This window comes from Coptis chinensis, chromosome 5 (genome assembly GCF_015680905.1).
Source record: "Coptis chinensis isolate HL-2020 chromosome 5, ASM1568090v1, whole genome shotgun sequence".
NCBI classification, from domain to species: Eukaryota; Viridiplantae; Streptophyta; class Magnoliopsida; order Ranunculales; family Ranunculaceae; genus Coptis; species Coptis chinensis.
This window is the reverse complement of record NC_141460.1, coordinates 91,275,629-91,419,807: the sequence shown is the minus strand read 5'-3', so window position 1 is coordinate 91,419,807 and position 144,179 is coordinate 91,275,629. Positions and strand designations below refer to the sequence as shown.

Sequence of the window (144,179 nt, the reverse complement as noted above, 5' to 3'; positions counted from 1 at the left end):
AAAGAGAAGTATGGCTCAAGGAGAAATGGAGAATCTGGAGGCAAAGCTTTGCTTTAGGTAAAAATACTGCCTACTCATCTTTTCGTTTCCAGCCCCTCGACTTTGCATCAGTCGATCTTCAGTCTTTTCATCATTCTCTCATGGTTATGTTTACGATCGCTACAGTTACACAAGATGCCACAGTATCACTGCCACCTTGACTATGCACCATTCGAAGAAAGTGCGTCAAAATTGAGTTATTAGCTACAACGGGAGAAATTGTCGTGGAAAGAGCGAGAGAAGAAGCAGAAGTGTTGAAAGAAGGTGGAGAAGTTGAAGAGAGCTGAAACTTAGAGTGAAAGGCTTGAACAAACCAAAGCTAAGTGCAGGCAGGCTATACTTGTTGCTAATTCATTCTGATGTGCTTAAATGTTGTAATACAAAACAATAATATTTGGGATTGCATAAAGCATTTTGATGTGCTTATTATAAATGTTACTGTTGTTACACAAGCGCACCCACTTGCAATTTTGTTCCGTAAGTTGATATGATGTATTGATGCGGATCTTGTACCACCAATATAATGCCAACGCTTTGTCAACAACAAATTTACCTCAACTCATATGATCATCAATCAACATCAACACAAACAAACCAAACCGATAAATTGCCAAAACCGCGAAACTTCTGTTTTTTGCCTCTTTGACCGGTGTGGCCAAGGGGCAAAAAATAGAAATAGACACGCCATTTTTATGCAAGTTCAAATCCAAACGATATGGCGCACGTTTGGACTTAGTCCCAAACGGTGTGGCCGTTTGGACTTAGTCCCAAACGGTGTGCGCCGTTTGGGACTAAGTCCAAACAAACGGTTATATCGTTTGGATTTGAACTTGATAAAAAATGCGCGGTCTGTTGGACTTAGTCCCAAACGGTGTGGCCAAAACCGTGGCCATGCCGTTGGGGACTAAGTCCAAACAGATTACACCATTTTTTTTATCCAAGTTCAAATCCAAAGGATATGGCCACACCGTTTGGAACTCCGTTTGGACTTAGTTCCAAACGGCATGGCCACACCGTTTGGGACTAAGTCCAAACGGTGTGGCCATATCGTTTGGACTTTGAACTTGCAAAAAATGGCGTGTCTGTTTGACTTTGTCCCCAACGGCATGGCCACACCGTTTGGCCTGCCAAACGGTGTGGCCATGCCGCTTGGGACTAAGTCCAAACGGTGTGGCCATGCCATTTGGGACAAAGTCCAAACAGACACACCATTTTTTTTATCCAAGTTCAAATCCAAAGGATATGGACACACCGTTTGGACTTAGTTCCAAACGGCATGGCCATACCGTTTGGACTTTGAACTTGCAAAAAAAATGGCGTGTCTGTTTGGACTTTGTCCCAAAAGGCATGGCCACACCGTTTGGACTTAGTCCCAACGGCATGGCCACACCGTTTGGCCTTAGTACCAAACGGTGTGGCCATGCCGTTTGGGACTAAGTCCAAAACAGATTACACCATTTTTTTCCCAAGTTCAAATCCAAAGGATATGGCCACACCGTTTGGACTTAGTTCCAAACGGCATGGCCACACCGCTTTTGGGACTAAGTCCAACGATATGGCCACACCGTTTGGACTAAGTCCCAAACGGTGACCACACCCATTCAAGAGGTAAAAAAACAGATATTTTGTGTTTTGGCAAAACATTGCGCGTCTTGCATTAGATTTTTGTGTTTTGGCAAATAACATTGGGATTTTTGTTGATAACATTGGGATTTTTGTGTTCGCATTAGATTATTAATAGAGATACTTCATTTGTGACAAATTAAAATCGCCAAAGTTGTCGGAGAGCACAAGAAGAGTCATTGAATAGATATAAATTGAGATCTAAAGCTTAAGCACATACGCGCGCAGCCCCGGTAAGTAGTATAACTGTTTACTCTAATCGACAGCCAGACGTCCCCATTTAAAATCAATGCCGCTAATAGAAGAAACATAACCAAAGGCCATTCTTTGGCATGCCGCTTTACTAGATCTTGCACCAAAACCCTAGGATCTTAGGTGAACATGAAAAGAATGACAAGTCCAAAGCAAGATCACTATCATTTCATATTTCAACAATGTGACACCATGTGAAATACATTGTCTGAATTACTGAACATAAAGCTAAGTTGCTACATATCAACAACTTGCACTTACAAAAGAGTCCTAACATAACATTTTTTTACTACAAAGAGATTTCCAATCTAACTTTCTGACTTTAGTTGTATATCTAACTCTTTGTTCTTTATCTCCTTCCTGTAAAACAAAAAAATTGAATAAACAGATTAGTCAAGCAAAGTTAAATCAAACTGCTTTATTAAGGTCTGACAGAAAAACTAACCTCTCCACTTGCTTCCTCATGTTCACCATCTTCCGCCACCACCATTTGCCTAATTACCCCCCAATAAAAACACATGAATCAATATAAATACTACCACATATGTCAAATCCAACACCAAATCTAGAAACCTCATTGATTGGAAAACTCTTGAACTTAAGTCATGATCAACTCTCAAAAGAACAAAGAAAGACAAATGTCAATAAACACTCCCCACATCATCTCAACTAACACAAACTGAAAAGTAAAGCAAAACCCGCATCATCTCAAATGCCAATAAACAGTCCCCACATCATCTCAACTAACACAAACAAACCATTTCCATTTCCAACACTCGTCCCAACACAAGATAAAAGGAGGTAAACTAACCAAACTAACCACTAAACCATAAACTAACCAAACTCAACATACCTAAATCCTATGCTCTTTCACGATATCGTCCGCCAATGAACTTGCACCGGGTCAAATTGTATGCCTCCATGAACTCGTTCTGTGCATCGTCTGGAATCGCAGTCCCACCCAATTGCAGGCCTTAATTGAGCAAGCGAGAAATTTCATCGATGACGGAGTGCTGTCAAAATTAAAACGAAAAACTACATTAGTATATACATTTACATTTATAAAATACCAAAACAAAACAAAACAAAAATTAACGTTGTAAGATATTAACTCACCAGATTATGATATGGAAGACTCTGTAGGGAGTAGTGACTAAGATGATCAGGGTTTATCATTCGAATATGACTATTGTTTTCGTACCAACTCATGTATCTACTAACACACTCCCATGGATAAGATGGAATGGGTCCTCGTTGTTCAAGTTGAATCAAGTGATTCTGCCATTTACTCCAGTAGGAAGACGCAATATTAAATTTCACATCATACCCGCGTCTGGAAGTAGTTCGCGTCGAGGTCTTTGGTCTTGGGGGATCTAAGGGTACAAACTGCATATGACCCAACTGACGCACAACCCTTGCAACATTGTACTGCTCGACATTATCAAGAAAGCATATAAATCCCTCGAAAAATGATATTTTATCCACCGGCCGTGTAGCTCGGACTTCAACATAGGGATACCATTCAACCTGTCAAATAGCATATGATCGAGGAAATTAATCATTAACCACATACTAATAATATCAATTAATAAGTAAAACTATTTACATACAAAAATGCTTACATCGGTACAAGTCATATTATCAATGGTGGCTCGGGTATGCTTCAATGCAAATTGTTAGCTAGCATAAAAGATCGAAAGTAATCGAGTACCTATGAGCACGGGACATGCTCAACTGATAGTCCTCATTTGGGTATGGCCTGAACACTGGGAAGTACTCATAAATCCATGCCTACATTAATATAGACACCCAATTAATATTGTAATAGATAGATAAAATTGACATTGAAAAGAAAAACAAAAAAACTAATACCTGTAGGAGAGTGAAATAGCCTGAAACACCCTTCACCTTGGCACTTGTGGCAGTCCCAAGACCCCTCAGATAAAGTAAGCCGGTAAGGTCGCACCCCACGCCAGTAGTCTCTCGATCTCGGCAAATTTCGAAAGCAGTCTCAGATAACAAATGGGAACTGCAGTTCCAAAACGTGTCGGTGAAGGCAGTACATCCAAAGAAAAATAACAGATAAGCTCTCATAGCAAACTGCACCTCTTTTTGGGTTGACGCCTTCTTCACAACAACCCCATTTTCATCATGTAAATCTTCATCTGTTACCTTCCCAGCAAACTGCTTCATCAAGAAATCCATCCTAACTTTGGAAGTGAACTTATTGGATTTCATCTCCGCATCTATCTTATCCATGGGTATGCCAAGATGTTTGTGGAGGAGTCTTTTTGTCTATTCCAAGGTCAAATCAGTGTCCCCAGTCACTGCTTTGCCTCTGATCGAAACTCCTAAGAGTTGGGAAACATCGTCCAACGTGATTGTCATCTCGCCCCACGGCATATGAAACGTGTTGGTCTCTGGATGCCACCTCTCCACAAACGCAGAGACCAACACAGGATCCTGATGCTTGTATACACCTAAGACCAGAGCACATAAGCCGGTCCTTTGAAGCTCCACGTGAAAAGTAGAACAATCTGAACACTCTCCGATGATATCCCATTGTACCAACTTGTTTAGGTGCCCATGGCACTTCAACACCCCTCGCTCCACCTAAAACAACAAAAACTTAGTATTAATGTATGCACAAGTTTCGTAATACAAAATTTAAATACTAATAGACACTATATGATAATATTACCTGCCCCTCCCAAACATTGCGAGCCACGTGCACTGCATAGTCATACAACATATGTGACACACAAGTACCACCTTCATAAACACCTCTCTTGAACTCCAAGTCATTGTTAAACTTTCTCACAATATTCACTGGAGGTACAGGTACATGGACTTCCTCGTCATCCTCGTCATCCTCCTCCTCCTCCTCCGCGTCCTCTTCCTCCTCGTCAGTCTCCTCTTCTGCATCATCAACACCCTCTTCTTCACTATTAGCATGACTTAGAACTACACTCTTCCCATGATCCATATTTACGTCATCGTCATCTACATCTACATCTATCTGCATCTACATCTAAATCTAAATCTACATCTACATCTACATCTACATCTACATCTACATCTACATCACTCAGAACTGTCCCCTTTCTTCTCTTTTGATTTCCTAACTCTAGACCACTTACAACATTACTGGGATCATCCGCTTTCGATCCCCTACTTAACCGATGCGAAGTGGTTGTTCTCCTTCCTCTCTTTTTCTCAGGCTCCTCATCATAACCCGAACTACTACTCCCCACCTAACAACTTCTTAGCACCCGTGGAAAACACTTTTCTGCATTTTTTTCACAATCACATTCTTTGTTCGAGGCATTGCTACAAAATAAATAGGAGTTAAAAATAAGACATTCAACTAATTCAAATTGTTGCAATACCAACGTGAAAAACAAAGAACGAAATAAGGCGGTTATGCATGCTATCTAGGCAAACTATACTCTATTAAATCCCCTCCACACACTAACAAAAAACCCAATCTAATTCAAGCATCTTAAATCGACTAGGAAAACTTTGCGAGAACGACTCATGTAAAACTTTAAAGCCGCCATGGAGATAATGAACATCGAAAAAAAAGAAGCACATTTGTAAAACTAAAAATAGTCGACGTGGCATAAGAGAAAGACAATATAAGAGTCAAGCTCGATGGGGAAAATGAAAGGGCCATAATCTCACGAGTGGAGGAACGAAGAAAGATCAACATCAAAGGGGAACAACTGCCGATACTTTCGATCTTAAGTCTCTAACTCAAAAACTAATGAATATGAACTGAGTGTAGAAGCTATTAAAGTCACAGTTGTATACATAGCACATCAAGATCAAGAAGTCAGAGAAAACTATAGAGTCGAATGCATCTACTTTGCACATATATATATAGCAGGAGGCATTATAAAAAATTGCTATCAGTTATTAAGTTGGATTCGAGCATATGGCATAGATGCAAGTTAAATGCAGCCACGTGGTCTTGAGTTTGAGGCAAGTACAGTGTCGGCAATACACATTAATGAATTTTGGCGTCTCTCTTGCTAGTTTGGGACGTCCAACATAAACTAAAATGTCAAAAACTTTTAATCTTTTGTACTTGCATGATCTTCATGGAAAATTCTTAGCTGGAAAGAAGCCTTACGACAATGCACGAGAGTACCAGGGTAGGACGGTAAGTAGTCGGGACCTTAATTAGTTTAGTTAAGCGTCACACTCCTACTATGATTTGCATGATCTTATATATATATAGAAAGATATAACAGTTACCTGAAACAGAGCTATATATTTATTTTGAATCAAGCAAGCAGTACTCCAGTCGATATGGCCTCAAATAAAAATCTAGTGATATCAACAAGAGAGACAATAAGTTCATAACTTCATTGCTTGATTTAATGATTTATTTATTTTGAACTTGGATAAACATAACATTGATGTCTCTGTCTCCATTTCTATAAATCGAAAAAATTAAAAATATAAATAACTTAAAAAAAAAAAATCCCAATGTACATAAACAAACATAACTTAAATAATCAAAACTCGAAACATTCAAAACTCTGATAGAGTTCAAAACTCTGACAGAGTTCACCCAATATGCTACTTCACCAAACTCTGAAAGAGTTCAAAACTCTGATAGAGTTCACCGAATATGTGTTTGTCACCGAACTCTGATAGAGTTCACCGAACTCTAACAGAGTTCAAAACTCTGAAAGAGTTCAAAACTCTGATAGAGTTCACCGAACTCTGACAGAGTTCACCGAATATGCTAATTCACCGAACTCTGACAGAGTTCACCGAATATGCTACTTCACCGAGTTTTCAATGTTACAAAAGCAATTTTGTCAATAGTGTTAAACTCTTAATGGATCATCAGTAGTAAAAACCTCTAGCAGATCATGCAGTAGTAGTAAGTCACTACCTTCTATATTTCTAGCCTAGCAGGTGTCGTTGAAAATTGGCATGGGATTGATGATTTTATTCACAACCAATAGAAATGGCATTTAGAGATTGGCTATAAACACCCCACGGTATAGAAGAACATATTGGTGTTTTAAACAAGCAAATTGAGGGAGATGACATTACTTGTTCTGCTATAAACACCTCTAAGTTGTCGAATGGCTTCAACTTCAACTAGAAGTTGAGAATTTGCATAGGAAATCATAAGCAACTTCCACAGTTAGATGCCACAGCTTATTCATACCGCTTCTATTGCCTTCAGTTCTTGGAAAATGATCAGATCATTCCTCCGTAACCTGTAAAGCTAGGCATTACATGCCCATAATAATTCCTTAGTACCCCCCTCCATAGCCCACACTATGTGAGTTTACAAAACCATCGGTGTTTTTATCGCGACACCACATAAAATGAGCGGATGCAATAGCATCTTTTAAAGGAGGAAACCATGTGTTGCTCACCGATCTATTATATAAACCACGATCATCACTAAAATCATTCTTCGTCACCGGCCGATAAAGAAAACATGTGCAGCTCAACATTTGAGATCCTAACTGATGTGATCAAGTCTAGGAGTAAGACCCAAAACGGTGCTATTGCCATACCAAACTTGTACATATCAGAGTAAAAGGAATATGAATAAACCATAAGCTTAGGCAGGTAGGGACAGAGAGAAAGAGAGAGAGAGAGAGTGAGTGAGTTAAGGTTTGGTTAAAATGATAACTTATAATGAAAGTGCGAATGAGTACATATTTCTAAGCAGTATTGATATCATAGATTAGTAGCGAGACTAGCAGTATTGATATCATAGATTATCACCGAACTCTGACAGAGTTCAAAACTCTGATAGAGTTCACCGAATATGCTACTTCACCGAACTCTAACAGAGTTCAAAACTCTGACAGAATACGACATAAAGAATACGACAGAGTTCAAAACTCTGACAGAATACGGCATGAAGAATACGACATAGTTCAAAACTCTGACAGAATACGGCATGAAGAATACGACAGAGTTCACCGAACTCTGACAGAGTTCAAAACTCTAACAGAATACGGCATGAAGAATACGGCAACGAAAATACCATTAAAGCAAAGTTTACTTCTAATACAGAAACTTGTTTACTTCCAAGTTTCGCGTTTTAAACAACAATATAAACAATTTCATACCCAATTCATACTTGTTTACTTGTCTAAGTTCATAAACAGTTGAACCAAGCGTTTTAAACTTGTTTACTTGTCTAAGTTCATACCCAATTTTGCGTTTTAAACAACAATATAAACAACATCCAAGAATAAAGTTTATTAGGTTAGTTCATACCCAATTTCGCGTTTTAAACAACAATATAAACAACATCCAAGAATAAAGTTTACTAGGTTTATTTCAAACAAATCCAAGCTAATTAAATATCAAATCAAACGAATTAAAAGTGGAAAAATACCTTAATCCAGAAGATTGGTTCAAACTGGAGAAGAAGAAGCCGAGAGAGAGAGAGAGAACCAATTTTGTGATTTTTGTGATTTTCGTTTTTTTTTTTTTTTGAAATACTGCGAAATTTTGAAATATCGGTTTTATCAGTGGTTTAGATCTTCAGATCTTGAGGGCGAGATCCGACGGTTCAAGAGAAGAGTGAGATAAGAGTGGCACTCTAGACAACCGTATTAGTAATAATAATTTATATAGATATATATAAATATATATACATATATATTTTAGATGTCACACTTAACAGCAAACTTTACCGTAAACTAACGTTTTATTAAAAGGTCAGAAAATGGTCATGAAAACGCACAAAAAACGGTCAAAAAACGGTCATGAAAACGCACAAAAAACGGTCAGAAAACGGCAAACTTCTTTCTATAAATAAGTTCAACACTTCCTCCACATTCACTCATTTTATATTCTTCCCTCTACACTTCTTATTCTAAAAAATCGTTTTTAGTCCACTCCAAATTTCAAGCTTCATGGATGCACTAGAAAAGTTTGAGCAGCGGCAAATTGAATATGCCAATCAAGTCTTCATGCTTATTTGTTGCATTATAGTAATGTTGTTAATGTGGCATATAGTTCTATCTAATATTTAGGTTTGTATTTCATTCCCTGTATTATTATGTTGTGTTTCCATACCGTTGTACGTTCTTACATCTTATTGTGATAGTATATCTACATTTTTCTTGTCCTTCTTCTTACGCTATTTAAGTAAAAAAAAAAAAAAAGGGGGGGGGGGCACTCCTTGTCACATGCCCCATTCTTCTCATCCACACTACATCCACTTTTGCACATATCTTAGAAGATACACGTGGTCTAACTACCCTGTGACACCTCGATCCGTATCTTTTACATTTTCGGATTGGTGCCTATTTATAACAATGGTAGACACCTCAAAAATATAACTTCCCTTTTTCCAAAAAAAAATTTTCTTCATCACTCCATCTTTAATGGCCCTAACTCGAAGTTTCGTGTCCGAGCAAAATTTTATGGAAAATTTCCAAAATGGTCTTTTTCATCCCTTTTTTTACACAGAAATATTACGTCGAGGATGGTACCCTCTTTTACATCATAAGCAGGTTTTTTATTCCAAAGAATTGGTCTTGTTGTTCTATAAAAGTTGTTATTTCCAAAACGGGCAATTCTTTGTCCGCGCTAACGGATGCGAGAGTGAATTGACTATGGAAATCATCTCTGAGGTATTTCAAATTCCTATTACAAACCAAGGAGTACACCTTCAGGATTCACCTTTCGACAATATCAGGCATTTGATGTTTGCAACTATCCTTTACGACGAATACAACAGGAAAAACCGTATTGTTTATCAGTGATCTTTGCAAAAGAACCAATTATCTGTGATCCAATGGGTAGCTCATAATGTGCTTGGCACGTCTAAGACTTCCGAAATAACCAAACCTCTCCTCCATCTATTTTGGGTCTTACAGAGTAACTGCAATGATTTTTGCATTATTAAATTTCTCTGGAACGCGATCGCACGTGCCAGGAAAAAGGCAGCTCCTTTACCAACCATTGTGACACTTATCATGATACGTTGGGGTTTTTCTAGTACTTCTCCTCATACACCTCTTCGAACAGCTAACATTCTTACCATTCACTCAGTATGTAGGAATGGATTCTGGAACCCCGACGTTACAAAGAACCATGTCGGTGCAGAAACCGACGAAGATTGTTCTGTCGACAACATCTTCACTGAAAACGCATTATGCAACGTATTTAATCCCATGGAAGGTCTTCGTTTAATTCAACAAGGACTGATGACATTATTCAAACGTCAGAACATTATCATCACCAGTCTTCTTGAATTCCAGGACCTACGGACAATAAATGAAGAGGAACAAGCACAATTCTTGCACAGCCACAACCAGTTCTTGGCAAATCACACTCTCATAATGGAGAACCACGCCGAGATTTACAAGACAGAAAGCAAAATGTTGCAACGGGCTGTTGCACGGATTGACGACATAGAAAATCTTATAAATGAATCCCTCCCACAAAAGGATCCCCGCCGTTACTTGGGCCCATGACACCATTTAAATTTTGCAATTTTATATTATTTATCATTTTCTTTTTAGTTTTTAATTAGAGTGAAATTTTCCTATGGTAATTTGTTTTTACTTAATTATTCTCATTTTACACTAATATTTGTTTATCCTTGTCTAAACAGGTCACATTTTTTCACACATCTTCTACAATGGAAGCTCCAAAGATGATTCCAGAACAATTTTTCCATTCGTTGCTGAATTCTCCTGCATATGGACATTTTTTCAGAGACTACATCACTCAAGTTGGTTGGAACTCTTATTCTACACCCGGAGCAGACATACTCCCCAGGTTTGGTAACTTATTTTTATGATCACATGGAAGATCTACCAACTGTCCAGGGTTTCCCTTCTCCGTATTGGTAACACCCGACACTCTTTTTACGAGCCAACTGTTGCTATGGCCCTAGACCTTCCTCCTCTTTAGCCAGACCTCCCCATTCAATACATGATAGAGAATGACTTTAATGACTATTCTAGGGAAGATTTTGCTGCCCGGTATGGCGATGGCATTGCCCACATCGAGAACGTCGGTAGGGGCGATGGCCGACTTCACTATTCCACTAGCCAAGATGACCATGAATGTTGAACCGCCATGTTATTTATTCTTCCTCAACATCATGGGGATTGACATTTTTCCACCGCATCAAAGTCAGCGTGTAAGACATTCCATGCATTGGCCCAAAGAACATACTTGTTTTGACATTCTGGACCTAGTAATTGAGAATCTTAAGAAGGCTTCGGTCTTTTTCGGCAAAGACTATATCACCCCCGCCGCCATAAAGATGCGTGATAGTGAGGACGCATTCTTCCTTTCGCGGCCACCTTCAAAACCGGGTAAAGGTTCGACTCTATGTGTCCAACAAACAAGATAATTCGTTCTTTGCGATTTCGACATGGCGACGCCCTGCAAGATATCTAAAGAAAGTTTGTTCTTTCCCTAATGATGATAAAATGATAGCTCATCTAGACAATGCAAAAAGAGGAAGTGGAGCCAAGTCCGAAAGCTATGATAGATTGGCGGGATGCAAAGGAATGGCATTTCTACAGGGGACGAGGCAAGGATGGACTATCCCCGCCAAGGTTGGGGGCAATGTGAGTTGATGCATGTACATATTTGTTTTACGCTTTGATGTGAAATAAATAAATAACCTAACAAAGTGCTACTCTAACAAGCATTGTTCTTCTACTTTTATGATGTATAATATATAGTGTGTTACAATAAATTTCTCGTGGAAGATGTCACCTATATTTTTGCTCAAAGCCTCCGGTATACTCTTTCTTCCTCTTAACACTTTGAGGACACAGTGTCCGACTGTTTGGGGGTGGTGAGAACCTTTTGCAAAAATTAGGCATGCATAGTTGTATATAGTTTACTTAATATCTAAATAAAAGTATTTAGTGACAAATTCTTGTTTCCCTTTCTATGATGAAAAATATTTAGAAATCTCACCCTAGCATCAAAATTATGACTTGTTCTTAGAAACTTAATTTAATAATTATGCAATAGTTTTACATCTTTTCATGAGCATTCATGCACCGACTATCATTAAATGTACACAGCCAGGTAAGTTTTTCGGGACCTACGGTTAGACAACTTAGTTTTCATATCCTGTAAGAATCTAACCAAAAGCCTCAAAATGTGTGATATATGAGTAATGACACAGAGGAGTAGTTCTTCCGAATAGAGAAGTTCACACATCTACTTACTTGATCACTACCCAAATCCTAGGCGAGAATTTAGGCCTTCTTTGGATCGATATAGCCAAAAAATCACACCTGTAAAAAAAAAATTTACCGTTAATCGCTCCACTGAACCTTTCATTAATCCTTTCTACTTCACCAAAAAAATCATTACCCATCTATTAACCACAAATAAATAAGCCTACCTAGATGATGAGTATGAGAAATAGGATGAAGTGTAGAAAAATGAAGAGAAAAACCTTGTCACAAATCAAAATCAGTTACCTGTTTCAGAAGAAAAGAAAAAGGAAAAAAATAGAAATATGTTTCCAAAAATCAAAAGAAATATCAAGGTTAGAATTCCCAAAAAAAAAAATCAAATCAAATCAAATCAAATCAAAAGGGAATACAAAAGCTTGAAAATCCAAGTATGGAAACCCATGTTAGAAGCAAGAAAGAAAATAAGGATTCTCTAGTATAAATATCTTGAAGACCTTATTCTCTCATACTTATCATTTTTTAATTTTCCATTCCATTTTCTTCTACACTACCACCTAAGCCTCATAACACCTAATAAAGACATCTAGCACAATTAAGAGTAGGATAGTGTGATAATAAGTAGTAGTTGTGACTTCTCGACCTCGGCTCCTTTGACTGTCATTGAGTATGTGAGGAAATGTGTGCCCACTGCACACTGGAGATAGCAAAGCTTGAGTGGAAAAATAAGAGAGAAATTGTGTTTCGACACATACCCGTGAGAACATACTTAAGGATCGATATCCAAAGGATCCGTAAAACGGCCCCGCTTTCAGTACATTTCATTATTAGATCACCGCATGCATGCTCATAATGAGTCGCTTTTGATTATTGTATGTATATTAACTTGAATTTCGAAAGAATAAAATCCTTGTTTCCCCTGCTAGTGAGATGTCTAGATACCTAAGATTAATTAAGGAAACAAGCCTTTGTTACTGAGTCGTTGTAGTATAAACGAAGTTTGTGAGTATCTTCTCTGGAAAACTCTCATGAGGCTATAACTCGTCCACTAGGGAATTCCTAGTGGTTCAAGGCCTTATTGCATACGATTCAATGCAACCGCACTCATGAAAATGAGATTTAGCTTAGACAACACATTTTTTACCACTTATCATTTTAATGTCTCCTCTTTGCTTGAGGACAAGCAAAATGCTGTTTGGGGGTGGTGTGATAAGCACCCAAAACTGTAATATTAAACCCCGAGAGACATAGCATTTTGGTCGATTATGTGTTTAATAATCATGTAATAATTATATTTTCGTATTTTTGCGGGTTTCGCATTTAAAATGAATATAATGATAAAATATGCATCAAAGCACGAATACTAGAATATTTGAAGTTTCCCACTCAACCCCAAAGTGAAAGCCTAACAGAGCCCCTACTAGAGCCAAAGTTTCCAAAAGAACAAAACCGGTCGTGAACCGGGTCACATATAAAGAAGAGCAAAGAAACTTCCAAAGCTCAAATCTGATAAATCGGGTGCCGATGTTGGCTAGTGAACTGCCATAGTGACTGTGGTGACAAACTCTACGAAAGACGAGAGAGTTGTAAAATGCCAAAATCGGCACCGCCATCGACATACTAAGTGGACCCACTCTGCGGGCCCAAAAAGGCATGACGAAGTCAAAGATAGGCAGGTGGCAAGTGATGGTTTTAATTTGGTGCCACCTCGCAATATATAGAAGATTATCGCATCAATTCAAACCAGTGGTTTGAATTGAAATTAGCTAAAGGATCTAAACCTTAATAAAGTTAAAGACAAAATTTAAAACAGATAAAAACAAAACTTTGATTCTCAAAGTTTTGAACGTTTCAATTAGCATAAGGCCAAAACTCAATTAATCCGTCTCCAGTCTCCCGCCTATATATATGAGGGGGTAGCCTTCATTATTTTTCCTTCAGCACTTTCATGCTTTAGCAATACATTAGTTTTACTTTAACGTCTGTAGTTTCATTCCAGCACTTAAACTCTGTCATTTTCATTCCAACAGCTTAAATACTGTAAGTCATTTTACCCTTAATAACAGTCATTTCTTTTCTAGTTTAATTCATGTCCTGCATTTATTTACTTAATGTATACAACAAGTTTTATTATTTCTTCAATGACCATGAGTTAATCCCCCCCCCCTCAGGGGGAGGGTTATGCTGCTCGTGTGAGAATCTGGATTGACTCTTTAATATTCTAGAATCACTACTTAGGAATTAGGCATAAATTAGACATTCGGTCCCAAAATGATCGAGATCGCATAAATTTGGAGTGCCGATGTTCCGTAATCAGCCCCGAAGCGACCCAAAATGTCTCGCGGCGCGACTTTATGGTGTCGAACACTCTCCAATTTGTCCAAATTGATGTGGAATCGAGCCAAGAGCTGAAATGATATTCCGTAGATGAAATATTAGTTCAACTCCTTATGCTAGTGTGATGCTGCTCGAGATGTGGGCATGCGCTAGGGGGATCAATACTTCGACGCCGTCTCCAACACGGGCGAATTAGAGATGTAGTGATGTGGTAATATAAACTGTTAAAAAATGATTCTTGCATGAGTATGATTAACTCTCTCCCTGTTTCTCTATTTTTGTTTACCTACATATAATCACCGTAGTAATTTACATTATTTGCATTACCGTTAATTTAATTAAAACCAACTAAAAAACCTAAAATTCTACTCACCAAAAGTTGTAATTCCAGTTGTGAACCTTTTCCGAGCCCTAAGTTTGGACGATCCCTTACTCGACCTATCCTACCAAACCCACGTGAATAAGGTAACTTGACTAAAATGTACGACTATACGGACGTTGGACTTTGGACTTTGGACTTGGGTCTTTGGACTTCGGACTTTGGACTGTGGACCTCGGACTTAAGAAAATAAGTAACTGAAAACAATAAATGTGTATTAAAAGCGTTTTATCACTTCACAGCTTACCAAAGACAGCGGGGGGGATGAGCCCTTCGTGGACTATATGTCCAAATCAACTTAGGGGCAAATTGAGTTTCCCCAACATGCTTCACAACTGACCAAAGACAGCCAAGGGGGGATGAGACCTTCGCGGACTATATGTCCAAATCAACTTGGGAGGCAAAGTGAGTTGCCCCCACAAGGCTCCACAGTTGACCAAAGACAGCGGGGGGGATGAGCCCTTCGCGGACTATATGTCCAAATCAACTTGGGGGCAAAGTGAGCTGCCCCCCACAAGGCTCCACAATTGACCAAAGACAGCAGGGGGGATGAGCATTTCGCAGACTATATGTCCAAATCAACTTAGGGGCAAAGTGAGCTGCCCCCACCAGGCTTCACAGCTGACCAAAGACAGCGGGGGAGATGAGACCTTCACGAACTATATGTCCAAATCAACTTGGGGCAAAGTGAGTTGCCACCACAAGGCTCCACAGCTGACCAAAGACAGTAATGGGATGAAATAATCACGGACCAGTTGGGGTAAAATTTAGCTGCCCCATTCGGCGTCATAGCTGGGGTATGGGGCTAATACCTCATTAATTCTAAAACATAGCCTTTATATAGACTTGAACTTTGGTTTCTTGGGAGTGAAGTGGCTTTAAGACCACTCGGGCCACTAATAAAGTTATGATCTCACATTATGAAACTGGGGGAGGTGGAGTAAAAATTGAAAGGCAAAATGAGTTTTGGTTAATGACCTGATGGGCATACCCAGAAATCCAGCTTAAAATATAAATATACAGACACAAAAAGTGCAAATAGTCAGAGTATGTGAACTTTAAAGGAACAAAAGTACAAATTTCATTACTTCACTGTTGTCCTTCGGCCGCGTCCTTCTGAGAGGAAACCTCAGCCACTTCCATAGCTGTGGTAAGATCATCATCCACCTCAATCGGGGAGGTGACTACGCTGGGAGTAGCTAGGGGTAGCATTGGTGTAGCAGCCTCAGGGACAACCGGTGGTGGTGCTGAAGTTTGAGTATCAGGGACTGGAGGCGGAATGGGAAGTAGACGACCGGCCGCAGTAAGCTCTTCAAGCTGTTGCTAAAGTTCGCAGGCAATCTTCTTCTCATCTAGGCTTCAGAATCGATCCACGACATCCTTCACAGCCTTGTCCACAGCAGCCTGAGTAGCGAGTTTATCCATCTCCTTTAGCTCTCCATTTTGGAGGAGACCCCCACTACATAATCGCAGTGCTTGTCTTCAGCTTGCTGGAGCACTTTTTGGTCCTTCACGGCAACGATTCGAAGATCGTCCCTGTCCTTCTCCAGCTTGGCATACTTGGCTTTCCAACCATCAGGACCGTTAATCTCCTGCTTCACGACCTCCAGAGATTCCAGGGTGTTGGTCAGTCCACGCACCACATAGCCGATGTCCAGACTCAACTGAAGAAAAATACTTGTTAGCAAGGATTATAAGGGAAAAGAAGGGGAAAGAGGGAAGGAGAACACACCTTTTCCCAACCGGTGTAGATGGATGCTCTATGAGAGGCGAACGAGCCAGAGTCGTCGTATGCTTGGTTTCGGGGAAGATGAGAGCTGAAGAACAAGGACGCAGCGACGACTGGGTTGTCTAAGGCCGAATCGCGGGTAGTTACATCGCGATCTCTAGCCTTGAATTGAGGGTGCCAGATTTCAACTACACTAGAGGAAAGGGAGCCAAACGAGTGGGGGTCCTTCCCAGCACGGCGCGCTGGAGCCAAGGGCTGTGTTGAGTCAACATGTGGTTTAGAGGGGGCCGGAGATGCGGTCCTGGCCTTTTTTGCTGGGGGGCTCTTGGCCGCAACTTCAATGGGCTCATCACCATCTGAGTCGCTTTCCCACAGTTTGAGTTTGTTGGTGGCCATGGTAGCGGCAGGAACAGGAGAGGAAGGGTGGGCAAATTGTCTTCCTAGTCCGCTAAAGCAGAATACGAAGAGGGGGCGGTATCTGGAGTAGTAGTGTGGGATTGAGCGGCGGCTCGTTGGGTAATGGCTTGGGAGTGGTAGATCTTGGTGGTGTATCCGAACGACTTGTGGGCTTTACATTTTCTTTTGGGAAGTGGGGAGGATTTTGGTTTTCGTTCTTTTGGTGGCGGCAAACGATAAAGGGGACCTTGGTACTTACCTATGTTCTTTAAAGAAGTGTCAAGCAAAAGAGGGTTGCCTTTATCGGGGTCTATGCCGAGAACCTCACACTAGTCACTCCCTAGATCACGGAGCCCTTGGAAAATTTCAGAGGAAATGCCAGCGTAGAGTTGAGATCGCGAATCTGGTTTCCAACCTAGGTCACAGAAAGAAAGACAAATTAAAAACAAAGTTATACAGAAGCACTGCTGAATCAAATGGTTTTACTTACCACTTTTAAGGAAACTGAGGTGCCTTAGAGAAACTTCTGAAGGAAGGTCCGCGGAAATAAAACTTCCAGACACATACAATGGATAGTAGTGTCACACCTTGTCAGAAGTTGTAATGCAGAGGACAAAAGACTTCTTCCGCGGACGAGTACAGAAGGACAGATACCCTACACTTCTGAATTTGGTGCTCTTTTTTATATAATAATGAGCGATTATGTCGCGGAGTTGGATTTTAGGAGTGTGGGTTTTGTTGTAATGGTTAGCGATATACATAACACGCCAAAAGTTACATATGCCTTGACATGGCGGAATGTTAAAATGATTGCATACCTCAACATCGAGAAGAGTTAAGGGAAAACGCAAACCGGCCGCTATCTGGCCAACGGTCGTCACGACAAGACAGCATGACCGCGATTTTACTAAGTGTGGAAAATGGGTGATGCCAGACACGTGCTCTAATACCACGTCATCTGGGATGCCATAAGCGGCTTTAACTGCAACTAAATTAGGTCTGCGGTAATATGATGGTGGGGGAGGAAGGGTAGCCTTCCTCCCTTAAATAGATGGTACAGCAGCTGGACTGGCAGAGCCTGAAGCCGGGGATTCCAATCTATCAGCGGTGGGGTGGCTAGATCTGGATGTAGAGGACTCAGATCCATCGGATCTGGTAGCGGAGGTATCCACCATTCCGATCCCGACATGATAATATCAACACTAAGATTGGTAACTTGAAGCAATGGGGGAGAGTACAAGCTATGAAAGGAGGAAAGAGTGCGGAACAGTACCGAAAATTGAGTATAGCAATTAAACGATGAGAAGAGATAGGGTGGAGAACAAACCTGAGGTGCAAAGTAGCTAAGGCAACGGAGTAACTGAAAGGGAAACTCGAACGGTGCTGGAAGGATCCACGAGATTGAGGAACATTAGAGAAGAAGTTGAAGAAGATAAAAGGTGAAGAATGAAAAAAATGAACTAAGGGTTTTGGGTTTTGAGGGAAGTAAGAAGTTTGAGCGGGATTCAAAGTGACAGGGTAAAAGGGTAATTGCCAAGAAAAGACCAGGGGAAATGTGATGTGTGGGGTCGCCAGGTTCAGATGTGCATGCGCCATTTCCACATGGCGATAAAGATGGAACACGTGCCACACAACAGATGGAACAGCTTAAAATAATAAGGATATATAGCGAATGGAGAAAGTTGGTTCTCATCCCTATTGTCTGTCCGCTGACCATCAATAGGATCGAGAGAGAGCATTTGTAGTGGTCATATTCGTGACATAAGATGTTATTAGTGGTGAGTGGGCTGGATACAGAATAGTGAAGAGAGGACATGATGCAGCGGATCAAGTCCACGGAACCCTAACTGCGGAGAATATTGAAGGAACAGGTGGAGAGGAGGGGAACGTGGGATAGTGGAAGATCAACGAACCAAAAGTAAGAGGAGGTTAGAAAGAGAAGGGATATAAAGAAAAGAGAGAATAAAAAGAGGAAAAAGGAAAAAAAAAATGTCAGATCGAGAGAAAAGAAAGTAGATAGAGAAGCGACTTAATACAAGTAATTTTATAGGTTGTAATAACGGATTATACAGTGGACTAATTTGTATCATCAATAGAAACATTTAAACTTGATTGGTACAAAATTGAAAATATTTAATAGGAAATATAAAGATTTGGAAATATTTGCCCAAGAAATAATGGGTGAATAATTCATAGAAGGAAAACATTAACAAGAACAAAAAGGAAATTAGTATTTTCTTATATAAGAATGTAAAGTATTTATTTGATTGAAAGATAATTTGAGAGAGAATTTAGGTGAATTGGTTCATCCGAATTTATAAAAGGAAAAAATAATTCAATTATCTCTCATCGTCATCAACATGCAACCTTACTTTTTAGGTTTTAATTTCTTCAAACAACTCTAATTTTGTCTTCTTCACTTCTTTCTACCCATGGGAGCACATTGCTAGTATAATAAGTTAATAAAGGAGAAGTTGGGGAGGAAGTTGCTTAAGGTAGAAACGGGTGTGTTTTCAAATGAAAAAGAAATTGGGAGTTGTCAAATAGAAGAGAAATTGGATATATCACGATATTTTTAAAATGTCACAAATATTGTCGAAATATTGTGATATTTTAGGATATATAGATGATATTTGCATTTGAATGAGTTGAGTGTATCGAATCCATATCGTGGATAATATTATATCGTCTATTGAAATCTTGATTGATATCGCGATATATCACATATTTTGTACAATGCATCAGACTGCATGTGACATGAGTGCATGATAGCTTATGGGAGTCTGATAGGCCTTGGTAGACTATGGGTTGGGCTGGAGTTCTGGAACAGCCTAAATGGTGTAAATAGGCCAGACTAAAAAAGTCCAACCCAAATGATTAGTGTGTCCAGTCCATGCAGCCTTTGTTGACCACTATTTTATTGGTGTGACTTAAAGAAAAAGAGACGATTCTATGAGCCGGTTTAAATTTACTAAAACAACATACCACCAAAGAGCCCTAGATTCCGCCATGTCACAAATAGCATGAGAACTTGAAAAGTTGTTTGAGTCATAAGATGGAAACACTTACCTAATTTGTTATAGGGTTAACTAGTATTAACCCCCACTACATGAGTCAATTAGGATTTCTCCCTCACTATAGATGAGGAAATTAGGGTCTCCCTCATAAGTTGACCATGTTTTTTTAGTGTGTATTTGGAGGAGACCCTAATTTCCCATCTAGTGGGGGGGAAATCCTAATTGGCTCATCTAGCGGGGGGTAATACTCGTTAATCCTTTGTTATATAGATATAGTCAGATCATATAGCTTCTCATGTTTTCGACAACCGCCGAAACCAAATCCTTGCCTCTTCGGTGAATTCAAGTACAGTGCAAACTGCAAAGTTGAGGTTAGCTATGTATTCTCATTTGTCTGCAACCGTCATTAAAAAGCGAAACCAAGTCCTTTTCTCTGAGTGAGTTCAAGTACAGTACAAAGTTAAGGTTAGCTATGCCATACAATGTTTTAGACTTTCAGAGGCATCCGGCGTTGTATCCGCAATGTCAAACCTCCTCAAGCATTTGCAACTTAAAATTTGTCATACAAGCTTTTTCTTTTATCTACTATATATGATTGGTCAAAGGTTCAGTTTTAATTTAGGGCCGCGGTATTGACACCCCCATTAATAAGACTAACACCCCTTTGACTAATTCAAAGGTACTAGCACCCTTCCATTAAATACACAAAAAACACTAACAACAAGCAGCTGCCGCGAGATTGCACAATCCACGGCATCAGGTTGCCGCGATATCCCATATCCCACGGAAGGTGGTTGCCGTGGGTCTTTTTTTTTTTTTTTTAATAACCACCGTAAAAAAAAGTTAGTTGCCACGAGATGATTTTGTTTACTAAAATGGAGTCTTTGCTTGTGTTAATTATCAAAGTTCTTTTTCATTAATTTGATCACAAAATTTTCTTATAGCATATGAAAATATTTGCTGCGAGATAGCAAAATTATAGCTCGATTGTACATTTTTTTTGTCATGGTTTTGGTGTTATTCTTGGAGTGTATAAAGAAACTTTAAAGAAAAAAAATGAGGTATTCATATGTCGTGTTTGAAGTGAAAAAAAAAAAAAACACAAAAAAAATATGCCGCGGCAATTACCTGCCGTGGGATATGGGATCTCGGCATCTCGCGGCAACCCGATGCCGTGGATTATGCGATCTCGCGAAAAACTACCTGCCGTGGGATATGAAATCTCGCAGCAACTGCCTGCCGTAGAACTAAAAGCATGTAGGGTGTAAAAGGACATATAAAGAATAACCATTATTGTTTTACTTTTTGTCAAAAGGGTGCTAGTTCCATTTATAGAGGTGCCAATACCGCGCCCCTTAATTTAAACATGATACGTTATAGAATCAGACAATGAGTTTAATCTCCCTGGTACTTAAATGGTTGCACAAAAACCCCCTGTAAGCGAACAAATGCATAAAACCTCCCTATTATTTAAAACATAACATCAAAGCCAAAACATACCAAAATACTCCTGTGAAAACCGAGCTGACGTCATCCTATGTAAATTTGTATTTACATATGACAATATAAAATTACACAGTCTTCTTAACCTATTTAAATTTAAATTTTCTTATGAAATTATTTTTCATAGAAAAATTTAAATTTATATTCTGTCTGGTGTAATCGGAAAATTTTCAATCCCAAAAGTTACTATGTAAATTTAAGTTTTCATAGCTTCAATGACTATATAAATATAGTTTTACATATATATGACTATGTAAAAATACATTTACATATATTCTGTCAGGTGTCAGAAAATTTTCAATCCCAAAAATTACTATGCAAATTTAAGTTTTTTACTATTCGGTTCTAATGATTTCGGTTTTTTATCGGTTTGGTTCTTGAAGACCCACTTTAAATGGGTCTAGCATTTTATGACCCATAACCGCTATAAACGGTTTCGGTTCCGGTTCAAATAATTGGGTACCCATGCACACCCCTAACAGGGAGGTTATTTAACGAAACCTAAATAATAGGGAGATTATGTGATATTGGTCGATGGGAGAGAGTTTATACTCAATCGAGTTAGAACCAAGGGGCTGAGCCTCATTTCTTGGTTATAGAATGGTAGTCTTTGCTTGCTAGTGAGGGACGCTAAATCAAATTACTTTATATCTACACTCGGAACGCCTCATTTGAGCCAGTTAGTCAAATATGCTTATTGTTGCTAGGGGAGGCTCTAACCTATAGTCAACATAGGCGGTGGATAAGGGCCCCCACTTGTTGCCAAAAAATAAGGGCCCTAAACTGGACCATGCCCACTCATTGTCACCAAATTCGGCGTTTTTTTGAAAAAAAACGCGTTTAAAACCCGAGATATTGGCAAGGCGTCTGGTTCCAGTTTAAAACCCGAGTTTTTCAAAAAAACCTGTTTTAAACTTAAAAAACGTTTAAAACCCGAGATTTTGACAATCTCCCGTTTAAAACTTTTTTTTTTTTTTTTTTTTTTTTTTTAATCTAAAAGAAAACACGAAGAAGAAAAAGGAGTTTTGGAGTTTACCTTTTTGAAGAGTGGGCGTTAGATACTTAGATTGATTTATTTAGACAGTTTTATTTTATTTTGGACTATTAATAATTAATTATAAATTTTAAAGTTATTAACTTATTTGTAAAACTTGATTATGCCATTATAGTTGGTAATTAGTAGTATCTTATTTAGAGTCGTGTTTTGGTACTGAATCTAAAATTTCTAATATTTGGATGAGTAATGATAATTTGATACTTTCATGTATTTGAATTTTCTTTCATTTGTATTATTTTTATTTTTATTTTATGTGTCAATTCTTTTTTTCATTCTTATAAAAAAATCAAATTCTTTATTTATTATATTCTTTATCATCGGTTTTTACCGCTTTTAACTTTTACGTATTATGCGTTATTATAATGTTTTAAACCCGCTTTTTAGCCCCATATTTTTACGTTTTTTTTCCGTTTTTTTTTTAGACGCGTTAGTTTAAAATACAAACTAAGTTTTTTTCAAATACACCGTTTTAAACCCGTACCGTACTTGGTGACAATGTGCCCACTATCAATTATATCACTAGCCCAAGTTTTTTTTTTAATTTTCGGGTTAAAACACTAAAAATTTGGCCCAGTCAGTAAAGCCCAACTAACTAAGCCCGAAACAAAAACAAAAACCACTCGTCTTCTTCAATTCTTTTTCCGAATATTTTTGTTGTTTCTCAAAAAAAAAAAAAACAAAACGTACACTGTTGACGTTTGGGGAGCCAAGGCCTATTTTTAAAGCTCGCCTAGGGCCACCCAAAACTCAGAGCCGGCCCTGATTGTTGCTTGCTGAATGACACTTAACAAACATATTCTGGTTGCCAATTTATGGGAGAATAAACAAAGCAGGACTATCTGCTGTGCGGTGAAATGTTGGAGTGTGGGAGTAAGAAGAATCCAACGCTATTGTCTAGGACAAGAATCGAATTTGATTACTCTTTATAATCCTTTTGGTCTTCAGGAACCAAGCAAATCGGATCAACAAACACCTTTTATCTACATTTTGGTCAGCGGACAAGAAAACAGAACCAAGACTATATTCATGATTAAGTTCATGATTAAGTTCATCGACGACTAAGTTCTAATCTTAGGAAGCATTCTCGAAAGCGAATGGCTTAATTTTGAGAATCCTCTTCTTTTTTCAAAAATATAACTTTTTCGTCAACAAAAAAGAAAGAAAAAACCACTTCAAGGAAGAACTGAAGAAGCACGAGTTCTTACAACTTTAAACCTTTTCTTTGTAAAGAACTTGCCTGCCTCTGCTGTTTATACCTGATTGCCTCCCTCAACAATGTCCAAATGACTTTTAACACCCACCCCTCCCCCAGTGAGCAAATACAGAGCTCCATGATCTGTGATCTCAAGCTTGAATAATTCAATAAGTACATGGGGGCGTTTCACACCACTTACAAACTGGGATATAAACAGCAGAGGCCATGAAGTGATTTAACAAAGCAACCTGAGAAGCTTAGGTATTTGCAACTTGTGTCGGCATCCTGGGGTGGTTGTGTTCCCCTTCATATGTAACGATAAGCATCGCTGGTTCATCCAAGCACCTCTCAACATGCTTCCTTGCTGGGCAACCTCTCATGCTGCTGCATTTGTAGTATCCTCTGCACAAGTTTAATCAATCCTTTTCAGGCACTTCAACAACTCGAACTAATTTGACATCAACAGATAACCAGAAATAGATAAGAAAAAAAAAATCTCTAAAATACAAGATCACGGTCAACGAAATAAGATTTTTGGAGAATGGTAATAAGTTTCTCAAATGGTAATTAGAAGAAAGTCAAGAAACTGAACCCCATTTGCATGGACATCACTACCGCTCAGAGAGTTGGATTTCACATCTCTGAGCATTATATGGTAATAATTAGGCCCCAAAACATTCTCAATCAACTTAGAAATCCCTGCATTTTCATGAATACAAAAGAAATCCTATGATATAAGAAGTATAGAGAATTACACTCATAAACAGAGAATTTGAGAATAAATATATCAATGAAAACTTCCGTAAGTCAGTAAAATTCTTTGTAGTATAGGAAGATCAGAGATTCAACAAGTGTACCACCATTATGCCAAGAACTCACTCTCAGTTCAGCTCCCTGTCCCCTCCTAAACTAGCTTGAGATTTCTTTGCCAAAACCTTACAAAAATTTTCAGCTTAAGCTAAGTGTGGGCACAAAAAGAGTATTATACTAAAGCATAGAAGAGCTTCTGATGCAGCAAGTCAGCAACCCTTTTCTTCTGTTTCACATTTTTTGGAGAACAGGGAAGAAGATGTTCAGTATGTGAAGATGTTTTAACAAATGGGAAAGTCACAAAGCTTTTGATGCCTATGCGGTTCCATACTCTAGTTATTGCATTGAGCATGCTTTAACGAGAATGGAAAAGGACGCCAATTATAATTATTTGGTAATCTAGAAAAAAAAAACAAACTGAAATTCAATTTTTCTTCTCTTTTTTTTTCCAAAAAAAAAAAATGAAACTCGAATGGACTAATTGGTATTTGCACTTCTCTAAATAGTTTGTAATCTATAGTAAGGCATTTTGGTCCATCATATACCGTGGGGCCTCTACTTTCTGTAAGATAATGGGTGTTTAAAAAATGGCAATAAACTTTCAAAAATGTTGTGAAAGGTAGCTAGTTTGTACATCTTTGGCTTGATACCACAGCAACCAACAATTTTGTACTTGCTGAAGCAAGGGTGACATATTCTTCTAAATCTAGACCAAACATACTTTCTTAGCAATCCAACTTTGAATTTATTACTCAAAGAAGACATCAATTAAGCAATGGAAATTTTTGGCAAGTTCAAAAGAAAAGCAAGTAGCACTTGCATCACCAAATAGATCAATAACAAGATCATGTACGGCACAACACAAGTTTCCAAAAACTATACTATCTATCCAGCTGCATTAAAATCAATAACAACTTGAACATTAACATCGAAGCCTAGTTTTAGTGAAATTATAGTACTTAACACTAAATCATCAACAACTGCTCAAAATTTAATGCACCAGTAAAAGGAAAGATAGATGAAGTTATACCTCGGATGCGGGGAACCCTTAATGGGCTTCTGTCCATACTTCCTCCATGAATACTCATCAGGGGGTATATCTGCAATCTTGTTACTAATTGCTGGCACCTTAATAGATCTCTTCACCCTCAGTTTTCTACAAACAAGAAACGATTGTCAGTGGTATAAACCAAACAGAATATGACCAAATGAGAATGTTTAAAAGCTCACCTTCTCTTTGAGCAGTGACATCTACCACTGCTACCACATTTTCCACTTCCATCACCCCCTTTGCCAGAGCATCTCCTCTTGTGCGTGGGGTGTGAATTTGAAGACTGTGGTGCGCCGATCAAATGAAAAGAGTTCCCATCCAAGTTAGCTACACTACCATCTAAGCTCAAAGATGAAATGAATGATCTGGTTGATGACATGGTAGGTGTGCAGCTAGAGCTATCAAACTTAAGACTGAGACCACTATCACTCCGCCGATGTATCATATCAGCTTGAAATTTCATCTGCTGCTGCTGTTGTTGTTGAAGTTGAAGCTGAAACCTTTGTTGCTGTTGAAGTTGTTGTTGTTGGAATAATTGATATGGAGTTGGAGATGGTCTTTGATGGGCAAATGAGATTGTACTCTTAGAAACTGAACCCATATCCAATGCTGTATTTTCTAAGAACATCTTACCTACTGAACCACCCACCTCTATAATTTGATTCTTCTGATAATCACTTTGCAAAAATTGGACAGGCTTGGTTGAAGACGAATCTGGTGGTAAAGTGTTTGGGCTATCAAGAAAGATGTTTTGAGGAAAGGGGGGTTGAACTTGAAGATTCTTAAGCTTTCTAACTCTTCCATGGCCCAAACCATTACTAAGAAGCGACACAACTTTCTTAAACTTTGTTACAGTCTCCACTGTTTCTCCCACTAAGTTTCTATAACCATTTTGATCTAAAGGCTTAGACAACACATCAAGAACTCTATGACAACTCTTAACAGCTGCTTTATTAGCTTCTTCAACTTCCTCCATCATTCCCTTTCTATCAAAATTCCTAAAACATCAAAACATTGCCAAAAATCAACTCTATATCTCAAAAATCTACCCTGGAAGACTTAAATTGATACAAAAAACAAAAAAGGGCAGATTTTGAACTATGCCCACTTTACTAGACATGATAAAAACTCCAAAAACTAGCTGAAATAAGGCAAACCATTAAGAAAAACCAAGATGGGGTTTTTTTTTTGCTTTCTTAACTTAAAACTGAAAACAAACAAGACTACATAAGTTTTTGACACCTATTTAGAGATATAGCCCAACATGCATATTTAAGAAAAGAAAATGAAGATCAACAAATAAAAAGAAGAAGAAACAGACCTTGTTATTGTTGTACTTAAAAGCTGTAAAGCAGCAAGATTCTTCTTCCATTACTATGAGAGAGATTGAAAGGTGTGAAAGAGAAGACTTTGAAGTTTGATCTTCTCTCTCTTTTTCTCACAATTTTTCTTTTTTAACAAAAACAACAAAATCAAGTTTTTTGCTTTTGCTTTCCTTTTTTTTTTTTTTTTCTTTGTTGTAGTAATAATAATTTAATAATAATCAGAATAAATTAGTGACTATAATAAGAATAAGAATGAGGATTGGACTTTGATGAGAGAGAGAGAGGGGTGGGTGCATTTAAAAAACAAGCGTACCCTTGAGCAGTAGAATTTTGTAGAACAGAAGAAGCAATACGAGCTTGGGGCTTAGAAACGAAACTGCTGTCCCTGTCATAGATCCTTAAAGTGGGTCCCATGTTTATGACCCACCCTTTTGGTTATTCCGTTCTGTCTTTCCTATTTACCGTCGTCCCTTTATGTTACACCAAATCCAGATATTTCCTCATTTATGTGGTTTTGGAATACTAGCATGTAGAGTTTTGGACTTTGGCACTTTGTCCCGGATTTATTAGCTCACTTAATTGTAAAGTTGTAAGTTGTAATATTGGTCGAGCTTTAATTAGCTAAAGTTGAAATGAGTTAAGTCTTGTGTTTTTGACAGTCTCAATGTGTCCAGATTTTTTGTTAACGCTATTTAGTGCGAAAATGGTCGTCTCTGTTTTTTTACTTGACTCGTACTAACAATAGTTTAGAAGAACATTAGATTTTTGTTGATATTACCAATTTCAATCCGCTAATGCAGTCATTTCTGCTGGATTAAAATTCTAGGTCCTGATCAGTTAAGCAAATCTGACCATAAATACCATGCCAAAATTTGTCTGTGGGTGATTGTGCTCAATAAACAATTCAATAATCAATGCACAATCAAAATATTTATGGAGAGGAGAGGAGTGTATTATTAACACTCAAGTATAGTATATGGATGTGAATATAGAAATTCACTTGCATAATCATTAATCAGAATGCTGAAAATTTCAGACATTTTCACACTAAAAGAAGTTATAAACTTATAATAAAGGAGAATTATAAGTTTACATTTCTTTTATTCTTTTTGATAAAAATAAGGGAAAGTAACAACTTACAACTAATCCAATAGGCCAAACAGTAGATTGTAATGCAATCTGACATATGTTTCTAAGACCAACAAATTGAAAACAAAAATTGAGCTAGAAATTTGCGAATAATTCCAAATTTGATAATCCTTAAAAATTCAGACTGGAAAATGGTATAGAAGATTTATAAGTACAATTGACATTCACTACATGTATTTTGGTCCGAAGAATCAAACTACTAGAAGCCGACCAGTAGAGACCAAAACCGATTCCGGCTGAAAGTATGAGAAGTATCAACGATATCAAAAAGTAGCACATCCTATAAAATTCCGGGCTTAAACTTATCAGAATATTGGAAATTCAAAAATGTTGGTTGTGGTTGTCAGGCAGGGAATGGATCGGATATCCGAATCTGAATCCGATCGGATAACACTAAAAATTTGAAATTTTACCCAAAACATTTATCCGAATTACCATATTTGTATCCAAGATGAAATAGATTCGAACCCAACCATTTGAATTTGGGTCTACCCAACCCGATTCTCTATCCTACCATTGTGGAGAGATAGATAGGGATGATAAAAGGGCCGGGCTGGGCTAGCCCACCCCTCAAACTATAAAAGCCTTCGTGATTGAAGGTCGGGTCAACCCACCCCTATTTTGTATTGAGGGCCGGGTCGAGTAGGGCCAAGCATAAAACTCAAGCCCTTAACCCTCATTTTTTAAGGCCAAATGAGGGTCGGGTCGGCCCGATCTAATTATACTTTACTAGTTTATTTATTTATTTTTATCATATTTTGATTATGTATATCAATTTTAACTAAGTATACAAAACTAATTGTTATATCTTTAGAAGAAGAAAAAAATAATATATAGAAATGGTGGAAGAGATGATATTCTTAAAATATCTACATTTTTCATACTTAATTATGTTGTGATTTGCTTTTATATATGACTTATATACATATCATTAAATTAATTTCAAAAAATGGATATATTATGTTATATTCTAATTTATCCCCTATTGAAAACTAATTTAGTAATTTTTTTATACAACTTAGATAATTATAACATAATACATAAATATAGTGTAAAATAACAAGAAAATGTATGAGGGCCAATTATCTAAGTTGTATAAAAAAATTACTAAATTAGTTTTCAATAGGGGCTCCCCGGCCCTAAACATTTAAAGCCTTTCAGTTATTAGGGCCGGGTCATAAGTCTAAATTTCAAACCCTGACCCTACTCTAAGCCATCTTTAACAGTTTAGGGCCGGGCCTATATATTTTATTATTTTTACTGCATCAGTTTTAAAACTCATTTATATTACAAAAAAATTTAAAAGATTTGCAAACTCAAAGTCCCACCATTTTGAAATTTGAATAACAACCAATCTAGTAATAATTTTTAATAAGTCCAACAATTTAAAATGCATATCCACAATCTAATAAACCCAAGACATGTAGACTCATATTTATATTTTAAAATTACAGTTAAAATGCACAAGGCACATTTTGGAATGAGCTTTCACTAACATAAATCTGTTATTTCTTGACTCAAATCTTACTAAAATTATATTTAACATTGAAGAACACAAAGACAAATAAGAGTATGGAATGAGTTTTACCGACGTCAACCTATTTTTCATTAAATTTATTGCCTGCTTTCATTATTGTTCTTGGCGACTAGGTTAGGCGGAGAGTCGTGGAGGTGTGCGTGAGTTGTGAGATAAAACAATTAGGTTTACAAGTTTTATGATATAAGACAAGTTATTAGAAGTGCCATACGGTAAGTGGTAAATTACAAGGACAATATTATTTTAATTGAAAATATGTAACAAAAGAGTTGGATAGTTTTAGTTGTGATTTTATAGTGAAATTATAACTAGGGTTTAGTTAGGGTTCGGCCCATGTTTTAACCTTAGTCCATGACCCCTTCCTTTAGAAGGCATTAGGGTCGGGTCGGCCCTGCCCTCAACTCTGTGAGGGCTTTAGTTGTAAGGGCTTTATAGGGCTTAGGATCGAGTCGGTCAGGGCCGGGTTAGGGTCGTTAGGGCCAAATTCCTACCCCTAGGGCCAAGTGAGGGCTTAATGAGGGCCGGACTCATGCTTCAGAACCTAGGCCCTAGCCCGCCCCCTTATAAGCATGAGGGCTAAGCCAGCCTACCCCTCAAATCTGTGAGGGCAAATTTTATGGGCTTGAACATACAATTTTGAGGGATAGGTTGAGGGGCTGAGGGCCAAATTATCACCCACCCCTAATACTGTAGTTAATCAAATTAGGATTTGATTTGAAATCACAAATGCAAATGTTTTTGAGCCGTTGTTAAAAGTTGTTTAAAGAATTATTTTTCAACTCCATTTCCTTTTTTTTTCTACTTTTCTTACCCACTTTCGTTCTCTTTGTCAAAGAGTCCGCCTTTGTGGTCCACCAACTACTCAAAGGTAGGGTCGCAGACTAGCCGTTGTGTTAGATGGCTAACAAGATTTTGACACGTGGAAGGATAGGGTGGGAAAAAAATGTGAGTCTCGCGAGCAAAAGCTTTTGTTTGACCAAATACAGCTTTGAAGACGGGTAAATTTTTACCAAAAACAAGGTGTACGTAAGTGACGGGCATGTGGGACCAATTGAAAGTCAGAATATCGTTGACTTCCAAGAGTCCGCTTTGTTTTGTTTGCTATGGCTCATGGCATGGGTCTTTTGTACTTTGTAGAATTTCACATGACGATATTTGTCCTTAGGCTTTTTAAGCCAAATTGCCAAAAGCCTAAGTAGGTACAAGAAAGCAACAATTAACACATACAAAAACGTTCATTGACCAAAAAATGTTTGATAATACCCATCCACACTCCACACTCCACACACACAGCTTTGGGAAATAGTCATACACACAGTCACACACTCCTGTCTCCTTGTAGCCTTTGTAGGCATTGGTGTGCAATTCAAAACTTCAGTGTGCATCTCAAAGTAAAATGAGTGGTGTATATATATATATATAGTGTAGTGATGATAAAGACTCCTAAGATGAGAGAGCAAGGCGCCAAGGCGATGAGAAAGGAAAGCAGCTTGAAGAATAGAAGGTGAAATATGCCAAGAGCTGAAGAGCCCAAGACCAAGACAGAGACCAAGACAGAGAATAATTGCCTCGACCCACCGACTGTGATCTTGTCAGATACTGAATACTGATACATATTATGGACGCAATAGATATTGGGTTGGACCCTGCACACACGAAGTAAAAATGTTCACATGGCAAACACTTGTTGTATGCATTTTATTGCACGCAGGCTAGTCCAAGATTCAAAAATCCAGACATCTAACTTGCCATGTTCACCCTTAAAATAAATTTTAAAATAAAAGGGAACAATATAAATGAAAATTGGCCGTCAAGTTTTACATAAAACAATGCAATCTCTTTTGGTGAGGTTAGAAATTTTGAGGCATGCTGATTTGTTTAGGTATGATGATCTCCATGGCAGCAGGATCATTTTCAATGAAATTCACGATCTAATTCCTAACAGTTTGCTTGAGATAAGCTCTAGTTTCATGTTTTAATGAGCAACGGAGTTTGACACCATCTACTACCATATGCACTTTTTTCACTTCAAAAGTAAAAATCTGTTAATCAGTGATATATAATAACAATCGTTAATCTTCACTAGCAACTAACAATTTTTTTGCTTAAGCGTGTTTATGTATATTGACTTTGGGGTCCTTTTTTGTTATTACTCTAATGTTTGCCCACTGGCATGAGAATTAGATACGATTATTTTGCACTATAATATGGTCGAGTAGTATAATGAAATGCCCTAATCATACCAACTCAACTACATAAGATAAACGACTAGACTTGACTTATGTACACATCCTCTTATCTTAATGTTTACAGGCTAAAACGACTAACAAAAGTCCAATGTTTTTTTTATCATATATGAATTGGGGCATCACATAGTTAGGTCATTTCATCACACCTTTTCCTTAAATTAAGATTAAATGTGGTCTAGGTGTTGACATACACACCAGTTTTCATTATCGTGGAGGATATGATGGGTGCCTAATCCACATTAAAAGACCTTTTCTTATGAAGAACACGTGTGATGCACAAAATGATTAAGTGAAGACACTTTCTTAAGATCGAATATCTTAATTCGTTTTCAAGAACATACATTTGATGGCATTGGAAATACAATTGTATAGACTTGAAAACTTTAAAAAAGTTTAAATTAAGAATTCGTAACCCCTTCTTAAAGTAATTATTTAGGAAAAACATGTGCCCATGTTCATACTAATTTATATTATAGGTATTGATTATCTATAGATGGTTCCTAAGAGCAGCTCCATCGGTTTAGCCGTTTGAGTTATAAGTTGAAAAACATACTCCCAAACAGATCAAGCTGGACTCTGGACCTTTGCAAGTATGCCACCAGTTAATAACTTAATATTCACACATATCCGTATATCACTGCTGAAATAGTAAACTTGTCAAGATGACCATTTGATTTTTTTTGGGTAACTTGTAAAGATGACCATTTGATTTGTATCGTCTTTAAGTCCATACATACTACTATACCAGTAATATCAGTTGCGACAATACGTTTTCTTAGTTCTTACCACTCGTGGTAAATGTTAAAAATAAAATAAACTAATGTTATCACATAGCTTGAATCTTCAGTTGTCAATGAAATCCCAAATATCAGTTTCAGAGTTGAAAAGAAATTCTACCAGACTATACTATTCATTATTAAATTATAGTCAATTTGTTTTTGTTTTTTTTTTTTTTTTTTTTTTTTCCGATAATTATTCTAGTCAATTCGGTAGTACATAATAAAATTGGTATTAAGCTTGATACTAGAATAAACCATCTATGAAATCATTGATATCATCAAATTATCGAATCGTAATCATGATAATGAGGACTGAGGACTGAGGAGATTAGCATACTATAGCATTAAGTCAATAAGATGATTATGATTGCCCTCAAGTTGTTCACTTTGTTTATAGGTAGGTAGCAACTTGTTCACAAATATAAACCTACATAATGCGTGCCCGCACGACTACAATTAGCTGTCAAAACAATATGAGTGCTTTCGTCACCTTCTATTTCAGTTTAAATTATTTCAGATTATACAGTATATATTATTGACTTTGTTTGTTTAGGTTTAACTAATTTCGTCACGGCTGATATGCAGAAAGGGTGAGAAAAAGGGAATGCACGAAATCCTTCAACCTTGAAATGCTAAATTGCTAATGCACAAATTTCTTCTTCATTATCGAAAAAAAGTATTTTTAATTTTTTTGATACTTTTACTTTAGTTACTTTGCCCTAAGACCATCAAGCCTAATAGGACAATTTAGACATATATATCAAAAGTGGAGATTTACATGAAATTGTTAGAGAACTGAGAAAATGGTTATGGAATATGGAAATACCATTTTGTGTGGAGTTGCTGGGGCCTAAGAAGTAAGGAGTATGGGAAGACCAGGTGTAACTTAGGTAGGACTGTAGGGACTGGGAAAGGGCTTCCTAGCATACTTATTGATCATGGCATGTTGGAAGTTGGAACTCGAGAGGATCAGGTGGATTTGAAAATAGTTGTGATAGAAATAATGAAGGAGCGACATTTATTCACCCTACCGGCTACCCCCAACATTTGGATAAGGGGATGTTTTTAGTGCAATGATTGAAAAGTTGAGCCACTAGCATCAAAATATTCGGAAGAGATACACGAGAACTCTTCACTGTATGTGAACATTTGCCCTCCTTCAGTGTTTTTTTTTTCAGAACAAAATTGTTCTCTTATAGGGTAATAAAAGTTCAGACGTATGAAGAAGCAAGAACACAATTACATTGGTACAATAAAATCAACCATATTTGATTTGTTGGCTGGTCCATCTCTCGACTTATAGGGTTGCCTCATATCAAGAGTTTTTCAGTCAATAATCCCTGTTATAAGGTGAGTCGATATCACAAGCATCTATTTGGTCCTTTACATCAAGAAAATCTAATATACAGTGCACGAAACTAGCTGCTAAGTGCAAAAAGTAAACACATGCAAAAGAAACGAACTTGAGAATTGCCTAAAATGCACTTTCCAAGGGTGGAAGAATCATTCACAGACTAGGAAGGCGGGAACAAGTGTGTATGTATGTCACAAATGCCGCTTTGGGTAAATGACAATCTGTCCTTTACAAATTCCTACTTACTGTTCAGGAAATCAAAATCCCCCTTCAGGGGTCTCAAGGGAAAAAGAAACAAGATAATACTCCAAATATTTCTTCATGTAAAATTGCTCAAAATAACTCCAGTTCACTGAAATTTGATTCCTGGAATCAAGAGGTTACTGTTTCCTTCCCCTTCCTTTTCTGGATGGCTGTGCTTCCACCTGTTCTTTTCCTGATACCTCTGATATGTCCGCTGCACAAACAATTGAAAACTGTTATGGAGCACATCAAGAACCATATATCCAATCTAAATTTGCATATTAGTTGAAGTAAAATTATACTTGGATGCCCACATGTGCTGACATGCAGTATTTAGCTGCGCAATTCAGATGTGCAACCACCCCATTTTCACATGCTCTTTAACCAAAATAACTATGACAACTAAACTAAGTGAATCAATTTTCTAGAGAAACTGTTATGATGAATGTAAAAAATGGATAAAAGTTTTATGGAAATTACCATCAGGATCACGAGCCATCAAGGTGAAGAAAATGTTGTTCAGCTTCTCCATCTTCTTGGCATCTTGTGCTTGGTCAGTCTTAAACTTGAGACACTAACAAGAAACATAAAATTGTAAACCCTGTAAGTACAACACTACAACAAAACAACTGAATTGTATAGTAAGGTCCTCCGCCAGATGACTTTGAGAGCGCTTAAAAAATACATATAACAAAATAATACCAGCATTACTTGTCTTTAAGGTTAAAATACAACTAAAATTTACAAACACATACTAGGACTAAACAGTAAATACCAACCATCACCATAATTTAAAATGCAATTTTTAGTACAAAGAAAATCAACCAAAGAAAATACACTGTCCAGAAAACAGTTGACGAAGTCCGCAAATCATGATCATACAGAAACATAAGAGCATCACCAATGGGATTATGTAAAACACTTTTAGTGTAAATTTACACAATTCTCACTAAAAACCCTCTATCAATGGGATTGTGTAAACTGACTTTTAACTTAAAAGTGTTTAAATGTTTGTTTAAAAATGAAAATAGTTTCACATTTTTTAACTCAATTAGTTCCAACTACCCACTGTTTCAAAAAATGGGACTCCACAAGTTTTGCATTCTCTTTATTTAAACCAATAGGAAGCCAACACCACTTGTTTTTGCACATTTTGCAAAAAGATTCCATTGGTTTACTCTTGAATGTGTATTTTTACGGTTTTACCCATTAGACTTATTGTGTCAATCTCTAACAAATAAACAATAAAACATCAATACATTCAGCAACTGTAACACCAGATGCGAGAAGTTGAACATAAGAAGACGTCACTAAAGCGCCAACACTGCCAACTCAGCTGCCCAGGTACACTTAATATTCATTTATGTCATCTAATGTGTAGTACGAGGTAAGATAGAAAACAAAATATGGACTTTGAGGACATGCATGTATCATGTACAAATGACAGAAGAGAAAGATCTTCCTTTTATCATTTAAAACCTTGACTTACAAATTCTTACCAACAATTCTCCGGGGACAAGAGAGCAACCCAAGGTCAACCATTTTCTAAGTTGAGGTACAACGGCAACAGTACCACTTACAGATGCAATCACTAGAGACGTAGGCCAGAGTCCCAGACATGCTCTTAAACTGTGTTGCGCTGGTACTGCAAAATGGAAGCCGTACCCGAGTCAGACACTCCATATTTTAACTGAAAATGTCGTATCTCTGGAGTGTCCCTGGTGTGTCTCAGCCGTACCCGTGCAACACAGCTCTTAAACCATTTTTACCAAACACAGATCATGGAAATGTAAGAAGTACTGCACATACTAGGGTTGGGTCATAAGAGCGTATAACTCTTATGCTCCATCTTTTTAATTTGTGTCAGTATACAGTGCAAGAGTAAAGGATTTGACACAAGTCATTCAGTTTCTCTCTCCAAAAAACAAATTTTGGTATTCCTGTTCCCTAAGATCTTATAACTCAATTTTCTGATTTTTCTTAGTCCTGATTACTATGCAGTCAATGGCAACGTGTTGGGTGGGCTTAGAGGATAGCAGCAAGGCTAGGTGATAATACGCGCCTATAGGTCACTTAATCAGTTACTGCTCTAGCTACCTCTTATAATCACCGGTAGTGTGAGACCCACCCAATCCTCGATTCCCTTAATTTCCTCTTCTTGCTTTTGTAAAACATGAGGGTTGGATCAAGAGGCCTCGGCATTTCCTCCATCATTACAAGATTGATAAGCGGCAGTATCAAATATCATTTATTCTTATTATAAATTAAAGAGCCTTCATCCCCTCTTGTTATATGCAATAAAATGTAAAACGTTTTCTTGGTTTCCTGGGCCAAATCCTGAAGAAAGCTAAAAGTTGTAACATTATGCAGGACTATGTACAGCATTCTCCAAGCTACTTGTAAATAGGCACACAGCTTACAAACTGCTTCATGAAGAATCCGTACAAATACAGGATGTACAGATGCACGAGGAATCTGTATAATTACAAAATACATAGAGCATTTCCCATTTCATGGTGGAGCCATGCCCATGACCTAAGGAGTTTTTCATCCCACCACATGTTCCGATAACTTTGAATTATTCGACACCTCAGGATCCATAGATCTCACACACACTTATCAAATTTTATCATTCTTCCAGTGAGTATAACCATATGTATTCTTCTAAAACCAGTATTGGAAAATCGGTTGAGGAGTGCCCATTCCAAATTATACAAATATTAGTTCAAAGCTCATTCCAAATTTCCAATGGCTCAATGCTTCACAACCCAATTACACGATCTAAGTTGCTATCGCTTGAAACTGTTCAAAGCTAATGTCCCCACTCTTTTTCTCCTATATGAATCTAATTAACAACTCCATGTATTCTGAATAAATTGAAACTGTGATATTCTTTTCTAATAACCCGTTCTTTAGAAGACAAATTACAACGCAACGCCGCTACTACATAAACGTTTAGAACAAACTCTCCATCAGTGTCTGTATTTCACCACATAACGAGTCTTCCAGCCTTATATCATTTGAAACCCAAAATTCTTACTAATAATTATTCCTGGGTCGAGGTAGAATTGCAATAGAACCACCTATATATGCAATTACTATAGACGTAGCCCCAGACTATACTCTTGAACCATTTTTACCAAATAAAGATCATGGAAAGGTAAGAAGTACTGCACAAACTAGGGTCGGATCACAAGAACATATAATTCTTATGCTCTGTGCTTTCAAGTTTGTGTCAGGATGTGCAAGAGTGAAGTAAAAGGATTTGACACATATCAATCACTTTTCCTCTCATAATAGAGTATTTCTACTGATTAGTCACAAGAATTTTATACCATGTAATCATGTAAAGCACCAACACCTTTCAACCTATCCACGCATACATATCGTACGAAAAAAAACAACAGTTACTATACTCAATATCTTCCATTATTCTAATATCTATTCTAATTTTCACAACCATTTCATGCAACTTATTCAACAAATTCTACAATAGGATGAGTTAACAGATAGCCTATAAATTTAAGAAATTTGTAGTATAAGCATCAACAGATCATGCATATGATCCATATAGACTTAATTTAGCGTTTCTTAGATAACTATTGGGTCCTGCTCTAACGGCAAGGGGTGGACCAAAAGTTCGTCATGTAAAATCTTGTAAAAATGCACATAACATACAAACTCGGTCACACTCACACTTATAAATTTATATCATTCATCCTGTGAGTATAACAACAAGTATTCTTCTACAACTAGCATTAAACCTCGAACGAGGTAACCTCTTACACTACATATATATCACTTCAAAGCTCGTTTCTTTCGAAACTAACATGGATTTTCTCCTACTGTGTATAAATCTATTTTATTTTTCAAAAATAAAATAATATAATGCAGTGTAGAGAAAAAGAAAAATACCTCTTTATTATCAGTGACTTTAAGAACCAATTTTCCATCACAGTGTCTATATTTCATCACATAACGAGTCTGCACGTATTTTGTTTTTAAAGATAAATAAAACATGATTATAGTATAAGTTATAATTTTAACAACATAAATAATTTATTACCGATTCAGGATCGTTACGAAACAATTGAATGGATCTCTCTGCGAACTCGTCCCACGTGCTTATGTATACCATTTTCAAGTTTTTGCGATTTCAACAACGAACTTTTTTTTTTTTTTTTAACTTTTATATCAGGGTTTTGACGAAGTTGGGCTTTGTACGTTTTTCAGGCCCAAGGTCTTTGAGCCCATTTACTATCTGCCACCTCTGCCCAGTAAGCTTCACGATACATCAAATTTTTCTGTCTATGCTTTTTAGTTTTTACCCTACCTTTTTTTTTTTCGATAAACATTGCATATATTGAAAGCTTATAACCAGAAAGGATTAGAGTTTAGACAAATGATAAAGAGAGATTGATCTCTCCACCAAGAGAAAAGATCTAGTTTGTTCTCCATTGATTTGGCACCTATCTCAAAAAAAACAAAACAAAAATAGGGTTTATTCGATTTTGGCCCCACTTTTAATAGGGTATTCAGCGTTTGGCTCCCGTAAGTTCAAATTCATTTTTGGCCCCAGTTTAAATTAGTTGACTTGGTCACTTTAACTGCCCGTAATATATTTTCAAAATGGCAACTTTACCCTTCACGTGATTAATCTCTACCGGTTTCATAAAATTTCGATTTTGAAATCCAATACAAATTTCATTTCGATGATATCGATTTAAAAGTCCACGTGGCACGTATCTATGTTACAAACATTGACGGCTTGGATTAAAATGTTACATATCACGAGATTTTACATATCACGAGAATGTGGTGGAGAACGCGGGAAAACAAGGGTGAAAACAAGTTATTGTCCCTCGTCTCTCTCATTTACTAAGTTGTTGTCTCTCACTCCAACCCACTCCAAAACCATACAACTTCATCACTTCATCAACTTCATCAACTTCATATCACTTCACTTCAAAACCATTCAAGTCATCATATCACTTCATCAACTTCATCTCCTCTTCAACTCATTTGTATAAGTGAAGCAAATTTAAAACATCGATTCCAACATCGCATTCTTTAAAATAGTGTGTTCGATTAAGTCACAGGAAGGAAGCTTTTCATTTCGAACAAAGTGAGTTGTATCAATTGTGTGGAAAGGTACGACCTTTATATTAGTGTTGCATGTAATTTTGTGGGAATTTTGTTGTGTTGTTGTGATGCATGAAAAATGATGAATATAATAAGGAATGTGGGGACCAAACCCTAGAAATTACTGAGTGGTAGTTTTGTAACTACAGTTACTTTCGAAATTTGGGGGTTTTTTAAATTGAACATAAATTAGCCCAAATTATACCACATAAAATGGGGCTTTCACAAATTAAGGTTCTATTTTTACTTTGTACAAGAAATTGGCCCCAATTTCTTGTAAAAAATTGCGACTTTCATCAAATTAGGGGTTTATTGTGCATATTGAACGATAAAAATGGGGGGTTTTGTCTAATTATATTTTTATTTTACAAATTTAGCATGTTGCTATTGTTAAAGCTTATTTAATCATGATGTCTGTGGTTTGTATGCATGTTCTATGTGTTTATATGTATCCCTGTATGCTTAGTGTATGTATGCAATTGATTCTTAAATATGCATTTTCGAGTTATGGCTTCACCTTTAAGAGGTCGAGAGAGTTTGTAATACACTATGATGGTTTCGATTCAAATAGTGCACAGATATCTAGATTATCATGGTGGTTATCAGTTTCATCTTATGTTGGATGGGGATGAATTGAGTTATATGGGGCTCATTGAAGATATTCACAAATCTGTGGGGGATGATGTTCCTATTAATGGTGTTAATTGCATTTGTAGAGGGTTTTTGACTACCATTTACAATGATGTTGGAGTTCAAAAATGTGGGATACTATTAAAAGCGAAAGGGATCAAAAGTTTCATTTGTTTGTCACCATGGTCACTCCAGATATGATGCAACCTACTGAAGTCCCTAAACCTAAGCTCCATAGTAAGCCCAATGCCAAACAATATAAGAAGCCCAGTATTGTTTGTGTTTCTAAGTCTAAAAGCCCAAGGACACCTACTAAACACCCTATTCTTAACTTTGATATAAGAAGGTCACCTAGATTTTCTTCTCCATCAGTTATACAACCTTCTCCAATAAACCAAGCTTCTCCTCCTCCAATAGAATCTAAGTCCAAGTTGGTTTCAACCCAAAGCCCAAGCACACCTACCAAACACTCTATTCTTAACTTTGAGGTAAGAAGATCACCTAGATTTTCCTCTCCAATAAACCAAGCTTCTCCTCCTCCAACAGAATCTAAGTCCAAGTTGGTTTCAACCCAAAGCCCAAGCACACCTACCAAACACTCTATTCTTAACTTTGAGGTAAGAAGATCACCTAGATTTTCCTCTCCAATAAACCAAACTTCTCCAATAAACCAAGCTTCTCCAAATGAACCAATTCCCATTAGTCCCACAACTGATAACATTAATCAAGGTGAAGATGGATATGAAGAGATAAAACAAACTGCAGAAGATGTTGTGAATGAGTTTGCTGAGTTATTTGAAACTGGAGAAGCATTTGTTGATGCAATACAAAGTGATGTGAGTGAAGATGTTGTACAGAATGATGAGAGTGAAGATGAAGGTGCACCTGGAAGGTACTTTCAGAAGTTTGAGGCTGGTGGTCCATGTGTGGACATGAGAGCTAGGTATGAAAGTACCCACTCATCTGATAATGAAGATGAAGATTACATACCTAAAGAAGATGATGAACATGCTGATGACTTGGTTAATGAAGCAAATGTGATCTTGAAGAAGAAGTCATGATGTGATTAATAGTCTTGGGAACTGCACAAACAACTTGTACCGTTACCACGTGTTGAGGATGAAGATGTAAAACAAGAACTTGTTTTGAAGCTAGAACCCCGCATGCAATGGAAGTCAATGGAAGAATGTAGGAAATTTCTTAAGACTTTGGCAATACAAAACTTATTCAGTTTGGGCAAAAGCAAAATGACAAGAAGAGGTACGTAATTTATTGTATTGGTGAAGACCATTCAGATCAAGAAATGGTTAAAGGATGCACTTGAAGGTAGCATGTAGTCTCTCACAAATGACAACCATACTTGAAGGAAATATGTGGGGACTCATACTTGTGAGGTCGATGGAAAAAATCATGTTGTACAAGCCAAAGCTCCATGGGTTTTAGCTCTTGAGGATTTCCTTAGAGATCACCCAAATATGAAGCCTATAGATGTTCACAAGGAAGTTTTCAAGATATGGAGTTGAGTTATCTTATTACACTTCTTGGAAATCTAAAGTCATGATGTTTGAGAAAATAAATGGGAATTATGAGTCTAGTTATGCAAAGAGTATCCGAATTGAAAACCGATATTGAAAAAGGAATCGGGAAGTGTAGTGAATTGGTACAAACATGTTGAAACATTGTTTGTTGGATTCTTACTTGCTTACAAAGCATCATTGGATGGGTTTGTCAATGGTCATGTAGACCCTGATTGGATTAGATGGGTCATTTTTAAAGGGAAATATGGTGGATGTTGTCTAAGTGTCATGGCCTTAGATGCACGAAATGGGCTATTCCCAATTGCTATATATGTTTGTAGGGGTGAGAATGGGGATACATGGAAGAAGCTTTTTGCAAGCAAGCTTAGGCCTCATCCGATCAAACACAAGGATCCATTGACATTTATCTCCTCGATAGACAAAAGGGTCTCATTGAAGTCGTGGAATGAAGTGTTTCCATAATCTAAGCCAATAAATTACATTATACTTATTTACATGTATTCTCCCATTATTCTTTGAATTTGTTTAGGGTTTACATTATACTTATTTGCATGTATTCTGTTGATATTCTTTAGGTATTGCTTTAGACACATGTACAAAAACTTTAAAGTGAATTTTAAGGGTGAGTTGTTAAGAGATTTGAGCTAGAGGGCAGTGAAAGCATTTAAAGAATGTCATCATGATATTTATATGGAGAAGATAGAGGGTTTGGTTAGAGAGGGAAGCAAAATCCACTTGGGCTAGGTCACATTTTGATCTCACAACAAAATGTGATTCTATTACCAATAACTTCAAATATCCTTTAATTCTTGGATATTGAAGATTAGAGATAAAACCACTAGTGCAATTTATTGATCAATACGATCTTCTTTGTGATGAAGTTGATCCATGAAAGGAGGATTATTTCACAAGAACTTGTTCATGATGATTTAGTGTCACCTGCTCAAGGAGTCATAAATAAGATAGAGAAAAAGTACAACAAATACAAAGTTCAAGGATTTGTTGAAGGATTTGTCAAGGAGTTGAACATAACTCATTTTGTGTCATTAATATCAAGACCGAAAGAAGTTTGTGGTAGATATGATCGGGTTTGAGTTGTACATGTGTTGTATGGCGATGACAGAATACCATGTATTCATGCAGTTTTGTGTTATTAGAAAAGGAGAACACAAGGATCTAGTCAAGCACGATAAAGTATGTTAGTTATTAGAAAATAGTACATGTACTTTTACTACTTTTGTTTTCAATCAATGAGTAACAAATTGACTTGTTCATTACATTTCTTGTTTGCATTTAGGTATTGCAGTTCATTCTACAATGTCCAGTCCTTTAAAGCTACTTATATCAATATATCCTTTTGATAATGAAGAAGAGTGGGATAAGGTAAATAAATATTTGAACCCTACTTTACATGTTAATGCTTTCATACCCCTAATGTTTAGTTATGAATGTCTGTCAATTGCTAGGTCAAAGTTGGTAATGAAGTACTACCTCCACCCTTTGAGAGAAAATCTGGAAGACCTAGAAAACTAAGAATTAGGGATGCATACGAGGATAAACCCTCAAACAATAGATGTTGTAAGATATGCAATGTACCAGGCCATAACAAGAGGACATGTGAAAGAAGACAACAAGGTGGAACTAAGAGTTTATCCAAAGCACAAAAGAGACAAAAGAGAGGAGAAGGTCAAGAACAAAATGAGGTGAATGTGCAGCAGCAAACACAAATGAACCAGACACAGCCAGATGAGATGAATGTGCAGCAGCAAACACAAATGAACCAAACACAGCCAGATGAGGTCAATGTGCAAAGAAAGAACACAAATGAACCGGAATCCTGACCCGGATGAGGTCAATGTGCAATCTCAGCCAAATGTCGACCATATTCTAAGGGCTAGAAGAGGAGGTAGAGGGAGGAGGGGTGGTAGAGGGAGCAGAGGCAGAGGTGGTAGGGGAATGGCTTATTGGTTTGGTGAAGACACACCACCAAGGTCAAGCCAAGCAACACCACCCCTCCAAAGAAGTTCTACTCAATAATGCTTAACATTGAAGGTATTATACTTAGTAGTGTTATTTGTATTTTATTATTTTTATTGTTTGATTATACTTAGTAGGTACTATACTTAACATTGAAGCTTTTAATGTATACCCACGACGTGTTTTTATGTAGTCTTTGTACCACTTTACCTTTTAATGTAAGCATGGACTTCTTCAAAAATTTTGACTTGGTAACTGTTACTTTTGACCCAATATTAAATGTCTTAAATGTTCCCACATCTATTTGCTATAAGGATATCTCTCACACCATTCTTTAGTTCTCACATCTCACTCACACACATTTCACTTTGAATATATCTCTCTCACACATCTCATATCAAATGGGGAAGGGGAAGAATAAGGATAAGGGTTATGAATATCCACCTCATCTCATGAGTGCTGTTAGATTTGGTTATAATAACTACCATGATGATGAGGTTTTGGCTGCCAGAGCTTATGTGGATGAGCATGGTCATGATGTTTCTGTTGAAGAAGTCCATGCTTATATCCATAAGTATAGGGACAAGAAAGAGGAACAAAGGGTGGCTGTATGACTACCAAGTGAAGATCTATGTGATTGGGAGAAGGAAGCTTGGGAAGAGTATTGTAAGGAGTATGTGGATGAGTATATTATCATCCCTAAAACAAAATCTATAAAGGATAAGGGTGCTAAGGGAGAAGGAAGTTTAAGACAGACACAAGCTGCTGGGGGAAGTCAAGCACAAGTACAAACACAAACACAACCAATGATGGTTGTGCAAGCGTTAATGTGTGCACAAGAGTTTGAAGCTCTGCAGATTCACCTCAAGCAAAAGAGGAAGAAGTGACCAGTACATGATTCTTTGATTCTGTTTATTTATTACTGTTTTTATTCACCTCAAGCTCTGCAGATTTTGTTTTTATTTACTGTGACTGAATGAATGAGTGTTTTTGCAGGGATTGAGTGTTTCTGCAGCAAGTAAATGTTGATGTTGGTGGTTGGTTGGAAAGACATGTTGCTGGTCTTTTGTGGGGGTTGTAAAGACAGATTAATATGCTCCTTTTGTTTTGTCCTGTCATTTCGAACTATGACTTTTGGTTAGGTTTGGTTCAGTTAATGAATGCTTTTGGTTAGGTTGGTTATGTCTTGTCTTTTGGTGTGGTGTTGTAATGAATGTAGAAACTTGGAATGCAATATGAAGTAGGATTTCTGTACTTACAGTGTTTATGTAATGGATGAAGTTTGTTTTGTACTGGATGCGTTTTTGTAAGGCCCTTTTTGTAATATATATAGGGGTGCAACTTCAATTTCTTCTTAGATAATAGACTTCATTACATAGTAATACATAGCAATACATTAAGCGAAGACACAATCCCTCACACACTAACACGTACTATTGGCACAAACATTAGGTAGATGACACCCATTGCATAGGCTACACACTTCACACAGCTCAAATTCTTCTTTGCACAGGTTGCAAACTTCATTCTCAACTTTTTTATCAAAGTAGATCCACTCCACAACACTACATTGCTCAAACGAGCACTTCAACTTCTTGAATTCTAGAATTCCTTGTTCTCCGCAGTTAACACGACCAAAAACCACTTTCATAAAGCCACAGCAACAAGCACGAGGGCAATGCATCCCAAAGTACTTACATGTAGGAGCATAATGCCCAACTTCAAAACATAATTGACAAACCGCAAAAAAAAACATAAATTGAAATTTAGTCATTCCATTTACATATGTTTTTGTTTTGGCCCCTGTTTCAAAATAACTTTTAAGCTTTTAGCCCTTCCTCCATTAATGGACCTGGGATATCCTTCAAACAAAATACAAACCTTTGGTGCACCAATGATGACAACTTCACTACCCCCATTGTATTATTTGATTTGGAGTCGGACATGAGCAAAACCAATAAGCAATTGGTCCAAGATTTATAGATGACCAGTATATCCGTTGGGAGCAACATTTAAAGCTCCAACGGCTAGTCACTAATAACCCTTGGATCCCAACCGTTGGATTTGGACACGTGTCATTAGTTTTTGTTAAAAAAAAAACAAGTGTGGCATGCGTGAGGGGTATTTAGGCCATTTTGAAATTATGAGGAGCAAAACCTACGGAGCAGTTAAAGCTGACCAAGTCAACTAACAGAACTGGGGCCAAAAACGAATTACGCAACTTACAGGAGCCAAACGCTGAATCTCTATTAAAAGTGGGGCCAAAAACGAATTAACCCCAAAAAATAACATATTTTTACTATTTGACGAACGATGAAACGTCATAAACTAAATTTATGAGTTTATGTATTTTCTTCTCTTTTTTCTAGTTGCCCAAAATATCACCGATATATATCATTTTTTTTGTACACCGATATGGATATATTCGATATATATCAACCGAATATTAAATTATTTTTTTCTCAATATATATCGTAATTTTCGATATAACGATATATATCGACCGATATATACGATATATCCGATATAAATTGTTGATTTTAACTGGTATTGTTGATTTTGATTAAATATTGTTGATTTTGACTGATATATTGACGATATTTCCGATATATCGACATACAAAACAAAATTTTGACTAGTCAACAAAAAAAATATATTTCCAATATTTCTGATATATATCGGTTTTTAGATACATTGAAATATTAATCGAATTCGATATTTTGGGCCTTGGTTGTCTCTATCTTCAACAATGTCCTCCTCCCATGCAATAAAACCAAGTTCTAAATAATCACAAAATCAATAGTTCTAAATATGATTTCACTTAAATACATAATTGATTGAAACAAGCAAACCCCTATTACCAGAGTACGCTAATACGTAAGGAGATCTTTGATTTGTTTGAAGAGAAAAATGGGTTACATGCATCCTTTTAAATATCATAACAATATTAACTCCAACTTAATAGGGGAAAAAAATGTTTTATACACACTAAGCAAACGCTATTTGAATTTATTTTTAAGAGAGATGGATCGGCAATTGAATTCATTTGTGCGATTTGTCAAAATTGTTTGAGAATCATGACACAATCAATAACACGAGAAAGAACATACATTTTATTTTCATTCTAATTTTTCTTAATTTCTCCAAAAATCATAAGCCATAATTTATTTTCACTTAGTAACTATTGACTTTTGTTCCCTTTTTTTGAGATATGTGTGTGCCCAATCAACAGACAATAAACTAGATCTCTCCTCTTGGTGGAGAGATCGATCTCCTCTTATCATGACTCTAGAGTTTGCATCCAGCATACACTTTGGAAGATGCTGCACCTCCAACTGATGGTAAGTCCATCCAGCTAGTAGGTGTGCATCCCCATTATTTGAGAGCCTACTTATCCAGTTAAAATTACATAACTCAAACAAACTAACTTTGTTCATTACAGATTTTTGTAAGGCTGCTAAAACCCACGAGCTATCTGTGCCCTTCAAGGCATTGATTACATTGGCGCAGTCCCCCTCGAACAAAACCTTAGTCCTCCTTAATATTTTTGCCAGCAGTACAACCTCCTCTGTAGCCACCGTCTCTGCTTCCTCTGGTTCTTGTGCCTTAAACCTACGAACTGTTGTGCCCACCAATTGCCCTTCGTCATCCTATGCCAGACATCCAGCTCCAGCCCATCATGTGTACCTATGAAACGAAGCATCAAATCTGATTACTAGACAGTCATTTGGCATAATCGGGAACAGAATATCTAAAGGATTTAAATTCATAGGGTTGGTAGTATTTGTCTCTTGAGTTGATTATTTGAATGCCATAATGCATTTGTCTGCTACCATGTTGCACCTCCTTAGCAAGCTTCCTCTGTGGGCTGTCTTGTGCTTGAATTTAGTAGCATTTCTGGCCTCCCAGATGCCATGTAGTAAGAGACAGCTGAAGGTTCCAGCTCACCTTACTAGTTCCTCATCCCTTGTGCACCAGTTCAAGAACTGCTGTACCCAGGCCTTGAGGCTATCTCCTTGAAGATTGTGGACCCTTAAGCTTAACTCAGAGTCGTACCAAGCTGCTCTTGACCAATTACAATCAAAGAACAAATGCTGATCAGACTCTGTGGTCTTTCCACATAATGGGCAAGCAAAGTCTCCCACCATCTGCCTTTGTTCTAGCAAGGATCCCAAAGGTAAAGTTTTCATATATAGTTTCCATAGAAACAACTTGACATTTGCAGGAAGCTTGGCTCTCCATATGTGATCCACAGTGCTCTGACTGTAACTGGATGAGCTGCCACTCCTGTTGGCTTTATTGAGGTGTGTGTAGACTGACTTGACAGTCAAGTCTCCTTTCTTAGTGTCACACCACTTCATGACATCCTTATGAGCTCCTTGTGGTCTCACCACCACCTCTTGAATCCTTTGGCTGATGGATGGATGGAATAACCCATCAAGTTTGTCAGTATCCCATCCATTGCCATTGGCAAGAAATAGGTCAGCCACTTTGAGCCCTTCAAGTACTGGGTCATCAACTCCCATTTCCTTGAGAGTGGCTAGTATATCATTCCTTCTCAGCCAAGGATCATTCAGCACAAAGGTGGTGGCACCACTTTCTATGCTCCATATAAGCCCACTACTTATTTTCGAGAAAGTTTTATGTACGCCTTTACAAAAGAAAGAGGCTGACTCAGGGGGTCTAGTAACATCTCCAATCCAAGTTTTCCTATAGATACTATTGAAAGTTTTAGTCCATAGAGATTCCAAATCAGTAGCTGCTTTCCATGGTAGCTTGGACAGCATTGCAATGTTCATATCCCTTGCCTTCCTGAACCCCAGCCCACCAGAACTTTTGGGTTTGCATAGGTGTTCTCACCCTATGGTGTGGACACTGTTTGTTGAGGTAGTACCATTACAGAAAAAGTCTCTGCATGCCTTGTTAATCTTATCACAGATGGACACAGGCAGTAGATAAGTAGCCATGGCATACAAAGGTGTTGCTTGTGCCACATATTGAATTAGAGTTGCTCTCCCAGCCTGAGAGAGCACCTTGGCTTGACACCCTTTAATTTTATTGTGAACTCTATCCACGAGGTATTCAAAATTTTATATTTTTTTTCTTGAAAGCATGATAGGAACCACAAGGTATTTCTCTTTTGGGGCAAACAGCTTCATCCCCCGTAATTTTTTGAACTTAATCTAACCTCTAAACCTCACATTTCTACTGAAAAAAAATGCTAGACTTATCAAATTTTATTTTTTGGCCAGAGGCCTCACAATAATCTTTCAAGATAGATTTCAACTTAACACTATCCTCCATGTCAGCTTTGGTAAAAAGGATGAAATCATCAGCATAAAGAAGGTGGGTGATAGAGGGGGAGCCCCTTCTAATCTTTATGCCATGAATCTCACCATTATTTTCTGCCTTGGCAATCCTTCTGGACAAGGCCTCTGTAACCAAAATGAACAGGTAAGGTGAAATAGGATCACCCTGCCTAAGGCCCCTTTCAGGCTTGAACTTCTGCAGTGGATACCTATTCAGGAGAACTTGGAAAGTAACTGTGGAGAGGCATTGAAAGATCAACTCTCTCCACCTCTTACTAAATCCAAGGCTTTCAAAAATGACATCCATAAAAGCCCACTCAACTCTATCATAAGCCTTAGCCATGTCCATCTTAAGAGCTATCCACCCAGCTATCTTGGTTTTCATAAGTTTCATGTTATGGAAAACCTCACAAGCCAGCCCAATATTGTCTCCTATATTCCTCCCTTTTATGAAAGCCCCTTGGTAAGGAGAGACAATTTTGCTTATGTGGCATTTCAGCCTATTAGCTAGCAACTTAGCAATGATTTTATAACTAAAATTACACAGGCTAATAGGTTGAAACTTAGACATATGGTCAAGGTTGGATATCTTAGGTATCAAGGCAATATAAATTCCATTGAAAGAAGGGTTAAGATTCCCATTGATAAAGAAATCTTTTACAAAAGCATTGATGCTAAGACCAATGATGTCATAGCACTCCTGATAAAACACCCCTTTGAAGCCATCAGGCCCAGGGGCCTTAAGCTTTACCATCTTCTTAACCACTTGCCAAATGTCTTCATCACTGGGTGTTATAGTAAACAGTTCATTATCTCTTTTAGTGATGCAAGGCTGAAAAAGATTCTTAAAGTTTTTATTTGGCTCTGGGCTGTCAGAGGAGAAGAGCTCAGTGAAGTAGCTATTGATAGCTACTCCCACTTCTTCCTTCCCCTCCTTCCAATTCACATCCTCATCTTTTACTTTCTCAATCTTGTTGAATTCTTCTGTATATAGTAGAGATATGGAAATACTTAGTATTCTTACCCCCTTCTTTAATCCACTGATTGGTAGATTTCTATTTCTAGAAATTTTATTCCTTAGCGTACCAATCAAGAAGGGTGGATTTTAGCTCTTTTGCCTTATGGTGATTGACAACATTGAAAGGTTTCACCAGCACCTGAGCAAGCTTCTTTTGGGTTATCTTGATGTTGTGAAAGATATTCCCAAAACATGCTTGTTCCGGCCAGTGAGATTTTCTTTAGTGGCATGCATTTTAGCTATCACATTGCAATCAGGTAACTCACTCACTACAGAGTTCCAGGCCTCATCAATACAAGGCTTACAAGAGTTATCTTTTAGCCACATATCAAAGAATCTGAAAGGTCTGTGAGAATGGGGTTCCTTTTTATTCATAATGATGTGCAAGGATAGGTGGTCAGAAGAAGCATTAACATAAGTATTCACACAAGAGTGTGGAAAAAGAGTCAACCACTCAAGAGTAGCTAAGGCTCTGTCCAACCTTTCAAGAACATGGTCCCCAGGCCTTCTGTTATTATTCCTAGTGAACTTGGGGCCCTTGAACCCTAAGTCCACAAGCCCAAGCTCATTGATCAGGCTGTTGAAATCATCCATATACTTTGTTCTCCTACTTCTTCCCCCCACCTTCTCATCAAGGGATGATATGACATTAAAGTCCCCAAAGAGGCACCATAGTCCTGGGACTAAGGGGGCAACATCCCTTATTTCAGACCATACTCTTTGCCTTTTACTAGGGTCGGATCCCCATATATGAAAGAAAAAAACCAAACAACTGAGCAATTATACTGTGAAAATTTACCTGTTACTTGGTTATTCGTAAGCCCCAAGTATTTCTAGATGCACTCCCTCCTTCCACATCACTGCTAAGCCTCCACTGAGCCCATCTGCTGGCACCACAAAACATTATTCAAACTTAATAGCTTTTCTAGCTTAACGCTTCTATCTTCCTACTATCAGCTTTAGTCTCAGACAAACACACTACATCTATCTCTAGCCCCCCAATTTGGTTCTTTAGATGTTGAATCGCCGTGGTAGAACCAAAACCCCGACAATTCCAGGAGTAAATCGTCATTGGGGTGAAGGTGGCTGTGTTGGGACAGCCACCGCGAACCCTTTTGTTGATCCAGTTCCTGAGCTTCGAGTATAACCACTTGAGATAGACATGTCCACTGACTGATCATTTGAATGGGGATACTTTCAGTCTAAGCACCACTATCTGTGCCCTCTTCTTGCATTGGAGCTGATTCCTCATACTCAATCCTTAGGGACCTTTGATTCTTCAGGTGTGAAGCATCCACCGCCAACGGTGTGGGTTGGGTCACACTCTCATCCGATTCGTATTGTTCCAGTTCTCCTCGCTACAGTGGATGGTTTATCATTCTCTTATCTTTTTTTGTTGGCTGCTCACTTGATCCACTAGAGAGATTAATTATTTGTGCATTTTTGGGAATGAGTTTGTGCCTTTTGCCTTTCTTGCACATATCTTCTGCCATCAACCTTGCTTTCTTGGATCGATTTACTACATTCCGTACTCCTCTTCCTAGCATTCCATCTTCTTTCTTTTTGCCATCCATGCTGTTGAACTTCATTTTTTCGGTTTCTCTATGCTCTGTTGTTTGGTTAAAGGGGGTGAGTTATTGTTGAGATAGAAAATGGTTTTGATCTGATCGAGAGTATTTCCCTTTTCTTGGATTCCTCTCCACCAGCTATTTGAAAGCCTTCCTATTTCTTCTAACCAACCTAGCTGGCTTGAAAGGGGAGCCTCTGTCTGCATTGAATTCCACCTGGGTTTCCAAAGTATGACTTCTATCATCTATAGGGGACGGGATGGGATGTGCTTGGAGTTCCAAGATAGATATAGGGTTAGCGGGTGGCTGAGTAGTTGCCTTAGATTCGCGAGCTGTGTTGATGTTTGTGCTCTCTATACTCAGCAAGGCTTCCCTAGTCTGGACCAGTTGGGCCTCCTTTCTCTGATCCATATCTACAAGGCCCATAATCATGTCTGTTATATTCCTAACAGCTTCTTTGTCTGGGCCTGGCCCGAGGAGATTCTTCCCACATCTAGTGTTTGTATTCTCCATGACCAAGGCCTCCCCATTCTGGATCACTTGGGCCTCCTCCCGTTGTTCCCCATCCTCAAGGCCCATATCCATTGCTTCCTCCAGCCTAACAGTTTCTTCACTTGGGCCAGGCCCAATAAAAGGGGTGCCAACGGACCCAATAGATGTGGCCACTGACTTAGCCTGGTTGGCCAGCTTTATTCCCTTATCCCTCTCATCCTCTGTACAACTATCCGTTATGATGCCAGAAGAGCCTGCAATTCTCTAACCCTCCAGGCCTTCTTTTCCAACGGCTCTATTCGTCTCCTTGTCTTTGTGTGTCCTTTGTAGCCCCCTCGGTGTCAGATGGCTGTCCCACCTATCATCTTGTCCACTTGCTCCCTGAGCTGCCCCACGTCTGCGATAACTTCCACCACTGGCTGCCGAAATTTCATCATACCTTAGTTTTTGTGGCATACCAGAGAAAGTAATGGATTCTGTCCCTCAGCTTGATATGCCATTGTAGAACTTATTGGATTTGATCATACTTGTAAAGAACGACTTAATGTCTTTTGAATGATCCCCCGCACTTGAGTATATCATATCGATACTGTGCTCGGATTCTGTATACATGATAATTATGTCCGATAACTCCACAAAAGTAGCAGAATATATCTAATTTTTCATACTTGAATGTAACATGGAACATGACTCCTGTTTTCAGCTTGATGGTTAAATCCTTTGTGAGTCTTTTCTTGATGTCCATATCTACTCTGACTTTAGCAACTGGTTTCTTGAATTCCAGTGGACATGATAGATCGATCCCCTTTACCTTCCCTATTTCCTCTCCAATCTTTGTCACATTGTTTGTATTAATTTGAGCTCTTGGTAGCCCCCAAATTTGCACCTAGAATTGTACTCTGTCAAAGAAGTACTCCTCAATATCCTCTACTTGCTTCCACTTTTTTACCGAAAAAATATGCCCATGAACTAGCCATGGTCCATTGTTCACTACAAACCTGTATTCACTCTCTTGTTCGAACACCACCTACACATGTTCTGGGGAAATCAAGTCTATAGATATAGATCCTCTAGTCTGCCATATCCGGTGGAGCTCTTCTCCTAAATCCGTCAGTTCTATTGGGTGTCCACCGAACATCTTTCCCATCACTGTAAGTTTACCATTCATGTTTTCCTCCTCGTTACTGCTTACTAATTCAATCTCCTTTTTAGAGGAGAAGAGACTTTGTAGTTTATGTTGTATGTTCTCCAATTTACTTGCATTACTTGACGAGGACTCACCTGTTAGAAGCGGAGGCCTGTAATCCATCTTTGAGGGAGATGGTATCATATACTAAGGAAACTATGATCTATGAGAAGAATAGAAACCAAAGTTGAGAGGTTTGTTTATCTGGTTGGTTGTAAGATGGCATGTTGTGAAAGGGAGAGTTTATGTGCTGGCAGACTTAGTTCTCCTCTGATCTGGTCGTGTTGATTAGGAGAATTGTGTTGCTATAGCCTGCAGGAGAGGCTAGAAAAAAAACACTGGTGGTTGTCACGCACTCCTACCTCATATGTGCTTCTTGTTGGTAACTAGACGGGGTTTTATCAGTGCATCGAAAAAAAGAAAGAAAAAAGATGGGGTTTTATCAGTATGATCCTAACACCAAGGCGTGGAGAGAATTCGTAGATTAGAAAATGGCACATTCATAGGTTCTGGCAAGTATGATGTTTATCCGTTCTCACATAACTTGACTACTACTTTAGATTTTTTTGGTCCAACCATCAACAACAATGGCATGAACTAATCTTATTTTCGTCTGTACTTCAAATTGGGTTGATCGTGTTTTTTTTTTTGTATTTGGAGGAGGGGAGACTGTAACGCCTGTATTTAAAATACGTATTTATTTATTAATTAATTAATTTAATTATTTATTTAAAATTCGCTGGATTGGATTTGGGATATGTGGGCCTGATTTCTGGGCCCGAGTTTGTATTGGGCTTAGGTTTCGAACCCAAGTATATATTCATATTGTTGTGGAGAATAGGGTTCTTAGATAATAAAATAAAATAAAAATGGAGGCGGAGATAAAAAGTTTGATTGCTAGAGCGTTGGGCGCGACAATTCGGACGATGAGGGATTCGTCGAGTTTTAATACAGGTGAGTAGTTATGTTTTTTTCTTTTTATTGAAACTAGAGGTTTACGTCTACGAATAAAAACTTTTAATGTCAAGTGTTTCCGATCAGTTTTTCTACTTAGTTATTTCTGTTGATATATTTTAGTTTTATTGAACTGTTGGAAGTGAGGTCGTTAATGGCGGAGCAAACTCCATAATTGTTTTTATTTTTGTTGATTGTTTTGTTGGTTAGAGGCGGATTGAATTGTGGTTGGAGTAAGGGTTGGTTATTGAGTGCTGGGGAGTGTGGTGGAAGCTTAGAACAGGCGTTACTGGAGGGTCGAGATATCGATCCAATTTGATGAAGGATTGTTAAAGTTATGAATCGAGTTTTTGGTGTTAACCTAAGTTGTAGGGGTTTTGTTTTGGGGTATTTTCGGTTGGGTTTGGAGTGGTGCACCAAAAAAAGCGTGATGGTGGCCGAATCGAGTTCTTGGCTGGTGAGAGAGGGGGAAATCGGGTGTTGTTGGCATTGGAAGGTTGGGTTTGTCTTGGGGTTCAAAACTAAACTATTTCCATTAGTTTGGAGGGGTGGTGGGTGGCGGTCTTGAAATGGGCTAGGTGGTGGAGGTCACTTGTGAGGAAGAAGGATGAGGAAGACGACATGTTCCTCTTAATTGGGCTTGGGCCGTAACTTAGTTTTGTTCTTTGGGGCCAATTTCTATTTTTTTGTTTGGGCCGAACCACATTGTTGTTTTGGGTCCATTTTATATTTCTTTTGTTTTGGGCCTAAACATGGGTTAGTGGTTGGGCCAGATTCTATTATTTAGTTTTGGGCCTTGGGCCGGTTTCAGTTTTTGGACTTTAGTTTTTAGTTGTTTGGGCCCGGTTTTGTTTTAGTTGTTTGGGCCAACATTAGATTGTTTTGTTTGGGTCGGTCCACATTAGTTTAAGTTGTTGGGCCAATTTCTAATATTGTTTGGGGCCAATTTCTAATATTGTTTGGGGCCAGTCCATAGGACTTAATAGAGATCCAAATGGGTCTTTCAACATTTAGACTTTTGGGTTCTAAGGTTTTGGTTTGGGCTTAGCTAGTTGGGTCCGAACCATTACCTTAGTCATGAGCCCATGAGCCATGCACCTTGACTTTAGCCATGAACCATGGCTATGACCCTGAACCTGTTGAACATGGAAATGACAGGTTGACTTTGACAATGATGTGTTGACTTTGACTTTGACCATTGACCGTTGACTGTGGAATGTTGATTTTTTTTTTTTTTCCAGATTTTCACATATTTAAGAATATAGACAAATGTAGTAATAAAATGTTGTCGAAATTGTATAGATAAATCAAATACTAAAATACTATGGAAGATTGTATAACTTTGTTTGTCATTATCTAATTAAGATTTGACGTGAGTAGTGTGTAAAGCATATAAATATTGGCACGTAACAAGACGGGAATTCTTATAAGACTTGTGATTTGGACTCGAATAATTATGCGTGATATTTGGACTTGAGTTGTTATTTCTTTTAAAGTCGTTTTATTTTGATATTTGGTGGAATATACTTATATTTTGATTATTTATATTTATATTGTGCACAAATGAAAATAATGCGTGTCTTTGATGGTGAATTGAGTTCACATAAATATATTGAATGAATACGTTATAGGATTGATTACTATTATGAGTTGCTACTTAAATGAATTGTAGTATTTATGAAGACTTGAGATATTCCATATGATGGCTTAGTGCAATAATTTATTTGGCACGTGATAGAGTGAAATGGTTATGAAATACTGAGGTATGACACCTGAATAAATTACGTAACGAAAATCCTAAAACCTAGCTACCACAACTCATGTGATTTGGCCCTAGTAATAGGCGTATGTGATATGATTGGCCCTTCGGGTGTTTCAGTGAATCTGAATGACCCTTCTAGCGTAAGTAATGTGATTGGCCCTTTTGGCGTTTCAGTGAAGCTGAATGACCCTTCTGGCGTAGCCGAATGGTGGCTTGATTATTCCGTTCACAAAATTATAACGAGACGCGCGATATTTTATGTCGAATAGTGGCAGTACTTACATAATGACTTTCGTGTGAGGGTTACCTAGTGTGCGGCATCCCGCTCAGGGTAGTTACGCATGGAATGATTCATTATATAAGGGGAGGCATGTGGATGTACATGTTTGGCGTTGGGAAGCGATTGTGGTAGCTAGGAAAACTAGGTAAGACATAGATACGACGTGATTTTATAGACACGCAAATAAAGCCTTCAATAATATAATTATGGTAATATGTTAGTAAATAATATATCTTTAAATATATAATTGTATATGGTTTGGCAGAAGGGTGGGTCAACCTAATTACTTGTGCAGAGACGACCCACTCTGTAATTGAGCATAAAATGCGGTACGTATATAATATGCTTGGTTGGTTATTTGTTTAGTTATAACCTAAGGTGCCTCGATGGAGGAACTACATGCCTTATTTATTATGTGTATAGTTTGTTGTGTGGTTAGTGGGAAGTTAAGGCGCCTCAGTGGAGGAACTACATGCCTTAATTATTTTACTTAAGGATGTTGTATTAGTCATTGAAAGTTAAGGCGCCTCGGTGGAGGAACTAACTGCCTTATGAATTGTGTATATATTTGTATAAGTATATATTGTATTTTAGAGCTACTCACACCAACATTTTTATAATGCTGACCCGATTTAGCATGCTTGCTTATCGGGTGTGTTCATTAAATGAACATAGTTGATAAGTCTTGACAGGTTTAGTGTTGAAGAAGGTTGGTTGCTGCTTGTGGTTTGCGTTAGCGTCGCATTTCAAGATAACTTTTGTTTTTTCTTGAGATGATATAGATTTTCAGTTGAGACAATGTTATTTGCATTTCCATTTGTAATTTTAAATAAAGAGTTATTGAAAAGAGATTTGTAATCCTAATCTTATTTGTGTATTTTTGTAATGAAGATGACTTTTGTTTAAGTTAAAAAATTTTATTGGTTTTTAATTATCTGCATATTTAAACTGCTTATGGGTTTTTGGAAGTTGAGAGTGCGTCACATCTCAAGATCGAAGAGTTGGGAACAAATATTGTTTTTCCGAATTCTGTCGAAATTCGGGGTGTGACAGAGACCCTAATTTCCAATATTGTGGGGAGGGGCCGGGGATTCTAATTGGCTCATAGTGGGGTAATACTCGTTAACCCATTTAATTAGGGACGTTACCCCATTTAATTAGGGACGTTAACCCATTTAATTAGGGGCCCTTATTGACACCCCACTTTATGTGATTGGCACTCTTTTGACAAAAAGTATAACAATAATGGTTATTCATTATATGAACTTTTACACACTGCATACCCGATAGTTTTACGACATCGGGTTGCCGCGATATTCCACATCCCATGGTGGATCGGGTTGTCACAGAGGGATTTTTTTTTTTTTTTTTTTTTTCAAATTTTGCCTATTGAACACACACGACATATGGATTCCTCATTTTATTCTTTAGAGCTTCTTTATACACTCCAAAAACAACACAAAAAATCATGGAAAATAATATATACAATCAAAGCATAATTTTTGCTATCTCGCCGCAAATATTTTCATATGTTATAAGAAAAACTTGAGATCAAATTAATGAATAAATTTTTTGATAATTAACACAAGGCAAATACTCTATTTTAGTGAACACAATCATCTTGCAGCAACTAACCTTTTTTACGGTGGCTATTAAAAAAAAATGTGAAATAAAAAATGACCCACGACAACAATCTTCCGTGGGATATGAGGTATCGCGGCAACTCGATGCCATGGATTTTGTGATCTCGCGACAACTTATTGTCGTGGGTATTTTTTTATGTAATTAATGGAGGGGTGCCAATATATTGGAATTGGTCAATTGGGTGTCAATCCCATAAGAGTCCTGTATTGGGCGCCACACGAATTGGATTTGGCAGCCTCCAGCCTAAGCCCAAACAACGAAGTTCAAAAGAAAATCCAATACACCCCCACCTAAATCGGGAAAATCGGGAAAATCTTTTCAACTGGTATCATCTCTCTCGCGTACTCACTCACAAAAAAACCAAAAACCAAAAACCGTACATTTTCTCACCAATTTGAGTTTGGGCAACCACCATTCGAGTTTGGGAAATTCACTTTGAGTTTGTGCAACCACCGTCTACTCTCATCTAATTTGAGTTTGGGCAACACTCGTCTACTACAGGTATTTTGTAAATCAATTATATAACTTGTTATGTTATTGTTGAATAATTTGTGGTGTGTTGATTATTATACAAAACGAACTATAGTTTGAGAAAAATTGAAACGACCCAGTGAGGTCGTTTTGAAGATGCACCAAACGACTCAGTGAGGTCGTTTTGGAAATGGCCCGAACGACCTAATAAGGTCATTTGAATATTTTATTTTTTATTTTTTTATTTTTATATTCTTGAATATTCTTTGTATTGTTGAATAATTTGTGGGTTCTATTGTTGATTATTATACAATGCAAGTTGTGGTTTCTATTGTTGATTATTATATAATGCAAGATGAATAATAAAATCGGCAGAATGTATAAAGAGGTGAAAGATATTTTTGGGTACAGTGAGGGAGTCTTGCCTTTGAAACTTCGGGGTTATGAAAAATTGGGTTTGAGTGCATCTACTGTTGGTAAGTTAGTAAGTTATAGTCAATCGCTATTGGTTGGTGGCGTTAATGAGGATTTTGTCATAGTTTTTGAGAAGTTGAAGAGTCTAGGAGTTAACAGTGATTGGTTTGTGGGGCATTTGTTATATGGAAGTGTATATGATTATAGTAAGATGTGATATGGTGTGTTTTCTTGAAAAATTGGGTTGCAGTAAAAAGGATATTGGACAAAATCTTGCTTTCTTGATCGACATTTTTTGGAAGAAAGTTTATGTCCTAATATTTATGCTACTCAAAGTAGGTATCAAGAGTAATGATATTGGAAATTGTTTGAATTTAATGGTATTTGATTTTTCTTTTAATAATCTTAGTGGTATACCAATTATGGTATTTGTTTCATTGCGAAATAATTCTTGTTATGATTTTTGAAAGTTTGGAAGTTTTGGAACTGTAATAGTAGTGTTAAAAAGCACAATATGATTTAGATTTGATTAAACTTATTATAGTTACTAATACTTGTTTTATTTTTCTCTGTAGCAATGAGTCCTCGATCAAAGAATGTAAATAATGTAGCCAAAACTATATTCAAAGGTGTGAAGAAGTTGTTAGGCGATGGTTCCTGTAGTGATGATGCGGTTGAAAGAAAGAGACAAAGGGGATAGGGCTTAACGACATTAGCATATAGAGAGGACTACAAAGAACCGAAACCGAAACAGATAAAAAACCGTGGGTTTTGATGGTTTTGGGTTGAGTTCTATAATTCTCATACTAAAACCGTTGAGAACCAAAATCGATAGAACCGTAAATAGTAAATTCAAAACCGAAATGGTTAAAACCCGACTCAAAATCGACACATTAGCACCCCTAACTCTAATAAATCAACATCTGATAAGAAAATTTTATACGATTCCAATAAAAAAACACTGCTTAATCAACTCCAAAAACTTATATTAATAATTATCAGTCATTAAATTCTTCACAAAAAATTAAGAGGGGTGAATTTTAGAAACATGGTGGGTCTAAAATCTGGTAAAGATTATGCCAGAATAAGGCATTCACTGTGCTATCCAAAGTATTAGGCTTGATATTATCCGAGGAACAATGTCCCTAATAGCATCCCATTCTTAATGCATATGATTAGGGCAAGCTTGGATTATGTTGGCTTAAGTGTGGAAATATATCAGTAAATACCATAATATCAATCAATGTGCATTATACTTTCCAAAACATACCCATATTCTTGATACACGTTCGCAACTTTCACAAATTTCTTTCCAAATTTTGGCATAGTATTCGACTATTCGTGCCATACGCCCATAATTGCGCTGTCAATAAGGTAAACATCCCGAAAACCCAAAATCATGGCCACTACTAGAAAATCTGCATGACATGACATGACATGACATGACATGACGCCACATCTCATTACATCAATGGTCCTCAACAACTTATTCGTACAATACATTTCTAGGCGCGAATTCTGTACCATAAACAGATACACACTATAATTGCGCTGTCAATACGGTAAACATCCCGAAAACCCAAAATCACGGCCACTACTGATAATCTGCATGGACATGACGCCACGTCTGATTAGTCATTTCATTACATCAATGCCATTTCTTGGCGCGCACCCTTTACCATAAATAGATACACACTACTACTTCACTCTCTCTCAAAAACCACTCATTCATTCTCAAACCGACTCAACCATGTTTTCTGGTCACTCCTCCTCCTCTCAACTTTTCTCCATCTCAATATTTGCTAAATCCCTAACTTTTTATTTACAATTTTTTTTTTTTTGCAGTTTTGAGTGTTGATCCGACAAGTGTAAGACGTCCAACAGTTACGAAAACATCAGTTTTAAAACTACTCGATGCTTCTTCCAGAGGAAATCTTCGTCGTTTCAAGAGTAATAATAATAATAATAATAATAATAATCTTTATTTGAACGTTTTATTATTAATAATGACTCTGTTTTGGTTGTTTTGAGAGTAGAGTTGGCGAAGGAACTAGCTGAAGAAGAAGGAAAAGGAATAGCGGAAACAGTAGCCAATGCTAAGAATAAGCTTGGTTTATCATCTCTTCATATGGCTGCTGCTTCTGGGATTTTGAGTAATGTTAAGTACCTAATTGATGGGTTGAAACTCGATGTTGATGATAAAGACGGCAAAGGTATATAAATGTAATTTATTCTTGTTTTATTTTGATGGAGATCTGTTTGTGTGTGTGTGTGTGCGTGGTGAAATTGGACTGTAGATGTTAGTTTTAGTACTCACTGATGTTAATAAGTTAAAAATGAGGTGTTAATATCTGAAATCTCGCATGCTAAGACTGTAAAGTGAGTACAATTAGGCATAAACTATACTAGAGAAGCCGGTAAAGTTTATGGTAGTTTTCAAACTCTATTTGTGTGTGTGTGTGTGTGTGCTTGTGGAATTGGTAGATTGATTATATAACACCTTGACCAATGTCACTATGGAGATGTTAACATAAATGTTATCAATAAGTTCGTGTGAAGGAAATACTGCAAGATAAAATGAGGTTTTATTATCTCAAACCTCTCATGCCAAGGTGAAAATATGAGTAGAATTAGTGCATTATCGAACTAGTTTCATTTTATTTGGTTTCAATCATACTAAAGGGCCCAAGTTGGTAGTAGTAATTTTTTTTCTTTATATGGATGATTGGATGTGATTGCTTGCTTGTAAAAATTTTCCATGGAAACTTGAGCTTGAACAGAGTAATTTTGAAAACAGTGAGTTATAGGTGTTCCACAACTGAAAAATTAACATAAAGGGAGCAATTAATGTGGATGAAAACTATACTGCTATTTAAAAATTGTAAAATTTCCTATATTACATCTTAGCGAAGTAGTTTGGAGGTCAAAACACCTATAAATATCCTTTTTTTCAACTTTAGAAGAAATCCTGTTTTAGCCCAAATTTACATAAAAACTAGCAAACATGCAGAGAGCCATTGTGTGTGTTTTTTTATTTTTTTTTGTTTCTTGGTTTATAAACATAAGGAAAACCTTACCATTTCCGTGTTGTCTGATTCCTTCCGTTAGTCTGATACTAGAAATTTCCCGTTCTTAATTGTAAGGTGAAACACAAACAGATATCTTTACTGTACCACTTAATATCCCTTGGCAAATGTTAAGGAGAGATCATTCTCTCTAAATTTAGTGCGCACTTCATATCGGCAGTTGGATGACATGATCATACAGTTTGGTGTGGTTTGTCAGTTGTGGGCCATGCAACAACCTCGATCTCGAGAAGAAATTTTTTCATCCAACGGCTATTTGCCTTGATCTCTCCAAAATTTAGAGAGAATGATCTCATATCCCTTTTAAAGTAGTAACTAATGAATGACATAACTATATATTATTTATTTTTCTCTTGCAGGTTTAACTGCATTTTTCCATGCATCTTCTTTGGGTTACTTAAGCACTGCAGTCTATCTTCTTGAAAAGGGTGCTAATCCTACTACGAGGAGTTATCTAGGTTTTACACCTTTGCATACTGCTGCATCTGAAGGTACATCTTTTACTATTGTTGTTCTTATTATAAAGAAAAATTACTATTTTTTATTATTATTATAAAATTCTCATGCAGTTGATGTAAATATCGGATATCTCGTTTATGAATATGCTTTGTTCTTATACTTGTTGTCTGTCTAATATTTCTCTCGTGCTAATAAATTATATGAGGATTGTGCTTGAGATCTGACATGGAAGCAAGTATCTGTCCCTAGGCATTATAGGGGGCTCAGTGGTCCACTATCTACCTTTTCAAAGTCGTTGGCCGGGTCACCTTAAGTTCTTTGACTGACATATATCACAAAAGAAAAAAAAAATAAAGTATCAGATTGACCATTTCCAATTGTCTTATTTTTGGTGCACTTGTTTTCATAAAATGGACAAGTCATATATCCTACATTGTTTAGATCATATTGATAATGCCTTCAAAAGATGCACCATCGGCGTAATGTTTAGACAATGAATTCTTTCTTTCTTGCTCTTTAGTTTGATTTTCAATTAAAGAGTATTTTCTTCTTTCGTGAGGTTCCTATACTTCTTAGTGTTCCACTTAACTATAAGTCGTTACAATGTGAGTATATGTAAATAAGCCAGCTGCAGTTCTGCTGTCCATACCAAGTAACGCGTTGCCTACAATATGCATGATAGTGGTATACTATCACGAGATGTAATCTCCATGTGTGTACTCTTAGTGGGTTAGGGGAACATTTATAACTTTATAAGGGATATACTGGAATCTACCCTTTTTTATGTCCTTTTATGAAGCAGAAAGGAAAATTAGTTACCAACTTATTTTCAATAGCTTGAAGAGATCAGCAACAAAATAAATGAATCTGTAGATGGCATCAGAAGTAGGCCAATGAAGTGAGCTGATTTGATTCATGCATTGTTTTGTAATGCCAAGAAACTATTTTTTTTTTTTTTTTTTTTGGGAGGAGGGCGGGGTGTAAAACTAAAATAACCTAGTTGCTATTTATCTAGAACGTATTGCTCTGGTTTTTCTCAATTCCTTTATGGGAGTTCAATCTTCTAAGTAATTTTGGGGAAAATATTGATGGCTTTATAAAACATTTTGTGGTATTCCAAAAAAAAATTCAAAGGGAATCAACAGGATATTGAGGTTAGTATTTGTGTTGTTTAGGTCTTGACTTCATTAGTTTAGATGTATTCCTTTTGAGCAGAACTTATGAAAATCTAAGACCATTTTCTGTCTAACTACTTCAGATTTTTCCTTTTGAAATACAATGAGACATGGTTCTAATATTGCAGGAAAAAAAGACTTAGTCAACTTTTTGCTTTCAAGAAATGTTGATGTGGATGCCATCTCTGGGCATGGAACTCCCCTGCAAAAGGCAGCAGCTGAAGGAAGGCATGAAATTGTGAAAATTTTGTTGGATCACCATGCCAATGTAAGTTAGTTTCAGTTTTTCATATGGTAAATGGTTATACGTTTGCAGATAGCAACTGATTCTGATTATTATTTTCATGTGGAAACTTTCTGTTTATCCTAGTCTGCTGAATTATTTTATAGCAATCTACCTCTTGAGAACTATCCATGATATCTTAGCATCTAGCTGTCAGATTGTTTAAAATTCTGTGTTCATATGGTACTTAATATATAAGTCTTCCATTGTAGGAGACTACTGTAGATCTCTTTTTTAAGTGGTGAGAACAAAAACATGAGACTACTGCAGATATTTGTGAAACAGAAATATGTTATTTTCTTTATATTTCCGTAGATAACTTGAAGTTTGTGGAAAGTGACAAATTAGTTTGGTTACAAGTTTGTACTATTCGGTATGACTAGACTTTCTTTTTAAGGATAATCTTTTTGTCATATGGTATGACTTTTATGTGTGCCCAAGCTCTCAGAGGTTGATTTATTAAAACTGATATGTACTTTCCAAACATGCAGCCAAATTTATACTGTGAGCAACCTATTAGTACCCTGTCAGCAGCTGTTATTGAAAAATCATTGCCTTCAGTGAAGCTTTTGATTGAGGTAAGAAAGATTCCTATTTATGTGCACACTACGCACAACTGTCATTTTGGACCAATACATATTCTCATTTTTTTGTAATCACCTTGAAAGCTATGTGTAATTTCTCAGTGAGATAAATATGAAACCTACATTAACATGTAGTTATGTATTTTCAATAAAGCAACGTAAAATATTTTATTTTTCGGCTTTCCTTGTTTCAAGCTTTAACATATTACCGTGCATGTCATAATCTTCTGGTTGATTTGTACTATGGTTTAATGTTTACTTTAGAGGAGGTTATCTCACTCATCAGTGTTCAAATATTATTGTGATTATGTTTTTGAAGCAGGGTAAATGTATCACTCCATTTTGTATTCTAGTATTTATGAGGTTTTTATTCAAGTAATTGATGAGGTTTTAACTTTGAATGGATATAAAGACCATATCCCATATTATCTTTGCCTACCTGATGGAGAGTGAATGATATTTAAATATTTAATGCTTTTGTTAGTTTGCAATGCATTTGGTTCAAGAGACCATCTGTGGATTGACCATACACATCATATAATACTATTTTGAAACAAACAAGCTAATATAAAATGATTACCTGTTACTTTTGTTTTATTCTTTTGTTGGATGATAGTATTGCGAATAACAAAACAACCGTCATGTCTTGTTGTCCTTGGGTTGTGTTCGAGCTCGCAAGTATAGTAAAGTCTTTTTTTCTTCTTTATTTGTACTTACATCTTTTGATTTAATAATTACTATTTGTATAGGCTGGTGCAGACCTTAATGTTGGTACATGTGGCGTAGTGCCTTTAGTTGTTGCAGCAACTCAAGGAGAAACTGAAATGATCAAGTGCTTGTTGAAAGCAGGAGCTGATCCAAATGTGTACAATCATGTATGGGATATTGCATATCTGCCTTTCCATTTTAGCCTTTGCTATTATGTTGCATACTGTGTTACTTCCTAACTTTTAATCAAATTTTACTCTCTTGACAGTTTCAAGAAGAGGAGTGGTGTTAAGTCTTATTTGTTGCTCCTAGAGTAACTTATCTAAGAGCATATTTTCTTAAACATTGATAGAGTTCTGTGTTGGTGTATGGGCCTGGGGTTCTAAGGAATTAGTTTCTTGTTACATCTGTAACAAGAAAAAGGATACTAAGAAAGGGGAGGATATTAGGTATGAAGATAGTATTTCTGAATCCGAGCGTGGCATATCTTCCGATTTGGACATCGAAGAACTGGTGGAGTGTGGTTTTCTGAAAGAGAATAGGAAGTTGATACAGGGATACTTGAAGTTATAGAAACATGTTTTGGATTATCAGAGGGCAGGAGCACTATTTTATTTTTGTGTGCGAGAATGTGTTCATTAAATTTGGCATCTCCCACCTTAGTATCTTGCTAAGAGACATCTTGAAGTGAATTTCTTTGTAGTGAAGATGTTTCTATTTTCGCCATCTTAAAAAAAACATTTGGCTAACATAAAACACTTACTAATGGTGTCTCGCATACTGCTCGTAGATGTATACGTCTACTGACAGTGGGCCTGCTTCAATATGGAAAAGGAAAGATATTTTCTACAATTTTTTTTAAATGAATTCAATTTTTGCTCTTTTTCAGTATAGAACGTGACTGTGCTTCTGGTTTGGCGCAGCTAATCCATTATTTTATTAACAGGAAGGGTTGACACCACTAGAGATTGCAGTTATTAATGAAAACCACCATGATGTCCAAATTCTTTATCCTGTTACATCACCTATTCCTACATACTCAGACTGGAGCATTGGTGGAATATCAAGGCATGTAGAGTCAGAAGAAGTAACGGAAAAGGTATTGAATACATATCGCATTTTGATGTTAAAACTTTATATCCATGTGAAGTTGCATATGTGTAATATGTACTACAAATATTTGATTTAAATCTTGAGCGGAGGTTCCCTTTGCAACCCCTTGTCATGTCATATATGCAGTCAAAATATCGAATTATCAATGCCATCAATTGACAAGGGATGTGTAATCTGTCGAAAGTCAACAAAATAAACTCTGCCATTGATAATAGCTGACCCCTTCATCTAGAAATAGAAATTATGCCAACTTCCTTGGGAATTTTCTAGTAGACTTTTTCCATATTTGAAAATGGGCTCGAATGGAAATATGTTGGGTCTTCTTGTATCCTGAGGATATGGAAAAGTGTGTTGGTGCCCAACACAAGTAGGATGTCTCAGACACAATAGGTAAAGCTAATATGCAAATTCTGTAAGAGGGCCTGGATGTTTGTAAGCTTTGGTGCGATACAGCATCTTCTGTAGCCAATTTTCAGAAACTGTACTGCCTTTGCCACGCAGGTCCTTGTCTAATGATACACTGGTCCCTAGTTGTTCAACATCAACTTGATGAATATCCATCAACATTTTGACTTTTTACTTGCAAGTAGTGTAAATCATTCTAAGTTACATTGACACGGACACATGTATCCATATCCAACAAGTATACAAGTGTCTGACACGGCACAATGTAAAAATTGAGGTATATCACATACAATGTGTCGACCTGGATACGTATCCTGATAAAAGGTGATGAAAACCTTCCACCACAAGTAATTCCTGGTTCAAGGTGGACATCACCATCATGAGATGTATGTTGGACTGTTGGTACATATCTCAAGGTGGTTTCTCATCTTGAAGCAGCAGGGGTGTGTGGATCAGTTGTTCTATCAGCTTTGTATCTGGGTGGGTCACTTGAATTGCTTCAAAGTACTGTTATTTACTTATTTGAGAACAATGCTTGGCACCAGTTAGGTTGGACAAATTGGATTGATGAGCAAAGCCTCAAAATGTGTTACTCTCTTTTATTTTTCCTTCATTTGTACTTTTGAAAGGTAGGTCGGATAGCGGAGGAGATTCAAGAGTTGGTTTGTGGATATCATGCTAAATACATGATGGCTGACTAAGTTGTTCCTTGGTTTTATTGCCATAAAACTCTGCGTAGGATACACAGGATAAATTCTTGTTAAGGAACCTAACATAAATGATTTAAGTACGTTTAATTATTTCTTATTTATTTTCTCATGTTATGTAATTTCTCTTTGGGCCTGCAATGCAGGGGAGGTCTCCTTTTAGCCGAGTTTGGGTTTGTAGTGGCCTTCTGAAATGAGTTCACGCTTTGAGATACAAAGATGTCTAAGTTGAGAGTAGAAACAATTAAAAATATTACTGCTATAGTGTCAATCTGCAAAACTGTTTTTTGACATGGGTTTCCATCATTGCTCGGTCCTTTCTTATTAGAGGCATAATTCTCATTATATATGGTTCATAATAAGGTTCTGATATAAATCATGTTTCAGATACGAATATGTCAAAGTTGAGATTAGAGGCTGTAAATTTAGTATTTTAGTGTCCAGTTCACAAGAGCTATATCATCATAGCCAGCTATATCAGTATTGACCAAACATTTAAGTGATCAACATCACCCAGTAAAAATAGTCCGACGTGCTGAGATGTACAGTGCATAGCCCAAAATCATGCAATTAATCGCTTGCATGGAAATATGTAAGATTGTGGCCTACCCTCTACTCATTAACACCAACTATCTTTAATATAACTTCTTACTTCTTTGTAGAGAAAGGCCAAAGCTAAGGAAAATTTTAATGAGGCAAAATCTCAGGGAGAAACTGCTTTCGGGAAGAAGGAATATCTCTTGGCAACAAAATGGTACTCTATGGTAATATAACAACTCTCTCTCTCTCTCTCTCTCTCCTTTTTTTGTTTTACTAACATGGATGCTTCGTCAATACTTTTGAGTTTCACCTTCTCTTCTTATTTCATACTGCTCGTGTGTTCTCAATTATCTTAGTTGTTCTGAAGTTGGAATTCTACAAATAGTAAGTTCCAACATACCACTGAGGTCTGAGGCACTGAACAAAAAGTTGCAACGGTCATCTCCAACAGAAACAAAATAAAAATAAAAAGATTTGTATACTCGGTAGTTGATAAAGTTGGTTCATCAGTTGCTTAGCCATCAGAGGTTAAGGTAGCACCCATAGCAGCTTCACTGGTTAATAACAAAAATTAATGAAAAGCTGCCTGATCTAAAAATAACTTGTAATCTCTTGATCTCATTCTTTTGGAGTTGATTGCAATGTTGAGTAATTTTGTGAAATGTGCAGGCCACAACTCTGGACCCCAGTGATGCAACTGTATACTCCAATAGGAGCCTTTGTTATGCCCTTCTAAAAGAAGGAGAAGCTGCTTTAGCAGATGCCAAGGCTTGCATTAATCTGAAGCCTGAATGGCCCAAGGGATATTACAGGGCTGGTGCGGCGTGGAATGTACTTAAAGTATGTTCATTTATTCGTATTTTCTCTGCTCTTCGATCAACATTCTATTCCATTGGTTCAGCTCTAGATTTGATTAAGTTGTTTATATTCTTAATGGAACTATTTCTTTTTTCTATATGCATTACAATAGGAGTTTGACCAAGCAGCTGCTGCATTCTCCAAGGCTTTGGAGCTAGATCGTGGAAACAGAGAGATTCAGAATGCATTCCAGTTAAGTTTTTATATTTGTTTTGACTTCTATTTACTGTGAAAAATCAAACTTCGAGATTTACCTAGTTTAGTTGGACATGGATATCAAAACAGCAAAACCATTTGATGTTCCTTAACATGAACGTACCACAGTCCTCAACTGCTTTGATAGGTAACCTTTTATCTCCAAGACACCGTCATGGCCTCATGAAAGTCTTCTAGTGAGCCCTCAGATTTAACCCTGGTTCCTCTCCGCCCAGATACCCGCATATAGTCGAAGGACACCAGTGTCCAAAGAAGATGAACCTACAGATTAAACCCTTCAGTATCATGGTAATTAGATATCCTTCACTAGCCAGGTATCATCCAAACTGAGAATCTTACCAAATGTAAACCAGAATATCCACGAAATATGAACTTGAGCAGCTGGAAGGAGTACGTTTGCAGCCCAGCTTACTTCCATTGTTCATTTACGAAGTTGTTCCGTTTCATAATTATTAAATAACTAAAATTGCTTCTTTCTTTAAGGAGAGTGAGCAAGATGGACAGGAAATGTAGGCACGTATAATGATCGACATCATTGACATCATTAACTCTTCATGCATAAAAAATTCCAATTATAGTGTCCTGTCCTGTTTACACTGTCCTTGAGCAAAATATTATCTATTTGATTTTTTTGTATTCGTTTTGGTCGCTTGTTTTCTTCAAACCATTGGCTCAAATTGTTTCTTGCAAGTATTTTCAGGAGACTTGTGCCACTGTTTCATGTTCTGCACCAGTAGTATTCCTTCGTTTAATAACAGATATTGTTGTACTTACCACACTGTCATAATACCTGCTTTTGCATTTATCCTTGTCTCACTTTTATTACCCTTGTTTCTGCACAATTGATAGGGAAGCTGAAGCTAAAGTGAGATCATTAAATATATAAAAGTTTGGGTAGATGAAGCCTCTCAGCTTGGAAGATTAGTGCTAGTTTGGATCATACCAGTCTATGTTATTTTGGTTTCCCAAGTCTGCTAAATAATCTTTGTTCAGATATTAGTACTTATTGTGAATGTTGGAAATAGTTTTTCAAGTACGTCATGTAAAGTGATTGTCTTTTGGTGTTATGAATGCAAATGTCTGCGTTGTATGACTTTTTTGGGCTGAACCCGGTTCTATTCAGCGGCAATATTTGAAAAGGGAGCCATTTGATTTCCTAATTTGAGTTCAATTACCATCCTCTATAGGTCATTTTAATAATTATTGCTGCCATTCTCGAGAGAGAATAAGTGACCCATTTGTTTCCAGCACAGTTGCAATCCCTTCTAATAAACGAGTAAAGCGCCAGGTGTACACACAATACGTATGGGCCCATAACTGTTATATATGTGTAATGATCTAGGAAGAGTAATCAATCAGTGCCACCGTTTCAGAAAAACGCACGTCTCAATAACTGCTACAACCAGATCATCACTTGTTTGGCGCGCACCAACACAGAAAACTTGTCTATAAAGTAACACTTGTCTGAACCCTCGTCACAAACCAAACCATGACTTCTGGTCAGTACCTTTTTTCCAACTTTCTTAAAACCCTAACCACTTATTATTATTATTATTATTACTATTTTATTTTTTCTTTTGTTTTGCAGAGAAAATAGATTTAACACCCGATGAAAAGTTTCTCGAAACTGCTAATTTCGGAAGCTTAACTCGTTTCAAAAGTAAACAAATCTCTTTCGGCTATTTCGAGACCATTACTATTTACTAATTCTAACATTAACTTTTTTTTTATGAGTAGAATTGGCAAAGCAACTTGATGTTAATGGAAAAGGATTAGCGGAAACAGTTGCTAATGTTAGAAATCATCATGGGCTTTCATCTCTTCATTATGCTGCTCTTAATGGACAGTTAGAATTATTGAAGTACATGATTGATGATTTGAAACTCGATGTGGATACTAGAACTTATAAAGGTATAAATATTTTCATTTGGGTATTTTTTTTATATGATGGAAATGAAGTGTATGATTGGAAATTGTTTAATTATTATTACAGATGGAACTCCGTTACTGTATGCCTGTTTAGGAGGGCAGTTTGAGGCTGCTGTGTATCTACTTGAAAAGGGGGCTAATCCTAATATTCAGGATAATATTGGTGTTTCTCCGTTGCATAATGCTGCATTTCAAGGTATCATTCCTTTTTTTTTGTTAAATTCCGATATTACTTGATATAATGATGTTTGATTGTTTTTTGGTATGCTAATAACTAATAATATCTCTATAGTTTTTTTTTAGCTCGTCTGATAAATGGTCAAACTTCTGTCTGGATCCTTTGATTCCTTTCATAATTCCTGTATCTTCACTAGTATTTTTTTCCTCAAATATGTTAATGTACACACACATTTTAACATGAGGTTCCATTTTTGCAGGAAACATAGACTTGCTTAACTTGTTACTTTCAAGAAATGTTGATGTGGATGTAGTCTCTGTTCATGGAACTCCCCTGCTTAGGGCAGCTGCTTATGGAAAGCATGATGCTGTGAAAGTTTTGTTGGATCACCATGCCAATGTAAGCTAGGTTCAATTTTTCATATTGGTGGTAGGTGAATGTAATTGCAGATAGTGATCCCCTAATATTAGTACAATTAATAGTAAAAACCAACTTCAAATGCAGCTCTCACAATTGTGAGGTAACATTGATGAGCCAACATAAGAAATCATGATAGGTAGCGGGTGAGGAAGGTGAATGCATGATATGGCGTATGATAGACAAGTCAACATTGACATGTACATAAGTACATTGCCAATCATTGGACAAAAGTTTGCAAACATGATTAATGAAGTACAAAGGAGTTGTAAAGGAATGAAGATTGCATTGAGTGTGGAGTGGTTTCTTGTAACAAGACTGACAAATTTTTATAGTATTCATTGATCTGTTAGGACTTATGATAAACTTTATTCCTATAGAAAGAGATAGTTTGGCTAGATTTTTGTTTGGTGAAGAAAATATTGTTGTAACTGGTAAAGAGGTTGAATGGAAAATAAAGACCATCCTCACATGTCTCTCCGGATATCTGGTAAAATACGAAGTACACAGAGAAATTTGCAATCACAGTCTCGTTTTATGATGGTTTCTCTGTTTGCAATTTTTTTATCTTATTCTAACTTAAAGGTGTATCCAAGGTCAGGAGTTTAGTTGTTGAAACTGATATGGATTTTATAAATATTTGCAGCCCAATTTATCCCCTCCTCCAACTAGGACTCCCATATTCGCATCTGTTTTGGCAGGTTCATTGCCTTGCTTGAAGCTTTTGGCTGAGGTAAGATACTTTCCTATTTCATGTACACAGAACTGGCAATTATGGTCAATACATATTGTTTGTAAACACTTATAAAGCCATGCTGTAATTTCTCGGATAATATAAGAATGGACATGTGTTAAATATTCTTCTTAAAGTAACACAAATTATCACCAGTTCTTGGTTTTCGTTGCTTCTAACTCAAACATTTTATGGATTTTACTTTAAAAAATTAATTGAAAATATCAGTTTACTTCATTAAGGCATGTTTTCTTCTTGATTTGTGCTGTAGCATTAGTACTTGATTTGATGATTTCCATTTGCATAGGCTGGTGCTGACCCAAATGCTGGTTTGTGTGACGAAGTACCTTTAGTTCTCGCAGCACTTAAAGGAGATACGGAAATGATCCGATGCTTGTTAAAAGCTGGAGCTGATGCAAATGTGTGCAATCAGGTAGGGGATATTACATTTTTGCCTCCTCTTTTCAGCCATAACTAGGGATTCTTTTTAGCTTTTACTCCTAATGATACCCCTTTTGGCAAGAACAGGCATGTTACTAGGTAACTGGTCATCCAACCTTTTCATTAGATTTTACTCTGTTGACAAGGGAAGTGGGTTTAAGTCTTATTGGTCACCATTAGGTTAATTTAACAAAGAAAAGAGCATGTAAGTATTTGAAAAGGTTTACCTTAAATAAAATAATATTCTCTGATACTGGACATAGATGTATAGGTTTTTATTAGCAGTGGGCCTACTTGAATTGGGAACAGAGGAGATAATTTATGTAAGCTTTTCTATTAAATGTGGGCATCCAACTCAGAACCAATTTGTAATGAGTGGAGTGGCCTCAGGATTTATATACTTATTGTCGAGGATTTGGACTCCCAATGTGGGATTAATAATCTGAACACTCCCCCTCACATGTGGCATGACTTAAGCCTTCCATGTGGACTTTGATTGTGGGGTTACATGGAGCACAAACATGCACTTTGGTCAAACAAAAATAACCCGCTCTCATGCCGTATTAAATGTGGGCATCCAACTCAGGACCAATTCGTAATGAGTGCAGTGTCCCTAGGATTTAATAATCTCAATGTGGGATTTATATTCTCAACATTTCCATTTTCATGAAATTAATTTAACTATTTTCTTTTTAATTTAATTTTAATTTTAGTTTATTTTGTAAAATTTGATGATGGTATTGTTATGTATTATTGTATTTGTAGCTAACTCTATTATTAGCAGGAAGGGCTGAAACCAATAGAGATTGCAGCTTTGAGTGGCAATCAACAAGATTTTGAGATTCTTTCTCCTATGACCTTACCTATTCTGACATATGCGGACTGGAGCTTTCGTGGAATATGTAGGCATGTACATTCCGTTGAAATAGCAGAAAAGGTATTGGATATATATTGTAATTGACATAAATTTCTTTTCATCTGAAGAAGGGAAAAGGTATTGAAAACACAGTACTTTGAGGATACCTTGGTATGATATATTAGTTTCAATTTGCAAGAGCTATTTCCTTATATAGCTAAGTTACATTGACATGGGTACCGGTGTCCATCTCTGAGACGAACATGAAGTGTCCAACACGGCAAAATACAAAAATTTTGTGGTATATCACATACAATATGTGCGTGTGTCATGCCCGACACGGACATGTAGATGCGTATCCGACACAGAATTTTTTAGAATATGGCTTGTCCATGTAACTTAGTTATATAGGTTTCCACATTGTCCAGTCCTCTCCAGCTAAAGGCCTACGTATAGTCGCTTGACTTTATGGTAAAGTCACTGTAAGACACAAATGGGAAGGTCAGCAGAGACGCTCTAAATCTTAGTGGTAATTTGCAAGAGCTCTTTTCTGAAATACGTCTATATCAGTATGATTAGCTGTTTTTTTTTTGCTTATCTTCTAAGTTACATTGACAGTTACAACTTTATATATATATATATATTAAGTTGTGTTCTCTTAGTTCATAAAAAAAAAGTATTTAGTACAATAATACAATTTACTCCATCATGTTATAATTTTGTTGGATAACTATACATTGTCATATGCATTAAAAGTATTTGACTGTAGCTTTCCTGAGATTTATTGAATTGTTGTACTATTGGTGCGGCCCAGTCGGTCCCAATTGATAAGTTTTATACAAAAAGTTCACTGACATTTTCTCGTGGAAACATCTTACTTCTTGTAGAGAGATCTCAAAAGCAGAGAGAATTTTGCGGTGGTAAAGTCACAGGGACAAGATGCTTTCCGGAAAAAGGATTATGTTCTGGCAATGAATTGGTACACTAGGGTAATCTAGCTTGTTTTGGCTTGCATTTTTTGTTTCAGGTGTTTTGTTTACTGCTTATTTTATTACCATTATTTGCTGTAAATCTGTAAGTGCATTTTATCATTATATATTTAGTTGTAATTTCAAATGGCACAATATCAATTGCTTTCAAACGACAAGATCGCAACACTGTCAGAAACATGAACTCTTCATTTTGTACTATACTTCTACCTTCACATTTTCTTAATTCAGACTACAGTTGTATCATCTCAATTATCTTTATATCATGACCTTGGAATTATGCAAATAGTAAGTTTGCTTGTAAGATTTTTTATTTCTCCAGAGAAAAAGAGAGAAAAATCAGCCCACTTCAAAATGTGCATTAATCCTAAATGTAGTGTCAATTTAGTGGTGAAAATGGACGTGCACATAGAAATTGAATTGGATATGCGTAGGAGTATCACATTTGGCTGATCTGTTTTGCGGATGATCTATATGCTTGGAGGTCACGTGTCAAACAATTTTGAGAAAATATAGATGGATCCCAACATACACATTAACACAAACACAAAATACGTGATAACGACTCACAGAAACCATCTAAGCTAGTTCATACGCGACTACTTGGAATTTTTTTTCATCTTCCTTTCCTACTTCTTTGTTGGTTGTGATTGATGTTTTAATTGAAAAAACAAACGTTCAGCGAACATTAATATTATTGAGTGTTTGAAACTGGAATTTGTTGTAGTCATTGGTTTTGCTTGTGAATGCACATTATGACATGTGATGTACTGATATATTAATGTAGTTGGAACACCATATTGAATGCACAATTCCTCTTTGGTGTAGTTGGAACACCAGTATACTCTGATGACATGGATTATGTCATTAAATACCAATATAAAGAATCTGTCTGTGCAAAGATAGTATCTCTTGTTTTGCTAATAATATACTACTTGGAATTATGTTGAGTCTCCATAGTAGAACTCTCAGTGCTTCTGTGTATACAATCTGGAACCTCTATTGGTTTGATATGCAACTCCATCCTGGAGGTTTTCAGCATATCCTGGATCTCACTAACTCAAGATCATGAGTTATTTTGGTTGAGTATTGATGTGATTTCGTCTTATTGGGTTGGGTTAAAATGTGGTAAAGAGGGTGGAGGGAGTCTTTAAAGAGAAGACTTGGTTGTCTCGGGTGTAGTCCTGGTGGATGAGTATTGAATTCCACCTCTTTTTATTTTTTTCCTTTCCCTGATTTTGTTTTTCTCATATTATTACTGGTGTAGGGAGTTGTATGTAAATAATGTAATATTAGCCGGTTGGCATGGGTGAGGTTGGGGCTCTTGGTCGATCCTGGATATTAGCCTAATAATTTTGGTATTGATGTAATTTCCTTGAATATATCAAATTACATTTATTTATTTTTTATTATTTTTTTGGTTTTGGGGTGGGGGGAGTGTTGGTGTGACAACTCAAATCACAGCCAAATTCACTTTTAAGAGAGTGGTAAAGTTGCCTGTCCACATTAAAATAAAAGGATTAGTGCCAGTTTTCCACTTGGCTTTAATTTAGTTGAACCTTTTCTGCTTGGAGTACCTGCATTCAGTTACCTAAACATTTGTATTTCGTTTTCCCTCTTTTCTTCTTATCATTTTATAGTTAATGCTCTGTTGATTAATTTTGTGCTATACATGTAGGCCATTAGTTTAGACGTCAGTGATGCAACTGTACTATCCAATAGGAGCCTTTGTTTGGCTCGTTTGAAAGAAGGAGAAAGTGCTGTAAGTGATGCCAATGAGTGCATCAGGCTGAAGCCCTATTGGTCAAAGGGGTATTACAGGGCTGGTGCAGCGTGGACTATATTGGAAGTAAGTCACTTCATATGTAATTTATCTATTCTTTGATTAGCATTTAATTCCATTCATTCAGTCCTAAATTTTGTTTAGTCATCTTGATCCTTAATGGAAGAATTGCTTTCCATTTCTTGCTATATGTATTATTGCAGGACTTTGACCAAGCAGCTCGTGCTTTCCGTCGTGCTCTGGAGCTAGAACCTGAAAACAAAGAGCTGAAAAAGGCTTTCCAGTTAAGCTGTTATATTTGCTTTGATTCTGTGGCACTTACATGTTACTTAGTGGTTAAGTCCCCCCATGTTTTTTTTTTGTCTTCAACTACCCAGGGGTAGGATTGTGTGAAGGAAGTTAGTGAGTATTTTGTTAACCGATCAAAAAGGTGTAGTACGAGATAACCCACAAGAGAACATGAATATACTAAAGCAAATGGTCATTAACATGTCCTAGGCGTACCACAGTCCTCGATCAATACTCCACTGAAGAAACAAAATGACCCGCTTGGCGTGTAGGCCCTGAAATTGACTCTTGTTCCTCTCCAACCAGATACCCCATATGAAGGCAAAGCCGAAGGACACCAAACACCAAATAAGATTGCCTTTTGGAGTTAACACCCTTTAGAGATGATTAGAGACCCGCGCTTAGCCAGGCATGACCCATACTAAGAAGCATACCAAAAGAAACATTTAAACCTCCACGAAAAAGGACAAACGTGACAGCTGAGGTGGCAGTGTACATCCCATATATATTAAATTTATGCATCCTCAGCATCTCTTGCCTTCTTTTCACTACTAGGAGAGTCGGCAAGACGAAACAGAGAAATTGTAGACAAGGATGACAGTGAACATCAACAATTCTTCGTGCATGAATAATTTCCACATTGAAGCGAAGACTGTTGGAGTTTTATAGCAAAGTGTTATTTATTTTCATATTTGTTTGACCATTTTTTTTTCTGCACACCCTTGCTGTTGTTCAGTGTGAGTCTTGGAGGAGATTTGGGCCTATAATGTCCAAAGTTCCGCATCAGTATTATTTCAATGTCCTACAAGGAAAATTTGTTTACTTGTCATATCATAGTATGTGTTGCTTTAGTGTTTGATTCCTCTTTCACTTCATTTGCTTGTTTCCTCACATTTGACAGGGAAGCTGAAGCCAAAAGGAGACAGGGTAGATGAAACCTCCAAGCTAGGAATACAAGTGGTTTTTGGAAACACTTGTACATTGGCTGTCGACCAATGGGTTTTTTTGTGTAAATATGCATAGATCATTATAGATCCATAGTCTTTCTCAGTAGTTGGCTTTTCGTAGTCTTGCATCCACTGAAGGATCTTGTAAGCAATCTTTGGAAATGTTTCCCATTCAGTTACTTAAAAAGTTAAAAGTGCTTTCATTTCAGTCTCATGGTTTGAAAATGAATCCGAATGTGTTCTTTATTTGATGCTTTTGCTAGTAACAAATTCTCGAGAGATACTAAGTTAAATTGTTGCACAGGCCCATTCCTTACTAATTTGGCGTGTCATCAGTTCTTACAACCTAACCTCACAGTTGCAAGATTGAAATCGTAAGTTGTTTATGAACAACAAATTATTAATAATATATTTTAGCCCCAAATAACATCACTGCCTGCCACAACAAATATCTCAAAGGGCAACTTCGTAAATCAACACACTTCTTCTTGGCGCCCTTTACGAAAAACGTATAAAAAGGAGTCGGTGACTCACTCACAACATAACCGCTTCTTCTTCTTCTAGTAGTACCCACCTATAAATACCTCCAATCCCAAAACCCATTTTATTTGCCCATGGCTTCTTCTTCTTCTGGTACGATTTCACTAACTCACTTCTCAAACAGTCAAACCCTAATTTTTATATTCTACTGTAACATTTTGTAGGTAGGATTGAAAGAACTCGACGATTACTCGGAGCCGCTATTGCTGGGAATCTACGTGACTTGAAGAGTAATTATAATAATAATAATACTCTTTTAACTTATTTACTGTTTAGTAACTTTTATTTATTTTTGTAGAAGCGGTTGCGGAACTTGGTGATTATCAAGGGAAAGAATTAGGGAAAAGAGTTATTAAAGTTAAGGATGATAATGGAATTAATGCTCTTCATTTCGCTGCTGCGGAAGGGAAATTTATTATTTGCAAGTACTTAATTGATGAATTGGAAATTGATGTTGATATTAAAGATCCTAAAGGTATTATTAATCAATCATTATGGTTATAGTGTGTTTACTTAAGTGTATATCACTTGTTCATTTTGTTTGTATTATTATAGGTGCAACCCCATTACTGCATGCATCACTCGGAGGGTTTTTAAGTACTGCGGTTTATTTACTTCTTAAGGGTGCTGATCCTAATGTGCGTAATGATTCTGGTTTTGCTCCACTGCATTATGCTGCTTTTGAAGGTATGAGGTCGATTTATAGTTATGATATGGTAATACAAATCGTTAAGTTTGATGTTCTTTTGATTTTGTACTAGTTAATAGTTGTAACAGTATAAATGACAGATGAATTGATCAAGTGACTATAATGAATTAGAAAGGTAATGTATCTTTAAACCACTCTAGTGGTTTTCTCGTAAGGCCATCACGAAGGTTTAGTATTTTAACTAGCTTTTACAATGAGTAGGAACGAATGTCTATGTCGAAACAGAGCTTCCACTAAATTGTTATCTAAAGGGTGTGAAAATCGAATTTCGTTGTCATTGTCTATTTTTGTGTTTAGATTAAGCACATTCCTGTATAACACAGTCCAGATATCACAATATGTGATGTACACATTGTTAAGAATTACTATTATGTATGCCATAGTACAAAATATCCCGATATATCACGGTATTTGGGGATATCTATCCAGATTTTAGAGAAAGATATATAAATATCACGATATGTTCAGAGATATATACGACTGCAAATATCGGTGATATTTTGACGATATTTGTGATATTTGGGGATATTTTGCAATATTTGGAGATATTTAGCGATATTTTGTGTATATAACAATTTTATTTAATATTTACCATTATATTTCAAATAAATATAAATAATGTATCATGATATATTAAGAAATATCCACAATATCCACGATATTTGTCAATATTTTGGATATATCCACGATATTTACATGTGAAACAATGTCAAATATCCCTAAAGAGAAGGATATATCCACAATACATATCCAGAAATTGAATATCGATAAATACCCATATCTTGATATTTTGTACTATGATGTATGCATCATGCATGTAGTTTCTGATGAGGCTGTATTATCGCAGGACACAATGAGTTACTTGAGTTGTTAATTTCCAGAGGTGCTGATGTGAACGCTGTCTCCAGTCTTGGAACTCCCCTGCAAAGGGCAGCAGGTGTGGGAAAGCATGAAGCTGTTAAGATTTTGCTGGATCACCATGCCAATGTAAGCTTGGTTTAATATTTTCATGTGGGTGATCAATGGTTAATATAAATATATTTATCAAAACAAAGCCTGCATCTTGTCATAGGCTTCTAAATGACATTGTAACAATCTACCTCTTATAGAGTAACATAATATCTCTCAACTTGTTGCTGTTTTCTTTTAAAATTATTTTGTGTGTAGGGCACTGAAATAACTTAAATGAGTGTCCGGTCAACCAGAAATTGCATATATTTTAAATTGGCAGAGAGTTTCAATGTAAAGATTGATTGTTTTTTTAATCTGTTTAATGGTAAAGCATTATAACAAGTTTCAAGTGTCCTACCCTGCATTAGCGATCAACTGTAGAAGGAGGGTGTGTGTGTTTGGGGAGGGGGAGGGGCAGTAGATGCTGTAAACTTAGAATAACTTAGAATATAGCCATATTTCCGCAAAGCCAGTAATTTCCTACAAAGCAGTAGGACACTTATTGAAAAACCTGTCTGTCGGGTATATCTTATGTTCGTGATTTTCAGGTGTAAATAGAATACTTTTCTTTTCATTCTTATCTTCTCCTTCCAATGTCAGGGGGTTTATTTGACGAAACTGATTTTGTTCTTATCTATAAATTTCAGCCCAATTTGTACTTTAATCATGTCTCTACTCCCCTAGTGGCATCCATTCTTGCACAATCACTGCGTTGCGTGAAGCTGTTTATTGAGGTATGAAAGTTACATATTTTATGTACACATCAGTCATTTGGGTTCAGTACATATTGTTAGGGAACTCTTAGAAGTGGCGTGTAGTTCCTCAGTGAAGTAGGCAATGGAACCTAGTCTTGCATGAGGTTGTAAAAATATCTCTGAAAACATTGTACCTTTTTGCCTTACTTTGTTTCATGCTTGGACGTCTTACGAATTAAATTTATGAACTAATGAAGAATATGACTTTGTTTTTTAATAGTTACAACTTTATTTCCCTAAACCATTAAATTCCCTTTCCCATTGAAGGTGGGACATGGGAGTGGATTCCAATACCTTGAGCCCCAACCTCCCAAGACTTTAACCACACTAGAATAGCTTTTAATACCATATTGCTTGTTCTTCATTTAAAATTTTTCCATGGTGAGCCCGATAAATGTAATCTCCTTGATGGGAGATTTTCTATTCCAATGACTACTTCCATATAGCTCGCACGAAGCATCTTTGTGATGGGAATCTAACTTAGATCATAATCTTTTTAAAGAAGTAAACTGTTATAATTAGTTATGCATCATCGATCAATGGCACTGCTAATTGGTATATGAGTGAGTGAGTTATATGTCTTGGCGTGCTTGCGTTGTAATGAGGGTATGGCTATATATTGATGGTTTTGTGCTTACATCTAATGCTTGCTTGTATATGTTTGTATAGGCTGGTGCTGACCCAAATGCTGGTTCATGTGGTGCTATACCTCTAGTTCTTGCAGCTTTTGAAGGAGAAACAGAAATGATCAAATGCTTACTGAAAGCTGGAGCTGACCCAGATGTGATTGATGTAATCTTTGCTCTTTACTCTTTGATTTGTTAACTTCTTTTATTATTTTTCTTTCCTAATGGAACACATTGTAAATAACAGGCATGCCACTGCCTGACTTTCCATACTTACTGCCAACTAGATTATGTTCTCTGCCAACACACTGTTGAACAGGCATGGTGTCAAGTCTTATTCGTCGCTACTAGGTTAACCTAATGAAGAGCATAACAATTGATAGGTTAACCTAATGAAAAGATTATCATAGTCATAGGCCTCTTATTACATGAACACGACCATATACATGTAAATTTGCTAAAAGATATTCTGTCTTCCATAATAAGCAGTTAAGCATAGATGTCTAGGTTTACTGACTGCAGGTTTTATGACCTTTTCTTTTACTTTGGAGAAGCTGATAGTGCAAGTGGTCTGACATTTGGAAATGACTCTTATCAATAATTTTACAGGATGGACTCAAACCAATAGAGATTGCAGCTTTAAGGGGCAACCATCAAGATGTTCACATTCTTTATCCTGTGACCACACCAATTCCAACTTATTCTGATTGGAGCATGGGTGGAATAATGAGGCATGTACTTTCTGAAGGAGCAAAGGAACAGGTACTAAATGTTATATATATATTTTTCTTTTCTTTCCTCAACCCTGTCAGCTGGTTTCTGGAAATTTATATCTATGTGAAGTTTGCATAGATTGGCATGCTAGTAATAATCGATGCTATACATTAAGAATTTATTGCGGTTCCTTTTGCACATATGTTCAACTTCCGTTTTTGTCATTTTTTTTTTGTCATTCTGTTTGACTTCTACCATCTGGGAAATAAGCTAGATCAAGGTGAAAACCAACAAGGCAGTAATGATTTTGTTTATCCTAAAATTGGTTGTAAAACCCAGTGTATAACTGTATATAGATAATGACTTGAGGTCGTATAAGGACGAACGGCTGGACAAGGAGAGTCACTTAAAGGATTGTAGGTGAAATGGTGGAGAAAGGGCAGAGACAAAAGTGGAGAACTGCACATGACAAAAGCTTGTTATGGATTGCTTCCAAATAGCATCTGTCAAGCTTCGTTCCGTGGGGTATCCGACCTTGTCAGCTCAAGCAAGTTGGCATCGTCATTTCGTGGCGCTTCAAGACCAAATATCCCTGTTCATCACCTGGTCCTTTTTCCAGCTAAGATGGAAGATGGCTTGAAATATTGCCACATAGGACATTCTATTTTGGGTATCTATACCCAGTTAAAAGATTTTTTCAGGAAAATCATGTTTGGTATTTGTTTGTGATGATAACATGGACAAGTGTGTCTGCTAGGAAGTATCAGACACAATGTAAAGTTGATATGTAAACGCTATAGAACTGTGTCTGCGTGTCTTTGAACTTAGGTTGGATACAACGTCTGATTTTGCAGAAACTGGATCCCTGATGTACATAGGTTTCTGCCCAATTAGCCTAGTTGTGTGATTTCAGTGAGTGGTCTGTCATCTGTGTTCGTCAATGACCCACTACTTTCAAATAGTGTTAATAACTTCATATTCACTCTGTTTAAAACAACGCTTGATGTTCAGAGTCTGTGGCACTGGTGAAATTGGGTTAATGAATGAAACCTTAAAATTGTGTGTGTGTGTGTGTGTGTGTGTTGGTTTGGTTTTGTGGTTCATTGAGGGAGGGAGTTCCCTAGGGTATGTGCAAACAATGAGTATATCATAAGGAACCTAAAGCAAATACTTTTCTTCTTTTCTCTTTATAAGGATCTATTAATCTGGATATATAAGCAATTAAGCATCGTTGAATGCTTTATAAACATTTACTTATGTCCTGAGAAGATTTATGGATTTGTTGGTACAGTTGGTCCCAGTTGACAGGTTTTATGGATTGGACTTTGTAATTATTATACTTGAAACATTAATTTAATCTGATGAAACATCTAACTTTTTGCAGAGAAGGCTCAAAGCAGAGCAGGGCCTTGAGGAGGCAAAACAAAAGGGAGAAGAAGCTTTCCTGAAAAAGGATTATCTAACGGCGATAACTTGGTATACTAAGGTAACCCAGAGTATTTTTTTCAAGAATACTTTGTACTTAAGGTGTTTTTTTACTGCTCATTTTTTTTATTTTTTCGTTCTAAATCGCTAAGTGCAGATTATGAAATAGGAACAGTATACCTGTACCTGTATCCAATATGATAGAATACACGAACTTTTAAATAGGCACACACGCAAACTTTGGAGTGAGTTATCCAAAGTAGAAAAGGGGAAAATCCAAATTTGAACTTTCTAACCAATTTTTCATAGTTCCAGATGCTTCAGAGTTTTTTGTTGTTGTTGTTGCAGTTATTGTGGATCATCTATATAGGAATTAAGAGATTGTATCCACAACTTAAGAGTAAATTTTTAGAGCGCAACTAAGCATAAATGGTTCAACCACTCGTAAACTAACTGTCTAACTAAGCTAGTTAGTGCCCATCTAGCTTGTATCTTTTTACTGCTCTTTCGTAACGGCGGATATGTTTACTCGACATGGTCATTGAATATAAGGTTGTATTTCTTTGAGTTATTTGTGTACGTTTTCCTTTTATGTTAGTAATATTTTCTTTTAAATATAGTAGTATAAGTGCCTGTATATTTTGGTGGGTTTTTCTCCCTGCTAAATGGTAAATGTGTATGTTGGCAACTCTGTGGGACAATTGTGGTTGTAATTTACAGTTTCTGTTGTAGTTGGAACCAAGTGTACAGTCCAGTTGGCATAGCTCATAAGCCAGTTAATACACCCATATAAAGAATGAGTGTCCTTCTGGAAGTTTTTTATTTTATTTCGTTTTTTTTTTTTTTTGTATTGATTCACCAAGTTCATGCTTATGAGTTTGCAAGTGTATTGTTCAGTGTCTGTGGTTGAACTCTCTGTGTGCATGTTGCATCTAGAGCCCAAGATTGCTTGAGCAACTACTCTAGCTTGCCATTGCCGTATTTGTTTTTTTAAAAGTTCATCTACTTATATGCCAGTTTATCCTGGAGGCTTTGCAGCATTCATCTACCGTTTAAAGATCATGAACTTTGTCTGGTTTACTATTTATTTGATTTTGTTTGCTTTTGAATGAATCTGCTGCTCATTAATGGTTGTTTCGAAGTTTGAACTACTGGTGTGCCGAATTCACTTTTAACATTTTTTAAATAGAATGGTAACTAGGGATAGTCAGGTTGGTGTTATGTTTTTCATCAAGCTCTCAACTACTCAACTAGTTACTTTCTTGGTGTTCATATTGCATTCATTCAGTTACGCATAGATTTTATTATTTTTAACTCTTTTTCTCATCCTTTAGTTGTTAACTGGGTTGCGTGTAGGCCATATTTGAAAACCCCCTTGATGCAACAATGCTATCCAATAGGAGCCTTTGCTGGGCTCGTTTGAAAGAAGGAGATCGTGCTTTAAGTGATGCCCAGGCTTGTGTAATGCTGAAGCCTGAATGGCCAAAGGCATACTACAGGGAAGGTGCAGCGTGGAATATACTGGAAGTATGTGAAGTGTTTGTGTTATTTCTGTACTCTCTATGATGAACATTCTTTTCCATTGTTCTGTTGATAATTTATTTTCAGTTTTATGTCCTTAATTTTGCTTTCTGTTTCTTGCTATATGCACAAATGCAGAAGTTTGATCAAGCAGCTGATGCATTTTGCAAGGGTCTGAAGGTGGCTCCTGAAAACAAAGAGCTTCAAAATGCATTCCAGTTAAGTTTTTAATATTAATGCATATATAAATGTTGTGACTTCTACGTACCAATGTGATACAGACCTGCAAATAGGCAATCTACTGATATTTTCTTACATTTCAATCATCAAAATGCTGAAGCCACCTAGATTAGTTGGGTTCTCTTGAGCTTGGAAATGACATTTGTGGATGTTAACTAATAAAGAAGATGTAAGAAAATGTGGCTTACAAGAGAACAAGCACATACAAAAATAAAAACAAACTAACACAAGCGACCACTAATCCTAAAATAATCCCGCAATTAATACAGTTAGAAGCAATGCCGTTTGATTCCATTGACACCTTTTATGCCCTTTATATAATGTCTGTTTCCACCTAGGCACTAAGGTACACCACATAAAAGTCGAATGACACACTTGAGACCAAGACTCTGACAGTTCTTTAACTGGCCAGACTCCGCTGAACTCAGTTAGAACTTAGAAGTACAAAGAATGAAGCACCAATTCCTTGACTACAATGACTTCATTTTGTTTCACATATTTGATGGTCCATTGTATTCTTCACTTTTGGTTGCTCTTTGGATCTCAAGTAATACAACCAGTGGTTCAAAGTTGGCAGATTTTGAAATAGTACGGACTTGGGGCCTTTTCCCATGTGATGTATCAGTAATATGTAAACCTTGATTGCGTGACGGAGTTAGACATACCAACCTGCTTCATTTGGTTATGGAAATGGTTGTATTAATTTCATATAGCATTGTTCCTTATTTCACATCGTTACCTTGTCTACTCACTTTTGACAGGGAAGCTGTTCAAGCGAGAATGAAATCCATGAAAGTAACTCAGGGGAGAGAAACCACTCAGATTGTTAATCAGACGTGATTTAATTTGGAGTGTTCGTTGCTTTGGAAAAGACATGTATATTTCTAGTGAACTTTGGTATTTCGTGGGTTGGTATGTAAATAACAGTATTTTCCATTGGACCTCCATTAGAATATTAGATAGGGAGGATGCCGTAATTACAATTTATGTAAGATTTAAAACAAAAACAATATTTTCATTCCTACGTGGCTTTTCCAAGTCTAATGTGGCTGAAGTCCGTGGTATATACTCTTGCTCAGGAGTCAGGACTCATGAAAAAGGCTGACTGATTTTTTTTAATCTGCCTTCTGTATTTTTTCTGTATTTTAAAACGGTATTCTTTGTCTGATGTGTTTGCGTTGTCTGATCTTCTTGCTGAAGCTCGTCCTACTACACTGAGGTAGCATGGTCTGAAAACTTAACTACTGTAAGTTAGTGTGGAATTATAAACCAAGTTCTTGGCAATAAGCAACCCATTTAATGAGTCACAGGTGCCCTATATTTTTCGGGATCCTGCATGCTTTCAACGCCGCTGTGCACTCTATTGTCAATGACCAGTTCCTTTTTGGTGACGCCAATGCATTTTTTCTTTCTTCACACCCCAACGAAATTGTCACAAGTTGTTTTTTATTTGAAATATCTGAAGATCGTATTATGATTTTTCTCCCTAATTGAGTATATGCCTTTAAACCAAAATAAAATTCAACATATGTCATGAAACAAGATTATATTTCATTATTTCGTGCGATGGTCCCAAAAAACATGTGCATAGACATTTGATTTACAGTAGTGAGGTTAGGATGGTGCAACATCTTGATAAGTTCCCATTTTAGGCTAATGCCACATCACACGAAAAACTTGCTACTCATTCAGTCTAATTCACATTTTAGCTTAAAAAAGAAGAAGGTAATACCAGAAAACCAAAGAATTCATCTTGTTCAACTGTACCAGCCATGGTTGTCTCTCTTCGTCTTCAACTCAAACAGCAATCGTAGCCCAAAAACAGTCATGACTGTCACCACTACTAAATAAAGCATCTCAAATATTGAGAAAATTCAGAATTTTAAAATATCTCAAATAACAAATCATCTAGAGAAAGCAATCTTTCATTATACATGCAAGACCGTTTATTTTCGTAAAATGCCATGTAGGACTGTAGTCAGATTTTCTGTCGTGATCTCATTTGTTTGTTCCAACATGGGGCATCGGATGGTTATTAATTAGCATCGAGATTCCAAGCTGAGCTGTAAATGTTAGTTAGGACAGCTGTAGTTCGTTATTTGATCAAGGGTAATAACGTAATTTACCAACAGCAACCCAAAGTGTTCTTGGCGCCAATATATAAACGTTTGCAACACATTACCAGATCACTCCAAAAATCCAAAAAAAATCTCTCTCCCTAAAATCCAAAAAAAATCTCACTCCTGAAACTCGCCATGGATTCTTTAGGTTGATTCTTGTTCTTTCTTCTTCTTTAAGAAATAACGTTACCATGTTTCAATTCCAATTACTCATTACTTAAAACCCTAACCTGATGTTTCATTTGCAGAATCAAAGGAAGTGCTTCAAGAATCATTTAAATCAACATTCGTAGGACTTCATAAATCTCAGAAAGATATACTTTTAGCTGCTTCTAATGGAAATTTACAACATCTTAAAGGTAAAATTTTCAAGATTTTAGAGTTTTTTTAATTGAAAATTTGTGTTTTAACTATTTTTTATCTTTGTAGAACTCGTTTGGGGACTTGTTAACACGATCATGGATCGAGATGGTATATGATTCTTGATTCTTTGTTGGCTTCATTCTAATTTTTTTTGGCAATCTTGATTTTTATTTGGATTGATAGAGAAATTAATAGATATGCACTTTAAGAATTATGCATCTTTGGAATTGTTGTATCAGCTGGTTAACTTATGATTCGTTTTGCAGGTAAAACCCCATTAATCCTTGCATCTTTAGGAGGGCATATGGGCACTGCACTTTACTTACTAGATCAGGGAGCCAATCCTAATACAACAGATGATGCAGGCTTTACTCCATTGCACTATGTTGCTGAAAGAGGTCCTTTTCCTTTGCCAAGTTTTCTGTTTCAATTGATGTTCTTTATTGCTTTGAATCACTAACTTGGGTTGGTATTATCACAGGAGACAACCAGTTACTCGAATTACTACTTTTGAGAGGTTCTGAGGTGAACATTGTCTCAAGTCTCGGAACTCCCCTACAAAGAGCAGCGGGTGCTGGAAAGCATGAAGCACTTCAAACATTGTTGAATCACAATGCTGATGTAAGTTTTCGTTTCATAATTATGTAACTATGTTAATGTAGGCTGCACCTTATCGTAGGCTCCTAAATATTGTGTAATAGTTTTGATTCCTATGCTATAAAACTTTAGTGTTAGCTTTATATCTATTAGGACATCAACGACAATCACACAGGCTACATTTTTTTTTTTGTTACTAATTAATATTACCTCTATCAAAATCAGAATGTTATTTCATTATATTAGCTCTATCAGTAAAAAAAAAACATTATAAAAGCTTTGTGTCTTATCTTATGCTATAAGACTTATAATGCTTTTCACCTGTATGAAGTTTTTTCAGTTGGAGGCTTGGAGCTAATATAATGTTTTTCCCCCTCTCCATTAAACTGATGTATGCTATATGTACATTCGCAGCCCGATTTATACTATCACACTGGTTTGACCCCCCTGGCGGCGTCTATTATTGCAAAATCTCTTTGTTGCACAGAACTTTTGTTAAAGGTACGAAACTAACCTGTTTTATGTTCACAGTATTCATTAATCAATAAGTATTGTTTAATCATGCTTACGTATGTATAGGCTGGTGCTGACTACGACGCTGGGTCGTGTGGAAGAGTGCCCATACTTCTTGCTGCTTCAGAGGGATTAACAGAGACACTCAAACTTTTAGTCAAATGGGGTGCCAATGCAGATGTTGTTGATGATGTAGGGGGGGGGAACAGATTTCTGTGCAGCTTATCTTCTTTATATATATATATATATATATTTCTCTTCTTATTTTATGTTTGTAATTCTGAAAATACGATAGTTGTCCTGTTTGAAACTTATAAGTTACTCCATCACTGGTTTTACAGGTTGGCCTGAAAGCGATAGAGATTGCAGCTTTAAAAGGGAATCGTCAAGATGTTCAAATCCTTTTGTCTAAGTCCCAACAAATTCCGACATATTTAGATTGGACCGTCGATGGAATAATCAAGCATATAGATTCTGAAGAAGCGAAGGAACAGGTGTCATATTGTATTCTATATTTTGAGGCTACGGTGCTATTACTTTTCCTTCTATTAACTGCTTTGTGAAAATTAATATCCTATCTGATGTTCGCATAGATGTATGTTATGTACTGGAAATAACTGTATCTTCTAGGACCTGTTTTTTATTTTAACACTCCCCACATTAAGATTATAGTCATTGAGCATTGGTCAATGGACTATAAGTACGCACTTTTATTAATAGGGTGTTTATAGGGCTTCAAATTCATTTTCACATTCTAAAGCAACAAAAAAAAATGTTGAAGTGAGGGCAGATACTATATATCCTAGTAACAGTTTGTTTTCCTTCACCTTAGTCTTTTTTAAGTGAGGCGCCTAGCTTAATACATCTTGTGGTTTCCTTTTATCATCATTGAATATACATTTAATTCATGTATGTAAGTTTGGATAAGTAAACATCATCTTATGCGTTATGCGTTATAAATATTTGACTGGGTCCTTCCTAGAATTGTATATTTGTTGGTGCAGTCCCCATTGATACTTTTATGGATTGAACTTTGTAATTATGCTATTGTGAACTGTCATTGTACTGTCTCATTAAACTAGAAAACTTCTTCCAGATAGAGGTCAAAGCGGAGCAGAGTTTCAAGGAAGCAAAACTAAAGGGAGAAGAAGCTTTCAGCAGAAACGATTATCTTGTGGCCATATTTTGGTACAACAAGGTAACCGAGCGTGTTTTGTCTTGGAGTCTTTCTTTTAGTTGCTGTTTTTTTTTTGCTTAACTTTATTTTGGCTAATTGTGTTCTGTGTAGGCCATCTCTGCAAATCCTTTGGATAAATTTCTGTTATCCAAGAGAAGTCTTTGTTGGGCGCTTACTAGAGAAGGGGATAAAGCGTTAGATGATGCTAGGAAATGCTTGGAGTGGGACCCTGAATGGGCCGAGGCACATTACAGGGAAGGCGTAGCGTGGAGTACATTGAAGAAGTATGATAGAGCAGTTGCTGCATTCCGCCAGGGTATAGACCTTGACCCTAATGACAAGGAACTTAAAGTTGCATTCCAGTTAAGTTTTTTCTTTTTCTTTTTCTTTTTTATATAATACCTATTTTAGTATGGTTCTCTGAATTTGGGAATGAGATTTGTAGAAGGTCATTTATTTTATATATTTATTTGCTGATCAGTAAAACAGAACGCTTTTGAATAAACTGACAAAATGATGCATGGTAACAGGAGAGCTTGTGAAGCTGATCTTGCTGATGCCATATGAAGTGGGAGGGAAGCTGAATTTCATAAGATGAGCTAGGGAACAAGATTAGTCAGATACTGCTTGCAATATGAAGGATTTTTGGGAAAAGACAAATCTACTCTTGACTAATTCATTTCAATATGTACATAACAGTTACTCTTTAGTTCACAAGTTGTTGATACAATGACTGTCATTGTTGGCATAGGACTTTTGTAAAGTTGTTCATATAAATGTAGGGTAATTGTAGCAACTGTAAAGGAAAAGCAAGGAATTCAGGCTTTTTTACGTTTGATTATGCAATTTTAAAGCGCATATCCACTTCAACACTCACTTTATGAATGTCACATAAGTGGGGTTTAGTAGTGGTATATTAACTCGATTTTCGTTGATTTTGATTTGATGCAATTCTGATATGTGGTCTGAAGTGGGAATATGATGAATGGAGGAAAGGCTTTCCAAAGAATATAGGAAGATGTTGAGTGAACGTGGCTTTCGTGCTTTGGGGCATTTTTGTCATATAATTCTAACCGAAACAGAGTTATAATTGCAATTGGAAACCAAAACAGAGTCCATTACTATTTATTTGAAGATAAGATTGAAGAAAACAGAGAGATGATAATGGAGAAGAAAAAGATTAACAATGGTCTCCCAGATGAGATCATTGAGTCAATACTCTTATGGTTACCGGTCAAGTCTATTCTACGATTCAGGTGCGTCTCAAAACCATGGTGTTCTTTAATTGCCGATCCTGTTTTTGTTGATAGCCACTTAAAGAATTTATCAAAGGCCAAAAACCATCTTAATAAGTATGCTATATTCATTGATCCACATAAAAGCTTAAACTCATTAGATTTGGAAACATCTCATTCAAGAGTCATTGATGACGATCCACTGGAAACTGGGTTTAGTGGAATTCAATTGTGGGGATCTTGCAACGGGCTTGTATGTATGTCGTCAATGTATAACACAGTCATGTGCTTATGGAATCCTTCTACTCGGAAACACAAGATCTTACCAGCTACATTATGTGGTGACAGACCGAATCAGAACGGACATGGTTTTGGTTATAATGCAACTGGCAAGGATTATGAAGTTGTAAAGGTTAGGAGGGTATCGTATTGTGGTCCCAATCGTGGTTACGAAGTCACAGTCTACTCACTGAGAAGAAACTCATGGCGTAGGATACAAGACTTTCCTTACGGTGTTACTACGGGAAAGGTAGGAGTATTTAATAGTGGCGCGCTTCATTGGAATGCACAGAGATCAGTGAAGAATGGCATACTATCTTTGGAGTCGGTCATAATTGCTTATGATGTTGGGGGTGAAAGTTTCCGTGAAGTGCCCTATCCTGACCATCGGATTTGCAATTCATTTAAGTTAAGTGTCGCAACATTAGATGGGAATCTATGTGTAGTCTCGTATGATGAAGCCTCTTTTGAATTGTGGGTGATGAAAGAGTATGGTGCATCAGAGTCATGGTTTAAGCAGCTCATCATAAGACATGAGTTGGGACGGTCATGCTTCTTAGAACCGTTGTGCTTTATAAACAAAGGTGAAACTCTTGCAGTGTGCGACTTACTGTATCTATATTTCTTTGAACTGAAAAGCCAATCTTGGATGAGATGGCCGTTGGCTCCTTCACATTATGGGCATGACTCCACAATTGATTGGTCCAAATTTAAAAAGTATTGTTGTGAAGCAACAAACTACACTGAGAGCCTAGTTGCTGTGGAGTGAGAGTCACAAATAGGGGCGATAGGCTCCATTTATGTCTATGCATGTTTGCTTCACCAACTTCCAGCAGGCAGTGGACGAGGCAAGATGCTCCAGTACTTTTATGAAGGATCTCTGGTGTGCAGCTGCTATGGTGGAACTGTGGGCAGAAGGAATGGATTGCCCTTTGACAGACAAGTTAGAGTTAATTTTTCCAAGGATGGAGGTAAATAATTGCCTATTCTCAGACCAACTATGCTAGTTGCTAAATGCTACCTGGCATCTTTTTTGCTAGTTGGAACCACTAATGTGTTTCAGTCGATGTGGTTTATGCCATTTAAGGAACCTTTAATTCAAGCCAAGTGAAAGACTTTTATTTTGTTGTATCTTTGGCAGATGGACTATGGTCTTAGAATATAAGTTAGTATTTGTTTCTCAGTGGAGTATTGTGGGCTTATTGTAGTCTTTAGTTCTGCTTGTGAATGCACAATCTGAGGTTTCATTGAAAGAATGATTCATTCTTGTTTTTTTTTCTCATTATACTAGTGTGTTGTCTGTTTCTTCGGGTAAACTTTATTATATTCACACACACACACAAAGCTTTTTGGTCAGTGTTTTGATTAAATGGATTCTGTCTAGGCCATCTATGCAAATCCTTTGGATAAATTTCTGTTATCCAAGAGAAGCATTTGTTGGGTGCTTACTAAAGAAGAGGATGCCTTGAAATGCGTGGAGCTGGACCATGAATGGGGAGAGGCACATTACAGGGAAGGTGTAGCGTGGTGTACATTGCAGAAGTTCGATAAAGCAGTTGTTGCATTCCACCATGGTATGGAACTAGATCCTGATGACGAAGAGCTTCGAAACGCATTCCAGTTAAGTTTCTTTTTTCCCATTGTCCACACCTAGTTCAGTATGGTTCTCTGAATTTGGAAATGAGATTTGTGGAAGCTTATTATATTTATTTTTATTTGTTGATCAGTAAACTAGGAGGCTTGTTAATAAACTGACCAAAAAGATGTATGATGATTTTGTTAATTAACTTCATTATCTTGATGCCTTAACCTTTTGACAGGAGAGCTTGTCAAGCTGATCTTGCTGATGCCATATGACATGGGAAGCTGTTGAAGCTGGGTTAAATTTCACAGGGTGAACCAGGGAACAGGATTGTTTGATACTGCTTGCAATATGAAGGATTTTTTTAGGAAAGACACGTCTATTGCTCTCTACTTTTCATCACAATGTGACATAGAACAGTTACTCTGTATTTTATACTTTGATGATACAATGACCTTCTTGGTGTAGTACTTTTGTAAACCTGTTCATGTAAATGTTATACTTGTAGCAACTGTATACAGAAACAGAAGTAATTCAACGGTGGCTAGTTATTATCTCTTTATGAATGTATCACAAATCTGAAATGGAAGAACTCAAAAGCAAGTCTTAAGTTGAGGAAAAGGTTCAACATTAAACTATGGATTGTCCTTTAATACTAACTAGCCATTTGGCTCGGCCTATGGCCGGACTTGCTACATAGATAGCCAAAGCCCCGAGCCAAACTTCTCTCAGTGCTCGGACAAATTACACAATATACTTGAATATCTCCATGTGATAATGCATAATCCTTCGCATGCATAATTAGATAGAGGAAGGTTGTTGGAATGAACATCTTATTATTTTAATTTTGAATGCTAAAAATGATCTAGATGAAAAGACAAAAATACTTCATTGTGATACGATCAACTTTACTAAATAAGCATCAGTATGTGGAACTATGAACATGCATGTTTCATCTTTTGATATTATAAGATATTTATGTATATCTAATAATATGCAGATAATATATATCAATTATCATTCAGTGGTTCCCTTTTAGAGGACCAATCCAGTAGCCCTTCCTCCAGCGGTGGGTCGTCGGTGAATAAAACGATATGTAACACCTTCATTGCGCCCAAAATAATGGCGGACTGGACAATTTGCACTATTCTTGAAAATTTAGAATTAGCCCTCCTTGTTCCAATTATAATTAAAGACATTTTCTATTACAGTAGTAATAAGATCTTCAAACTTCAACCAAAACTAATTTTCTGTATTCAAATTCCGAAGATGTGTTTCTTTCTCTATTCAAATTCCGGAGACAAATAAGTTTATCTGGGCCAAGCTTAACTTTATATGTTAAAAGATTCTCAGGACACTATACATTTACTATGACAGGACTACTCAATACTATATTCAAAATCAAGCAGGAAACCTACTGAACAAAATTTGGTTGCACCAAATGATATAAAAATGGAAAAGACCATATGCTATTTCTCAAATATGTACTCAATAACCACCACCTATCCCTGCAAAGTGTTTCTTCATTGCCTGCAACAGGAGAAAGTCCATTTACCACACTAATCTCCAACTAAATCCAACCACACCCTTTCCCTCAACTAACACCCTCGAATTGTCCTCGTTTTCATCCTCATCATCTTTATCTGCTGCCACAGCAGCAGCCCAGTTTATCCTCCCAAGCATCAGCTTGCCATACCTCTTGATAGGCTTGCTACCACCTTCAACAACCACCACAGCCATGTCGTCAGCCATCACTGCACACCCAGTTAATCGGTTCTCCTGGGCATTAACATCGACCTTAAAACGGGTCTGAGGATGTGAAAGATCATTGATCTTATAAACAGAAACAATTGTTTCTAGTGTGTTTGGATCCTCAAAAAGCTTCCTCTCTTTTTTCTCACGCCACTCTGCCGGTGTAAGCTTTCGTGCAATATTCCTATCAACATGAGTTGTTCACGCTCGGCAGCAGCAGTACGAATTTCCATTTCAAGCTTTGTGGGGTCTTTGTAGCTTCAGAGCCGAGAACTTTCATGAGATTGCTCATCTTGACCTTGGGCTTTGGTGGTTCAATCAGGCCTTGTCTTATCATCTCTTGCCTGTCTTTTTCTTTATTCAGGCGGCGCTGGGTCCGCATTTTTTTCTGCTCCTTAGTTAGCTTCATGGGTTGTGGTGGAGGAGGAGTAGGCTCAGCTGGTGGCTCAATTGGAAGTGGGTGTTCTACATAGATGGTGATCTTATCAATTTTCAGTTTATCTTCGCCAATCATGTTCCCTTCAGTAATGTCACCATATTCTCCAGAAAGCAACAATGACCGATCCCTGAGTTAGTCAGTAAAAACAAAGTAAGACATGTATTATAGAAACTCCATGCAAGACAGAGAAGTGGTCCCTGTCTCACATCTTAAAATTTTGACAAAATTTAAAACGTAAGAGACATTCAACCTGCATATAATATTAAGTAGAATGTAAACAACTTACCACCACTCAACATCTGGAACCGAGTCCTTTGACTTTTCTCTGGCAATAACCCTCTCCGACACCTCGATCAAATTTGGATTGATATCAGGCTCAGATTTTGCCTTTGCTAGCTGGGCTTGTTTTGTTTTCAACTCCTTAGCTTGGGCTTCTCCAAATTGACTCTGAAAAACAATGTAAACTATCATCAAGTAAGAAAATTAGCAAAAGAAACGATTTTCCTACAAATAGAAAGATGATCAAATCATGATTGCACACATGTATTTTTCTTCTTAATGAAACTTTGAATTCAGAAAGAGTATATCTGATTAACCTACCTTTCCTTTGTTGTTGTGTTTAGTTTTTTTCCAACAAAGAAGTCTATTACAACCACCAGCATTTGTCCTCAATTCATATCCCCTGCAGAGAAACACAACAAATTATTACAATTGTAATTTAACATTTGAAATCAGGTTTAATCTTAAGATAGGCAAGTTGTTGAATACCGCTAATTACAACCATAGGAGCAGTTGGTATATTCATCAAGAGATACAACAGAAGAAAGTCCATTTACCACACTAATCTCCAACTAAATCCAACCACACCCTTTCCCTCAACTAACACCCTCGAATTGTCCTCGTTTTCATCCTCATCATCTTTATCTGCTGCCACAGCAGCAGCCCAGTTTATTCTCCCAAGCATCAGCTTGCCATACCTCTTGATAGGCTTGCTACCACCTTCAACAACCACCACAGCCATGTCGTCAGCCATCACTGCACACCCAGTTAATTGGTTCTCCTGGGCATTAACATTGACCTTAAAACGGGTCTGAGGATGTGAAAGATCATTGATCTTATAAAAAGAAACAATTGTTTCTAGTGTGTTTGGATCCTCAAAAAGCTTCCTCTCTTTTTTCTCACGCCGCTCTGCCGTTGTAAGCTTTCGTGCAATATTCCTATCAACATGAGCTTGTTCACGCTCGGCAGCAGTAGTACGAATTTCCATTTCAAGCTTTGTGGGGTCTTGTGTAGCTTCAGAGCTGAGAACTTTCATGAGATTGCTCATCTTGACCTTAGGCTTTGGTGGTTCAATCAGGGGCCATCTTCATAGCTGCTACCAAATGCTGATCTAGAGATTACAGTCGATGTTAAGTTCTGAAAATCGGGCCATACATCAACTTCACACGACTCCTCGTAAACCATTGTCTGCCATTTGCTAATCAACTCGCTACAACTGGTATAAAATGCAGGTAACATAAACTATAATTTGTTATTTGTTAGTACCTTCCCCTGCCCTTCAAGCTAGCTGGTCTCCCTCTTCCGCCTACCTCAATAACATCAGACGCCTCCTGATCCTGTTGCTCATTAGACTCTGTCAATTTTTTAACAGCACCCAGTGGAAGGTTTCCACCACGTCCGAGACCATTAATTACTTCCTTCTGGGCTTGATTGACCAGAGCTGCTTCTCTAGAATCTACCACAGCAACTGATCCTGAAACTTTGTAACCGTAGTTCTTCCCATCCTTCACATAAAACTGAGGTCCCTTCCTTGAGTTCCATCTTGGACCAGATTTATTAGGAGCAGTGCTTTCTGCTTCTGACCCCAATGATTTCATGGGAGCTGATTTAATCCTATCACCCAAATTTTCATCACCTTCAAATCCAGATTCCACAACATTCAGACCCAGATCATCAAATGAGTCATCGTACTCGTCTTCGTACTCATATTGAGATGCAAGAATTGCAGTTTTTGCAGAATGCCCATCACCTCTCGAGTTCAGGGCCTTTGAAGTGGGCAAGTCATGTTTGGTCTTTCTTGTATAACGCCCAGGCAATGATGAAGATGACAATGAGGAAGAGGTCCCCTCAATTTGTCTCTCCACTGCTGTCGCAACCACTTTTGATGGTGATGTAATTTCTACCAATCCTTTTCCCTTATCATTCCTACTTGAAGATGAGGAAGACTTGGGTGGTGGAATCTTATCCAGTGAAATATCCATAGACGGCAGTTCCTTGTGCAGAGTGAACCCATAAGCATTACAGATTCTTCCAACAACCTCTCATGGCAATATTACAACATTCACAAATCCGAATTTTCAGTCCCAGACTCCTACCCACATGCAACCAATTTATGAAATGAACAATCTGAACATAGTCTGAATAAATGCAAAATTCAACCTCTCACCAAACAGTATATTACTATTGGATAATAATGATAGAAACTAATCAAATTTATATTAAACAAACACGGAAAGTAAACACACAGAACAGAACAGAAAACTTTACTTGGGACCAGTACAGCCCATGGTTGTTCCCAAGCCTCCATTAAGCAACAAAACAACCAGTTTGTCCAAGCTATCTCTTCACTTAAGAAAATACATTATATGTCTTAGAAAGGAATTCAACACTTTCGTTGCACTATTGGTAACAGTGTGAAATCAAACCCAACAATTTGGTTTATAAACATTATCCAATCGAATAAAAATCACAACCAAGCAATTTCAGATTTAATAAATTAGTAAACATACCTAAAGAATCCAATCAAAATAGAGCCCTCATGAAGAACGCCTCCCCCTACCAATAGTCCTCTAAGTCCGCTGATCCTGAAATTCACAAGTATCACCAGAAAACACAGCAAGACAATTAAGATCACGTGTGAGAGCACTCACAGATAATAAATTTAATGGCAGATCAGGTAAATACAATACAGAGGATAAATGAAGGCCATAGTTTCAACATAAACCTTAACTTTCTCAAACAAAACATTTTTCCCTTTTGTAAAAAAATATGGCGTCTTTCAATAACGAAACCCCCAAAATTTGTTAACCCCTTTAATCGTAAATTGGGAAGCACAAAGAAAAATCCAATTTTCTTACCTAAAGAAATGCCTCTTCCCTTCTTCCACTATTTTTTACCCATTAAAACCATCAATGGTCAAATCGGAAATTGGGAAGCACAAAGAAAATCCCTTCTTCCACTAACGATATATTCAACGAACGGGGACCGTTTTTATATAATTATTTTTTTCACTTTATTATTATATATCAAAATTCTTACTTCCAAACTATATTGAAACTCCGACAATAAATTAATTGATCAACCAATAATTTTTTATAGAAAAAATGACCGTTTAGTACCATAGACTTTGCTGGTTTTATCAATTTGGGCCAATAATTTTTTTAGCAAATTAGGCCATGACCTTTCTTTTTTTATCAGTTTGGGCCACTGGTGTATTTCCGTTAGAAAATTTGCCTATGTGTACAAACGGCTGTTATGTGTGCTGGACTTACCCATGGACCCAATGGGCCCAAATCCGCTACATAAAAAGACTGAAACGGTTCATTTTTTTCTAACAAACTTAAGCCCAAAGTAAACTTAAGTTTAAGAAGTCGTATGCCCAAACTAAATAGTGATGATGTCATCATGCATCATCTCATCTTCTTCATATGACAGAAAGTAGATATTTTGCTTTAATACATCCCCTTGTAACGAGTGGTTCGCTCTCTCCTATACATTGTATCTTTGGCTATCCGGGTTGGCAATGGAGACGCGTAAGGACTATTCGAATGAGATTAATCACTCAAGAAACAGTCCTAGCTACATCCGAAAAGAACCACACCGATGGTTGTGCGGTGTTGCCCATCGAGACCAATATTCAACAACTCACTGAGGTATACCATATTAAATTAAATCCTGAAACTTTTAAAGTTTTGAACATAATCAACAAGTGTGTGCTAGTGTGGCAAGGAAGTGTTGCTAAACCAAGTTTCAATAGGTTTTTTGTTCAAAACCATAGAACTGATGCTGCTGCAAGGAAAACGTTTTCTGATGCTGGGGTAGCTCAAATTCCTTTAACATAGTATGAGAACGAAGTAAAGTAATTGTTTAAAGTAACTGCTGGAAGAAGAACTCCAATTCCTAAAACTCCTAACAGACAGAATCCTAAAATCAGCTGAAGAAGCAGAATCCTACAAGTTCGAATGTTCAGAAACTTCAAAACTAGTCGAACATCTTTCCCAAATGCTCCGTTCCGTTTTACGTCTCATTAGAAGCTCAACTACTTCATTATATGAACCCCCCCCCCCCTTCCATAGAATTCTCTTTGACCTTACCAAGAATCTTGAACGTGCATTAACACTTTTAGAAAGTGTAAAAAGAGTGGGGTTTTTCGTCGCGTTGTTACGATAACTTCAAGTCTTCGATTTAAAGTAAAACTTTTCAGTGTTCTTGATGCTTCTATTGGTGATTTGAAATGGTTGTTGAGTGTTTATGATTATGGTAATTATAGTAATATGGGTGGTGGGATTGTGTTGTCTTTACATCCTATGGCTAGTAATGAATTTGGGGAAACACTTTGAAATTTTGGTGAAATTTCTGTGAAATTTTGGGTTTGAAACACTTTGAAATTTTGATGCCACGTCACCGGTGATTAGGTGTGCACTTCAACGGTGACACATAAGCATTTGGTCGGACACATATACATCCGGCATGCCACATAAACATGTGAAGTAACGGAATGGTAACGGTGGCCCAAACTGATACAAAAAAGAAAGGTCATGGCCCAATTTGCTCAAAAAAAAGTTATTGGCCCAAATTGATAAAACCAGCAAAGTTCATGGTACTAAACGGCCATTTTTTCTTTCTTATACTAAAAGGCTATTTTTTTTTGTATCAACGGGCCTTTAGATTTCATACCCGTTCACTGAACAAATGCTGCGATTGCTGTTTTCTGTAGGAAGTCCCATAGTTGTGAGGCTTAAGAGACAAAGAAAGGTCTAAACACAGGCAGTTGCCCGATGAGCATAGAGCGAACTATTTTTTCACCTTTTACTAAAGAATACCATGAAGCAAAATACTTCTATTTTTTAATGGATTTCCTTTCGGATTCCCACCAATATAATCAACGTTGTGTTTTTTTTTTAAAGATCATCTTGTATTTGGCATTAGAATACTAAAGGAGAAACTCACTATCTCATTAATATTTGGAAGACACTGTCCAGTATTTACATTGTAGAATGTTCAGGGCATCCACTTATTGCAGTATGGAAATAGTTGATCACCTATTATTCTTCACTTGTTTTTTTATCGATATTTGTTAATTGTTAGCTTATTTTGGTAAATTCGTTTGTAATAATAGTAAGGGAGGATAGGTAATGATTACATTTACTCACTTGTTTTTGAAGGTCAGGAAACGAAACAATGCTATGATACGAATACCTACTCCAAAGGTGACAAATAACTTTTATTTTTTTCGATATCGAACACAATATAACTTGAATTAGTCGAATTGGAAAAGTGAGCGTGCTAATATTATAAATTTAAACTAAAAATTAAAGGACTTAATAGTGACAAACTTTCATAAATAAGAAGCGTTAAACCTCGGCCATTAAAAAAATATTATGTGATTAACATACTAAAATTTTGGTATTAAAGTACTAATTCTCATGGTTTTCTTTTCTTTATTATGGAACTTTCCATGTCATTCATTCATTTAATTTTATCTTTGTTGTGTTTATCATCAACCAAACAATCTAGCATAATATTTTTGAGGATGTCGAGTTGATTTTGTTTCTCTTCAACTTCTATTGTTTTCTTCATAAGTTCTTTGAAATTGAAGTCTTCAATTTTCATATCACGTTCATCATTTATAAACTGTATTGTGTTAAAAGCTGCTGAATCCTCTGCTTTTGCAACAGAATATGTTGGTCTTCCATCAATTTCGTTAACTATGACGTCTTCACCTTTAATGTTACAGTGCTTTTGAGTCGTTCGCTCTCTAATTCTGTGTTGTAAATCGGATCTTGTTAAATGTCAAGTCCTTATTCTAGAATTTCCTTTAGCATTTTTTTTTAACATAAGCTGTAATTTTCATACACCATTATCTGCAATATACATAATAAAATGAAGTCAATAAATTATTGTAAATAATGGTGAAGAGGAAGAAAATAGGCTACCTTGTTTTTCAATATGTGTAGTTAAATTGTTTTTTTTTAGGTTAATAGATTATATTTTACTAAGTGATTGGAAGTTCACTTTTCCTAGGTTTTTAGTTTTGTATATCTCTTAAATTTTGATATTTTGGAATAGCAAGCTTCTCCTTTTTTGTAGCCACCACTCTATTAGGAGCATGGATTATGACACGTGTCGGGTAATTTGAAATTTGGATTTTGAGTTTTATGGTGTAGGCATGTGCAAAACGTGTGAGGGGTAGTTGTTGCATTTTGAAAGGGCATAACACCAGACACACCACAATAGACGGTCAAACTTGGTAAATGAATCGTTAACTAACGATAGGATTACCTAAAGCTAAGAAATGTAAAAATTTGGGTCCAACGCAAATATCCATATTTTATTTTAAATTAGATTTTTTTATTTTTTTTAATTAGGTAGAAGCTATTGGGCTTAGAAACCTCTAAGTATACTATTACTGTTGGGCCTGTGCCCAACAAATTATAACATATGTTTTAAGCGGGTATTGTAACTCAAATTCAATTCAAATTTGAGTTGCTACCTCTTATGGAGATATTGAAATGTCTTACACCTAGGTACTCATGCTGATTCATAGCAATATATTGAGAGTGGGCGGCAACCGGATGGTTTCTCAATTTCAGAGTTTAGGAAGTGCAGAATACGATACCAACTTATTGAAGTGGTCTGCGTATAGGAGAGAATAAAGCAAACAATCGAGGTAGGTATGGTCTTTGTTACAACTCAGATGAATAACTCCAAACACTGTTCTCTTACAAATGTTATAACTCTAATGATATCTCAATACCCTGTTCACACTCTCCCTCTAGGCAGTCTTCACACTCCCTTTTTTCCCCTTCTTCCTCTCCCATCTTTTCTCTTTTATATCCCCTCCCTCTCTCATCTCAACCCTCCACCTGTCCCTCTATCTCGCGGTCCCCTCCCCTCCAGGTGTAGGGTTTCCGTACCGCGACCACGTGCTATCTTCCTGATCAGATGTTGCGCTGCCTTGTGTGTTATGTTAAGTCCGGCCCCCCTTTCCCCATGATATTATGGGACGACACCATGCCACTACAGATGCCCCCTCTCGAGTCCGTGATGATATCCCAATCGGGGAGTCGAGAGTCCGCAACCTTCCTCATTCCGACCGTGGCCCTCCCTCTTCCCCTCACAGCTGTTTTCATGAGTGTCCATGCAATTTTCACTTCTGCCCCCTCGTTTCTCGTGCCTCCACGTGTCTTTTGCTGGCTGGCTCTTTTCGGTGTCTCCTCGATTTCAACACCCCTGCAGTTACCCTTTTGCCCCCACCTCTTATAAAAAGCCCGCTCGATTTCTTTTCTCTCTCTCACTCGCCTTTCTTTTGCCTTCCATTTTCTCCCCACTCTTCCTCCACCTTTCTTCTGTCTTCCAGCTCCGGTTGCTCGCTCGGTCGTCTTCTCCGGGTTCCTTGGCTGGCATTCTTGCTCCGGTTGCTCTCTCTTTTCCTCAGGTTGGTCTCCTTCTCTCTCTAGCTCCCTTTAATTGCTATATTGCGCATTTCGCCTTTGTATTTGGAACTGTTCATCTCCACTTCCTTTTCTGCCTTGTGGTTGTGCGTCTTCCACCCTGTCCCCGATGTCTGTTTCTAGATCCGCCACCTCCTCCTCCTCCCTACACCATAGCCTTGCCTCCCTCCCTGACCAAACCGAGGCCCCATCTACCTCCGGGCAAGCTTTTGCCCTTCCGCCGCCGCCACCACCACGTAGCCGTAGACCTAATCTTGAGGCCGTTAAAGCGGCTTACGGGATACCCGCTGACGTCACCCTAGAGCACGTGCCTGACTTAACCTATTTCCCACACTTGGTCCCCCACAAGCCAGGGTGCCTTGTGGCCACGGTAGGACAAATTGTCGCCGGGCTGCGATTGCCCCTCACTCGTCTTGATGTCGAGGTGTGTAATCACTTCAACATCCCCCCCTGCCAATGTATCGGCAATTTCTGGAGGGTCATGTATGCCGCGAACCACTACAACCGCTCAGAAGTACCCAGGATAACGGTTCGCGACATGGCCGCTCATTTCTACCTCAAAAAGAGCACCAAGGAAGTCGATTAATGGGCTATCACTCCTTTTGCCTCCGCCCTAGAAAACAACATTTTATCCTTCGTATCACCTCCTCAGACAAATTGTGGCACCACTACCCTCTTTATATCTCAGGAAACTTCCTCTCCGCAGATCTTCCACCTGAATTGAATCTCAATCACCTGGCTTTCCTCCCCAGTGGTGAGTCCCACTCTTTATCTACCACCCTTGTAGTAGATCTTTTGGTTTTTCATCTGACTTGTCGTCTGTCTATTTCAGGTTGGCGACCCGACTCAAAGTCGCGGCCCTACGACAACGTCTTTTCCACGACCTTCCAGAGGATTCGCGACTGGCGCTGCTTTCGGTCCGGCTACTTTGATTGACCACGCCACCGCTATCCCCTATCGTCCGATCCCCGAATCGCATCCATAGGAAAATATAGCGCCCCATTTTTCCGTCCTCCTCCCCCTAAAGAAAGAAAGCCCCCGCGTCCCTCCCCCCCCAAAAAAGCCGCATCGCCAACTCCCCACCCCTCCCCTCGTTCGCCATACCACTCATCACTCCGCAGCCCCTACTCCCTACCGCTCCCTGGAAACTTGGGAAGACCAATACTCCACATCTCATTCCCCCTCCACCGCTTCTCCTACTTCAAACATGGGCGTTAACAAACGCAAACTCTTCGATAGTGACTCAGATGAGGATGTTGTTGCCGCAGCTCATTCTTCACCTTCCCCCCCAAACGTCCGCGCCCTCCGTTCCTGGAGCAGGCCCCGCCTCTAAGGCCGCGCCCCAACCTACCGCGCCTCCTCCAATGGAACAGCGGCCCGGGAAGGAGGTGGTGCCCCGAACTGATAAGGAGGCCGATGAACCCATTCCTCCCTTTTGTCCTTCCTTCAAGCTCTGGAACCGCACTCTAAATATCAAGGACTCTGCTCTGAAAAACCCGGCAGTGGCTTCTTCCCTGTTCTATGGGTCTCACCTCCCTGAAGACATGGCATACGCCGAAGGCAGTTCCTTTGAGTCTCACCGGACTTCCTTCTACTCAGGCTGGGAGAAGGTACCCCTCTCTTTGAATTTGACATCTTTCTTCTCTCTCTCTGAATACTCTAACTTTTGCTCCCTTCCTCAGATGAGTCTGGATATCTCCTTCATGATCCGCGGCCTGTTTGGTGCCAGGGCGCGGATTGATGAACTTGATAAGGAGGTGGCCCATCTCGAAGAGAAGAATGCGGCCGCGGAACTAGACAAGCTCAAGGCCCAAGATGAGCTCAGGACCGCCGAGGCCGCCCACCTGGCTTATATGGACAAGGTCAATGACCGCCTGAGCAATCAGCGCGAGACCCTTCAAGAGAAGCATGCTGCCGCTCTGGACTCCCTTTCTCGGGCATCATCATGGCCGCGCTGCGGCACTCCAAACGCAAAGATGAGGCCGACATGGGCGAACTCCGGGACATCTATCGGACCTAAGCCAAGAAGAGGGTGGCCAAGAAGGTCAAGGAGGAGATTGACCGGCTTACCAAAGAAGGCCGCCTCCTTCCTTAAACTTCTGCCGCTGCTCCTATATCTGAAATCACTGTGCCCATGCAGGAGTCTACTTCTGAAGGGAGAGAGGCCGCTGAGATGGTCGCCGAGGCTATAGACAAGGCCGCGGATCTAGCTATAGAAGAAGCCGCCGCTTCGGTGATCCCCGAAAGCACTGTGTCTTGAAAATAGCTTGTTTACGCCCTGGCTAGGCTTCTTTTGATGTTCCTTTGTCATACTCTTTATGCTACTTTTTACTGTACTTTCACTCCCCGCAGTTGGGATGTTCATATTATGTTTTGCCCCCTTTTATTTATATATCTGATTGTTTCCGTCAACCCTCTTACTCGTGTATTTGATCCATCAATGAATGGACTCTATTAGTGTGTTCCCCCTGTCGGTTGGGAATGTTCGATTTGCCTGCCCCTCGTCTAGATCTGGACTCCGCTACTCTCTCTATTTCCGGCAGGTTCTCTGCCCGCGGCGCGCGGAAGCCTCTTCGCTCCCGTTTGCCCCTATCTCCCATGGGTCCGGGGCAACTCCTCTCACCCCGGCCCTGGGAGACCTCATCCTAGTGGGGCAACTCCTTTTTGCCCCTCTAAGATTTTGACCTCTCGTCCTTGGGGGGCTCATCCCCCCCACTTCCCTTCACTCTGAGGGGCAATGAAAACTCAAACAATAATCTTCACCTCAAAAGTGCTACGGTTTTATATATGTACAAATAGCTCATGCAGTTTTCAGTTTCTCTCATTACATTCACTCGTGAAATATTTTCAGCAACCTTACATTCCACGGCCTATCCAACGCTGTTCCCTCCAAGGTTTGTAACTTGTAGCTGCCGGTTCCCCCTACCTCGACCACCACGTAAGGCCCCTCCCACGTCGGCCCCAACTTCCCCTCGCTTGCTTTTTTGGTGCTGGGAGTCACTCGCCGGAGCACCTTGTCTCCCACCTTAAATCTCCTCACTCTCAGCTTCTTGTCGTCTTTGCTTTGCGGGGCGGTGATATTCCTCCAATTTGATCGTCGGCGTGTCTCTCTTTTCCTCTGCTAGGTTCATGTCTCTAGCCAGAATGCCCCAGTTTGACCCGTCCTCGACAGCCGCGGTCCTAGTGGTCGCCGCCACCATCTCTGTTGGTATCACGGCCTCTACTCCATATGCCAAAGCGAAAGGGGTTTCATCAGTGGATGTTCGTGGGGTTGTCCGATAGGCCCAAAGCACCCGACTAAGTTCATCGGCCCAGGATCCCTTCTTGCCCTCCAGCTTCCTCTTGAGATTGTTGAGTATGGTTTTGTTAGAGGACTCCGCCTGTCCGTTTCCCTCGGGGTTGTAGGGGGCCAAGAATCCCTGTTTGATGTGATACGCTTGGAGAAAACTCCTAACCTTTGAACCCGTGAACTGGGTTCCGTTATCCGCGATGATAGAATAGGGCAACCCAAAACGGCAAATGATATTTTCCCACAAGAACTTGATCACTTGCACCTCTTTCACCTGCTATAGCGGTACGGCTTCAATCCACTTGGTAAAATAGTCAGTCGCGACCAATAAGAACCCTCCTTTTCATGCCATGGGCCATGGCCCTACTATGTCAAGGGCCCACATCGCGAATGGCCATGGGCTCGACACACTGTGCAGTGGCTCTGCTGGGGCCCATATTAACTGAGAAAATCTCTGACACTTCTCACATTTTTTGGAGAATTCCACAGCGTCTCTCTTCATGTGAGGCCGGCAACCCCGTGTCGTCGCAACCGTGTATCTTTGTTGTTACGCCTACGAAAGTGACTCCCACAATCCCCTTCATGTAGCTCACTGAGCGCCTCTCGAGCCAGCCCCGACCCCAAGCATTTCAACAACGGTCCCTTGAAATTCCTCCGGTATAACTCTCCTCCCACTAATGTGTATCTCCGAGCGGTTTGTTCCAACCTTCGTCTCTCCCGGGGACTAATATTCTCCCCTCCTGTCAAGAACTGCTTGATAGGCAACATCCATCCTTCGGCGCTCTCTGTAACATTCATGATTCCCAATGATTCCTCGGTGCTCGGTCTGTCCAGTCTTTTCACCTCTATAGACCTTTCTTCGGACCCTGGCATGGCCGCGGCCACATATGCCAGAGCATCAGCATGACGGTTCTCACCCCGGTTCAAATGCACAAACCGAATCGCTGTGAACTTCGCCGCCCGACCCCGGAGGACCCCCAAATATCTTGCCATCCTGGGACATCGTGCCGCGAATCCACCATTCGCCTGGCACACGACTAAATTGGAGTCGGAATACACAGTAAGTTCCTTCACCCCCAAGCCTTCTGCCATTCCCATGCCCGCAATTACCGCCTCATACTCTGCCTCGTTATTAGATGCCGCGAAACCTAATTTCATCGTCAGCTCTAATCTGTTATTGTCTGGCGTGACCAATACTACGCCAATTCCGCCGCCACATCTCAGGACCGAATTCGAAGAAAACTCTCCAACCGTTACCTTCGTCCCATGGATCCGAGCTATCTCGCTCTTTTTCTCCCTCACTTTCCAAAACCATCTCCTCTCCCCAAGTAGGGTCCTCTGCGGGGAACTCCGCCAAGAACTCAGCCAGGGCCTGAGCTTTTTTCGCTATCCGAACCTGGTATTGGATCTCATATGCACTCAGCATCACAGCCCATTTCAACATTCTCCCTGATTTCTCTGCTCTCAGAGCCTGCTTAAGGGGCAAGTTCGTGACCACGACCACTGAGTGGGCTTCAAAATAGGGCTTTAGTTTCAGGGCAGAGAATACCAAGGCGAGGGCGTACTTCTCCACGCGACTATATCTGGTTTCCGCATCCAACATCGTCTTGCTCTGAAAGTACACTGGTCTTTCTACTTTATCCACTATTCAACGAGGACCGAAGCCGACGCGTAATCCGTGACCCCGGATATAGATACAACTTTTCTCCCTCTTCCGGTCGCGACAACAAGGGCATCTCCCCAAATAACTTTTAAGCCCCCTCAAATGCCTGCTTCACACTCTGCCGCCCATGTAAAATCCAGCGGTGTTCCTCGCCAGCCCAGCATAACGGCCCGCATTTGTCGGATGACTTCGATATGAACCTGTTGAGAGTCAGCGACCCTTCCAAACCAACCACGCACACCTCCTTTTTTGTTGTCTGCGGCGAGGGGCATCTCTACCAATGACCTAATCTGCTCGGGTTTGCCTATCCTATCCCCTCACAGTGTCACAATATACCCTAGAAATTTCCCTGTGGTTACCCCAAATGTACATTTCTCGGGGTTGAGCTTCAAATTGTGGGTTCGCAGTACCTGGAATGTCTCCTCCAACCCCTCCAAATGTTCCTGCTCCGTCATGCTCTTCTCCACCATGTCATCGATGTATATTTCAATGCCTTTGCGAATTTTGCCCTCGAACATCTTCTCCCCCAGGCGTTGGAATGTAGCCCCTGCATTTTTCAACCCAAATGGCATCCTTGTATAGCAGTATGTGCCTCCTTCCACCACGAAGGAGGTTTTCTCCTGATCCGGACCATACATCGCCACCTGGTTGTACCCCATCGATGCGTCCATGAACGAGAACATGCGGAACCCCGCCGTCCTGTCTACCAACTCGTCAACTCGCGGCATTGGATAACTGTCCTTCGGGCACTCTAAATTTACATCCGTGAAATCAACACACATCCGGACCTTCCCATTTTTCTTCGGGACCGCGACTATGTTGGACAACCAGTCCGTGAATTCCACCTCCCTTATAATCCCCGCATTCTTTAATCTGGAAACTTCTTCTCGGATTCCCTCCGCGTATTTGGGTCTCATACCCCTCATCTTCTGTCTCACTGGCTTCGCGTCCTCCCTCATATGCAGGCGATGACATGCGAATTCCGGATCTAGACCAGTGATATCCTCTATCCCCCACGCAAAGACGTCTTTGTTTCTCCCCAAACATTGCACCAGCTTTTCCCTCCATTCTACTGCAAGACTCGACCCTATCGATGTGAACTTCTCTTCCTCTCCCTCTCCCAAGTTTACCATCTCTATCTCATCCAAAGTTTTTGGGACCACCGCGGCTTGCTCCTCCCTTTCCACGGCCCCGCACTGTAATTGCTACGCAGACCTCTTCCTAGAGCTCATCGGCTTATCCTCTGGTCCGCGGGACAACCTCTTGATCGATTCTCGGTATTCGTTTTGGATGCCACTTGATCGCCGCGGACCTCATATGTTCCCGTTGCGGTAGGGAATCGAATAACTTGATAGTACGTCGACGGCACCGCCCTCATCTCATGTATCCATCTCTTCCCGTGATCGCGTTATCGAGCCTGGAATCGACCACCATAAACCTTGAGAACACGGTCACAGGTCCCGTTGTTACTGGCAGCAGGAGCTCCCCCATAGGCTCGGTGACACTTCCATTGAATCCGTACAAACTTGTCCGCGAAGGTCTTAGTTGCCCCGGGTCGATCCCCATCTCCTCAAGAGCCCCTCTAAACAGCAAGTCCACGGCGCTACGGCAGTCTATCAGGACTCTTTTGACCACATAATTACCCATCGCAACGGTGATGACCAACGCATCCTCATGCGGTGTATCCACGGCTCGGAGGTCTGCCTTGGAGAATGTAATTGTCTCTTCCATTGACTCCACTCTGTATCTCTGTCCTCGGTGTGACTCATTGACCTGCTGGATACTCGCTGTCCTTCTGACCTTGTCCCGGTGGGCATTATGGCTCAGTGCTTCCCCGCTGAAAATAACATTTATAGTTCCCCGCCCCGCCTCCTCATACCCCCGTTTGGAGGCTCCCCCACAAATTCCCTCAGCATCCCCTTCTCCACCAATCTCTGGACTAACCATTTTAAGGCATAACAGTCGTTGGTTTCATGATTGTGCACCTGGTGATAGTCGCAGTATGGCTTGTTAGGCATTTCCACCGGAATGGTTCGCGGTCCTTCATACCCTTGCAAATTTTTTATCAACGGCAATATCTCACTCAGCGGTTTCACCAGCGGGACGGACTCTAATTCATGGTAGTATGGCTTCCTCTCTCTCTCTCTTCGCGCTACTTCCCTTCCCCTTTCCGGCCTCGATGATTGTCCGCGGTACTTATCCCGGTCTCGGTCCTTTCCCCTTTGTCTTACAAGGCCCTCCCTTTCTCCATCGCGATATCGCCTTGACTCCTCTTCGATTCCTTCTGCATGGTATCCTCGTATCTAATGTACTTTTCTACCCGCGGGTATAACTCGTGCAAGGTCGCAATCTCGTTCTTAGCCACGGACTGATGGACCGCCGTTCCGGGTCGCAGCCCCCTTTCGAATGCTATTACCGCCGTCCTCTCATCCAGATTTTCCACCTTTAAGGTCTCCGCCTTGAAGCGACACAGATACTCTCTGACTGACTCCGCGGACCTTTGTCTAACATTAAATAAGGCCGCGATATCTACCACTCTCCTCTTCTGATGTATGAAATGGTCCACAAACGCCTGTTCCAGCTCCTGGAAATTGGTTATGCTCTTTGAGGGTAACCGATAGTACCAGTCGGAAGCTCCACCCTTAAGGCTAGCCGGGAACATCATGCACCGCAGACCATCATACCTCGCCTTTGCCGAGGCATCTCGCTCTCCGAATGATGGATGTGATCTGCCGGGTCACCCGTGCCGTCATATCTTTCGAATCTCGGCTGGTTGAAACGTTTTGGTACCTCGGAAGTCCATATCGCGTCCACCAGGGGGTTGCAATTCAGCCCCGCCACCACTTGACTGGCCGCGCCCGTTTGGGCCCTTGTCTGTTGAAGGTTTGCCTCTCTGTCGCTGTTAATCATTTGCCGGACCTGCTCCATCGTTAATCCGGTCACCGGATTGTCCACCAAGGCCGGCCCTTGCTCCTCAGCCTCTGCCTTTTCTTTCTCCGCTTCCTCTTCTGTCTCGTCCCCGGATTCTTCCTCCACTCTCTTTTTCTCTTCTCAGCTCCTCATTCTCCTCCCTCAGCCTCCCAATTTCTTCTCGCATGAGCCGCGCCTCCTCCTCTGCTCTTCCCTCCTCTCGTCCCTCTCCTTCTTCCACCGCCGCTTCCGGCATTTGTTCCGGGACACTCGTCTTTCGAGGCCTACCCGCCGCCTTCTTTGGTGCCATTTCTACCTTGTCGTTCCCCACAGACAGCGCCAAATGTTACAACTCAGATGAATAACTCCAAACACTGTTCTCTTACAAATGTTATAACTCTAATGATATCTCAATACCCTGTTCACACTCTCCCTCTAGGCAGTCTTCACACTCCCTTTTTTCCCCTTCTTCCTCTCCCATCTTTTCTCTTTTATATCCCCTCCCTCTCTCATCTCAACCCTCCACTGTCCTCTATCTCATGTCCCCTCCCTCCGTGTAGGGTTTCCGCATCACACCACGTCTTTGTCTTCCTAATCGATGTCATACGCCTTTGTGTGTTATGTTAAGTCCGGCCCCCCTTTCCCCATGATATTATGGGACGGCACCATGCCACTACAGTCTTTTTTCTCATTTGTCTAAGAAACTTATTAAGGTGTGTTTTTGACTTCCTGTTGGATAGTTGTGTTGTTTTGAAGTTTTGTTGTTTTAGGGAATTCCATCGTAGATAGAAATTAAACTGTATCTTCCTGTTGGTAACTCTGATTTTGGACCGGTTAAAAACTCAGATTGACTATATAGACCTATGGCATCTATTGATATCTTCATGTTTTCACTGGTTAAACTAAATTTTTAACTTCCTGTGGATTTTTAACCTACCGATGTCATTAAATGTATGAAAATTTGTGTCGAAGCAGCTTTTCTGTGCTAGATCAGTATATTTCTTGATCTTTCTTAGTTATTGTTTCCCAAATTTTAGCAAATTTTGGAATTGCTGCTATATCTGCTATGAGAATGCTTGGGGTTCGGTCAACTGGTCTATCACTTTTGCTTGAGAAAGGGTTGCTGTTAGGGTTGTCGTTATATTAAATTATTTTAAAAAATATTAGCAACTATGCATAGCTATGAGATATGAATTTTTTTTAATCACTTATTCAAATTAAAATGGAAGCAGCAAACATTGATAAAACCCATTAGGTAATCTCTGATTTTATTTTTGTAATATATATGATTAGAGTAATTTATCTGTTCAAAGATAAAAAAAAACGATTACATTTATTACTAAAAATATGATTCCATATATGTAAAAATGTCTGATAAATCATCTCATCTCCAAGATTGAACAGATAATTACATAGAGAGAATCATAACTCTATCATTCCCTATTTATAATTGCCTTTAGATAATTAATATCTTTTTTCAGACTGTGAATTTCTTCTTCCTGAATTTGTATGCACTGATTTCTAAGCATGTCGTTCTTTTATGCAATCTCAAGTTTGTTCCAAATTTCTTCTATTTCTTCGTAGTTATAGTCTACTACTTCAAAGCTTATCTCACTGGGCAGTATTTATAGATTTAAATTGATTAGGGTTACCTATTTGATTAGAAGTTTAGTTTGTTTATTATTCTAACTTCATGTATATCTATAATTGTACTATTCGATTAATGTCGCAAATATAGTTTGGTGTCTTTAACTTGGGCTTAAGCCCATTATATTTTTCACGTATAGACTTGAGGATTTTATTTTCTTTTTCATGTTTGAGGTTGGTTATTTCAACATACCACTTGATTTCACGTCTAAATCTCTTAAATTAAATACAGATGTGTATATGGACTATGTCTTTCAGAAACGAAGGTGAAGCTCTTGTATTTGCTTTGTAATTATAACACAGATATGAACTTATTTTTGGCGTTTCTCAGATATGAAATTATAACACAGATATGAAATTATTTCTATATAAATAAAATTACCACATGCATTCTACTGAAAATAGTTTGCACTACTTAAGAGCATATCCACTATTATGATGGGAGAATCTCTCTTATAAATAAAAGAAATACAAATTATTCACCCTTTAATCAGCAATATGATTTTTCTGCATGTACATTGATAGACACATTGGAGACAATGTCAAGGTTGTGGAAATGGATTTTGGGCAATGTAGAGGGAGTACAAAGAGCAGGAATGGCTATTTAACCAATGTTCATGTTGAAAGGGGAGATCAAAGATATTCACCACATTATTATGCAGAACTAAAGCAAAACTGTCTCTGCCACATGTTATTAGCAAAGATGAGCCCTAATGCTTGCAATAGACATTTTGATGATAATTCAGTGAGTACAGAACAGAGCAGTTTTTGTCACAACTTAAGTGTGTCAAAACCTGATCCAAGTTTATTAAGTATCTTTCAGTTTTGGTCAAAGCTATTATAATAAGAATGCTTTCTAGCTCACCATTTTCATAATCGATTGTGCTCTTGTGGTAATTTGTGGTGATTTAGGAGAGTTTATATAATGGAGTTGCAAACTGCCTCGATAATACTAAAAAAATCTAGACATCTAAGAATGTTGCTGACTGCCTAATTCTTTCACACTACCAATGGTGTTTTTTTTTAAAAAAGTTCATCTAGTATTTGGCATTAGAATACTGAAGGAGGAACTCACTATCTCATTAATATTTGGAAGACACTATCCAGTATTTACATTGTTGAATGTTCAATGCATCCACTTATTTACAATTACTCACTTCTTTTAGAAGGTCAGCAAACAAAACAATGCTATGATATGAATACCTACTCCAAAGGTGACAAATGACTTATATTTTTTTCGATATCGAACACAATATAACTTGAAGTAGTTGAATTTGAAAAGCGAGTGTGCTAATATTATAAATTTAAACTAAAAATAACGGACTCAATAGTTACAAACTTTCATAAATAAAAAGCGTTAAACCTCGGCCATTAAAAAAATACTATGTGACCGACATAATAAAGTTTTGGTATTAAAGTACTAATCCTCATGGTTTTCTTTTCTTTATTATAGAACTCTACATGCCTTTCATTCCTTTAATTTTTTCTTCGAGATAATATATTTTATCTTTGTTGTGTTTATCATCAACCAAACAATCTAGCATAATATTTTTGAGGATATCGAGTTGATTCTGTTTCTCTTCAACATCTATTCTTTTCTTCATAAGTTCTTTGAAATTGAAGTCTTCAATTTCCATATCACGTTCATCCTTTATAAATCAGTATTGCGTGAAAAGTCACTAATCATCTCGCTTTTGCAAATGTAATATGTTGGGCTTCCATCAATTTCTTTAACTATGACGCCTTCAATTTGTTAAAGAATAAGTCTTTTGGTACTTTTAATGTCACAGTGCTTTTGAATCGTCCGCTTTCTAATTCTGTGTTGTAGACTGGATCTTGTTGAATGTTAAGTCCTGCTTCTAGAATTTCCTTTAGCATTTTTTTTTTTAAGATGTAATTTTTCATAATGCCATTATCTGCAATATACATAATAAAATGAAGTCAATAAATAATTGTAAATAATAGAGAAGAGGAAGAAAATAGACTACCTGGTTTTTGGATATGTGTAGTTAAATTATTTTTTTTTAGGTTAATAGATTATGTTTTACTAAGTGATTGGAAGTTCACTTTTCGTAGGTTTTTAGTTTTGTATATCTCTTAAATTTTGATATTTTGGAACATCGAGGTTCTCCTTTTTTGCAGCCTCCACTCTATTAGGAGCATGGATTATGACACGTGTCGGGTATTTTGAAATTTGGTTTTTAAGTTGTATGGTGTGGGCACGTGCAAAACGTGTGAGGGGTAATTGTTGCATTTTGAAAGGGCATAACACCAGACACACCACAATAGACGGTCAAACTTGGTAAATGAATCGTTAACTAACGATAGGGTTACCTAAAGCTAAGAAACGTAAAACTTTGGGTCCAATGCAAATACCCATATTATTGGGACGACCTAAAGCTAAATCACCTTATTTTAAATTAGATATATATAATTTTTTAATTAGGTAGAAGCTATTGGGTTTAGAAACCCATAAGTATATATACTATTACTGTTGGGCCTGGGCCGAACAAATTGCGGGTATTGAATCTAAAATTCAATTCAAATTTGAATTGCTATCTCTTTTTCCCACACAACTTCCTTTCAACTAAATTTCTCCAATCTTCTTGTTAAGATATGTATCTGATTATGTGGATGTGTTATGAATAATTTTATCTTTAGCTTTTCTGTTAATTTTGTCATTCACATTTTTCAGGCTAGGGGAGGCCGGTTATGGAATGGTGAACCACGTCTAAAGTTGCTGCTTGTTCAGCTCGTGGAATTGCTTATCTTCATGAGAACTGTAAGCATCGTTTTTCTGAGAGGTGGTAAAAAGCTGATGAAACCGTTTGTGAGGTGTCAGTTTCGAATGTTACCTATTTTTTTTTTCTGATGATATAACTATGCTATTTCTTCTCATACTGAGCTGTTTCCGTTTCCTATGTTTTGACTCCTCTGAGTATTGTTTGAACTGTGTAGCTCAAGCAATGTCTTTCCCCAACCCCTCAGTTTAAACTTCTGTGGTTGCAGGATACGTATTTGTCACCATTGAAACCCACTTAACAAAATGCATATGCCTTAACAATAGGTTTCCTTTCAATTTGGTCTTACTCTCGATCTATACTTGAGAGAGTGAGTGTGTTCCTTTACAAATTTACCTAGCAGTGTTTGAAGAGAGTGCTTGCTTTCGTTTGAGAAAGGGTTGCCGTTAGGGAGTGGTTTGGGTTCGAGTGTGGCGAAAGTCTTTGCCGTTAAATGTATGTTGAATGAGATTTTTGGTGGGAGAGTGGTTTGGGGTCGAAAGCGCTATCGCAGCCGTGAGCTGTTAATGAGATTTTTGGTGGGAGAGTGGTTTGGGGTCGAGTGGGGCGAGTGCTGCTGCTACAACTGTAGCTGTGAATGAGATTTTTGGTTGGAGAGTGGTTTGGGCTCGAGTGCTGCGAGTGATGCTGCTGCAGCTGTAGCTGTGAATGAGATTTTTGGTGGGAGATTAACTGTTCCTGATCTTGTTCATGTTGAGTTGCTGTAGCTGTTAATGAGATTTTTGGTGGGAGAGTGGTTTGGGGTTGAGTGGGGCGAGTGCTGCTGCTACAACTGTAGCTGTGAATGAGATTTTTGGTTGGAGAGCGGTTTGGGCTCGAGTGTTGCTGCTGCAGCTGTAGCTGTGATTGAGATTTTTGGTGGGAGGTTAACTGTTCCTGATCTTGTTCATACTGGGTTGGATTGGAAGTGAAGGTTTCAGGTTATCATGCGGATAATGTTTGCATTTTTAATTCCATTATCTGTAAAACTGTCATGCTACCAATACATACATAAAACTGGCAATTATGTATCTATGATTGCAAAGACTGACTTAGGGGGTCATACATATGGGGGTAGGCTAATACATGAGGAGCAAAAGGTTTTGTTTCAGATGACCTTAGGTGGATTCAAGCCAAAACAGGTTCTTAATGTCATCAAAAGAAAATTCTGAACGACTCTGTATATGTCCTAAAATAAATATTTCATTAAGTTATGATGAACTATAGATAATTCAAATTGAAAAAACAAAAACATAAATTTGATGGATCTAACACTGTGCTAATCCTCATCCAATATAGAATTCATCTTAAAAAACACTACGCTAATCCTCATCCAAATCTAATGAATTATTTGGGATGCTTAGGTAGTCCATATCCCAATTTGGTCCTCCTATAAGCAATGCTTCATTTATTGACTTCAAATAGGCATTTTCTTTTCTCAAGTTTTCAATATCTTGATGAAGTTGTCTTTCTCTAGTATTTGCTTCATGTAGCTCTTCACGTTTAGTAATGACTTCTTTGTGGTTGACGTCTAAAACCTCAAATTTGTATATCTCTAAGGGGAAGCGGATAAGCGTTTCCTACTGAAATGCATTTTCTGAGTCCACTTTCTTAGTTTGATACGTCCCCGGAAATGATTGGCTTATAGGATAATTTGGATTTTTGAAGATTTCTCTCATTATCGGCAAATCTATTATGACATCTGCAGCGTATCAGTTGTTTTCAATCTTTGATATGTAAACTGGTTCTCCCTAGATTTTTTCCTTGATTAGAATTTCTCTTAACGCTGTCTTGAGTGAAATTTTGTGTTTGGTTTCATACTCCATGAGCTGCATTTTAAAAATTACATTAGTTTATATTATCCAGAAATATACAGTCTCACCATTGTCAGGGCATATAGTAATTTGGTATTTTTAGAACATGTAAATTTTAGGTTTTGTTTTATTGATGGATCTTTTACTGTTTTGTAGGCTTTGTGGGAGGATACCAAATGTGTGTCAAAGTGGGCTATAGTGAATAACTGCAGGTATATATATACCACTAAATTTGGTTCCAACATTACATAATTTTGATATAAAAACATGCATTTTCTTATACTCTAGTTACATATATATACTATACTGTACCTTATACACACACACCTTTCCCCCTTGAAATAAATTTTAAAGCATATGGATGATTTGAAAGTTGATATGTTCTCCTTTGGTCTGCTCTTATATTTCATATAATTTCATCAATAATTGTTGTGCTGGATTGATTGACTCAATAGCTTCAACTCGAGACTTGTCTCTCCCCCAGTCCCACTGATTTCACAATATTGAGAAGAATTATAAAGAGGAGGGGTAAGAGGGGTTCCAAGAACAATTAATAGTGAGTAGTTGTTACACTAATACAGGTCTTAAGTTCAATATAGTTTAATAAAATTTTGAATTAAAAGAATCATAAAAAAACAAACCGTTACAGGCTTACGCTAATATCTCATGTGTTTAAACTTTAATATTATCATCAGTTGAATCATAAAAGAGAAATCAACAAAATTATTAAATAAGATACTGGAAAAGAAATAGTTTACCTTATCCATTTTTGTTAACTCTTTCTGAAGCCTTGATTGAATATCTTCTATTGCATGCAATGAAAAAAAGAAAAAGAACTCAGTTATATATGTTAAACTAATGTAAATCAGACTAAAAGAAAAAAACTGAAAGTTTATCTTTGTTTTTTGTTTTTTGTTAGGAGGATCATGGGTTTTTTTTATATATATAGGTTGTTTAGGTTTTATTATGTCATTAGAAGTTTAGTATTAATAGGATTCTTATTAGATATGTTTGTTTAGGAAGTTAAGTATAGATAGGATTTTTTTGGTAGAATAAGTCGTTATGTAGGCCTGGGAATTAGACCGTATACTTCCTTGCTATTCCAGGAGATCTTCCTCAGGCAGTGAAGTTCGGGTACAATCATGAATCCAAACCCAAGATGCTTCTTGAAGTAGGATCATCCCATATCAAAAGCAGCCCCCTCACACCTTCCTGCGACTTGGACTTGAGAAAATCCTCTATTGTGACATCTGATCCAAAAGCAACATCTCGAACTAATCAGACTTTGTTGTACATTGTCCAACCAGTAATATAAATCAAGCGCCTTTAGTAAATAAGATGTCATTGCAGTTCCAACCTCAGTAGTTGCTCTACGACATTGCCCTTGATGACCCAACTCAATCCCTATACGCTTTGGTCCCACAGTTAAGTGGTCAACAACATCATCTATGTCTGACTGAAGGATAGAACCATGCCCTCTCCGAACTGCCACCAATGCAGCCTCTTGGAGTAGGCTGCGCCGCTTTTTGATCCCTAACCACCCTGATTAACCAAAATGTTAGTTTATGTTTCAAATTGGCACTTCACCACTGAAATGGATATTACTGCATTAACTGTAACCTTCTATGAAGGACAGAGTGCTGAACCAAAGCGTGAGATATATAGCTATTAAACTTAAATTTAACAATGCACCAAATTGAAGGACATAAATATTGTATGCTACACTGATCAAAGGAGATGTAAATACAACGTACAAATATAAACTTATGGAGAATCTATTCACCTTCACAGCTTGGTAAAGTACATCAATAAGGGGCCATATCCCTCTGTATTGAAAAAATGTAACAGCTTTATGAAGTTGCAAGCTGTAAATAATTTAAAATTTGTATATTGAATTCACCCACTACTCTGTGTTGTACTTTTGGGTGCACTAAGTGGATTAGTGTTTTGATGCCCCCCGCCCCTCCACGTATGAACTTTCTAACTTGTATTACCGTGGTTATCTCAACCACCTTTCCATTTGCATTTAACAACATTTGCATCTTTACGTATTAAGAGAAACTATATAGGCATATCAAACAAATATCAGGTATAATACTTTGTTCTTTAATGTACTATCCTACTTGGCTACCCTATTGTTTATAAGAGACAAAGATTTGAAAAGGGGTCGGTACATTTTTGTTTTGTAGTATATTATTTTGAATGGTATACTTGGGGTATGGCTGTACGTATCATTATTCTTTCTAGTGAGTTGTGATCACCGACCAATATGATACCACTTATTGTGTTTGGCACAAAATGGAGATATAGAATCATCAAATGCGGGATGTTGTTTTGGAATATGATGTTACCGGCTGAACTTGTTAAGGTGAACCCATCTGTTGAAAATATGAAAAATCCTGGAAAAGTGAAGAAAACACCTGGTATATGGTTTGACGGTAGACAATAGAATACGTCAGACGGTATCAGTAAATAAGTTTGATTTAATGAAATGAAGAAATGTTGTTGGATATCTTAACAGAAGTATCTCATATAAAAAGATGATTTACTTCAGAATTTAGTAAGGGTGACATAATAACATGAATGCTCAAGGATTATTGTAATGGTGTTCTGATCACAACTTGCTATCCATTTCAGATCCAGTTGTCATTGATATTTTAGGATACTCAGAGAAGGGTTTTAAGAGAAAACTTGCTGTGCATGCACTCTTTGGGAAGATATTTTATCTATATGAGGTAACTGTGTGAATACATCTGGCTTTTGAAGTTTGTAATTATATTGATAAAACTTATTGGACTCTATCAATTTGGCCATAGACCATAGTAGTTGAAATTTTAATTAATAGTTTGGTCCTTGGGTAGAGATGTCATTTGCTTGTAGTTAGATTCCCCTAACGACTCATTCTAAGTAAATGTGCTCAAGCTGTGTTCAAAGCCACACTCCGTCGTGGATATTGAATCTTGGTTTTCATTCTTGAGTTGCTTGATTTAGTTTATTTTGGACGACATTGAACTGAAAAGCATCTTCTGTGTATATCACATATTGAACTCGATTCTTTTGTTGGTGGATCACCGCCGAATTCGTTCAAGGAGAGCTCCTTAATCATCAAGGAGATATTTGGAGTTACAGAGTATGGTCCTTTGCTGCAACTCTTGTACAATCTAATTGAGCCATCCTAGGTTATCTATATTGATCTATAATTTTCTCATGCGGAGCAAGGACGCAGTTACTCTTCGGACACACACGCTCTCTGAAGCTGGGGATGTTGATTCAATTCAGAAGATGGTTGGCATTTCAGATTCAGAACAATCTAATGGTGAGTCTTCTATTGCTTCTCAAGAATGATGTGTCCCATGGTTAGAGTTATGGCGTGAGTCGGAGTAGATAGAAGTGACTATATTAATGTTTTTTGGTTGTTCTTTATATGTTTTCGTTTTTCAAATTAGGTAATGATTTACTGTGTTTTTTTTTTCTTGTATATTTAGTGGCACGCGGATCAAGACCCGCAAATGGAATATAGCAGCTCCTCTGGACCCTGCCGCATTTGCAGATGCAGTTGTTCGGGTATATCTGGATAATGCTGGTGATTTGGTGAGTTCCTATTATTCTGATTTTAATTGATATAACTATTTTTAAGGTTTAGTGCATGACATGAGCATATGCTTTCTATTATTGTCTTTGGGTGGTTTTAAAACACATTTTGTAATTCAGTAGTTATCGTATGTTTGACCAAGGGTATTCTATATACAGGAACTTACAGCCAAGAGCAACGAATCTGCAGACCTTAACTTTTCAAGATACGGTGACACCTTTTTCGAGGTAGGCATTTTCGTACACTTATAAGATCATGGATGTAGGCAGAATTATGTCCCTCCTACCTGAAACACTTTAAACTTTTAAAGGTCATGGATGTAGGCAGAGGTTTTATTTGTTGTTTCTGCAACATGACCATAAAGACCAGATACTGTGTTGTTTCCATAATTACTGTTTGCAATTTCTTATATTTGCTTCTCTATCTGTTGCAGTGACCTTTCTATGAACCAGCTAACTGGTGAAATTCCAAGGCTAATATATTGGAATGAAGTGTTACAATACCTGTTTGCATTTTTGCCACTCAAATTTGCCTTACTCAGAATGGGCATTATGCGTAATCTGACTTCTTAAGTTCTTGTTGTTTGTATAGGGGACTACGTGGTAATTCATTGAAAATCATGAATGTTAGCTGTTTGCCATGAATGCAAGTTAAAGTTGACCCACTTGCCATATTTCTATGAGGACTGCTGGTCAGCTCTTGATGAGAAAACAATACATCGGATCCAAGTAGAAGAAAATGGAGAAATTCTAAAAAGGAAATCTAGAATAGCTTTGAAAGGCAGATGATGCAACATAGGTAATGTATTGATGGATAAGGTACTTCTAGCTTTGTATGTGGAAAAGCTGAACCAACAAAGTTGTGTCATTCACATTTTTATTATTAATTTGGAAGTGTATTTTGTGCTCTTTCTGTATAATCCAGTTCCAGTAGGATGGCTTTAATTTAGACCAAACTGTATTGATTAGATATGTTCTCAAATTTTCAATTACTCGGGTATTTTCTATATTCCAAATCCATTTCGAATTTTTTTCGTCCTAAGATTTAGGTTGGAGAATGGTTTGTGATTCTATCTTACTTTACCAATATTTTTGTCAGTTTTTTGCTAAGTTGTATATTTGTGCCTGTTGAGTGCTGACAAAAATAGGAGGGTTAGGTGGATACTGATAAGTAATATTATAGGAGTGTAAGGTGATATCTAAACATCATCATATCCATCATAAGTTGCGTATTTGGTCAATGCCGGCGGTTTTTTCCTCTTGAATCTTGATTAGAAACTTCTACATGTTCCATTAAGTAGTTTTGAAACGTGGTTTGTCGAGTCATGTTCAAACCAATGCATAATAGCGACAAAGATAGGTAGAATTATTAAAAAACCTCAACTGAAAAAGATAGTTCAATGAAATAATTACTTAAAGCAACAAAACAATAACTCACCTACTTTTAAAAACCACTATTTGTTTTCCCATTCCCTCTTCATAATTGCCTTTAGATACTCAAATAATATACATGCATAATAGATGTGTCTCTAATTATGAAAATATTTTAAATTTTTTGGAGCATTCATTTTATAAGTTACCTGACATGCCGCTTTAAAAGTAGGATAAATAGTTCCATTTAATGTTCTGATCTCTTCAAAGCTTCTAGGGCCTTTGACAATATTAAGCAATATCCGCAAGGAAAATCTTTCTCCTGATGTAGGGTGAGCATAGTAGACACGGCCGATTTTTTTTTTACCACCACCTTTTCTTGGAGTCCACTCTTTACTTTTGGTTTGCCAAACCCATTTAGTTGGAAAATCCATATAAGTAAGTTCTCTAGCAGACGGGTACATGGCATTTGCTTTAAGCCACTCTGTAAACTTTGTCTTTGATACATTCTCGCGCTCTATGACTTCTTCTGGTAGATCTTTATCACTGTAATAGACCATTTGCTCTCCTTCAAGATGGAATGACAACCTTTCTACGCTTGGGTTTCTGTATTGAATTTCAAAATTCAATAACCTCCAACATGCTTCAGAAGCAGAAAGATAACGAAAATCAAGAAAATATTCAACTTCGTCTACATCTCTAATGGTTTGTTTCCCTGTGCCTAAATCTGTCGCGACATTTTTGATAATAATGGCAGTGGCTCTGTCTTTGCCCTTGTTAATATACTTGAAAAGATATTTGATCGACCTCACCTTATTACAGTGCTCAACATTTATGTGCGCTTGAAATTTCACACACAAATCGACATTATGTGGTATCACCCACCTATTGTCCAGTTCTTCAGTTTTATCAAAAACTTTAACCGTGACTTTACGACCATTATTTCTTCTCCTATAAACGGTGAAGTCATTGTGATCAATAGAAGTCTCACTGGAAAAGGCCTTAGGATAGTGTCTAGAGCACTTATTTTCCAACATACATGGCGATCTTGAATTTAAATCTCCACAGGGGCCCATGTATCATAAACCGTGTGGATCTGCTTCATATGCAACTTTATCTTCGGGCTGGAAGCTCTGCTGATATTAACTTATTGATCTGAGTAGGGGTCTTTGGCTTGGCACCATTATCCAAGAAAAGCAATATATGAGCGTGTGGTAAACCCCTCTTCTGAAACTCTATTGTGTATATTGTTGCATAACAAAAGTTGGAAAGTATTATTTCTCTGGCATAGTCAAAACTTGGAAAAACAAATTGAGTAGAAACTTTGGTGTACAAAAGAATATTATTATTGCTTCGGAACAGATTATATGCTCTAACGAATTTTTGATGGTCATTACTGACATGGCTTAGTGATTATTATGATGGTCATGTTAGTTTTGAATTCGTTAGATAGCTGCTAACTAATTTTAGTTGGATGGTTATGGAACGTATTTAGGGTTCCGGATACGGTACTCAGATGATATGGTAAGTCGTCCAGTATTTGTACATATTTTTTGTATCGGTCACCATCAGCTCTTGATATAACTTTGTCATTTAGTTCCAGTTTCATTCTTATATCTAATCGCCTTTCGTTTCAGGAGGAGAAAGCCAATGCAAAAGATCTGCATCCAAAGCTTCTAGCTGGAATGTTTGTCTTCTTTGCTCCCAGGGCAACTGGTGGAGTGACATCTTTACTTACATCTGATAAACCTATATTTGAGAGGTGACCTCAAGGCTTATCCCTCATCTGTTTGTTCTTGTACTGATATCAATTCATCTTATTTTCGATACCTAAGATGTCTAGTAACTTGAGTACAGTTATAATCATGTCTTAGTTTGTCACTTTGTCCAACGCACCGCTTTTCTTTGAAATTTATGTCCTCTTCTTATCATCTGCTCATTAGAATTTGTCCAAATTCTCTAAATAATTTCATGATTTGCGTGATTACATACATATACTGACAATTATTTTTGTATTTGCTTGCAGCCCTCATGCTGTTACTGGTCCTATTGGCCCCTCTTCTGACTATACAGACAACTCTACCTACATTATTTGAGGTAGTTCATCTTGGCATGGCAAATCAATCTGTTAAAGCCGCTTTCAAGAAGCGGTTCGAAATCGAGGAGCTTGATATAAGGTAGCACTGGTTTTTCTTATTTTATTTTATTTATAACTGGTAAATAGAATATATTAATAAGAGAATGAGGATCACAAAAGTAAACGGAGCTAAGGTACACTTGTCTACATTCTCATAGAAATTCGAGACAAATAGTAATCATCCAATCACAGCATATTAGGTTCACATGTGATGTTCGGCTGGAATAAATCTATTGCACTTTGCAGGTTTCATTTATCTGCTTATTTGCCTCGTTTTATTGAACTGTTCTTGTTGTGGTTTTTAACCAATGTTTTGCCTCAAATGTAAAGCTGATCTGTTTCTTTTCTTGTTTACAGGAGGAGCCCCATATCAGTGGCGGCAACTATTATTTACATTATATCTCGGTTAATGCGATGAAAGGAAGCTTCTCAAAGGTTAACCTTATTTTACAAAATATACTGAAGGCAGAATCTATTTAAAGAGAAGAGACATCTAATAACAAATACACATTTCTCAGGATTGTACATAGCATTGACTTGCACACATCTTTTGTCTTAGAATCTTTGATAAATAGCTTAAATCTCCCTGTCTCTGCAGATATCTCGTTGAACAAAGGGCCGGTGTTTTAGCAGCAGCAGCAGCAAAGTCAAGAAAAGGAGATATCATATCGAGAAGAGAGCAGAGAGAGAAGGTTTGAAGAAAGGAGACATGCTCTCATCTATCCCAACATTATCTTCTCTTCATTACTTTACCAACCCCCTCAAAGGTATGTTTTTTGCCAGCTCCTTTTATATGTTTTTTCTTATCCTTTACAGCTTCTTGTTACTATGATTTTTCTTAAGTTTAATTTAAGTGATTAGCATGGGGCCTTTTCTTTCAGGTTGCTTCTTTTTTCTGAGCTAAAGTGATCCATTGTTTGATATCAAGCTGTGGTAAGATTTGATGGTTTTATTTTCTACTTGTATTTTATTGCTTGTTATGTTTTCTGTCTATATCCATCTCATTTTTAACCATTACCAAACACCAGAACAAAATGCTTCCCAGGACTTTGTTTATATCCTCACCAATTCGTGCAAACTAAACGTAGACAATAGTAAAACAAATTAGTATAGACCAAGAGTTTTATTGGTTGTTGCGTCTTCAAGATTTCTTACTAAGTTGTGTTTGGTACACATTTGATCAATTCTATTCAGTATTAAGCTTTTAGGGGATTAAGGATGTTGTTGTGTTTTGGTATAGTTCCAATGCTAAATTCACGGAATGGAGTCTAGAGTCGATCCCTTCTTTATTTTTTATACATGTAAATTGAACGGATACGAAGTATCCAATGCAACACAGCGATATAGCAAGAAGTGAGGCATATGATCTTCAATGTGTGTCGATTTCGTATCTGGCCTAGTGTTAAATATGGAGTGTTGATCCAAGCAAGAGGTATGTACTAAGTTTCCTTTATTTATGCCACCAACTGATGGCTTACTAAACTGGTAGATTTGAAAATCTATAGTAGGTGCAAATTGACTCTTTGAACTATAACACTTTTTCTTCATTCTAAGTTTCCCATTATTCCAAATATTTTTGGGTTAATTATGTATGAACCACTATTATTGAAATGTATATATACATGTTCGTTAATCCCAAATGGAACTACGCTTATGCATTTTATAAATTATAGGCAAAAGAATTAAACATAAAGTCTGACCTGCCCAAGCTTTACCAAAATGTTTACGCCGTTGCAAATCAGTCATTAACTCATGCAGTTTTATTTCGAATACCCGAGCAACAATTTCAGGGGCATCTTCAGGTTTTAGTCCCTTAGAAACCTTGTCCAATGCTATTTGAATTTCAGGCCATTTGGGGTTGCAAGTAAATGTGGTGAAAATATCAGGAGTTCCAGCCCATCTGGAAATGGCTATGGCATCCTGATAATTTTGAACCATATATCTTGGACCACCTATAAAAAACAATGGTAAAATTAATCATTTGTCATTATATATTCATTTGTCCTAGCCTTTTTTAACGAACAGAGACCATTTTCATAAACTATTATGTGCCAAAAAGTTTTAACTATAGAATATTGTAATGTTTCAAATTTTGATGTCAACACTAATACTACAACATAGTATTAATAAAAGAAAAAATAGCTCAACAAACATAATTAATTTTGAAATTTATGTCCTCTTCTTATCATCTGCTCATTAGAATTTGTCCAAATTCTCTAAATAATTTCATGATTTGTGTGATTACATACATATACTGACAATTACTTTTGTATTTGCTTGCAACCTTCATGTTGTTATTGGTCCTATTGGCCCCTCTTCTGACTATACAGACAACTCTACCTACAGTATTTGAGGTAGTTCATCTTGGCATGGCAAATCAATCTGCTAAAAGCCGCTTTCGAAGCGGTTCGTAAATCGAGGAGCTTGATATAAGGTAGCACTGGTTTTTCTTATTTTATTTTATTTATAATTGGTATATAGAATATATTAATAAGAGAATCAGGATCACAAAAGTAGACGAAGCTAAGCTACACTTGTCTACATTCTCGTAGAAATTTGAGACAAATAGTAATCATCCAATCACAGCATATTAGGTTCACAGCATTAGAGATCAGGTGGAGTCTGGGTTTTCTCATTATAGCAAAATTAGTTAGCAGCTATCTAACGAATATTTGAAAGCTGCACATTAGGAAACTTAGCAAATACCATTGCTGGGGTTATTTGAAATCCAGTCTTTTTATTAAAACTACGTATTGGAAAGGTTATTGCTTGCTAGTGTTAGGGCTGTCTTCTTTGAACTTTGGTGCTTGTTGTATCTCTAGTGAAAGTCACGGTAATTCAAACTGACTCTGCGTTAATTTAGTACGAAAATGAAGTTTTCTTTAGGATCAAAAGAAGTACTCAGCTGAGGAAACTGATGACTGCATACTGTGATGGCCATCTGTCGAGTTCAATTCAATTGCCTTCTTGTTTGATTCACTATCACAATCTAGTATCTTTAGAAGTTCTTAAGAGATGACCCGACTTTTTTTTTTTTTTTTGCTTGTCCTAATCAGATTGGCTACCTAGGCTACTGCAAGAAGTAGGGCCTTTCAACATGTTCCCCTCCTATCAATATAGAGAGGCAAATACAACTTCCAATTTCAATCCAATTTTTGGTTTTCTATCAAAAATTATGCAAGTAAAGCTCTGAAGAAGACTTCACTTTCTCATATTTTGGTTGGAGCAAGAATGAAATGGAGGATCTAATTTATTTTATGCTTTAACAGGGAGAAAGGTTAGATTTCTCCATATATTCTTTCTAGTATGAATTATGTTGTTCTTTATTATTTCATTATCTGATTTAATTCATCATCTTTTATTGTTTTTGTCAGTTATTCCAACTATTAGATCTCTGAAATCGTAATAGCATTGACATAAATAAATTTGAAATCGTAATATCATTCACATAATGAAGAAAAACCAAATTAACTTGTAAAAGACATGTAAAAACATAATTTATAAGCAAATAAAATGTCAAATTATTTTCTCCATTGTTCATTGAAGAAAATTATACCTACGAAAACACTAAAATCCTATTACCCATCCGCTCATTGTGATTCCGAGCTTTCCGGTTCTTTTTGTTGGTGAGACCTCATCTGTAGGATTTTTGTTCTTATTTTTTTTTTTATTTGATCCATTTTCCTGTATTTTTGACATGTAAGTTTTTCTTATATATGAAAATAAAATTGAACAACGGTCAGAAAGGAAGTTAGTTTAAAAGATTATTACCGCTTTCGATGACTGAAGTCGTCTCTTGGGTCAATATATTTTGTTTTTTCTTTATCAGTTTCTTCTTCCAAGACATTGTTTACACTAAATGTTGGATACATTTCATGCGTACTGTACTCGTTTATCACAACTTTGAAGATGTATGTCTTTCCAGTATTTTTGTCTAGTTCTCCTTTAATTTCATCCCAATCATTGCCCTGCACTATAGAAATTGAAATGCATTAATATATATTTTCCAAAAAATTATACTTGGTATCATTAAATAATTGTATATTTACTCGCTTTTAAATTCATCTTTTTAATTTTGTCAAATGGTTGTTTCACTATGTATTCTACTCTATTTCCAAAAACAACAAATGCTGTTTGATTTGTTTCATATTGCACACAAAGTTTAAGATAGTACCTGTGCATAAAAAGAAAACATAATTGAGAAGATTAGTAATATATAAATTTTATGTTTTTTTGAAAATTCAATTTGTTTACCTCTCAGATGGTTCATTGTAAGTAGTTTTACATTCCTTGCAGTATGGTTCATCCCCGGTTTCCACATGTTTGACAGTACAAAATTTGCAAGATTTGTAGTTCCAACGATTTCCAAAAAGCTTTACGAATCTTGCTTTGCAAGTGAATGACTTTTTCTACAAATCAATATTTAAATAATGAAATAAATAACTTTTTGTGCATGTCTTTTATGTAATTCCAACATTACAAACTAACCTGGTTGCATCTTTCCTTGCCTAATTTAATTAGGTCAGTGATGGTGACTCTGTCCTTACTAAGTACTTCCAAAAGTGAAGTAGGTTCACCTTCTTTATGTTCCTCAAACTCTATTTGAATGTTTTCGGTCTCAAAGCTGCATTAGATTAGATTTATATGTCAATATATATTAATTATTAAATAATAAACATATTAGATTATTTTTACCTCTTTCTCATTTCATTAGACTGAGGGATATCCAAATTGAAGTATACTTATGTTGCTGATGTGACGGATGCTTTAAAGACAGCTATGGAGTCAAATTAGATAATAATAAAAATTAAGTTTTTTAAAATAATAAAATTAGACATATAAACATCGAGTATTATTGAATAATTTGCATACGTCCAATTTTTTTCATATAGAGTGACGTTAATATGACTATGACAATTCCATTAGAATTGTTTAGTCCATCAATTTTTTTCTGAATCTTCACCCCATAGAGCAATATCCAGTTCATAGTTCCTGCAAAAAGAGAAAAGAGATCAGAAATAAGAATTTATTTTGTAAAAAAAATTGTCGAATTATTTTTTTTTTTTTCGTATGTTACCTCTCATTCATTAGTGTAACATCTCTGAAACCATATGGGCTTTGAGCTGATACTTTTTTTAGAAGCCCTACAAAATCTGTTTAGTAGAAAATGTTATTACAAAAAATACATGTACAAAACAAAACTTTAAGTAATTAATAACATATATACCAACTGTGTTGATCGCCTTGACATAGTAATCTTTTTTCTCCATGAATTCTTCAAATTCAACAAATGAAAATTTGTGGTGCCTGAATATTGATGTGTCTTCCTTTGAAGTAGTCACGACTGTTTCTTTTTTGAATGATATTGTGAAGTTGAATCTCACAGGTTGAAATTTAAATGAGTCTGCCTTTACCTCAAAATTTTCAAAATAATAAACTTCTCTTTGTTTCAATTTTGTGTCAAAGTCCTTTTGCAAAACTTTATCGATTTTAGCATGAATTTGGTTTTCTTGTCAACAATCTTGAAAATCTCAGCAGTATAACAACTTTGTTTTTGTCAAAATAGTGCTAATTATTTGTAGCAACAAAAACATTTAAAATTATCAAACAATGAAACTTGAATTTTAATTTCAATAGCCTAAACAAATAAATTTTACCTTTTCATCAATTAATATCATCTCAGTTCCAAAGAGTCTTTCCTTAAACCGTGATATCCAGAGTCTACTTACTCGTGCTCTTATTTTGCAAAATCCTGAGTTAAGGTTCAGTTCGTCAAAAGTTTTGCACTTCCTTGCCATTTAAAATCGATTCAGTAAACCATTAACAATATCAAAATATTGTTAAAAGCATGTAGTTCATTGAGTATAAATAGATTAGTTAAGATTTTACCTTCTTTTGTTTAGGGGTTAAGAATGACAATTGTATATTGATATTGTATTTATAGGTTTAGTATTAGTATGAATTAGAGTTTGAATTAAACTATTGTTCTCAGAAACGTAGCTAATAGGAATTTAATGTTGAACAAAACACTTAGTAAGTAAATCTTTCTTAAATAAGATAAACTTTGACATTAATATAGTCTTCATTTCATTAGTCGTGGTAGATAAACTTTGAAATTAGTTTATATTCTGAACGTAATTCGTAATTGTTATTGTCTGAGAAATCGTATGAAGATAAACATTAACCCTTATAGTAATCTAGTTGCAGATTCTATTGGTATGAAGATAAACATTAACCCTATCTAGTGGTAGATTCTATTGGTATGAAGATAAACATTAACCCTTATAGTGCCGTACCTTGTCTTTTTTTCAGTCGTATCAAGTAATTTCTTGCTTAGAGACGAAGTTGAAATATGATTGGAGTAAGTACCAATATGACTATGTCTAGGCCAGGTGGTTTAACTAAACTACTACCAAATAAGACTATCTGTTGAGTTGCAATCTTCTCACACACATGAAAATAGTGACAACAAAGCTCAGGAAACAAATACTAAGAATCTCATTGCATATATCTTTCAATAGAACAATCCACATTTACTCGAAATCGAGAAAAACATTTACAGTAAGAAATCAAAAACGAACTATTTAAAAAGTACTTTGAGATGAAGTACTCTTCTTAAACTTCTGTACAGGTTACCGAATCAAAATGCCAATGCTCTTGGCATTTTGCTTTATTATGTATAATGATGGTGTCTGTTCTACCATTTTTAATAATGAAGAAGTCGTTATGTAGGCCTGGGAATTAGACCGTATACTTCCTTGCTATTCCAGGAGATCTTCCTCAGGCAGTGAAGTTCGGGTACAATCATGAATCCAAACCCAAGATGCTTCTTGAAGTAGGATCATCCCATATCAAAAGCAGCACCCTCACACCTTCCTGCGACTTGGACTTGAGAAAATCCTCTATTGTGACATCTGATCCAGAAGCTACATCTCGAACTAATCAGACTTTGTTGTACACTGTCCAACTAGTAATATAAATCAAGCGCCTTCAGTAAATAAGATGTCATTGCAGTTCCAACCTCAGTAGTTGCTCTACGACATTGCCCTTGATGACCCAACTCAATCCCTACACGCTTTGGTCCCACAGTTAAAGTCAACAACAACATCATCTATGTCTGACTGAAGGATAGAACCATGCCCTCTCCGAACTGCCACCAATGCAGCCTCTTGGAGTAGCTGCGCCAGTTTTGATCCTGACCACCCCGATTAACCAAAATGTTAGTTTATGTTTCAAATAGGCACTTCACCACTGAAATGGATATTACTGCATTAACTGTAACCTTCTATGAAGGACAGAGTGCTGAACCAAAGCGTGAGATATATAGCTATCAAACTTAAATTTAACAATGCACCAAATTGAAGGACATAAATACTTTTTGCTAAACTACACTGATTAAAGGAACTTACAGCCAAGAGCAATGAATCTACAGACCTTAACTTTTCAAGATACGGTGACACCTTTTTCGAGGTAGGCATTTTCGTACACTTATAATGACCTCTCATGTCTTTGATTGAATAAATTATTCTCTGAATGTTTTGTGTTATCATTTTCTTGGAAATTGTATCCCTTAGTAGAAAATCATAAGGTCATGGATGTAGGCAGAATTATGTCCCTCCTACCTTAACCATTGAAACCCACTTAACAAAATGCATATGCCTTAACAATAGGTTTCCTTTCAATTTGGTCTTACTCTCGATCTATACTTGAGAGAGTGAGTGTGTTCCTTTACAAATTTACCTAGCAGTGTTCGAAGAGAGTGGTTGCTTTCGCTTGAGAAAGGGTTGCCGTAAGGGAGTGGTTTGGGTTTGAGTGTGGCGAGTGCTGCCGTTGCAGCTATAGCAGTGAATGAGATTTTTGGTGGGAGAGTTATTGGCGGTCAACAACATCATCTATGTCTGACTGAAGGATAGAACCATGCCCTCTCCGAACTGCCACCAATGCAGCCTCTTGGAGTAGATGCGCTAGTTTTGCTCCTGACCACCCTAATTAACCAAAATGTTAGTTTATGTTTCAAATAGGCAATTCACCACTGAAATGGATATTACTGCATTAACTGTAACCTTCTATGAAGGACAGAGTGCTGAACCAAAGTGTGAGATATATAGCTATCAAACTTAAATTTAACAATGCACCAAATTGAAGGACATAAATACTGTATGCTAAACTACATTGATCAAAGGAACTTACAGCCAAGAGCAACGAATCTGCAGACCTTAACTTTTCAAGATACGGTGACACCTTTTTCGAGGTAAGCATTTTCATACACTTATAATGACCTCTCATGTCTTTGATTGAATAAATTATTCTCTGAATGTTTTGTGTTATCATTTTCTTGGAAACTGTATCCCTTAGTAGAAAATCATAAGGTCATGGATGTAGGCATAATTATGTCCCTCCTACCTGAAACACTTTAAACTTTTAAAGGTCATGGATGTAGGCAAAGGTCTTACTTGTTGTTTCTGCAACATGACCATAAAGACCAGATACTGTGTTGAGTGGTTTGAGTAAGCACTCAAACACTTCAAACTTATAAAGCTCATGGTCTGATGGATGTATGCAATGGCTCTACTACTCGTCTCTGCAATATGACCATAATACCAGATACTGCTTTAACAGAATCTCCATTAAGCACAAACACGTGAGCAACCTCATCCAATATCACATGCTCTGTGTTATTTCGAGCACTACAAAAAGAATTACCAATATCAAGACGATAAGTAAGTTAGCTCAACAAACTTAGGAGGGAAGTTTCTTCATCCAAAGATAAACAGTTATTCAAAGCTTACACCAAATGCAAGTATAGTTGTAGTTTGCTTAATTTGTGCGAATGTGCGATACCGTAATATGGTATTGTCAGTTAGAACTGGTCAACAACTCACCTTTTTCTTGGCTAGCTCAAGTCTGACCAGTTTAATACCTATATTCTCCTGTCAAAGTCGCATTAACCAGTATCTAGACAGGACTTGACAACCTTGCAATATCAATGGACAAAAGATAGTATATTATTCTCACCAGAAGGAGGATAACAATGAAAACAAATCTCGCAGTAAATATAATCCAAAGCACAGGGGGAATAAGTTCAATACCAACTTACCACACATGACATTATGTCGCAAAGAATTGGGCTTCAAAGTTACAAACAGATGAGAGTGTGTGCTAACTTGCACGAAAACAACTACCAAAGCAAAACACGCTAAATCAATACTTCTTATCCAAAAGTAAGCATACCGGCATACCGTGCAAGAACCCTGGGTGATAATGATCCAGTTTAGGCAATAGGCATATTTTTTTATCAGAGGTAATAGGCATATAACTTGCACAAACATTTGCCAAACCAGCCCACCATTGAATGGTCTAATTTTCCACAAAATAGAATCCTGATTCCTAAGATCGACCCTGGGCAAGAGTAAGATCTAAAGTTCCTACATTAGATCACACTGAATGATGTTGAGTGTCCAGTCAATATTAATAAAAAAAAAGTGGAGACAAAGATAAGGTTTTTTCATAAATGTCATAATGAATATAGGACAAAAGAAATTAGACAAAGTTGGTATGAAATAGACAAAGAAAAAACGCAATCTTCTCGGCTTCTAATGCAAAGATCATCAAATCACCATTCCAGCATTCACACATAGTATTTCTGCAAAAAAACATGTATACGATTTTAGTGGTAAGTCCTTCACTGCAAAAATCAGATAGTAATAGAGCCTTACAATCACGTGCAAAGGAATTTCCAACGCCAACAAAAAATATTAATAATAATATTACAAAAAACATTAAGTATTATGATGTTGATAAGTTTAATCATAAGAACAGTACCTTAATCAAATTGCTTGAAAAACCTCTTTATATACAATATTCTGTGTATATCCTTTTGGCTAATCGTCTTCACTTTTTATTAGAAATTTTAGTCCCTGTCTAGATGTTGTTCTTGAAACAGCCACATATAATTGGCCATGTGTGAAAATTGGCCGTGGTAAATAAACACCAACATGGTTGAAAGTTTGTCCTTGGCTCTTGTTTATAGTCATTGCATAGCACACTCTGATAGGAAATTGTTTTCTCTTGAAGACAAATGGCCACTTGGTGTCACTCGGAGACAGGATGATTCTTGGAATGTAGACTGGATCTCCTATATTACTACCTATTATAATTTTTGCTTCAATAACTTTGGATCCCAATCTGGTCACAATCAACCTAGTTCCATTGCAAAGCCCTGCACTCTGGTTCAAATTCCGCATTAACATTATGGGAACACCAACTTTCAGCTCAATGTTATGGTTTGGCACTCCAGAAAATTGAAGAGTATTCAAAAATTCTATAGGATAGAGAACGTCTTGTTCAGCAGACTTTCCTGCAAAATAATTAAATAATCTTATAAGAAATGTAAAAAATGTCTAAAGGAAAACAATTATTTATTTATTTATTTGATGTGCTAACCTTCTATGGGACAAAGTGAGTCTGCACTCAAGTAACTCTGTAAATCTCCTGGCAGTGATGAAATAATGTATGAGTTAATCTCATCAACTGTTTCATTCTTAGGGGCCAAGATACTTATTTCCTTGAGGTACTTAACCGAGTTATGATTTCTGGCAAAATCTGGATAAATAGTTGACACAATATCTTGGATAGAGTCATCGGATTCTGGAATAAGGAGATCTTCTGGAATTTGTATCCATGTTCGTTCAATATCATTCTCCATAGCAATTGCTGACAAGTTTCCATCTCCAAGATCTAAAACCCACTTGCTAAAGTCTTCTATAGAGCTAACTGTTTTAGGGTCTACTATGTCATTTTGTAATCTCATGTTTTGAGTCAGATGAAATACTTTACATTCTTCCCAGATTTTGGACCTGTCAAATATAGATAAATATGGTAAAAAAAATAAATTGTTCAAAGTTACTAAGCAAATTATTTGATAAAATTGTGTTTTTTGATATATCTAAAATCGTACCTATTTATTGAAGCGTCAACAATGTCACCTCTTTTACCCCTTGGAATAACTGGCAAAATTTGTCTGAAGTCACCACCCATTAGAAATGTTTTGCCACCAAAACGTTTGGTTTCTTCATCCATTATGTCTTTTAAAGTTCTATCAACAACTTCAAAACCGTGCCTATGAGTCATTGGTGCTTCATCCCATAAAATAAGATCGGCTTTCTGTATGAGCTTGGCCAGTGCTTCATGTTTTGAGATGTTGCAAGTTGAATCTTCATTGGTAGGAATTTGAATATTAAACCTCGAATGTGTTGTTCGCCCTCCTAGTAAAAGGAGTGATGCTATTCCTGAAGAAGCAACTACAAGTACAATTTTACCTTCTGATCTCAACTTTGAAATGATAGTCTTGTACAAATACATTTTTCCAGTCCCACCACTGCCATAAATGAAAAATACACCTCCATTCTATGAATATACTGCTTCTGTAACTGATTGGAAAACTTCCCGCTGCTCAGTATTAAGGGCTTCATGCAATTTAACGTATTCATCACGTAATGCACGACAGTTATAGTCAAGTTCTTCTGCAATTATTTTATTCCCAGCTGGCATTTGGTCCTTCATATCTGGAAATGGAAAGTCTTTCACAGTTGCCAAAGTTTTTCCTCTTTTGAGCATGATATTTTCAATCTCACACAGAGTGTAATTTTTATTTTCTCTTCTGATAAATTCAATGTCTGATTCCCATTGTTTCTTCTATATCGATATAAGATGTCTTCTCCAAGAGCATGATGATGTTTTTCCCATAATTTTTTAGGAAATGATATCTCGCACTTCAACATTAATGTCACAAACAGTTCACGTAACGCTTTAGGGCTTTGAAATCCGCTGGCCTCTTTCAGAGCATCATCCCACTCGCTGTCATCATCAAGCAAACCTAGTGCCTAATAGGTAAATTTAATTTAATATATATGCATAAAAAAATGTGCTAAATGAAATCAAATAATATACATGCATAATAGATGTGTCTCTAATTATGAAAATCTTTTAAATTTATTGGAACATTCATTTTATAAGTTACCTGACATGCCGCTTTAAGAGTAGGATAAGTAGTTCCATTTACTGTTCTGATCTCTTCAAAGCTTCTAGGGCCTTTGACAATATTAAGCAATATCACGCCAAGTAAAATCTTTCTCCCCGATGTAGGGTGAGCATAGTAGACCGCGGCCGATTTTTTTTTACCACCACCTTTTCTTGGAGTCCACTCTTTACTTTTGGTTTGCCAAACCCATTTAGTTGGAAAATCCATATAAGTAAGTTCTCTAGCAGATGGGTACATGGCATTTGCTTTAAGCCACTCTGTAAACTTTGTCTTTGATACATTCTCGCTCTATGACTTCTTTCCGGTAGATCTTTATCAACGTAATAGACCATTTGCTCTCCTTCAAGATGGAATGGCAACCTTTCTACTCTTGGGTTTCTGTATTGAATTTCAAAATTCAATAACCTCCAACATGCTTCAGAAGCAGAAAGATAACGACAATCAAGAAAATGTTCAACTTCGTCTACATCTCTAATGGTTTGTTTCCCTGTGCCTAAATCTGTCGCAACATTTTCGACAATAATGGCAGTGGCTCTGTCTTTGCCCATGTTAATATACTTGAAAAGATATTTGATCGACCTCGCCTTATATAGTGCTCAACATTTATGTGTGCTTGAAATTTCACACACAAATCGACATTATGTGGTATCACCCACCTATTGTCCAGTTCTTCAGTTTTATCAAAAACTTTAACCGTGACTTTACGACCATTGTTTCTTCTCCTATAAACGGTGAAGTCATTGTGATCAATAGAAGTCTCACTGCAAAAGGCCTTAGGATAGTGTCTAGAGCACTTATTTTCCAACATACATGGCGATCTTGAATTTAAATCTCCATAGGGCCCATGTATCATAAACTGTGTGACTGCTTCATATGCAACTTTATCTTCTGGGTCTGGAAACTCTACTGATATTAACTTATTGATCTGAGTAGGGGTCTTTGGCTTGGCACCATTATCCAAGAAAAGCAACATATGAGCGTCTGGTAAACCCCTCTTCTGAAACTCTATTGTGTATATTGTTGCATAACAAATGTTGGAAAGTATTATTTCTCTGGCATAGTCAAAACTTGGAAAAACAAATTGAGTAGAAACTTTGGTGTACAAAAGAATATTATTATTGCTTTGGAACAGATTATATGCGCTAACTAATTTTTGATGGTCATTATTGACATGGCTTAGTGACATGGCTTAGTGATTATTATGATGGTCATGTTAGTTTTGAATTCGTTAGACAGCTGCTAACTAATTTTAGTTGGGTGGTTATGGAATGTATTTAGGGTTCCGGATACGGTACTCAGATGATGTGGTAAGTCGTCCAGTATTTGTACATATTTTTTGTATCGGTCACCATCAGCTCTTGATATAACTTTGTCATTTAGTTCCAGTTTCATTCTTATATCTAACCGCTTTTCGTTTCAGGAGGAGAAAGCCAATGCAAAAGATCTGCATCCAAAGCTTCTAGCTGGAATGTTTGTCTTCTTTACTCCCAGGGCAACTGGTGGAGTGACATCTTTACTTACATCTGATGAACCTATATTTGAGAGGTGACCTCAAGGCTTATCCCTCATCTGTTTGTTCTTGTACTGATATCAATTCATCTTATTTTTGATACCTAAGATGTCTAGTAACTTGAGTACAGTTATAATCATATCTTAGTTTGTCACTTTGTCCAACGCACCACTTTTCTTTGAAATTTATGTCCTCTTCTTATCATATGCTCATTAGAATTTGTCCAAATTCTCTAAATAATTTCATAATTTGTGTAATTACATACATATACTGACAATTATTTTTGTATTTGCTTGCAGCCCTCATGCTGTTACTGGTCCTATTGGCCCCTCTTCTGACTATACAGACAACTCTACCTACATTATTTGAGGTAGTTCATCTTGGCATGGCAAATCAATCTGTTAAAGCCGCCAAGAAGCGATTCGAGAAATCGAGGAGCTTGATATAAGGTAGCACTAGTTTTTCTTATTTTATTTTATTTATAACTGGTAAATATAATATATTAATAAGAGAATGAGGATCACAAAAGTAGACGGAGCTAAGCTACACTTGTCTACATTCTCGTAGAAATTCGAGACAAATAGTAATCATCCAATCACAGCATATTAGGTTCACATGTGATGTTCGGCTGGAATAAATCTATTGCACCTTGCAGGTTTCATTTATCTGCTTATTTGCCTCATTTTATTGAATTGTTCTTGTTGTGGTTTTTAACCAATGTTTTGCCTCAAATGTAAAGCTGATATGTTTCTTTTCTTGTTTATAGGAGGAGCCCTATATCAGTGGCGGCAGCTATTATTTACATTATATCTCAGTTGTCTGATGAAAGGAAGATTCTCAAAGGCTAACCTTATTTTACAAAAAATACTGAAGGCAGAATCTATTTAAAGAGAAGAGACATCTAATAACAAATACACATTTCTCGAGATTGTACATAGCATTGACTTGCACACATCTTTTGTCTTAGAATCTTTGATAAATAGCTTAAATCTCCTGTCTCTGCAGATATCTCGTTGAACAAAGGGCGGTGTTTTAGCGAAAAAGCAGCAAAGAAAGTCAAGAAAAGGAGATATCATATCGAGAAGAGAGCAGAGAGAGAAGGTTTGAAGAAAGGAGACATGCTCTCATCTATCCCAACATTATCTTCTCTTCATTACTTTACCAACCCCCTCAAAGGTATGTTTTTTGCCAGCTCCTTTTATATGTTTTTTCTTATCCTTTACAGCTTCTTGTTACTATGATTTTTTCTTAAGTTTAATTTAAGTGATTAGCATGGGGCCTTTTCTTTCAGGTTGCTTCTTTTTCTGAACTAAAGTGATCCATTGTTTGATATGACGTGATCATTGATCAAGCTGTGGTAAGATTTGATGGTTTTATTTTCTACTTGTATTTTATTGCTTGTTATGTTTTCTGTCTATATCCATCTCATTTTTAACCATTACCAAACACCAGAACAAAATGCTTCCCAGAACTTTGTTTATATCCTCACCAATTCGTGCAAACTAAACGTAGACAATAGTAAAACAAATTAGTATAGACCAAGAGTTTTATTGGTTGTTGCGTCTTCAAGATTTCTTACTAAGTTGTGTGTGGTACACATTTGATCAATTCTATTCAGTATTAAGCTTTTAGGGGATTAAGGATGTTGTTGTGTTTTGGTATAGTTCCAATGCTAAATTCACGGCATGGAGTCTAGAGTCGATCCATTATTTCTTTTTTATACATGTAAATTGAACGGATAAGAAGTATCCAATGCAACGCGGCGATATAGCAAGAAGTGAGGCATATGATCTTCAATGTGTGTCGATTTCGTATTTGGCCTAGTGTTAAATATGGAGTGTTGATCCAAGCAAGAGGTATGTACTAAGTTTCCTTTGTTTATGCCACCAACTGATGGCTTACTAAACTGGTAGATTTGAAAATCTATAGTAGGTGCAAATTGACTCTTTGAACTATAACACTCTTTCTTCATTCTAAGTTTCCCATTATTCCAAATATTTTTGGGTTAATTATGTATGAACCACTATTATTGAAATGTATATATACATGTTCGTTAATCCCAAATGGAACTACGCTTATGCATTTTATAAATTATAGGCAAAAGAATTAAACATAAAGTCTGACCTGCCCAAGCTTTACCAAAATGTTTACGCCGTTGCAAATCAGTCATTAACTCATGCAGTTTTATTTCAAATACCCGAGCAACAATTTCAGGGGCATCTTCAGGTTTTAGTCCCTTAGAAGCCTTGTCCAATGCCATTTGAATTTCAGGCCATTTGGGGTTGTAAGTAAATGTGGTGAAAATATCAGGAGTTCCAGCCCATCTGGAAATGGCTATGGCATCCTGATAATTTTGAACCATATATCTTGGACCACCTATAAAAAACAATGGTAAAATTAATCATTTGTCATTATATATTCATTTTCAAAGGTTCCAAGTGAGTATTTGGGATTTGATTGAACTTACCTGTAAAAGACGATGGTAAAACCGTAAAACTAATCGCCTACCAACAGATGCAGGTTTAGTGTCCCCAGAAACAAAATCATCAACCGAACCTTGGTATAGCACGAATCGTATGTTGGTTATTTCTAACCCACGAAAGCCTCATTTCCTCAGCAGCAGTGTATGCATCAACCCAAAATTGTTACTTCAATCGACCACCTCTAAATATTGTTAGTCCTTCATTTGCTCTCATTTGCATTCTAAAAGCATAATACTCTCTCATGGTAACATGTTGTTTCTTACCAACTTTACTACCATTTCTGTATTTTATTTCAGGTCTATACCCATCAGCTCCATCAGGAAATAAGAGAAGGTATTGCATTGACATAAAACTTGGAAAAGTCTCATCGATCCTCTTCAAGCCGTATCCTTTCTTGTCAACAACAACGTCACGGTGACCTTGAGATTCATCTCCATTACCAACAATGAGACCAGCTACCTCATTAGAAGTAGGCATGTTGTATACTCTTCCGTCGATCACGTCTTGTACTAATGAGTCTTATACTAACATCAGCGATTTCAGATTCTCAGAATCTATCTCCTCGCCATTCTCAGAACTCTCGGCTATTATGTTGTTTTCATTTAACATTTCAATGAGTCCTGCTATAATGTTTGGATCTAACGGTTTTTTCTTTTCAATCTTTTTACTAAAAGAGTTCAATCTGTTTTGCACTTCATTGGCTATATCATATACGTATAACTGGTCAAATTTAGGAATCTGACCTGGCGTAAAGAACAAAAACGAAATTAACAGGTAAATGACATGTAATCACAAAATTATTAAGAAAAATCAAATGTCAAATTATTTTCTGCATTGTTCATTAAAGAAAATTATACATACCAAAACAATCTAATATTTTGCACTTCATTTGCTGTATATATGTATAACTGACCAAATTTAAAAGCTAACCTGGAATTGGTAGCAAGGTTCCAATTTTGTGATGATTTTGCCCACTTATCTTATAAACATATGGCCCCTTTCCGTTGTTTATTTTTTTTATCAACCACTCCTCCAATTGATGTGAAAGCAAACATCGAGTTATACGCCCGTATATTTTCTCTATAATTTGCTGACCTTGTACCACTTTCATAATCTAGTAGTTGGTTTAGGAATGGAGGTGCATTAGCCAAAACAGGAAGTTGAACTTTTCCATGTAGGCAACATATTCCAAACTGTGGTTTTTTGGTTTGTCTTGTTCACCCAACCCTTTCTTCATACCATAATATTGCTCCACAAAAAGAACACACACAGTTTGGTTCTCCAAAATTCCATGCTTCTTGAAAATTTCCTATGTAAAAAAATAACAAAATAACACAGTTAAAATTTTTACATTCTAAATATCAAAATAACATATATTTAAATTCTTACTTGTATGTTCACTTTCTCCAAGCATCATGTCTTTATATGAATTGCTTTCTTCATCACCATCTGATTCACATCCACTGATTTGTGAATAGTAATCATCGTCTCTGAGCGAATCAAAACAATTTCTTTTTCTTTTGAGGTCTATTTTTTTTTATGGGAATTTCTTTTATTAAATCCTTCTTTAACTGATTTTGCAAATCACCAACACCTAGAGGTCTATTCCTCTTTTTTGCTAAAGAAGACATCCGATTAGATCGATTAAATTTACATTCTTCTTTACTTAGTACCGGAGTACTAAGAATTGGTTTTTTTGCCAAACAATTTTTAGGGTCAGATACGTTTGCTCTTGATCTTCTTGCAGCTCTAGGTTTAGCTGCATTCATGTCTTTGCTCTGCACTATTTGTAGTACGCTTTGTTGTCCCTCTTGCAACCATATTAGAACTGTAAGTTGCATAAGACATAAAATTATTATTAAGAACTACTAAAATTTACTAAAACAAATATAATAGCTATCAATAAAAGCAAGAGGTCTATTCCCGCTAGTGAAACAACTTCAACCACAGTCACCAGTTTCTAAGATAACAGGAATGCTGCTGGAGATGGACCAGAGGGAGGTACTGCATCTCATAGAGGCCCCAGATGCACTGAAGAAGAAAGTATGTGAGGCTGTGGATGTTCTCCATGCAAATGCTTATGGATTTGTCGATGCTTCCGTGATCAATTTAATTCATTGTCATTTGAATAATTGAGTTAGTAGCTGAGTTGCTGCAGATGAAGGAGTAATGTGGTTTGTTTTTTATTAAAGTTAGGTGACCATTCTTTTAGATAGGTAGAGAGGTTAGGTCCTTCAAGCACACACTATGATGATTTAGGAGGACAGTTCAGCACACTGAATCTCATGGGTTTTCAATTTCCAAAGCAACAAAATAATGGCAAAGAGGCTTTAGTCCTACTTTCTACCCTTGATGCCTACGCATTCCTAAACAGTATTGTGGCATTTCTAAGTCCCCATCTCCAAGCAAAAAAAAAATAGAATCAAACATAACATAAACAGTAAGAAGAGTACCTGATTTGGTGAACAATGTACAGGTTTTGGTTGAGTATAGAGACGGTAAGGAAGTGTTTTGGTTGAGTATGGTAATAGGTTTTTGGTTGAATGTGTATAAGTGAATAGTAAAGTATGGAGAATTAACCAAATCTAGGGAGGTATTTATAATTATTTAGCATTCCTTTTTTTTTTTTAGGAGTTGCTTCAATTACTACGTGATTTGTATAGATATAGGAGATAAGGCATGATTTGTATATATCTTAAATAACATTTTTTTTTTCAATTATCTTAAATTAAGCAAATCGGCCTTGGTTTACTTGGTGGGTCTGCTGAAAATCTCCATCACCACAGCAGTTGTGAGCGAACCATATTTGTAATATTCGTCCTTTTTCTAAAACAAACAAACAACGTGAATTAATTGTGAACTCTTATATTGGAGTCCTACCAAAGCATGAAAGCTTAGGAAAAGGAATAATGAAAATTATACGTTCACCTAGGAGTCAAGGACATTCAATCATTATTTGCATTTTTGGGATGTACTATCAGTATTGCTAATAGGGCAAATCTCTTCTAAACGCTTACGTGCTGCTTCGAGTTGGACCATAAGATTACTCTTTTTTCCCTCTCCCAACATGGGAGATCTTCATCATAATTTTTGATCTTTAAGGTGAATGTGTGATGGTCATGGAATCTTTGTGGTCGTAACCCTTTCGGTTTTACAAAAACATCATAATAGACATGAAGTAACACATAAATTGCAAGACACTCCAGGCAATCAATAGCTGACACTTCCAAATAAGAGGAACCCTCAATTATTTGTTTATTCTTTTTCTGACTGATTAATCTAGAATTTTTCTTCTCATGCATGGCACGACTAACCACCAATGGATCCCAGCTCAATCCAGATGTAAATTCAAGCACATCGCGGACAATTACTGGCTCACCCTTGATCCAGTGCTTCTGGAAATGGTTCAAGTCACTGTATTGTTTATCTCTAGTTGACAGATAGTACAAATAGTTGTCGTTCGAATCTACTTGAAAAGCAGCCTTGCATGACTTTTGGTTTTGCCCAAATCAATCTCAAGTGAGTCGAATTAATACATGCAAAGATCGTGTAGAAGTTCTCATCCGCGTACTGAATTTGAAATATAAATATCTCAAACATCACTAGGTTCACTTGTTTAAAAACCCAGACTATGACGGGGGATACTACACATACAAAACCCTAACAGCCATATCATTCAAGAATCAACTTAAATTAAAATAATCCCAATAATTATACACCATTGCTTTATTAAAATATCATCCCGTCCAAACAAAACATCAAACAGACTCTCTGAATTATAGTCTTTACTACCATGTTCTCATGCCATGAAAAAAAGTAAACTACGTTATTACATCCTTCCAATAAGAATCAGACCTAAAAGAAAACTAACGGACTGCTCCAGGCAAGAATCCCAATCACACGTCGCGGTTCCACTGCCTTCCACCTATGTTCCCAAGAACACACCCACGTTGCCAAAACAAAGCAAACATGGGTCAGCAAAATGGAATTTGCTGGTATGAGTAGACTAACCACATATAAACATTTCAAATCTTTTCTTATCCAACTAACACTTTAACTCTATCATAACCTAATCATTCTCAGCTTAGAAGAAAGGTAGTTCCGTCATCTCAACCGGCATAGTTTCTTCTCAAGCAAAACTTCCATTATATTAACTCATTTTAATAACTCGTTTTAACATCTAAATAATTGAATTACAACTTACCGATATCCACTGCTGTATAAGGGTAGGACCGCGTCCCTGCACAAAATATTATTAAGTCCTACCCTCCTACAAAAGAAAGTTAGAACTTGTATATAACATATGTAGATATCCTATATGTATTCAAAAGTAAGCCCAAACACACTCGCATAATCAAATCGATTTCTCTTATCAATTAATAAATTACTTTTCTTAT

At 37.3% G+C, this 144,179-nt stretch overlaps 10 protein-coding genes, 2 long non-coding RNA genes and 2 pseudogenes across 14 annotated transcripts; 7 read left to right on the top strand and 7 right to left on the bottom strand.

The window, feature by feature from the left end:
• Positions 1-2,053: 2,053 nt before the first annotated feature.
• On the bottom strand, positions 2,054-2,921 carry LOC147500031 (uncharacterized). Its single transcript, XR_015194582.1, has 3 exons — positions 2,768-2,921; positions 2,360-2,408; positions 2,054-2,274 (listed from the first exon to the last, which is right to left on the bottom strand). It is a non-coding gene; the product is annotated as an uncharacterized LOC147500031 (long non-coding RNA).
• Positions 2,922-23,603: 20,682 nt separating this feature from the next.
• On the bottom strand, positions 23,604-27,224 carry WRKY21 (WRKY DNA-binding protein 21). Its single transcript, XM_086561749.1, has 4 exons — positions 26,882-27,224; positions 25,740-26,558; positions 25,540-25,665; positions 23,604-24,101 (listed from the first exon to the last, which is right to left on the bottom strand). Exons 2-4 carry the CDS (start codon positions 26,537-26,539, stop codon positions 23,957-23,959), a joined length of 1,071 nt encoding a protein of 356 aa, XP_086417875.1. The 5' UTR covers positions 26,540-26,558; positions 26,882-27,224; the 3' UTR covers positions 23,604-23,956.
• A 6,829-nt stretch (positions 27,225-34,053) lies between these two features.
• LOC147500029 (Signal recognition particle, SRP9/SRP14 subunit) lies at positions 34,054-38,396 on the bottom strand. The gene is made up of 4 exons (XM_086561747.1): positions 38,263-38,396; positions 38,112-38,180; positions 34,677-34,770; positions 34,054-34,410 (listed from the first exon to the last, which is right to left on the bottom strand). Exons 1-4 carry the CDS (start codon positions 38,332-38,334, stop codon positions 34,334-34,336), a joined length of 312 nt encoding a protein of 103 aa, XP_086417873.1. The 5' UTR covers positions 38,335-38,396; the 3' UTR covers positions 34,054-34,333.
• A 21,804-nt stretch (positions 38,397-60,200) lies between these two features.
• On the top strand, positions 60,201-76,574 carry LOC147500028 (uncharacterized). The gene is made up of 21 exons (XM_086563590.1): positions 60,201-60,341; positions 60,427-60,531; positions 60,618-60,794; positions 62,027-62,158; positions 63,430-63,569; positions 64,076-64,162; positions 64,918-65,043; positions 65,823-65,975; positions 67,764-67,865; positions 68,311-68,481; positions 68,612-68,696; positions 70,304-70,375; positions 70,453-70,626; positions 70,709-70,840; positions 71,082-71,221; positions 71,886-71,972; positions 72,280-72,405; positions 73,195-73,350; positions 74,157-74,258; positions 75,937-76,107; positions 76,245-76,574. Exons 1-21 carry the CDS (start codon positions 60,332-60,334, stop codon positions 76,422-76,424), a joined length of 2,628 nt encoding a protein of 875 aa, XP_086419716.1. The 5' UTR covers positions 60,201-60,331; the 3' UTR covers positions 76,425-76,574.
• A 1,254-nt stretch (positions 76,575-77,828) lies between these two features.
• LOC147500027 (uncharacterized) lies at positions 77,829-85,878 on the top strand. The gene is made up of 12 exons (XM_086561746.1): positions 77,829-77,909; positions 77,981-78,046; positions 78,115-78,291; positions 78,372-78,503; positions 79,373-79,512; positions 80,124-80,210; positions 80,901-81,023; positions 81,467-81,619; positions 82,956-83,057; positions 84,353-84,523; positions 84,656-84,735; positions 85,519-85,878. The coding sequence occupies exons 1-12, from the start codon at positions 77,891-77,893 to the stop codon at positions 85,595-85,597; spliced, it is 1,329 nt and encodes a 442-aa protein (XP_086417872.1). The 5' UTR covers positions 77,829-77,890; the 3' UTR covers positions 85,598-85,878.
• A 1,030-nt stretch (positions 85,879-86,908) lies between these two features.
• On the top strand, positions 86,909-90,452 carry LOC147500026 (ankyrin repeat protein nuc-2-like). Its single transcript, XM_086561742.1, has 11 exons — positions 86,909-87,025; positions 87,126-87,236; positions 87,307-87,348; positions 87,507-87,638; positions 87,722-87,861; positions 88,252-88,338; positions 88,417-88,542; positions 88,692-88,844; positions 89,447-89,548; positions 89,639-89,889; positions 90,058-90,452. The coding sequence occupies exons 1-11, from the start codon at positions 87,013-87,015 to the stop codon at positions 90,092-90,094; spliced, it is 1,194 nt and encodes a 397-aa protein (XP_086417868.1). The 5' UTR covers positions 86,909-87,012; the 3' UTR covers positions 90,095-90,452.
• A 203-nt stretch (positions 90,453-90,655) lies between these two features.
• LOC147500024 (hsp70-Hsp90 organizing protein 1-like) lies at positions 90,656-93,180 on the top strand. 2 transcript variants are annotated; one of them, XM_086561745.1, is made up of 3 exons: positions 90,656-90,783; positions 92,426-92,661; positions 92,862-93,180. In XM_086561745.1, the coding sequence occupies exons 1-3, from the start codon at positions 90,751-90,753 to the stop codon at positions 92,896-92,898; spliced, it is 306 nt and encodes a 101-aa protein (XP_086417871.1). In that variant the 5' UTR covers positions 90,656-90,750; the 3' UTR covers positions 92,899-93,180. The 2 variants fall into 2 exon arrangements, with proteins under 2 accessions (XP_086417871.1, XP_086417870.1); XM_086561744.1 differs by lacking the exon at positions 90,656-90,783 and adding an exon at positions 91,842-92,012.
• On the top strand, positions 90,686-92,220 carry LOC147500025 (F-box/kelch-repeat protein At3g06240-like). Its single transcript, XM_086561743.1, has one exon. It carries the CDS (start codon positions 90,686-90,688, stop codon positions 91,808-91,810), a length of 1,125 nt encoding a protein of 374 aa, XP_086417869.1. The 3' UTR covers positions 91,811-92,220.
• A 752-nt stretch (positions 93,181-93,932) lies between the features above and the next one.
• Positions 93,933-98,129, bottom strand: LOC147500023 (protein RDM16-like; annotated as a pseudogene). Its single transcript, XR_015196158.1, has 6 exons — positions 97,952-98,129; positions 97,604-97,678; positions 95,651-97,185; positions 95,415-95,496; positions 95,101-95,261; positions 93,933-94,941 (listed from the first exon to the last, which is right to left on the bottom strand). The product of XR_015196158.1 is annotated as a protein RDM16-like (transcript).
• A 1,733-nt stretch (positions 98,130-99,862) lies between these two features.
• LOC147500022 (U5 spliceosomal RNA) lies at positions 99,863-99,965 on the top strand (annotated as a pseudogene).
• Positions 99,966-106,334: 6,369 nt separating this feature from the next.
• Positions 106,335-106,994, bottom strand: LOC147500021 (uncharacterized). The gene has a single exon (XM_086563589.1). It carries the CDS (start codon positions 106,992-106,994, stop codon positions 106,335-106,337), a length of 660 nt encoding a protein of 219 aa, XP_086419715.1.
• A 1,879-nt stretch (positions 106,995-108,873) lies between these two features.
• On the bottom strand, positions 108,874-109,446 carry LOC147500020 (uncharacterized). The gene has a single exon (XM_086563588.1). The coding sequence runs from the start codon at positions 109,444-109,446 to the stop codon at positions 108,874-108,876; it is 573 nt and encodes a 190-aa protein (XP_086419714.1).
• A 10,292-nt stretch (positions 109,447-119,738) lies between these two features.
• LOC147500019 (uncharacterized) lies at positions 119,739-120,531 on the top strand. The gene is made up of 4 exons (XR_015195031.1): positions 119,739-119,780; positions 119,866-119,966; positions 120,136-120,241; positions 120,401-120,531. It is a non-coding gene; the product is annotated as an uncharacterized LOC147500019 (long non-coding RNA).
• A 1,039-nt stretch (positions 120,532-121,570) lies between these two features.
• Positions 121,571-122,688, bottom strand: LOC147500018 (uncharacterized). The gene is made up of 2 exons (XM_086563586.1): positions 121,822-122,688; positions 121,571-121,624 (listed from the first exon to the last, which is right to left on the bottom strand). Exons 1-2 carry the CDS (start codon positions 122,686-122,688, stop codon positions 121,571-121,573), a joined length of 921 nt encoding a protein of 306 aa, XP_086419712.1.
• Between the last annotated feature and the right edge of the window lie 21,491 nt (positions 122,689-144,179).

Coding starts and splice junctions, on each gene's coding strand:
- LOC147500025 (XM_086561743.1), top strand. CDS start 90,686: ATGATAATGGAGAAGAAAAAGATTAACAATGGTCTCCCAGATGAGATC.
- LOC147500021 (XM_086563589.1), bottom strand. CDS start 106,994: ATGAAATTAGGTTTCGCGGCATCTAATAACGAGGCAGAGTATGAGGCG.
- LOC147500027 (XM_086561746.1), top strand. Junction 78,504..79,372: donor GCATTATGCTGCTTTTGAAG/GTATGAGGTCGA, acceptor GTATTATCGCAG/GACACAATGAGTTACTTGAG. Junction 81,620..82,955: donor CTGAAGGAGCAAAGGAACAG/GTACTAAATGTT, acceptor AACTTTTTGCAG/AGAAGGCTCAAAGCAGAGCA.
- WRKY21 (XM_086561749.1), bottom strand. CDS start 26,539: ATGATGGAGGAAGTTGAAGAAGCTAATAAAGCAGCTGTTAAGAGTTGT. Junction 25,666..25,739: donor TGTCACTGCTCAAAGAGAAG/GTGAGCTTTTAA, acceptor TCTTGTTTGTAG/AAAACTGAGGGTGAAGAGAT. Junction 24,102..25,539: donor AAGGGTTCCCCGCATCCGAG/GTATAACTTCAT, acceptor AAACTTGTGCAG/AGGATACTACAAATGCAGCA.
- LOC147500018 (XM_086563586.1), bottom strand. CDS start 122,688: ATGGGCCCCTGTGGAGATTTAAATTCAAGATCGCCATGTATGTTGGAA. Junction 121,625..121,821: donor CTTTTAAAGCGGCATGTCAG/GTAACTTATAAA, acceptor TATCTTTTTCAG/TTGAGGTTTTTTAATAATTC.
- LOC147500020 (XM_086563588.1), bottom strand. CDS start 109,446: ATGGTTAGTCCAGAGATTGGTGGAGAAGGGGATGCTGAGGGAATTTGT.
- LOC147500024 (XM_086561744.1), top strand. CDS start 91,842: ATGTCTATGCATGTTTGCTTCACCAACTTCCAGCAGGCAGTGGACGAG. Junction 92,013..92,425: donor TAATTTTTCCAAGGATGGAG/GTAAATAATTGC, acceptor GATTCTGTCTAG/GCCATCTATGCAAATCCTTT. Junction 92,662..92,861: donor GAGCTTCGAAACGCATTCCA/GTTAAGTTTCTT, acceptor ACCTTTTGACAG/GAGAGCTTGTCAAGCTGATC.
- LOC147500029 (XM_086561747.1), bottom strand. CDS start 38,334: ATGGTATACATAAGCACGTGGGACGAGTTCGCAGAGAGATCCATTCAA. Junction 34,771..38,111: donor AAGTCACTGATAATAAAGAG/GTATTTTTCTTT, acceptor GTTTCTTGTTAG/TGTCTCAAGTTTAAGACTGA. Junction 34,411..34,676: donor GATGGCTCGTGATCCTGATG/GTAATTTCCATA, acceptor TTGTTTGTGCAG/CGGACATATCAGAGGTATCA.
- LOC147500028 (XM_086563590.1), top strand. Junction 65,044..65,822: donor ATCCAAATGTGTACAATCAT/GTATGGGATATT, acceptor TTTTATTAACAG/GAAGGGTTGACACCACTAGA. Junction 70,376..70,452: donor AAGCTTAACTCGTTTCAAAA/GTAAACAAATCT, acceptor TTTTATGAGTAG/AATTGGCAAAGCAACTTGAT.
- LOC147500026 (XM_086561742.1), top strand. Junction 87,862..88,251: donor TGTTGAATCACAATGCTGAT/GTAAGTTTTCGT, acceptor GTACATTCGCAG/CCCGATTTATACTATCACAC. Junction 88,845..89,446: donor CTGAAGAAGCGAAGGAACAG/GTGTCATATTGT, acceptor AACTTCTTCCAG/ATAGAGGTCAAAGCGGAGCA.